Here is a 144179-nt window from a genome sequence, read left to right as displayed (position 1 = left end):
AATAACGTAGGGTTAGGTGGGAGGGGTTTTTACTGTCCCGGGGAAATCATTGTTGCCATGTAAGCTGCTGATCCCGTAAAAGAGCCAATGAGTTGACTTTTAAAGACTGTGATTGTGCAGCCTTTGTGGTTTCATTGCATTTTATTACAGGAAAAAAAAAACTATAAAAGTGTTTGTTACTAATGTCCTTAGTAGCATAGTGATTAAGCAAAATAGAAAATGGGTGTTGAAAGTGTTGAAACTGAAATGTATGCACAAACATTGTTTTCTGAAGATGGTTTTAGATCACTTGAGAAACTGCTTGCCCTTCTGTTGTTGTTACTTTGAAGATGATTGTTATCCAGCAAAATTTTAAAGCCTTTTGTTCAACTAAAATTGGTTTTTGTGAGTCAAATAACCACTCATCATACAGACAGGGATAGCTTAGTAGGTAGCGTGTTCGCCCCATGATCGGTTCAAATCCAATGAACGACTACCCTGAGGTACCCCTGAGCAAGGTACCGTCCCTACACACTGCTCCCCGGGCGCCTTATTAGTGGCTGCCCACTGCTTCACTGAGTGAATGGGTTAAATGCAGAGAGAGTAATTTCCCCATGGGGATCAATAAAGTTATTATTATTATTATTATTATTATTATCATTATTAAACCAGGGTATGCAGAAGAGCGTCTATGATGGTACAGTGTATCAGTCATCGAAGCAGATGGGCTACAGCAGCAGAAGACCACACTGGGTACCTCTCCTGTGAGCTAAGAACAGGAATCTGAGTTTGCACAGGCTTACTAAAATTGCACAATAGAAGACTGGAAAGATGTTCACTGGCCTGATGAGTCTCGATTTCTGCTGCAACATTCAGACGGTAGGATCAGAATTTGGCATAAACAACATGTAAGCATGGATCCATCATGGTAAAAATATTCAGGCTGCTGCTGGCGTTGCGATGGTGTGTGGGGCGTTTACTTTGAGCATTTCGGGCCCCTTACAACCAGCTGAACATTGTTTGGAAAGCACAGTCTACATGAGTACTGCTCATCTTCAGGCAGGATAACATGTTATGTCACAAAGCTGAAATAATCCCAAGCTGGTTTCTGAGTTCACTTTACTCAAATGGCCTCCACAGTCACCAATGACACTTAAGTTTCAAATGGCGACTCAAGTGAGGACAGTGCCGTGGTTCATATACCTTAGTCCCACCCAGCACTTTATGACCCAACATCAGTCCTGGACCTCACAGCTTTTTTGTGCCTGAAAGGGACAAAATCTCTGCAGCTATAATCTGGGAAAAAGTTCAAACCAACTGGAGTAAAGACTGATAGGGCAGCAAATTAATGCCATGGTTTTCAGATGAAATGTTGAAACAGTTGCATGTCGGTGTAATTTAATGGTGTCCACCTACGTTTTAAAAATACACTGTACATGACTAGGTAGTCCTGTAAAAGCAGAACTTTTTGTTGTTGCCAGCCAGAAATAATTACAGTACCCAAGTAAATTTGAGGTATATGTTAATTTTACAGCTCTGGTCTGCTCTGTTGAATGGCTCAGTTAAGTTTTATGTGTGTGTTTGAGGGCACGCTGCACTGAGCTCAGAAGGAGAGCAAGAGAGTCTCCAGGCCTGTCTCCCCTCCAGACCAAACACACATCCATCTCCAGTGACCTCTGCGATCTGGCATCGAGTTAACCTTCACTCTGGCGTCCATAAACAGCCTGGCTCGTCACAGAAGGCCACCCAGCGTCTGTGGTCACTCACAGGAATCAGTATTAGTGGGAGATGATGAACACGTCTAAGCAACAAACCTCGCAGTCACAGAGAGTACATACAGACTTTTCTTTTTAATATGCAACAAAAAGTCTCACAGTAGTGCTGCTCCTGTTCTCTGCTTGAGCTACATGGACAGAAGTGAGTTTTATTAAAGTTTTGTGCTGGATTTGGACTGGGAAACCACCACGACTGTTTCAAGTTGCAAATCAGTTCTGTTACGTTTTTAAGACTTGCATCAATTTCCTATTTGCTAATGTTAGTTAATGCTTAAATTACATCATCAAATTAGAGAAGATGTGACAGCTAACTTAACAGTTGAACTTTTCCTGTTGATTAAGTGTCGTTTCCTTTACTTAAAAAAATAGTAAGAAGCTGAGGCAGCTGTAACCAAGGCGACAACATCCATCCATCAATGCTTTGTCCTTTAGACTGTCAGGGGGGGCTAGACCCAAACTCAGCTTACATACTGGACTGTTTGATGGTTCATGTCAGGACTACCTCAAAGAAATTCATAATCACCCATAAGATATTTTACATGACATTAAAATACTCCAGACGTGAAACATAATAGCCTACCAAAATATCATTAATATTGCATGTTTTAGACAACCTATGACATGTATGTTCAGAAATATAAACTGTGTAATATTCACCTCTTTTGCCATATTAACCAACTTTAGATGAGTTCAGTGGTTTCTCTGAGGTTAAGGCATGTGGGATTGCCATGTGTTTCCCTGCCACAGCTCCAGTTGTCTGAAATTCTCACAAAATGCTAATATTTCCTTCCAAAGTTAGTTGGGACCATAAAACGACTGTTAACTGAGTATGAATGCTTAATGCTTTGTCTGCTCAGTGTGTAACTAGGAAACTGTTTGCCAACATGTGTAATTGGCTTAATACATTTTTTAATTTAAATTTAAATTTCGTGGTGTGTAGCATACCGTGTAGCTTCACTGGCTAATGCTACTATGATGCACCGTTTACAAAAAAAAAAAGAAACATCCATCCATCCGCTTAAGGTGGCGGGGGGCGCTGGAGCCTATCCCAGCTGTCTTGGGGTGAGAGGCAGGGTCCACCCTGGACAGGTCGCCAGTCTGTTGCAGGGCTAACACATAGACAGAGACAACCAATCGCACTCACATTTACTCCTGCATTCACACCTATGGGCAAGTCAGTGTTTCCAATAAACCTGTCCCCACTAACTGCAATATCCTGCAGTATTTGGACTGTGAGAGGAAGCTGGAGTACTCGGGGAGAACCCACGCAAACACAGAGAGAGCAAACTCCACACAGAAAGACCCTGACCTGATGGTGGAATTGAACTTCTTGCTGTGAGTGCTAACCACCGTGCCAACCACCGTGCCAACCAAGAATATCAACCAAATACACAGAAACAGAGGTCCAGTTCAGTCAATCAAGATAGCAGAGGTGAGACAAACACACAGCTATTAGCACACCTAAATCAATTACAGAATGACATTTGGTGACTTCAAGTTATGAGCGAAGTAACTGTTGGCAACACAAAGCAGGCGGGACACAAGATTCCCAGGTGAGCGACTGAAGCAACCACCAATGACAATGCAGGATACCGCTGATTGATATATGACCTGGTAGTAATTATGTTAGAGTGTTACCTAGACAACCATAACTTTGAATGTCCAGCCTTCAGCTTCAAGGTGATGCGCAACAACCGAAGCTTCAGCAAAATTCAAACATGTATCCAAATATTTATTATGATGGGGGAAACTAGCTTTAAAGACTAACACAATCTGTAAGCATGTTCATTTCATCAGTGAACTTGGATATTGGAGTCATCTATGGGAATGTTGGAGGTAGGTTCAATTGGCCGCTGCAGGAGCAATCTATGTATTTTAATCCCAGTCAACAATAGACTTCACCACATTTACTACTGTGAATGCAAATCCTCTATATAAAACACCCTGAACCTCTGGAGTAAAAATGGGCCACAGACTTTGATTTAAATGCAGATGACGTTTTCAGGTGACTGGAGGCCAAGTTCACAGTTTATTGCAGAGCGATGGAGGGAGGGGGGGAGACCAGCATTGTCTGGCAGGTGGTAAGGCTGCTGCAGGTTTGCAGTGTTAGCTTGTCGGGAAGGGAAGCATGCAAGGAGCAGCAATGAAACGAATTTCAAACAGGGGTTTCCTGGCTGCTGTGCAGCTGGCCGTTCCTCAGAGACTCATTAAGACTTCCAGTGGGTCTCGGTGTCTGGTGGCATCACTGGGTGGAATAGACGAACCACCAGAGAAACAAAGCAAACTCTCCACTCCTGCTCCACCCGGCTGCTGCTCCTTTATTGTTTTTCTAGTTTTGTGATCAGCTGCTTTGGCACTAAGAATAAAAATGTGTGTATTTATTAAAAGTGAGGTATATATGAGTGTGCTACTGATGGCAAACACCAGTGAGATGACTACCTGTGTGAGGCTTATGCCTTAAAAAAGTTTGAAAGGTGGATAAGTTTGGAAAAACTTTTAGAAAATTGTAAAGACGTTCAATTAAAAGATTATTATTATTTTAACATTACCTCTTATGTTAGTAATGTAAGTATATTTAACAAGGCTCAATTTCCAGCTAGACTGAGTGATATTTGAGCTCTACTACAAAGACCCGATTATGTGCAATGACAATATTTGAGTGAAGAATTCAGGGTTTTTGCTTTTTTAAATATCTGTTCTTGTTGGCTAAAGAAGGGATCATGTTCTGCAACTGAAAGGAAATTAGGAACTGAAATAACTGATTTTTTTCCCCCACTTTGAACATTTCTGGCAGCAGAACAAGCTGAAAACACAACACTCATATGAGAACATTATAAGCTGGTAAGCTTGCCGGCCAGCAGTGATGCTGTTTGCACACATACAGCAAGTCTGGTACAAATGAGCAAAACCATTTATTTAAAGTAACGTTTCTGACTCGAGCTCAATTCAGTGTTAGGTCAGGTTTTGTTCTCCACCATCATCTCACAAAAATGTGTCTCTCTGCTTATTGGTGCTGAGCATGCAGTGCTTTTCAGAGGTTTCTGCTGATTCAGCTTCTTCTGCCTGATTTGTCATGAAACTAGTCAGACAGTGAATCTGATGTGGCTTCTGAAACTGTGTCACATCACTTTGCCAACAGTCCTGAACTGGAGACAAAAGCCAAATAAATAAGTTAACCTTTTCAAGAAATGAGTTCTTCGCCCTTACTGTTGTTGCATGATGGGGTCAAAATCTTCCCCATGGTGTCAAAAATGGTATCAAGTGTTGATTAGATTCCTGGGTATCGGTGCTGATTTTGAAAATTCTAGTATTGTGATGACCCTAGAATGGACTGAAACTGGTGTCCTGCTGTAGAGAATAAAATAGAGCCATGTTTCACTGTTTTTCTTGTCAAGGTTTGTTTTTTGGCAAATTTCAAAAAAATGGAGAAAGTGTAAAAGTCCAAATTTTAGCTGGGGATCCCCGTCACTTGTCAGGTACTGTGGTACCTGTGGTTGTTGGTTGGTTGAGGAGATGCTGTGTGTATACAGTACGTGTGCTTTTGTGCCCACATATGCACATCTGCCTTGTTTAAGGTGTCTGTGTGAGAGAGCTGTATTGTTCCCATTTAATCACCATCCTACCTTAAATTGGCAGCTCTCTCAGCAAAAGCTTTTCTGGGGCCATCATCAGCATTTCATCACCATTACAGCTAATTCATAGCGGCACCCAGAATGAGGCATTTCTCTCTGAGCAGTCATACATCCCGAGCAAATCAAAAAGAGAACATCTGAGTCATCCGGCAGGCGATGGTCAGGTGAGAGATTTCGTATCCTCTCCTGAAAGTGTCATAGTTGTTCACGTAAGTACACATTCAAAAACTCTTTTATGGACATTTGAAATTAATTAAGTCTAACACGCACAAAGGTTATGCAGTATTTCAAACACATTTTCACAAAAAAGTCATTTTTTTAATAGAGTTTTTACTTGTTGCTTCTTTCTTACGACTTTCACCCAAGCATAGTGTATATATAGCATGTTTAGTCTCATATTATCTAACATCAAACTGTGCAAAACTTTACTGCATCCTTTGAATAAGAGAACATGGCAAAAAGCTAAATTTGTATGTGTATGTGTTACTGACAAAATTTGGAATAACAGCTAAAAGGTATTTTAAACAAGCAAATAATAGTGTTCTGGAGCCCTCTAATCTCATGACTTCAAAATGTGTCATCATAATTCATCATCTAAAAATTATAACAGTATTCATTTCATAAAATATGTTAAAATGAAAAATTGGCACTACTGGGGGTCAGTTAAACTTTTCTTAACCTATAAATGCTCTAATTTCTCTAAATCTCTTAAATGTATTATTCAAATTTCAAATTCTGTAATGACATTTTAACTCCAACACTCTGGCAAACAGTAGAATTTGATTTATTGACCAAAAATGTGATCATTTGCTGAAAACATTTGCATGTGAGATTCACAAGTCTGAAAGTGGAGAAAGTTCAAGACTTGGCCTCCATATATGTGACTCAGTGATCCTCAACAAGAAGAGTGCGTCATTGTCATCCTGCTGAGTTTTGCACATAACTTGGGAGGAATTTGCCAGGACCCAGCCAGGAACAAACTGGAGACACTCTGTGACTTTATGGCGGGAAGCTTTATGATTCAAACTCACTGTCTGAGTCTGGTGGTTTTGTGCTCGATTGCAGTATTTTTTTTAACTTTAGTGGTGAAAGTGTTCTTTTTTGAGATAATGACATATTTCTTTAAAGGGAAATGACTCAGTGAGTAACCACAGAGAACTCAAGCCTGTTAATGCACCTTTCAGTCAGTATGCCTTTATTACATTATTTTCAGCACTGAATTATAATGATGTCAAAGAATTTTCCCTCATTTAACCTGGTTTGGATGCTCCATGAATGCATAACTAAAACAAGTAAGTCAAATGAAATTTAAAGAACTGTTATTTGAAGTCCTTTTTGAAGTTTCAAATGTCTTCACCAAGCAGCAACCTCCAAGTTTAGAGAAACATATCAGTTCCTTGAATGGCCACTTGATATTGACATCTAAAACAAGACTCCTATGTCAAAAGCTCTGTCTCCACATCAGCAATGAGAAGGTCTCATGTTTGGTCCAGAAAGTGTTTTGGCCTTTCTTGATAATTTTTCCAGAAGGTGAACTTTTGCACAAGTCAACCTTTTATTATAAATAAAGGCTTAAATTTAGCTGCATTATAGGGGTCATTTTCAATTTTGCTAGTGTGCTCTTTGGTCTTGTTTAGAGTTTGCTTTAAGCCTGTCCCTTGCTAGCCAAAGTTAAAACTACCTAGCATGATTGATGCATGCTCAATATTCCAGGTAAGGAAATCCCAGGAAACTGATAGCTGCTCAGCTTTGAACTCGTATCCATATGTAGTCCAAACAAACCCCAACTAACAAAATGCAACCTCTGATGCTTCCGCAGACAAGTGGCTAATGCAGGGGTGGGCAATCTCAGTCCACGAGGGCCGGTATCCCTGCAGGTTTTAGATGTGTCCTCGAACCAACACAGCTGATTTAAATGGCTAAATTAGCTCCTCAACATGTCCTGAAGTTCTCCAGAGGCCTGGTAACGAACTAATCATGTGATTCAGGTGTGTTGACCCAAGGTGAGATCTAAAACCTGCAGGGACACCGGCCCTCGTGGACTGAGATTGCCCACCCCTGGGCTAATGTCATGTTACATCTGTTATATGTAGATGTGATGGTTGCCCACAACAACAACATAAGTGAAATCCTTTGGTAATATTCATGTTTACACTTCTACCTCATTTTCACATTAAGTCAATTTACAGTTACTGAAGCTATATAGCAGACTGGTTTAATTTGGTTAGTTTGTTTCAATGCATGCCAACAGCATGGCACAGTTTAAATGATGGTGTACTTATTTGGTTTGTATTTGAGTATATGTTATAGTAATCAGTCAGTTTTTCTGTTCTTTTTGAGTTACCTGCTGCTGCTTCCACCCTCCCAGGTTTGCATAAAAGAGGAGGCTGAGGGTGGAGTTGGTTTAACAGCAGAGGCCAACAACATGGACTTAACCATCTGTTGTGACAACATAGGGGGAGTGGGGTTTCTTCTTGTACAATGTGCAGCTAGTGTCTCTGTGGTTTTCCCCTCTGATGTTCAAAATGGTTTGTTCAGTTACTATATAGGCCTAGCTGTCTCTGTTAATTAATTAATTAACCTTTTGAGTAGAATTCTGTTTAGTTGATCTCTTCTATGGGCCCACTTAGTTCGTAAAATAGTTTATTTCTGTGATTTATTCCCGTTTCATAGTTGATTTGGAAGTACTGACATCTGCTGGTCATTTCATGTACAGCAGCCCTGCTGAGATAATACATATGGATTACATGGCAGTGGATATGTAAACGTAATGATGTATCGATTGTAAAATACCCATATGAGGTCCTGTATAATATAAATGCATACATACACAGGCATACACACCCCTAACTAACCATCCTCGCTGAGATGGATTTGGTTATTGGGCGATAGCATGTCAAAATGCTCCCAAACTGCTGATATTTTTCACCTTTTTGTGGCCCCATAATTTGCTTACAATCTTCATGCATGCCTGTGATGATCCTTAGAATCACCTCAGATCTAGTCCATGCAAAAAAAATTATTTCCTCGTCTTGTCAACAGCTTGAATCACGTAACGAGGCAGTCACGTCATTTCAAAGAAACGGGGCCTCGTTATCTTTGGTCATGTGATATTCTGACAGGCCCCACATGTGGTTCATTTGGACACGTTCTCTGTACTCAACACAGGCCTCAGGACTTCAGTGTCAGACGTAGCATCACTAGTGATTATTGTATTTTTTAATATAATCTTTTGTCTTTTTGTGGGTATAATAAAATCCATATTTTGAAGATTACACCTGTGCCTGTATCTTCTTGGCTGCTTGGTCCCGGGACTACAGTCTTTTTGGTCTTTTTCATTAGTCATTCTTAAACTTTGACTTTCGTCCTCAGTGTGTGTTTTGTCTTTTCTCTCTTTGCCCTTTTATTCATGGAGTTCCACAGGGTTCCATGCTAGGACCAATTCTGTTTACACTATACATGATGGGATTTTAATAGGAAGATTTTTCCTGTTAAAAGGGAATTTTTCTTTGCCAGTGTCACCAAGCGTCGTCTGACTTCTGCGGTTTTCCCTGTATTATTAGGGTATTCACCCTACAACATAGCTGACTGCCTTGAGTTGACTGTTGCTGTGATGCAGCTCTATATAAATAAAACTGAACTGGTCTGAAAAATCTACCACCCATGTGGTGCTTCAAAATGTTGTCAAGTAGGCCAAGAAGCATGTCATGACTCTGGCTCTAGTTTCTTCTGTCCTTCTTTGTCCGTCTGGAGTACATCTAACCACATTCAACAAAGACCAAATCTGGGTCCCCCTTTTCCCAGTGTGATAAAACGCTCCATGTTTTCCTTTATGCTAATAAAGTTTCATCATCTCTGAGTAAACTTGCTTACCACGGGACTAGTCACACTGGTGAGCATCTGAAGACCTCTTTTCATGTTGTCTGGGGAGATGTGATGGAGTTTCACACAGAGCTGGAGCACTCTTTGTAAGCAGCAAAGAAAATTTAACTCCCTCTTATACCACACACGCATACACACACCTCTCCCTCCATCTCTTTCTCTCCTTTCCAGACCAAACCACACCACAGATGTGGTGGGAGCTCCGCTGTGGGAGGAGGGAAAGTAAAACAGGCTAAATAAGACGGCTTGAAAGAGGAAGAGCTGGCAGACGCACCGCCAAGAGGATATTTCCATCTTTCTTAAAAGCGTCTCTGTTAAATGAAAAACAAATGTGTGATTGATGTGTTTGACTTTGGCGATGACGACAGACGCAAGAGAGGGGAGGCTGTCCCCGTCTCTAAATGATCACTTTGAAATTAGAGACCGGGAAGAGGAAAGCGAGAGCAAAAAAACAGTCATACAGAGTGAGATGCAAAAGAATGCGAGGCTGCTTTGATGGTGAAATAGACGATTTTTTTCCCAAAACTTGTGATCAAAAATGCATTAGACACAAATAAAGGTTTAGAAAAGAAACAGAAGATTTAATTAGTGTATTCAGGCTTGACAGAAGAACATTTAAAGAGCTCTAACGAAATAAACACAAACTCACCTTGATGGAATAACTACTATCCATTCTCCCAGGCATTTACGCAACCGCTGATCCAATTAAAGGTCGTGTGGGGGCTGGAGCCTATCCCAGCTGCCACGAAGCGAGAGGCGGGGTACGCTCTGGACAGGTCGCCAAGTTACTAATACTCAACAAATCCTCAGTAAACTTTAAAGTTGGGCATAAAATATGAGAAACGGTGAGCCAGAACAGATCATCGTGGAACGGGTCAAAGGGTGATGGGATACAAACAAACTGAATGTGACGAGTAGTCTGAAAGTTCTCCGTGTTTAACGTAAAGAAAAATAAACACACGCCACCAACTGCAGGTTTGAATTTTAGTGTTTTGGATGTAAAGGAAAAACAGAGTATTATATATGAATGCAACCTACCCATATATGTGCAATATCATTATTGTACTGAATGAAATTGAGGAAAACTAAGGCCAGAGATTTATGAAAAAAGGCTAAAAGCTAATTAAATAAAGCTGATACCCCCGAAGCTTCGGCCAATCTAACTAGATTTTCTGTCTTTATTTTAGCTGCAAACCCTTTTTTTTCTAAGTGCAAGTTTCCATAACATTCACATAAAATTTGCCTGCTTAGCTTGTAGCTTCATGGTTAATCACAGTTTTCCCTGTTGGGAGCAGCAGCAAAAGACGATGACATGCTAACCCACACGTGACCCATGATGACACACGTTGCTTTCTTCACAGCCACTGGATAAAAGCTGGTGCTGGCTCTTGAGTGCCAGGACCAATCAAAATGTGGGGATGAGGAATAAGAATGCTGTGCAGTCCCACATCAAGAGGGGAACCTGCTCATCAGCCAGGAAACAGTATACATCTGGACAAAGATCAAGGAGGACTCTGAATGTTAGAGGTCATTTTCAAGCATATATGACAACCTGTTATTATTGGACCTATACTCGCTACACTAAACCATCTCCTCCTGTCCATTTCTTTCCATGAGTGAACTAAAGCATTTGTCTTTAAATTATTTTACCTTTTCATGCCTTTCAGACAGATTACAGACAGGAAACCCTCGAGAAGAGAGCTTTTTTATGGACGTGGACTAAACCAAGTTATAGTAAATGAGTCCTCCTGAGTTCTCTGCTCCCTCACACACATGCTTCATTTATTCACAAAGACAAATGAAAGAAACAGAACGAAAAACTGCGCTGAATTTAAAAGGCTTTTATGTGTCTTCACTTTTAACTGCACAACAATGTCAACTGGGAATCCTTTCAAATGAAATCTACAAATTACAAATACGTTTAAACGTGTCACCAGAGAAATCCTAATGATGCTGACTTGTACTCTTATGTGTTCTCATGTGCGCGCATTTGTGTGTGTGTGAGTATGTGTGTGTATCTCACCAACTGCTGCAACACATCTTTGTCTACAAGCTACCAAAGGACACACACATACACACACAAATCATGTGTCACGCTCACTTAAAAATTTTACAGTGTTTTGGATGGCTGTAGGCTTGCCAAGCTTTGGCTGGGTAACCTGCCGCCACCTTGGCAGCCAAACAGACGGGACCTTCAAATATTTGCATTTGGGATAGGAGGAAATAAGCAGAGGTGGAAGCCACATCACCTTCCTGTTTCTTGCCTTCCTCTCCACACTTTCCGTCAAGGTGAGAAGAAAGCTGGTAGAAGGAGGACAAAGGTGGAACTCCAACCATCCAACCAAACTACCCTTATTATATTTAAACAGCAAGAGGTGTGGGCGACATCATCACTGAATCACACCTGGGAGTCATTCCCACCTGAAAGCCAGTAACTGCACATTTGGCTGTCGATTTAGCACCCACACAATAACAACAGGATTCAAAAGGAAGGAAAAAGGACGGGGGAAGGGAACATAAGAAGGAGACTGGGAGAGGTGGAGGGGTGGGGTGTCTGTGGGCACACCCAGAGACACTTTCTGGCAGCATTGCAGGACAGGTGGAGCTTCCTCTTTCTTCTCCTTTTCTGTGTAACTGCATTTTCATTTAGACAGCCAAGTCCAGTGTGCTTGAAGGGCATTCACACACACACACACACACACACACACACACACACACACACACACACACACACACACACACACACACACACACACACACGGATGTGGAAAGCTGCCAGGTCGTTGCTGATGTTTATGTGAGGGACAGAGAAGCCTTTACAGTGAGCGATGCAGCCATCCTCTCATCCCCGCCCACCCACCAACACAAGCAGCTCCGCTCTTTGTTTACCACCTCTAACTTGCAGGAGGACAAAAGAAGCCAGTTTTCAGTTATTTTTTAATGCAATTTAAAGACAGATAAAGGAAAGTAAAACTTCTTAAAATATACATTTGCTTTGAATACTTCTACTTTTTGCATCCTTGTATATATTTTTTGTTTACATGTACAAAACCACCACCTACTGACCAATCAATTCATTGGAGACAAGCGTAGCAATTCCTTTGGACCTCAGTATGCAAATAGTAAAAGGTTTATAGTTTTTAGAGACTGTTTATAGTCTCTGTTGTTCCATGAAGACCACCAGGAAGAAATATATTTTTAAAAGCAGCTCCATTCCTTGCTGTTTTCCCTCTTCACTGAAATCAATTTTAAAGCCTTACTGTAGTGATATAACCATCAAATCAAATCAATCAAAATATGCTGGTAGTACTGTCCGTATTTGGGATTGGTCAGATGCTGTCAACAGTTCCTCCGTCATGTAAACACACTTATGTTTAGATGAGGAATCCCTGGCTTGACTTATCGAGCTGATAACCAAGTTTGTGTGAGCCACATACCCGATGTTAGGATAAGTGAAGCCAGATAAGGAAATGATATGTGCAGGCTCCATTGTTCAAACAGAAAAAGGAAAACAAATCAGATGTAAAACAGACCATGATTATTATAGTGATGTAAATGTAAACAGTCATATATTCTTAAAGGTGCTACTTTGTCTCCAAGTACACTTGATACAGTTTTTTTTCATGCAGTGCTATATTGTGTTGAAAATTTCTTATTAGTTCCCTTTTCTGGTGTCAATCTGCTGTTTTCTTCTCGGTGTTTTTGCATGGGTGACCAACTGTTAGTCAGTTGATTGGTAATTTTGCGGCCACAGCAGGTAAAAGCCCTGAGTATAAGCAACAAATGAACTGATTTATACTTCTCCTCAGGCTCTAATGAAGTCAGATGAACACTTTATGTGTGTAGGGAACTTCTCACTGATAATATCACATCCAGGATGGACCAGTGCAGCACTGTAAACTTTTCAGGTGATGTGCAGGAGTCATGGCTCTACCTTTTATATGAAGCACATTTCAGATAAAAATAATAGTAAAAAACACACATCATGCATTTATTTCATTTCATTTTATTCATTTATTTTTTAAAAAGTAATAAATGTGAATGCTGATTTGCAATATGAAGTCATTTCCTCTCACAAGGTCAGGAGCCTTTTCAAAAACAAACACCTCTCCTGATCCACATGCACATACCCCAGTGTGAAACACAGCACTGGTACCAGTGCTACTTGCATATGCAGTTTTAAAATTGCCACCCAGCCTCACATTTATTTAGAGAGTCACTTTCATTTCACTTCATAAAGGTGTGCTCAGGGAGAAGGACGTGAACTCTCAACCATTTGTATTTATTTTCCCCAAACAGATAATACAGTGACAGTCATTAGATGTGAGACAGCTGAAGCAGTAAATGTGTCTTATTCACCACAACGTCTGTCAATTTAAGTCCACTCTCTTCTTTTATTTGTCTCTTTATATTTCTTTTTTTCAGCATAGCCTCTTCAGATTTACCAAACAGGAACATGAGCCCGATCTGGAGGTATAACTGCAGTGACAAGTCAGGGAACCTCTGCGTCCTCTCCCGGTGATGGCCAATAGATCTCATTCAGATGGGGATGGATGAGGCTGCATGCAGAGCTGCTGCAGCACGGCCACATCCCCATTTGTTTTCATTACGCAGCCACAACAACCTCGGCGGATGGAGAGAGAGTGGATGACCACTGTATAGATTTTGTGAAGTGCGTCATTGCTTCTGCCTTCACTTCCTACATTTCTGACCAGCTGATCCATGCAAACCAAAAGTTTGGAAGGTTCAGTCACAAATCACTGGCTTGTGCAGGTTAAAGGCAGACAGCAGCAGGTGAATGAGTGGCGTGTCTCTCTGCACGCCTCACTTGCAGACAGCCGAGAGTCCATTTTAACCACCTCTCTGTGATTTCCCTGCCATCTAACTGTCTGTGGAGCTTCCCAAGTGTTAAAGTTAGAAGCCCATTCTCCTCACACTAATATTTTTTGTTGTTGTGTTTAGACAGGCTTTGTGATTGAATTATATTCTCAGGGGATGGAATTTCTTTTTTATCCTGAAGGAGACAGACACATAAGTGAAAAAATAACATGTGTCACAAATTGTTTTGTTTTGAGTAGGACAACATATTATTCTCTGAAGCGCTTCAGTGACTGAAATACTTGGAATGAAGTTCACGGGACAAGACATTAGCCTGAATTAGATAAAGCCCTGGATTGAAGTCGGGAACATTTATATATTATGAGTTGCAACTAAAGTGCAAATACTAAAGGATTTCAGGGGTGTGTGTGCAGTGCCAGAGAGAATTTTATACCAAAAACGGACTGAGTTTTAAAAAATGTATTGTAATATCTACAGCAAGATAAGTGTGTTCATTACCGTAAACTACAAAGGACTGTGGGAAAAACTGACCAATGGAAGAAAAGATATCTTTTAAAAGCACCGTTTTTTTAAAAATAGAGTTCAGTTTTATTTATATAGTGCCAAATAACAACAACGGTCGCTTCAAGGCAATTTATATTGTAAGGTAAAGACACAACAATAATACACAGAAAATCCCAACAATCAGAAAACCCTCTGTGAGCAAGCACTTTGGTGACAGTGGGAAGGAAAAACTCCCTTTTAACAGGAAGATCCCTCGTGTAGAACCAGGCTCAGGGAGGGGCGGGGCCCCAGTCCATAAATAAGATTTCTTTACTGGGAATATAACTTGTATTTTGAAATAAATAAAAAATATATTTTAAGGACAGAAGTTCATCAGTAATTGTGATTTATTTTGTGGTGTGTTTAGGTGGAGGGGTGGTATGGTATGGTTTACATGCTGAACCTCAGAAACTCATTTTTTACATGTAACTGAGTCACAAAAATACAAAAGATTTTATGTTTTTTTAATAGATTTTTTTTTCTACATAAACCTAATTTTGGTTTTGCTTATTGGTTACTGTGATCAAAGATTCTAATTTTCTAGTCAAACAGAACCCATTAAATATCTATCTATCTATCTATCTATCTATCTATCTATCTATCTATCTATCTATCTATCTATCTATCTATCTATCTATCTATCTATCTATCTATCTATCTATAATTTTATTAATGACTTATACAGTTAAATTGGCTATTTGCTAAAAATGTGCAATTAACTGCAATATCTATTTCACACTTATATATAGTCAGGGAATTTTAACTCACAGTTTAACAAATCAATGATTATTGTGCAGCATTGACTGTGTGACATGAATGTGTAGGTTTCAAACATCAGGTTATTTCTGGTGAGAGAAGAGTAAAAACATCCCGGACTTGATTGGCAGTCACTAATCAGCTAACCTGATTGGAATTGAGCAAACCTGCTAAGTGGAGAATTTCCAGAACGATGTGTGAATTTAAATGCAGCATCGATGGAGCGGCCTCCCATCCAAGCATTTGTGCTCTTAAACTGGGTCTAAATTTGAGTCTACATGTAGTGTCACAATCCTGGGTCATTTGACCCAGTGTTTTGAGTTTTAGTTTATTTTTATGTTTAAGTTCATTTCTATTATGCCAAGGTTGCCATTATAGTTCTTTGTTATTAGATCCCCTTTGTGTCTTCAACCCCTGTGTTAAGTCTCCCTTCATGTGTTTCATGTCTGCGTGTCTTGTGTGGTCAAGTTCTTGTTGTCATGTCTGTGTCTCAAATAGGAACTATTGTTTCATTATTACTGCCAGTGCTCGTAAAAAATAGATGAATGACAAATAATAAACACCAAAATAACCCATTAAAAGCTGCAGTTTTCAAGCATTTACAAAGCAATGAAGTAAAGATTTGTTGCTAAAGCGTTGTGAGCATGTAAAACGCCCAGCAGTACAGTGATATATTACACTAGATTTAGTCTCTTGGTACACTTGACTTCACCTCACACAGGTGGTGCACGTGTGCCCGAGGCTTGGCTTATTTTCCATGACATTATGCAGAACTACTGGAATAGATGTGACTGACTGACTCGGGCTTATCCTTTCAAGCGTGTGGGTACTTAAGAATCTCAAATATTGGTTGATTTCATGGATAACCCCGACACTCTGGCTTCCCTCTCGGCTTTATCTCACTCTGGTGACTTATGCTACTACTACAGGTCAAAGCCCTCGAGGACAAGTTGACGAAATTTCATGAAAGAAGGAGGAGTTAGTCACACTGCTATACTGGGACACGTGGGAAAGTTGATGTGTTCCCCCCTTGGCGCTCCCCAACACCCCCCTTCAGTTAGCTCATATTATTTCGGTGTGAGAGACCGACCCCCCAGATGTCTCATTAGCTATATCATTAGGGAGACAGCTGGAAGGGGGTGCAGACAGCTGACGTGGGGCTGCAGGGGCAGGATTAGCTGTGACTTTTGGATGGGTGGGGGGTTTGTGGGCTGAAATATATTCAGATCTCATGTCCAGTGCTTCAGGGTCTCATGTGATATCCCACAGAGCCAGTATACGATTTGCTCAGAACTCTTTCTTAAAAGAAAGACCACTGTATCTGTAAGGTTTAGCTCTTTGACACCATCGTTTACTGAGATATTAAGTAACTCGGCTACTGCAAGAGTTTGTAACATATCACATCATTAATAGGAATATTTTCGCACTTTAAAACACTTTTGTTGGTGGTAAACCTTAAGGTTAATAAATAAAGACACTGCACATGTGACAAAAACAGCTGTTTCTTGAAAGGCCACTCAAGGCTGGCTCCAAAAGCAAGTCATTTTAGACTCCATGCTGAAATGGCTAACTTTAACATGGTTTACAGTGGCTCAGTGGTCTTACAGTGACAGATTCAAACCTTGGTAGATCCCTTTTGCATGGAATTTACTCTCCTTGCTTCCATGTGCTATTTGCGGGATCTCTGGTTTCTCTCACTGTTGAAAAACACCCAGGTTAACATTGCCTATGTTAGCAAAAGAGATCATTAGCCTCAAGAGTTTTACTTCCTGGATAAAAAAAGGGGGCTAATATTTATATTTTACTGATTTAAATTTTATTAGTGCTAAAGTTATATGTTATTGAGGGCATCAAAGTCCGTTTTTGATATAAAATCATCTAGTTTTTAATTGTATTATCACTGATTACTGTAGGCCTTCCTCTAGATTACGCGCATACACTTCTATGGATGTCTACTATTTATATTTTATTCTGGCACAGTTGGTGTGGAGCACCCACAATTCTACATGTACAATAACAATAAAGGGCTATTCTATTGAATCATATTCTATTCTATGTTAGGTTGCTAACCAAGCTTGCCAGCATTAGCTGATCTTGTACCACGCCACCCTTCTGTTCAAACCCAAAATGCAACAGCTGTAATGCTAAACTTGAGCTTTCAAAACAAAGCAAACTTTGCTTTTGTTTTATTTCATTATTTCATATTTCATTTTCACTCTATAGTTAACACATGGTTAACTAGGGTAACCATATTTTGATTTCCAAAAAAGAGGACACTTGCTTAAAGAAACATATTTAACATATTTAAACGATGCCTTCTCTGTGCGGTTAATGAATTATGAAATAAAATATGTCATATAGGCTTTTACAAGTCAACAAGTGCAAAAAAAAACCCAACTTAAAAACCTCTGGAATTAAATAATGGTACGGAAATAATGCCTCATCTGCATAAGAAAAATTACCAGTACTGGGTCGGTATGAGGGCTGGACTGGGACAAAAAATCGGCCCGGGCATTCTGACTAGAGACCGGCCCACCAGGTATTATAGGAAAAGCCATAAAGCCTTTGAATGAAAACAAATGCTGTTGTGACAGTGATGTACACTGTCTTGTTGGTATATGTATGATTTCTATACATTTTACATCAGATGAAAACTTTGGTTGTAAGATTCAGATAATTATTTATTAAAAGCTAGACATTTTAAATGAGAATAAGAAAGAAACTATTTCTTTGTGCCCCTCTTTCCCTACGAGGGAAATTTCTTTCGCAGTTCGTCTGAAAAGATGCACTTGCGCTTTAGGATCTTTTAAACATCATTTGGGGCGTTGCTGCGCGCTGTCAGTCCCGTCTGTGAGCGCAGAACAAGCGCTCACAAAGCAGCAGTTCGGGGATGACGTCTCACACATGGGTCCTCTGTGGGAATATAGGAAAACCCGGACATTTTTATCAATCTCGAAAATCCCCCCGGACAGAACGTGAAAAGTGGACATGTCCGGGGAAAAGAGGATGGTTGGTCACCCTAGGTTAACATATATGATAGCATGTTTTTTCCCTAAAATATAGCCAAATATTTTGCTCCAGCTATAAGCCAGCATTAGAGTCTTTGTGTTAATGTAGTTTAAGGCATACTGCTTGAACAGACAGAACTAAAAACTATTGCATTATGTAGTTTTCGGGCTTGGCATTTTACATTGCATTAGCAAAATGATGAGCTTCCATGTAAACTGAGCACTAAAATGCTCATTAAACCATCATAAAACCACACTCTTTTATTAGATTATACAAGAATAACATATAAAAGAATCACGTAAAGGTATATGCATGAAGAAAATGTTTAAAAGTATAAACAAAAATATAAAAGCTTCATAAGTTCTCTGAGCCTTTTAAGAGTGTTATGGGTATTCCATCTAGTGATACATACTTTACACTGTCTATGTATAACATAATACATAAGAGAATAACTTTATATATATAATATATTATATGATTCTCACCATATAGTGTGCACATTAAATTTTGATGTCACAGGATTCCTTACTGCTTCCATGGTAATTACGAGGGTAAATAGATAACTGATCAACAGTTAATTGAGTGTGAGCACCTCTATGAAAGCAGAAGTTCTGGCAGTTTGCTGGTCTTAGGCATTTGGATATGTATTAACACAATCTGCCAAAATGTTCCTAGGAGTGCACGTTCACCCACGATTAGATTGTTCAAAGAAGAATTTGCAAAAAACCGAGAGCTACGTCCAACAGAAATGCTGAAAAAGAAAAGAATCGAGATGTAAGCCTAGACCTTAACCTGACTGAAATTCTGTTGTGGGACCACAAGAGAGCTGTGTATAAATAACAAACCTTTACCATTTCACATGCAGACATAAGAATTTTAAAATCGTGTTAAAATACAGTTGCATTAGTAAATAATTACTGGAGACATTAAATTTAGTGTGTATCTTTCCCCCTTGCATTCAGAATCCCAAATGTAATTTTTATAGTATGCTGTGCTGTAATTTCAGGAAGGCCTGGAGGACAGAATAGCTTTCTATTCACTGGAGACAGGATAAACAAAATTGTGAAAACCCAGTTTCAAGAAGTCACACTGAACAAATTAGGCGGTTAAGAGTACAGCGTGATAAATGAGCGAGCAGGGTAAACATTTGCAGTGGGTCGTGTTGAGCAGGCCATCCGCTCACAGAAGCCTCAGTGCTTCAGTCATTAATGCGCTCTGCACTGACTCACAGATCACTCACGGCTAAATTATAGGCTTGCCTTTGCTTATACAGTCGATGGGGAAATTAATGACGTAGTAGGCCACAGCTAAGGCTTTTTTTTCTTAAACTGTTCATTCATTTAGAGGGTTATATGGTTTTCACATTAGAACATGAAACGCTGCTTCACTGCAACACTGGCTGCAAACCACAGTGTATATGTTAGGTAGGGTGGTATGTACGAAATTGTTTTCCTTGAGATCTAGGTTTCTGTGTGGCATGTTTGCAATTGTAAACATGCCAGAGTTTCTCTGCATAAATCACACCTCAAACGTGCACTTGAATCATTAAAACATATTCATAAAATCACACAAAAAAGCTTCAATCTACACTTGCATGTTAAGAAAACAATAATACTGGATGGAAAGGCTAGACATGTAGTAAACAGAAGGGCTTGTATGAGGTGCCCTAAAATGTCTATTTGGAACAATACTTGCTGCAAGAAGGACAAATATGGTCACTGAATTTTTCACCTTTGAAAAACAAAAAAGATTTTACATTTGATGAATTACGTCCTGAGAATCGTGACTATATAGCATATAATGGAGTACAGATATGTCTTAAAGCACCCCTGTGTCTTCATACATGCGAAGAGCATGGGTGTGATAATTGTAAGAACAGCACCGACGGGGGGATGGGAATTAGCGTTTACATTCTTGGGGTATTGCATTTTGCTGCACTTCTGCTCCTTCAACAATGTCGTTCTTATCCGTTCCACAATTCTCAGCGACCACAGCGGCCGAGCGGGCGACAGCTGCCAAGACAGAAAAACAACGGACACCATTTTACTCCGTGTGAACCCATAAGAAATTCCTGGAATGGCCATGATTCTAATGTGCTCCTATAAGGTTACATAATGAGGGTGCTTCATAAACATAATCTTCGTTTCCTTTTTCCTTCCTCTTCCCTTGATTTCACCTTCTCACCTCCTGCCCGTGCACAGGCTCCCATTCTAACATCGCTGGATCTGTTTCCCACCCCCCGCTGTCTTTTCCATATTTCACATTATGAATTTGGACTCCCACAGCTGCACTTACACAGCTGTTATTTAATTGCTGCTGTAATTTTCTTATACATACTGTTGGATATATATTTTTTTAAATTCTAGACCCCCTTTACAGCAGATCATACTGGGTCACGAAACAGCATGAAGTACAGTACAAGACACCCATTTATCAAATGTGATACAAACTGTAGTCTCCTGGCAACTTCTAACTCTTTAAAAGATGTTATGGTTATCGCTTAGTGTCCAATTATGCAGCAGCGTGTTCATGAAGGCAGCTGTAGTAAAAAAAACCTTGTGCATGTGACACATAAAAATGATAAATGCATTTAGACTGCATAGAGTATATACTTGGTGAATGCTTGTGTTCTCTTTGAAGGATTTTGAGCTATTTTATTTAGAAAAATGTCAGTCCCGCATTTATACATGAATCCAGTCCAAGGCGATCCAGCCAAGATGTCCCAGTTTTCCATCTGCACTTAAATGCAGCATGCATTTATAAATTTGTTGTGCTGAGATCGTGAAGAGAGTCTCAAAATTTTAGTGGGAGAAATGTGTCAGGTCATCTGTGCACATTCATTCAACAATCTGCGAACAAGGATTTTACAGATGTTTTTAGACATTCAAGGTTGACAAAACCTAGAAAGGATCAGAAAAACTGTGAAGCTGAAGTTGAAAAATATGGTGGAGAAGTGTTTGTATTTACCTGACGGCCTCTTGTTGTTCACATGGCTTGTCTTTGGATTAGAACACACATTTATGAGTACCTATTACTACGCACAAATCTTAAAGAGTACTATTTAACATGCATTTGGGACAATTTGAGACAAATCTGTCTCCATAGTCTGGATACATTGCATCTCTTTAGATTTTTGTAAAGGCACCCACCCACACTGTAAACGGTGATATATATATATGTTTGAAACACACTAGTGTTGTCTATTTTGTCTGACCTTGTCTTAAAGGCATCTCAAGCATTTTAGCTGTGCAGACCCTGTAGATGTATTACACACTCCAGCCTCTAGAGAGCATTAGTGGGGCTTTAAACCTTCAGTGTAAAGTGTGGTTAACGGAACTGTTTGATCATCTAAAAAAAAGATGAAGTCACTGCATTTCAGTCTTTGATTGGACGTACATGAAACCAAAGATGTCCTCATTCAGTGTAACATTTTGTCTTCTCGTTCAATGTCATATTTTGCTCATATATAACAGAAAACCACTTGTCCAAGAGCACTGACAGCATGAAATAACAATCATGTAACTGAAGAAACCAACTGTGCATTTTTCTTGCAACAGAGTTTATATGTATGGTTCATAAACAAGCAGATCGGCCTCAGTACGCTACGTTTTGTTTATGGTGCACTCGTCCTTCTCTTCGGCTGCCTCCCCTCCCTCCTCCTTTGTTTCTTGAGTACTTGGAGTGGGTGTTGTATGAAAAGGCCTATTTAAAAAAGGACCTGAGGGACCCTTAGTTCTCCCCAACAGCTGCCCAGCTGTGCCCCTTGTCAACTGCCCCCAATCCCCTGCCTCTCCCCCCCAACTACCTCTGACCACCCCAGCCACTCACCAAAGCCTTGACATCACAGCAACAGCGCCAGCAGCTACTGTACAGCTGTAATGAAAAGAGCTTTATTCTTCTCAGGGTGATGCAAGGGTCAATTTTGAATCTGGGCGAGGGTGCCCACTTGGTCTTGTAAAAATACACTTTGAGCCTGCTTTAAAAAAAAATGCCCAAATCTTTTGAATATGATGCAATCTGTAATAAAAGTTAATCCGCAGATCAAAAAACTGCATCTCGTGTCACAAAAATTAACAGTGATTTCATGCCACCCGCTTTTCTCTCCCCGCGTGCACCGTGTCGTTCCCCGTGCCTCACCCTCAAGATCCATCCTCCCCATCCTCTCTCTCCTCAGGCAGCAGCGGCAGATGAAAGCAAGCCCGAGCAAGCATGAAAGGCAGTGTCTTGGCAGTCAAGTTGACCTCCAGGCTTTTCTACTTTCTTGCGTTTTTTAATCCCTCCCCTCCCACCTATTCACCTGTAAAGCCCTCCATCTCTCCTTCTTAATGCCCGTCTGCTGCTCTGACAATCCCCCAAACCTCAGCTCCATGTCCGTGGGTGGGATTGAGAAGTTGGGAGGGTGATTAAGTCCATCACGCCATTCCCCCCCCCCAGTTTTTTTAAACCACAAGGCGAATCTTTTAATTCTCTTGTTAGTCGCTGTTGTTTTTTTCTCTTTCCAAATACAATTATGAAACTCACAGGACTGATATCAAATGTTATGGCTGCTGCTGATGGTCTTACTTTAGCCGTTATCCTTTTGGTGTTAAGGAAAACAGATGAGATCAGAGGAAAGTTGAGGAGTGGTGGTTATAAAAGACTGAATAAGACTTGCTGATCTTGGGCAGTCACCTTTAGACACACCTCAAAAGGCGCTATGCAGTGTAAGCGCTTAATCACTGTATGCAGGTGGGCATGTCATACAATGGAAAACTGAGTTACGAATGTGAGATGGGGCATGCTAGTGCCCAACAATTAGATTTCTTAATATCACCACTCCTACAGCAAAGTGTTTTTAGTAAATACGGCACTGTGGACAAATATCACAAAGGTCTGGTAAACAACTCTGACCTCCATCCTCTCAAATTATTATTCATACACACCTACTATACCAACACAAAACATTTTTGTCTCAAAACTCAAAAGAGACTTTCTGATGAATCATGTCTATAAAGAAACCATGATTTAAACACACATCAAAAAAACCCTGAAAACAGGAAATGGTTTGTACAAGCATATACTGCACTTAAAAAAACGAATAACTCTTATTGAAAACATACATAGATGTACACACAATAAATACACTTGGAGCAGTAAGAAGTTTGATTTAAAAAAATGCAAATAATATTTTCCTGTTTGTATTTGTAAGAAAGTGTAGCTGTCATTTGTTTGAATCCTTTTATCTATGGAGTTCCTCAGGGTTCTATGCTAGGACCAGTTCTATTTACACTTTACACGATGGGATTTTAACAGGAGGTTTCTTTCCTTCCCATTGTCACCAAGTGCTCGCTCATAGCAGATCATCTAATTGTTGGGGTTTTGTCTGTATTATTGTAGGGTCTTCACCTTGCAATATAAAGTGCCTTGAGGCGACTATTGTGATTTGGTGCTATATAAATAAAATTGATTTGAATATTTTTTATAACCATGCCTTTCACTGTATTATATGTACTTCTTGTGACCTTAACAATGCACAAATTTTAAACAGCCTTTTAACCTCCTTCACTTTCTTGTTTGTAGCATCTTGAGTTTTGCTAATTTTAGCAAAAATAACTCTACCTACTGATGCTAACAAAGTTGGCAACCACCTGGTAAATATATACTGAGGTCTTGGAGTGACTGCTAGCCACATGACGTTAACTTGTCTGCCAATTTGGATGTGTGATTTAAACAAAATCCCAGTCACACAGCCCTAGAGACCAGTCTGGTAACCACCAGTCATGGTTGTGTATTCCCTGATGAGATTGAGAGCGGTTGCTGGAGGTTGATGGTAGTTGCTATGAAATTGATTGCTATAAGCCCCACTAATGACCCTGATGAAGGCCACAAGCCGAAACGCGTTGGTCAATTATTAAAGCTGTTCTTCGTTTCTCAAGTGTTGCTGGAGTTCCTGCTTTTTTTATTTCTTTCATCTTCTCCATGCACCTTGGAAGCAGGTGAAGTTGTGCCAGGATTTTTTGCTGTGATTTATAAGCCCCACTAACACAGGCCTAGCAACCACCTTGCAACCGCGGATTGCTAGCAACACATACGTAATCCTTGACTGGTTGGTGAAAACCTCCTTGGACTGCATTGGTTGCTGGCAGTAGTAGCAAGTAATTTTAAAGAATAGTAACTATCCAGTCCACTGCAGACTTCTCATTGACTTCTGCTGTGAAATCTAACACTAAAATTTTGCTGTGGCCCTTGACTTTGGGACTAGTTGAGAGCAGCAGATGTCTTTACAAATATTAAGCATCAGAAGAAAAAGAAAAAGAACAACTGGATGAACTCAACATCCCATCCCCACAAAACACCTGTCAGGCCTGCTGGTTGCTAGGCAACAGCTCCCCTCACCTCTCTCCTCCACTTTGCTTTATTCAGAGAGTCTGTTTCAGTTTTTTTCTCTCTTGCACACACCCTGAAACCCCAAATCTGATGTTCTCCTTAGGAAAGAGGTTCTTATTAACTCAGGGATGGGTATCATGTTACCACTCCGCAACAGAGGAGTGTTATTGCTGCTGTCATGTGGACAGGTTTAGCGCTGAAGCTAACTAGGTTTGGGACCAGAGTATCCCCCCCGCCCCTCTCGGTACTCCCCCTCCTTTCATCGGAATGAACAGCAAGGCGCTAACAGCCATGAGAAATCAGGCATGGAATTATTCAAAAAGCAATTCAGTCTAAACAGTGGGGAAGATATGGAGCTAGCCTTTCACTGAAGTAGGCACCTACTGAAAAACATCCGCAACTGCTATTCATTTCACCCTGTGAGTGACTGAATGCTGGAGGAACAATCTCAAACACTCAGGCAGTGACTTTGCAGCATATAGTTCATGATTTAACAAGCTACCGCTGAATTATATACAGAGCAAATCAGCATGACAGATTAGGGCCGAGCTTGGTTCACGTATCGTTTTACCATATATATTCCACACTCCAGCTCATGGTTTGAATTGAGACTATTTTTAAGCAATAAAAAGGTCAGATCCAAAAACTGTGTAGATTTTAATCACCACATTGTCTGTTTGCTGTGCTGTCTGTGTTGCTCATCTGGACAGTTGGATGATCTTTTTATCTCACCGATCTTAAATGTTTTAGTGTCAATTTCTGTCAATTTTTAATGCCCTTAAAAAAAGGATCAAAAACGGCTGGCATGAGCAGCAGCTACAAAACAGTCAAACAGCCATGCAGTCAATAGACAAAGAAAACCTTTGTAACTGTACTATGTAACACTGCTATGAATAATAATGTATTGTGTTCTGTTTGTTAAACGTTATTATGAATTTTAATTGTGATCTGCTTTTCTCCTTTCTCCATCATGGAGAATCTTCCTGGATCTTCAAACCCCTTAAATGTCCGTGGAGGCGACGGAGGAGCCAGAAAAAAAGAGAATTCTGAAGAAATGCTGAGCGAGGAAAGACAGTGCAGAATGTAGGTATCACAGTGCTGAGTAGATATCATCAGATAATGTCAGAAAATCGTTAAATGTTAAGATGCATAGTCATAGTATTTGGACAAATGGAATGGTAAACGTGGGAATCCTCCTCTGGGAAAATCAGACACTTAATTTCTTGCATTATGATACATATTTATGCACTTTCTTTCTGTGCGATGGCTTATAGTAGAAAAGTGTACACATAGATGTGCTTGGCTCCACATGTGTAATGAGATGACATTTCTGATATCAGGCTACTTTCTGTCTTTTGTTTGGGGATGTGACTCGCTCAAACGTGCATGTGCCACTCTGTTACAATCAGTCATACAGTTGAGGGATGTGCACTTACTACAGTGACATTCATAGAAAGGACACATAGAAATGGAAACTGTGACACTCCTTAAAATAATCCTAAAAAATGCACCCCTTCGTAGCTGTAGAAATGAAATATACTATTACAATGATCAGTGGGGATGGGCTTTTTTAGAACATTCTCTTCGGTAACAGTAAGAATACCACACGCTGAAAAGACCTCAGCACTGTGTCCATCGCATTATCCAATGAGATGTTTGTTAGGTTAAATGGCATTTCTAAATTGGCCCTAGTTGTGGATATGAGTGTGAACTATTGTCTTTTTCTCTGTCTTGACTGGTCACCTCTAGAAGGTGTACCTACCTGGGATAGGCTCCAGGTCTTTTTTTCTTATTCCACCATCATTAACTGTTACATTTAACGTTCTACCTGTTGCCTGTAGACTCTGAGATGTAGGTTCTCTGAGCATTTCTGGACTGTCTACTACTGGGAAGATTGCAGCTTTGTGTTAATACACACCTGAATGCAGGTGACCAGCAGGTGCCTAAGTGTCTGCTTTTATAGAGGTGGTCGCAAAAATACATTTGATTAGCAGCACCTGGCTTCTACTTATGGTCTTAATTCCTATAGAAGCAGTTTTCATCTACTTAGTTTTTCACTGGATTGCACACTTATATTCTGTTTCAGAAGTCTGAGTTATTGCAACACCCCTAATATTATAACACAACACACTTCGGCAGCACAGGTATGGAACAGTAATGCTTATGTCAATGAGTCATTATGTTCTAGAACAGAACTTTGTGTAAGTAAAACAAAACCAATGATTTTTTGAAAAATGGAGACATTTGTGAGTACTGATGAATAGTTACTAATGTTAGCTGTCATAGCTAAGCTCTCTGAAGCTCTCTAATAAGCAACACATCCGCAAAAGAAAAAATGTTGGACATGCTGTGTTAAACAAAAACACCTTCATTACATTTTATTTCCAGGTGATTGCATGTATAATGAATTTAGACAGAGAGACCTATCATTTGTTTCAGAAATACAGCCTATCTATGCACCACTGTGTAACATGTATGGAAGTCACAGTGTTTGAGTGGATGTACAGAATGGGTCATCATGAGAAAGGGTGGCAGTAACATTTGGGGAAAAGAAGAATATACATTTATCTACAATACTGAGTTGAATTCTTAAAGGATAAAAGTTGCCATCATGATGTTCTCATGTTGAACACATAGTTTCTGTCATGAACTCGCTGTGTGGAGGCAGATGAGGACCCAAACGCAAAACTCACAGAGACAGGAACTGAACTCAAAATCACTGCTTTATTGCAGGCTATACAATGAAACAGAACTAAACTGGGAATGCTAACAGAAGACCGAGGGAACACGGGAAGGCACACAGGTTCGGGAAAGAGACGTTGACGACGCAACACTGAACAGAGAAAGACATGCACATAAATACACAGAGGGTTAACGAGGGAAGTGGGAGCACACGGGGAACACAGCTGACACAGATAATCATAACGAGACATGGCAGGGGTAAACAACACTGACGGGAGACTATCAAAGTAAAACAGGAAGTACGCAGAGGTGCAGACAGGAGGAGAGAGAGGACAGGGAGAACACAGGCATAGCGGGCTGGGGAAACATGGAATAAAACACAAGGAGGGGACACGGGGTTCACAGATACAGAGGGGCACACAGAGGGTAACCAAATAAGGAACATTTTAACTGAACGACCCAGGAACTAATGCCTAAATAAAGAGGAAAATACAAAATGCACAAAAACTAAGAATACTGGGCCAACATGGCCCAGGACCATGACACCTTCAAACAGACCGAGTTTGTCTTTATGACACCTACGTCTTTGAGAAGAAAACACCAGCAGATGGAGTAGAAGGCGCTCCAGCGATCCTTTTGTCTGCTGCAGATCCAGCATCTCTTGGAGCCGTCTTTTTTTCTGGCGGCTATATTACACAGCGAGTCTCCAAACTGAAAATAGATGAAAATGCAATTTCAGTTTCTGGAAAAGGAACCTCATCGCTGGTGGTTTAGTGCCCAACTCATGTCCCTGAGAAATGTTTGGTCTAACTTGACTAACAGACTAATGTAAGTCTACAGCCTGCTAACCTTCTTTCAGCTGTCAGTTTTTGTAATCCTACCACATGTTTTGAAACATGGTTTACTGTTTGTATATCCAGGGATAGAATAGCAGTCCAGGATTTTGAAATACACTATTTTCCTCCCAGACATGAATTTCAAAGCAAACCCAAATTGCAAAGAGAAACATTTTGTAGGAGAAACAAATTATGATGCAACACAGGAAAAAAAAGCACCACTCAACATTTTTTCCACTGATGCTAAACTAAACCAGGAAAACATACTTTTTTTTTCTCCTGCATTTTGCACATTATTACCCACAGTTTTTCTGCATCACTTAAACAAACAAGATAAAGATCCGCAGGCCGACATAATGACGACCCGGTCGTCGCTGGTCAGATGAAAGGTTGAGCAGGTGGTGGATGTTTGTTGATACAGGAGCGAGGACGTCTGGAAGAATGTTCCACATGTGATAATTGTTCGCAGTTGAAAGAAAAAAGGGGGAATGAAAAAGATCAGAAAGCAGACATCTAGGAAAAGAAAGAATAAAGAGATTAGAGAAGGGAGGAGTAAAAGAAAACTCTGGGTACTAAGAAGGGGTCAAGAGAGTAATTGACACTTGGCGTACACAGAATTGTGTGCATGTGTGTAGGTACTTCATCCTTACAGTTCTACTCTTTTAATCACAACTTTATTGTCCTTTTTTTCTTTCTTTCTCTGTTCACGTCTCACTACTCCCATCTTAGCTTTCTTCCACTGGTGATGTGATTTCTTGTCATATAGTTCTGGTTAGTAAGTTTCCCACTTTTTGCAGAGATTCATGATCAGAAGGATGAAGCCTAACAAAGGTGGTGATTCTGAAAAACCTCTTCAGGAACTTATGTTTTGCATCAATATGATATGTTCAAACTGTTACATACAGTTGTGAGGTTTACATAGACTTATCAAGGGTATTAATCTCATGGTAATATTGGTACTTTATTCATTTCTTTGAACTGTTCTTTTTCCAGGGTGGAATGATTGTACAAGCACGTCTTTAATGACTTAAAAAAAAAAACAAGAATTTAATTCACCAGCTTGAATTTATTTTAGATTTTCTCTAATCCACGCAGGATCATAAGTAAGGTCAAATATATACATACACAACCACTAATACTTGGAAAAATGTACCATAGCAAGTTAAACCTCCACCAGATGCTTTTAAATGCCATCAACAAGTTTGTAGTATAATTCTGGCTGAATGTTTGACCATTTTTGGTAGTTTTCTGAACACAGAATAGCCTTTGAGGAATAATCCACAAATTCTCAACAGGTTTGAGGTCGAGGCTTTGGGATGGCCATTTATGAAGATTAACCTTAGCCCACATTTCAAAACCAGTTTTGATGTGTGTTTGGGGCCATTATCCTGTTGGAACACCCAACTGTGTCCAACCATCAACTGTCTAGGTGTCCTCGTTCTTCGTTATTCCATGGACTGCAACGTTCCAGTAGTACTGTCATCAAAACAGCCTCAGAGCATGATGCTACCACCGCCATGTTTGATAGTCAGTGCAGTATTCTTAGGTTCTAAAGCCTCAGCTTTAGTCTTCCCAATATACCTGTTGTCATTGTGGCCAAATGGCTCAATCTTTGTCTCGTCTAACCCTAAAGCTTTTCTCCAGAAGGCATTTGGCTTATACTTGTAGGCAGCTGTAAGTTTCAGTCAAGCTTAAAGGGGTTAATTTAAGAGTAGGTTGGCATCTTAGTTGGCATCCTGTCAATCCATAGAGATGCAAAACTTGCTTGAATGTGAACAGTGACAGTGGTGTCAGGCAGTTTCCAATTGGCAGACTTAAGCCTTGGCGGATCCTAGGTGATTCCTGAACATCCTAACCAATTTCCTTTCACCTGAAGATAACAGTTTGGATCTTCTTCCATACCTTGGCTATCTTCTACTTATGTACAGTTGTTTGAAATGATCACCTTGGAATCTGCAGTTGTTTAGAAAAGGCTCGAAGAGAACTTCCCAAACAAACTACCAGTTGTAGTCAGTCATGCTAACTAACAAGAAACTACTAAACCATGCCCTTGTCAACAAAAGACATTGGAGAACGTTCACCACCAAGAGCTAATCCCATCCCTATTACCAAATGATCTGCCAGCACGATAAGCTGAGCTGGTGGCAAATCTGTAGACTCATGTTTCTTTCTTCCACCCTTATTTCCTTTACATTATTTCCTCTTTCCCTTTGTCCTCCTCGCCCGCCCCATTCCTTTTTCCTCTGATCTTCCTTTTGTGTTCTCCATCTTTCCGCTTGTCCTTTTTGACACCCCTCTGTGCTGTCCTTTCCCCCCCCATTACTGTCTGTCCCCTTCTCTTCCTCTTCTTTTCTCATATCTTCCTCTTCTCTACTTATTTCTCTGTGTGCCATCAGGAAATGCCTCGTCAATGGGGACTATTGACTGTGCCCGGCTCTGGCCCAGTTGGGCCTCTCTGGCCCTTCAACAGTTGTCTTGGAGAGGGACAGCAGCCGCCAGAGCTGGCTGTCCTCCCACTGTGCTTCTTTGACCCAGCTCGGCCCAGAGCTGCTGGACTGCCCGCTCCCAATGCAAACAAGTCGGTCCAGAGCCAGAGGAGGTGCTGCTGGTGGAGTATTTATGTGTGAGTGAGATAGAGAGTGTGTATGGGCTGGTTGGCTTGCTGGCTGAGCTCACTGTCACAGCTTGGATGGACATTCGAGAGGAGGCAATAAGAATTCTGTGATTTTACTTATTCTTTAATTTGATATGATGCAGAAAACATGTTTGAACTGATTATTTACCAAATACCCAATTATACCCAATGCAGCACTGTTTAGATGCTTCTGTTAATCACAGCAGACTTATTAAGTAACAGCCTATTAGATATGCATACCCTTTAAATGGCAACATAAGGATCAGTTGGACTGAAGTTTTGTGACTGACTTTGGCAACTCTGGGATCCTCCCTTATGGTTTCCCCATTTTAGCGCAGAAGAACCTGCCTTGACACTTGAAAAAAAAAAAGAAGCCAGAAATATAAGATTGATGTGGGTTTTTTTTCTAGCTTCACTTTTAAATACGACATAAAAAAGTCTGTTTGTATAACTGCTTGCTGTGGTGTAGTTACACCATATAGAAACTATCCTGTGAGCCACAGCTGTGGCCTCCAGTTCTGAAAAGAGCTGGACACTTTGATTTGGCTCTTCTTTGGTGTAATGTAGAAAAACATGCTGCAACTGTTTGAGAGCATGTGATACTATAATTATGCAATGTACATAGCCCTACTACAGTATGTAATTATGCTATAAACCACAGTCTGTGGTTTCTTTCAAAACAGAAAGTCTGCTGTTGAGAAATAAGGGGAAAAGCACAAAAGTTGCTTTGGTCATCTTTAGCATGCAGCTGTGAAATAAAGATAGAATTGGCATGTGAACAAGTTACACTTTTGCCCCCTGGCAAGACTTAAAAGACTTATTTTGAGATTTCACCTGAATTACTCTCAGCAGATAACCTGATGTGTGATGTGCTGCTACATCTGGGAAGTCATTGCTGGAAACTTTTTAGTAAAGAGCGGGTGCTTTAAAAAAAACTTGGACGGTTTTTGGGTGAACCATCTGTCACTGTCTACCACAGGCCAGCTCAACCATTCAGATTAATGAACCATAGGAAGGAGAGACACGAACAGGCTAAACAAATCACTGTCTGGGGAGGTTTGTAATCTGTCAAAATTAAAACACAGCGTTAGCTTTAACTTCTGGTTTTGTGACCAGAAGTTCCTCAAAGATGTACCATCTCTGCTAATAAGGTAGCAAGGCAACTAAAAAGACCTCTCTTTTATGACACCCATTTATTCCATAGTCTAAATATAAAAGATGAATGCAGCATTTGGTTTTTGACTCTGCATTTTGAAGCCTCACTTTTAGCTTCAGGCATGTTGTTTTTTTGGAACCAGAAGTTAATATATGTCAACTTTAGTGAGTTCTTAGTTCTTGATAGCAAACTTAGATAGTAAGCTGCATTCAAAATCTGTACGGGTGCGATGAACAGATAAACATATCTGCTAATTATATATATAACAATAATAATACCAGAATTTTACTCATTAAAACTGAAGCATAAACTTCTTGTGTGGGCTCTACCACAGAGTAAGCCATTCTGTTTGTATGGTCCAGTTCAGTGCCTGGAATTACTGGAAGGGAAGCCTGGAACACAACAATGCACTACAGCGCATTGCTCACTACCTGTCAATCAAACTGCCAAGTTTCCAAATGGAGGAGGAAAAAAATCACTGAGTGCACAATTGTCATGAAGGGGGAAATTACCCAAATGGCTCTAAACTAGTCTTTGGCTCAGACTGTCAGCTTGTTGTTGTTATTGTTATTGCTGTTGCTGTTTTTAGTGTTTTGGCACATATATATTGTCTATAATTATTTCCAGCAGAGTCGCACACTGTATGTTGTTTAGAGAAAATGCAGCATGGTAGTCTTGTGCTTTTATTTTGCTTTGACGTGCAGGTTAAAGAGCTAGAAATATAAGTGTATGTGTATAAAGCCTGTATAGGCCAGACAGACATCTGCTTCTTTATTTGAGTGTTATTTGTAGGAAATAAGGAAGCTAGAAAGCAAATATGAGGATGCTTTGATGCTGACAAAACAAAATGACACATATGAGAGCATAAACACTCTATAATATACTATATATGAGCAGCATCAGAGGCCACTGTGAGTAAATGGAAAGCTGAACAAATACTTTTGTTCTTTAGGATTTTTTGTTGGGTTTTTTTTGTCACATTGACAAGGTAAAAATGATAACACCCTAAAATACTTCATGTACTGTTATCACTATGAAACACTATGCAGTGAACAGACTGCAACTCTTTGAATACATAAAACAGAACAACATCAAGCCAACCATTCTTTTAAGCCACTGTGACACCTGCAGTCTCTGACTGATGTTTCAGTAAATGAAGAAGAGACTTCTCTCTGCTTTGACATACAGTAATGTAGCAATGCAAGAACAATCGAAAGTGTGACACGTTGCCAAATATTATCACAATAAGACACAGTAGCTCTTTGATTGCATGTTTAAAACCAACAGCTTTGAAGTGCATGCAGGACTTGAATGATGAAATGCTGCAAAACGAGGAACTAAAAGCATACAAGACATCACTGAAACCACTTGCCTAATGTTGTACAAATCCCCTTTGGGCTGTTAAACAGCTCTGACCCACGGAGAGATTAGCAAAGACCTCTGAAATTGTCTTGTGGTAACAGACACAACGGCATTAGCGGTAGATCCTTTAAGTTGCGAGGTGTGGTTCTTGGATCTGAGCGAAAGTCAACACCTTAAACTCTTAGTCATAGTCCTCAGACCAGTCATTGCCATGAAGTACAGCAAATTATCCTGTGGAAAGATATCAGTGACGTCAGGGATTACTGCTAGTAGGACAGGGTGTACACGATTCGCAAGCATTATCCGCATAAATGCCATTTGCTAGATATAAAAGAAAAGGTGACTCATCCTCCTTCCATGGCTCCATGATCTTGTTTACCTGCACATGCATTGCTTTCTGCAGAGCACAGGGGTCCACCACCACAGTCGCATATATACCAAATTGCAATGCTCTGTAGAACCTAGCGTCTATCCATCAATCCTTCTTCTTTCACTTATCCAATTTAGGGTTGCAGGGGGCCTATCCCAGCTGGGTTAAGGTGAGAGGTAGTGTACACGCTGAACGGGTCACCAATCTATCAAAGGTCTAGCATCTATCATAGCTAGCACATAGCTCTTTAGTAGTTTGTGCTATAGTGGCTCTTCTGAAACTGACTGTTCCTCTTTTGCCTAGCAAATACCACCTTTTGACAGATCAAACTGTAACAAGATAATTGGTCACATTAAATGAGAGTGGTTTTAACATAAGCTGAGAAGCTCAAATCATTGAGTAATTACTACAGTCTGTCTAAATACAGTTTAGCTGCATCTTCTGAGAATCAGAAATGAAAAGGATGTGTGAGTTGATTTTGTAAATATGGTATGTTTAGTACAGCATATACAGTTTGTGGAAACTGTTCCTTCGTCAACTTTGTGATGCCACCTGTGCACCAAGACAGGTCCATAGCAGTTCTTTTATTCTGAAGTAACTTTGGATGAACCAGACTGTTGCTTCCAGGTCAGAAAATGAAACCAAGGTAGCAAGTGCTTTAAACTTAAAGATGATACTTGTGGTTGGTTAGACTTCTGGATGTTTATCAACATTAGAGAAAAATGTTTCTCTGACTTGATCTTTGTAAATGCTTCTAAACTTCAAAAAATGATTATCTGTGGTATGCTCATTTGCTAGTGACTTGTGATTAACAAGTCGTTAGGCAATGAGCAAGTTTCACAGTCAGACCTGCCCCTCTTTGTCACATGTTTTTTTTTTAATAGCAATGACTAATCTCGAGGATTCAGCAAGAGATTTCAAAAACCAGTGGATGACATCAGGGTAGCTGCGTCCAGCTTTTACCAATGATGGGAATAACGGCATTAAAAGTAACACCGTTACTAACTAAGACACCATTAGTTATCCATGCATCTAAATATATATGGTTGAGCATTACACCAAGAGAAAAAGTGACAGAAAACAAAGAAGAGAAATAACAAAAATCTCATTTCTGAAATCCTGAAGCAATGCAAATTAGCCACGCGGTGCGATGTAAGGAGCTCTCTGATTGGTTGGACAGACACAGGTTGGGTCAGAGGGGATTGTTGGAGTTTTCTCTCCCCTGTCTCTTTTTGATCTCGTTTTACCTTGTTTCTTTATTTACTTGTTTGTTTATCTAACAAAATAATAAGCCAACCAACCTTAATTGATCCTTTGAATATTTTTCATCTAATTTTTCCAAAACATTTTCAAACATTCAGATCTGTCTTTTATTTTCTTGTTGAAACCTCATAAATGGTGAACTAAAAACCCTGGAATATGGTTTGAAACACTGAAAGTTTAGTCTTAAAGGGAACATGTTTGGCTTTCTTGCAGCTTTTATTTTGAAAGTGGAACACTAATCAGTGCTTCTCCACACCTGTGGTGCAGGCGCTGCGCAGACCTGGTTGGGCATGCGCTGCAGAGCATGCACACCTGAGGAGGGGGCTGACTTGAGCAGAAAGCACGCAGAAACAAAGTCGAACAGAAAAGACAGAAAAGCGCCGATGAGGAAAAGCAGACAAAGATTTTAACTGAGCTTGAGATGAAACAAGATCTAGCCAATCTCTGCCTGACAGGTAATTACCCCTGTTTGGTTTAATGTTTGATTTTAAAACAGTTTAGCTATGAAGCTCAGACAAATACAGATCATATATTTTCATACAGTGATGCTCCAGTCAGGTTAATGTTTGTGGGTCATCACTGTAAAAACTGCAAGTTATTGGAGAGTGTCTGAAAATGTGTCTGTAAAGCACCCCTTCAGTCCCAATATTAACCACCGTCTGCACATCTGCACTTCGGTCCCGCTACCTACTCTTGAAAATGATTTGTTTGTTGGCCTTAAGTAAGGAATTCCTGATGCCTGAAGTGATGAAATAATACCTTCCCTCAAATGCCTTAAAGCTAAAGTACTAAGCCCATTTTGAAAATGTAAGGAGTAAAAGTAAAAAGTTGTTAGAAAAATGACTACTCAAGTAAAATACAGACACCTGAAAATTCTTCTTAAGCACATTAATTTGTACTTATAGATTAAAAAAATAAAAATAAAAACAGCCTTAGCCAGACGCGGGCGGGGGGGGGTAGCTAACCAACTAGTCCCTTGTGCTGAAAAGGTTGATACCAAACAAGGAAAGGTAAATAATCTTTAAAGCTGAAATGTAGAGGTAAAATCAAAAGTAATGAAAAATGGCCAATTATACCCCAGAGGGTTAAATTTTTCCTTTTAAGTAACGCAATACTTACTTTTCCTAGTAATTAGATACTTTTTTAATATTATAACTCAGTTACTAACTCAATTACATTTTTGAAGAAGTAACTAGTAACTATAACTAATTACCTTTCAAAGTAACTTGCCCAACACTGGCTTTTATACCCTCTACACTTCAAATCCACCCAACAACTATTGGATGATGTGAAATGCTGATAGCAAAGTGATGCTGAACCTCACAAAACAGCAGAGTAATTCCCAGGTTTTCATATAACATAATAAAAATACGATCACACAAATTGAATTTTCAGATTACCTTTCTAACTGCATACTTTTGAACTTTTGATTGGTATATAAAATACCCCAGAACACCATATCATGGTGAATTGTGTTTGTCAAAGGAAAAGCCCTGCATTGTGCCCGTTATACTTGGGTGTGGCATGCAGAAAATCTTTAAACAACACATATGTGTAGGGTTTTTTTACTTACATTTTCACTGCATAATTTGTGTGCAGAGTGCAATGAAAATATACAAAGCAGCTTTTATGTAATATTACCTACTGTCTTAAACTTATACAAAAATGCCATTGTTTAGTAACATGCTAAAATATTTTCCATTACTGTAACGTACATTGCATTACACACTCCAGCATATTTATACTATGAAAGCACTCTACCATGATACTCTATATTTCACCAGCATTTTAATTGAACTCCCCAAACAGTGCTGGGGGTGCTTTCTAGCACTGTACCTCCATATTGATCTCAGAGAACAATAGAGACCCGAAGGCCTTTGTAGTCCAGCTTTTGACAAAGAGCCGTTTGCAGACAGATAGAAATGTGCGTGGAGTGCAGAGCCGCTGGACTCACCTGTCACTGCGCACTGAGGAGCGTTTAATCTCCACTACAGCTCATCCATCAAACGCTGACACCACAGGAGACAGCGGCTATGTTTACATGCACAGAGCATTCACTTCTAAGTAACCTAGTTACTCGACCGCGATCAATTTTTTTGTCATAGGGACAAGTAAAGAGCTATTTCGATAAAAAAAATCTCTAAATAATTGAAGACAATTTGTATGTATAGATGATAGATGTGCTGCCCTCACTTTCAAGCAAAAATAAGACATCTAAATGTTGAGAAACGTTTTCTGTGGGGATACTTCATTTCCATGCACGGAAGCAGCCTGCTTTTGATCGGTGCATATAAATGACACCACTCTCAATGACCTTGCTAAGCTTATAATTTAATTATGGGTTATAGGTAGATTTGGATGTCAATAAAAAGGCATGGCAAGTGAGCAGTACCTACTATCACCGCTGCCATGGAAATCCTCATTTATTTACCCTGTAGGCTATTAAAGGAAGCCTCGGTCACTGAGGGAGCTGGCAGCCAAATCCTTTCATATATTTTATGGAGCAGCGGGCTCAGAGCAGACAGGAATATTCTATTAACTTTTTTTTTTGACAAGAGGGAAACTCAATCCCACAGTATCAAAGGTTCATGTAAAGTCTGGAAGCTTAACCTGAATAATACTTTAAGTATGACCAATAGCTGGGTGGCTCTGTACATGTATTTTTCACTGCTGTGCAGACCTACATATAGAGTATTGTGCTAAGTGCCAATACTATGTGCTCGATAGATTTCCATTGTGTTTTGCATGGCTTTGGGAGTGTCGAGATGGTCATATTGTATTTAATCCAGACCTGACACTATTTAAAGGATCTGGTAGCATTGCTTTTACAAACTAGTGTGCCTCTTTTTTCCTCTTGGATGGCAGAGGAAGTCCCAGTTACATTATTTGTAGGCCAAAAGCAGCACATTTTCCCCCTCTAGCATCATGAATGGGCTGGATGTATACTGCAACACAACAGTGTAGGTGAAATCATTAAATTGCCTGTACTATGTGTAAAAATCAACTGTGTGTTCTTTTTGACTTCATGCCCTCAAGATGAACTTATATGAGAGCATCAGTATTGTGCCTGAGGGCTGATTAGGTGTCGGCTGAGTTACAGCACCTTTCTGACAAAACTAAGATAAATCCATGTTCTCCAATTAAAGGTTACAAATAGAACAAATAGGAGTGGCTTCTTATGTCTGAAAGAAAATAATGCCAGAATAATTATTCTTAATATGTGACCAACACAGGAACTTTGCAGTGGTCTACACTGTTTTCTCGTGGTAAGTTCAGTCTTCAGGGTGAAGGCTGACTTTGTCTACCAATTTTGTGGTTAATGCTGTTTCTCATCTCTTTTTTACCCATTTACAAAACTGTAGGTATTGATAAATGACATAACCCTTCACCATGTTTACTGTTTTTCCGGTGCCATTTGTCCCCCATTTTACGGAGTTGTTCTTCTTTTGGTTGCTCTCTTCACTGGTCACCAGAGTGGATCATCTACCTCCATCTACATCTCGCATCCTCTTCTGTCACACCAACTCTCTGTATGTTCTCCTTTACATCTGTGGACCTTCTCTACGGCCTTCCTCTTTCCCTCCTATGTGACAGCTGCACATTCAACATGTCTTTAAGCCACTAAACCTGAGCTCTAGTTCTGATATACTAGTTTCTAATCTTTTACATCCTGGTCACTTCCAACAAAGCATAGCAACTCTGTCACCTCCAGCTTAGCTTCCTGTCTGTTTTACAGTGCCACGACTCCAAACGATGAACCATCACCTTCCCTGTCCCTCTTGCTCCTATCCTTCTCTCTTCTTCGCTTCCCTTGTTCACTGTCCTTTGCTGACCATTCACAAAGCAAAACATCACATCTAAAGTGCTTTTTCTCAACAAGAAGCCATACAGCTCCTCACTGATGGTCAACTCCAGTCTTAATCTATTTTCAACAACTCTTTCCTGTAGCTTTATCCTATGGCTCATCCACTTCCATCTGTAGCTACTACAGCTCTCCACATCACTTGTGTTCTTGAAATTTAGTATCAGTATGCTTCTTCCACAGGCATCCTCTCACTCTCCAAGTTGTTTTAAACAATCAGATCAGAAAGTCCACTGCCCTCCCTCGCAGACATCTCCATACCTCCACAGGTATGTCTTCTCACTTGCTCCTTACTAATCCTCTGCTGATTTTCCAGCTGTCCTCTATTTGTCTTCCTCTCTCATTTTCTTCATTCATCTACTCCTCAAAATACGCCCTCCATCTTCTCAACACTCTCTTCACTCTCTGTTAGCTTATTAGCGATCACTTTATAATACAGTTTTCTAATATGTCAAACTAATTTTCCTAACCAGACAGCTGCCTGCTGAGGGAACCTAACAATATACATTTCCTTGAAAAACTTATAACATAGCCATATTTGGATGTCACTGAGGCAGCTTCTCAGTCTGGAGTTAAGGCCGAACTCAAGGCGTTCGCAGTCCAGCTGAGAGATATAATCTCTCCAGCGTGTCCTGGGTCTGATCCAGGGCCACCTGCTGGTGAGACACGGCTGGAACACCTCACCCAGGAGTCGCCCAGGAGACATCCTTACCAGATGCCCGAACCACCTCAACTGGCTCCTTTCGATGTGGAGGAGCAGCAGCTCTACTCGGAGCCCCTTCGGAATGGCGGAACCTCTCACCCTATCTCTAACCCTTCGGAAGAGGCCCATTTCTGCTGCTTGTATCCACAATCTTGTTCTTGCTGTCACTACCCACAGCTCGGGACCAGGTAGGGACGTAGATCAACCGGTAAATTGAGAGCTTCGCTTTTACACTCAGCTTCTTTCTTCACCACAACGGACCGGTACAGGGTCCGCGGCACTGCAGCCAGAGCACCAATCTGTCTGTCGATCTCCCGCTCTCTTCTCCCGTCACTTGTGAACATGACCCCGAGATACTTAAACTCGTCCACTTGGGGCAGGAACTCGTTCCTGACCTGGAGTCAGCACTCTACCCTTTTCCGTCCTTTTCCGATACTAACCCCAAGTTAAAAAATCTGTGAAACAAATGTTAATGCTACTGTTTTTTATCTTTTGTTTCTACTACATAAAAGTGTCATGTAAATCCACGTAAACCAGTGACTTGATCAGTCAGGGCTGATGCTTCATGTAAATTAATAGCTGTGGCATACAAGAGTGGAGTTTCTCTAAGTTACAAACCAAAAGAAGAGATAAAAAGGATGAGTGGAGAACAAGTTGGCCGCACTGTTGAAAAATACATGAGCTACTCTTATATTTTGCAGCATAAATAGGTGCATTTCATCATCCTTACACAATTTTGGCTGATGACTGCATTGTGGTAACTACAGGGGGTGATGTTTTCATCCCTCTCTGCTACAGATCTGTTGATATCAAGATAAAAGTTATCATCTGATTTGGCTGAGTAATCAGTCAGGTTTAATTTACTGTGATGGATACGGCTCGCTATAGAAGCTCATTCCTAGTATGAAAAGAAAAAAGCAGACATGAAACTGAGGCAAAGAATGAAAAAAATCATAAATAGTCAAGAACTGATTTATTAAGACAAAAACTAATAAGTTCAAAACGCCCTTAAACATTCTCTCAACATTAACTGAGCCATTAAAACAAGATAATTAATCTGTAGTCAGCAAGTCAGAACACAACAAAATAACATTTGGACTTGATGAAAATAGACTTTTGTTCTGTTGAAGGTGGTGCTGTGTAATACTGCACATTTTGGTATCGATCTGATACCAAGTAAATAAATACAGGAGACACCAATATCGATGCTTTTGACCTATAAAGGCCGCCTGTGTAGGGGAGAGCAGTGTGTGGTAATTTATGAAATATCATTTATTTACAAGTTCTGAACACATTTTATTGACCTCTGAATCACAGATTTTTGACTTTTCACAATAATTAGTTAACACCAAAAATACTCCACTCTTTTCAGCTTTTCAGGTACTTTAAACTGGGTCTCCAAAAGTTGAATCTGTTCATCTGGAACAGATGAACAGATTCAACTTTTGGAGATTTACTTTCCTGGATGATTGAGAATGCATCAAGACGTTTAAACTGGGTGTTTTTTGGAGACCTGGAATGTAAATGTGCTTGTCTCTAAAGCACTTTGGGGGTGTCTGTAGCTCAGGAGGTAGAGCAGATCATCTCCTGATCAGAAGGTTAATGGTTCAGTCCCTGGCTCCTCCAATCTGCATGTCAAGTATCCTTGGCTCTCCAATGTCGCTCTCCAATGTATCCATCAGAGTAGGAATGTAGTTAGGAAGCACTCAGAAGTTTAGAAGAAAGTGATTGGGTGAATGTGGCATGTTAAATAGAGCGCTTTAAGTACTCCGGGAGAGTAGAAAAGCACTATATAACAATCAGTCCATTTACCACTTTAGGCTTCTATTGTTTAAATGTGCTATAGGCTATAAATAAAATCAATGTGACAGTCAACAAATAAAGCTTCATATATTTTTTATAATGCATATTTTGGGTATATTTTTTCATTTTAACACACTTTAGTGGGCTACATACTAAACTTAGTAGATAGAAAAAAGTAATCCGATGCCGATATCAGCATTAGTAATGATGCTATTGGTTTGTGGATCAAGCTGCCCACCTATATTTGAAGGATGTTAAGCTAAAAAATCATTATATTTTTCTCTGGTAATGCATTCACTTTTTCTATCTCACGCTAGACTAAATTTTCCGAACTGTGATGCCTCCCCCCCGCCCAGGCTTTATCTTTTGGTGTCAGAAATGTATCCCACGTGACAATCAACAACATCAAGGCACTGTGATTTAACCTGATGCGTCAGACTCTGTGGAAACATCCCATATCACTGTGTGAAACAGCTCTTTAACTTCATCCACACCTCCTACCCATCACATTCCACCTGGCCCCACATACACAGACCTCCTGAGCTCTGTCTTGATGGTAGCAGCTAAGTTTCACAGGCTCACTTTAAATTCCACATTGGTAGCACTGTGTTACCTTCGTGTCATCAGTCATGTTCATTCCTGTCTGGCAAAAAAGTGGAGGAAGTGATCTTGAGTGTTTCTCTGTGTGTGTGTGTTGCTGTGAATGATCAAAACATCCTGCAAGGTCAAACGAAAATGTGAAATGTGTGGGTGAGAAAAAGATGTATTGTTGGCGCAGTGTGTTGTTAAGTTTGTCATTGATGCTACTTTCTAGGTCAGACGTCTAGTGAGAGGGGAGATTTGAGCTCTCAGTGGGGCTACCTGCAACTAGCTTAAGGTTATAAAAATAAAAGAGTGAGGGCAGGAGAGTGAGAGAGAGAGAGAGCTGTCTTTGTTGCTTACCTTGAACGTGAGACTGAAGACAGTTTTCGCATGTGGAACCATTTTCCCCAGCCTTAATGACTGCTAATTTCATGGCAAATAAACTAAACAATGATGTCTTTGAGTCTCGCTTCATTTATAGAGCAATGCTACAAGACAAAATCACATTCTTTTCCAGTTAAAGTGCAGCTTAAATGTTCCTTTCTTATCTACCAATCGACCTGTGAGTGCACTCAGCCGGATTTAGTTTTGTGGACTAGTGCATAAATATATATATGTGTGTGTTTTGTAACTTAGGGCAGCACTGTTGTCTCACTGCAGGAATGTACTCAGTTCAAAGTCACCATCTGGCCAGGGCCTTTCTGTGTGGAGTTTACATGTTCTCTCCATGTTTGTCTGGGTTCTTACTGGGTACTTGGGCTTCCACCTACAGTCCAAAGATGTGCTGTTAGTGAGGTTAGGTTAATTGATGATTCTAAATACCCATCTGTGTTAATATGAGTACAAATGGCTGTCTGTCTCCCTGTGTTAGCCCTGCAACAGAATGGTGACCGGTCCAGGGTGTACCCCGCCTCCCACCTTATGGCAGCTGGGATAGGCTTGTGAGATGATGGAGGGATGGCAGGATGTTCAACTTTGAATTTCATGGTTGTTGGCCTGAATATTTCAGAAACTGCTGTTCTACTGTGATTTTCCCATGCAAGGAAGTCAAGGGTTTACAGAGAATTGATTAAAAAAACAGAAAACATCCAGTGAACTGCTTTAAACTGACAGGACGAAAGGACAGGACAGAAGAGGGTGTCTGAAAGTGCATCACACTGAACCTTGAAGCAGATGGGCGGCAGCAGCAGAAGACTGCACTGAGTGCTACTTCTGAGAACAGGCAATCGAGGCTACAGTTCAAATGGGCTCACCAAATTGAGACAATAGAAACATTGGACTGACGAGTCGCTTAGTACAAACTGAGCTGACCATGTCCATCTCTTTATAACCACAACGTACCCATCATCTGATGGCTGCTTCCAGCAGGATAATGCATTGTCTTAAAGCTCTAATCATTGCAAACGGTTTGCTTAAACATGGAAATTGAGTTCTCTTAAATCGGCCTGCTCAGTAACCAGATCACAACACAACAGAGCAACTTTGGTGTTCCCACATTTGGTCTTTAATGCTACCATAAAGAAATGAAAACGCAGTGGGTAACATTTTAATACATGAATTTAATATTAAGTGCATCAAACACATCATGAAATAAATGCTGATTGTACAATATAGTGCCAACAGAATAATAACATCCCCAGTGTTGTTTCCTATAAACCTGCTTTCACTGCACATTTCTCTCTGCCACCAGTTACTGACTCCCCCGGGAAAGTTAACTGTAACCTACCTCTTACTTACTTATAAACATCTAAAGTAACTGTGGAAACTATACCGAGAACATGGAAATCATCTGTTGCAAGTTTTAACATAAGTGTAAATGTATTTTGATGGGTTAAAAGTTTTCCATTTCTGTTACTGTGAAGCAGAGCTGTTATTGCATACCAAAATGCTTTTACGGTTTACTAAACAACAATCGGTGTGTGCGTGTTTTCACTCTCACTAATTTTCCAAGGAGCAATGGTGCAACTGTGACCAATAAAGAAAAGCTGATGGTTAAAGATAGATGGTAAGTTTCTTCCAAACCTTTTCCTTATCTCTCCAAGTTTGGCTTGAAATACATCTTACATCACAGCTGACTTTTCCACACTCATCCTCATATCTGTTGATGTGTGCTGTGCTACAATAATGTGTGCAGGAATGATCAAATAATAGTAAGATATCAGAGTTCACACAGCACACAAAAATTTATTTACACAACCAAGGACACTTTCAGAAAATGTCAAGAAAGAACCACAAACACGTTGTGACCTCCACTCCCTTCAACCACCCTGATAAATGCTATTGAATGTTGTGATACCGTGACCTACACAGGCATTTTCCCCCCATGATTGCACATCATGGGTGAACATGTCAAAACAGCTCTGAGACAACTCTTAACAACCAGGGCCTTCCCGTCAACCTCTAATCCAACAATTAGAGAAAAGGCCAGAGAGATGAGCAGATGCTCCATAAATGGGAAAGGCTGAGGGAGTCCTGGCCATCAAAGGTATTCCTAATCTCTCTAAGGAGGATGACCAAGGAGAGTAAGACAACAGCCGTCCTCCTGTAGTACAGACGGATTTCAAATAGTGTACTGATAATTCATGTGGCTAATTTTAATCAGGACGGGCTGCCAAAATAGTTGAGACTGCCTGTAAGAGGGTCACTGTGAATCTAGTAAAGTGCTTATTTAATCAACAAACCCTCTCACCTTTCTGATATTAAAACTGGAGGATCTACTGTAACCAACAATCCAATAAGCATGTGCACCTGGTCATTAGAAGAAGAGTGATTCATGATTTTGGAAGACTTGGTGGGACTGAATATGGTAGTGCTGTGTTACTGAAATAACAAAACTGAACAGCAGACCTAAGCAATCAAGACGTTCTACAACTTTGCCTGTAAAAACCATCCATCCATTCTCTTCCACTTATCCTTATCAGGGTCGCAGGGGGCTGAAGCCTATCCCAGCAAGATTGCGAGGGGTAGCTTCGCTATTCTGACGTAAGGCTAACACAGAGAGACAGACGACCATTCACACTCACATCCACACCTATGGCCAATTTAGACACATTTCTAAACTATGGGAGGAAGCCGGAGTACCTGGTGAAAAACCTGTGGAGAACATGCAAACGCCACACAGAAACACCCCTGTCAGATGTTTGGAGGCGAACTCAGGACCTTCTTGCTGTGACGTAGCGATGCTAACCGCCATGCTACTGCACTGCAAAAACCTTATCTGATTTAGCTTTGTACTTTGCATACTGTGCACAACATGTACACGCTGGATGGGGCTCTTTCTTTGCTCATTGTATTTTCTCAGGTATGGGAAGCGATGCCCTGAAAGTTAATGTAACTGATCCTCTCAAGCAGCCACATAAACGACTTGCTTGCTAAATCCTGTCTATACCCATAGGTATGTATTTAAGTTAACTTTACGATGAACTCAGGCCAAACTCAGGCCAACAAACACGTCAAAGGAACACGGCCATGGTAGCCTAACTAAAATAAATTGAAATACAGCAAACTACCTCCTTGCCTAGGAGCAAACAGTGTCAAAAGAAATGGAAACCCACCCCTAAAAACATAGTGGCTAGCAAGCAAGGTACATGGTAATGGCTACAAACTCACATATTGGCTTCTGCTGCATCTGGTTCAACTGGAAAGCCTATTCGTCTTGAGTTTGGGACAGAACAAAGGAACTGGTCAATACCTCATCAAACACTAACAAAACTAAAGAACCACATGTTTGTTGAGAGCAAGATAACCGAACAGCTCCCACACACAAAAAAGTTAGCTTTGATGAACACAGTGTGGATATCTGTGACTGCTCCACACCATGACGCCACATCACACAGAAAACTGTTACACAAAAATATACAGAACACTGCTCTTATACAAAAGCATAATCTAACTTACCTAAGTGTTATTTGCCCTTTCTCAGGGCTGGTGTTGGGATTGCAAGGAAAGAATGTATCACCCAACACTTTGTGGGTGTTGTGTTAGCAGCAGTGGATAGCTGCTTCTGGCCTGGTACAGACCAGTTAACCTGAACACTGGATTTTCAAAGTGTTCAAAGTGAGGCTATAGTGCTTACTAGGAATACAGCAGTCTTAGCTCATTCAAATGGGGTCACACGGGAAGAAACTTGCTCAGTGTATATCACTGTAGCTGATGGTTGGTATGTAGTGGACACCACTTGCGTAGATAAACATCTGATGAACATACTGTATCACCCTGCCATATGTCAATCAGTGGCATCCTTTGCTGTTGCTCACTGTGTTAACTGTTCATGGCAGGCCAAAATGATTGACACGTCACTGGGAAATGACCTGGTGCTCTGGACAGGCAGTCCACCACTGGTCACTTTGGTGAAAGTGTTACTGAACAGACTTTTGGAGTTGTTGGGTGCTTATCTATTGCTCTAGTGAGATAGCTACCAGCTAGTTTTTCTTTCCTCACAAAAATAGTGTGTAGCTTTCTAAAAAAAAATAATGTGAATTTTACGTATTGTCTTTTCCAGCTAGCAACATTAGCACTTTGCTCTCTGCACTGAATCATAGTTGTTATTATTCCTCTGGCTCTTCCACAGCATGTCTTTTATCCTGTCTTCCTTCTCTCTCCCCAGCCCGTTGCCGCAGATGGCCCCGCCCCTCCCTGAGCCTGGTTCTGCTGGAGGTTTCTTCCTGTTAAAAGGGAGTTTTTCCTTCCCACTGTCCCCAAAGTGCTTGCTCATAGGGGGTCATATGATTGTTGGGTTTTTCTCTGTATGTATTATTGTAGGGTCTACCTTACAATATAAAGCGCCTTGAGGTGACTGATGTTGTGATTTGGCGCTGTATAAATAAAACTGAATTGACTTCAATAGTTAATCCATTTTAAACAAAGCATTGGTTAGTACATATCCACCAAGAGTTTTGGAGTCATACAACATGTTCATCTGTCCTAATGATGACACACTTTGTCTGTGGTAAGACTGAGAGCCTGTCTTCAACATATAAACATAATGTATGACATAAAATACAAAACAGTTCTCTACAGTTCAAACAATGCGGTCAATGCAATTTCAGAATCGTGATCGGTAATTTTGCACTGGCAGATCAACACACATGCCAACACAAATGTTTGTGCACTCCAAAAACAAAAAACCCTTCCAGCCATCCATTCACCCCTGTTTACAAATGTGGTCGCCAATGAGCTAAGTTCAGGCTGCGTGTCCTTACTTCATTATCACCTGTCCCTCAAGCACTGTGGGCGGAGCTCTGATAGCTTCTCCCCTGAAATAGATTTCCTCTTTGATTGTGTTTTCTATGCTACGTTCAGTCACACAGTAAGACTTAAATTTGAATTTGTTTGAAATATTATACAGATTCTTGATTTTTTTCTGTCCTTGCCTCTTGTCATTTACTGCTCTTTAATCACTTAAACAGCTATTTTAACTTTTTAACCAATTGTTGCTTCTGCGCCGTCACTCAAGAAGCCAGCTTTTAGAAGGGCATCTAGCTAAGCGAAGACAAACCTATGTTGGTCCCTAAACTATCATCAAGTCTATTCCTGCTTTTCAGTGGGACAGCAGTTCTCCAAGGAGTGCTGAAAACTGGATTGTTTTACACACACCTGTTTCAAAATGTCACTCAGCTACACGCTTGTCTCAGAGGGAGCGCAGTTAATCGCTGATTTGGCACACTTACAGTGACAACATACCAAGGTCCAGTTTCAGGAACTGAGTCGTGTACACAGAAAACACACTGTCATTCTTATAGTCTCCCACACGCACGTAGTGCTTCAGACTTGGATGCACACAGATACACGCACACACACAATAAAAAAAACTCAGACTTTTGCAGAAACATGTACATTATGTTAATGTCACAGGCACACAGCGTATGTAACAGACACTGAGACCTCATGATGAGACAAACAGTCCCTCTGCTCCGCAGACATCTTTGATTTTCCTCCCAATGTTGACTCACAGTCAAACTGTGCGAAACACATAAGGCTGCGTTTTCAAAGCCAGCCTGAAACGTGCAATTATTTTCAGTTGCCTGCAAAAAAAAAACGAAAAAAAAAGACCCACAGTTTGTATATACTGGAACGCTTTGTGAAGCTTTGTGGCTTTGACTGAATGGGAAACAATTAAAGAACTTTTTGGCAGCACATGAAGCCAGACAGCGATAAAAATGGCCAAGCTTTTCAGCATGGGCGAGGCCTCTCAGTTTGGCCTGTCAGGAGGTCTGAGAATCTTCCAGAAAACTTTCCTCCTGGTCTCCCTGGGTTTCATTATTTAGGGACAAAAATACAAAAGTTCTGCTGCTGTACTCATTTCACGTTTGTTAAATATTAGTTATCAGAGCTAATTTACGTGAAAGGCATTAATCATGCTGTAGCTAACCACTGTAACGTTGTAACCTCATGACTTATTATGCTATTTTCATTCATGTGTCTTTTAGAGACTCCCAGTGGTCTCCTTCAAATCTTGAGGCAAGTAAACTAATCTGACTGTTGTATTGAATATTTTCTGTGTAGTGATTAATCTGCTTTTGGGCAGGTTTCACAGACAAGGTTCAAGCCTAGTTGCAAAGACTCGTCTTACAATAGCTCTAGATTTAGCCTGTTCTGGATCAAACAGATCCAGTCTCAAGATGGGGCTAGAAGCTACTCTGGGCCTACGCTGAAGCTTTAATTAATCCTTCAAATATTGTAAAACTTCAGCTTTGCAATATTTGTGAGGGCTAATTGACAACCCTGGGTATTTAAATGAGCATTGCACTGCAAAGACCTGCCTCATGACTGCTCTAGTTGTTGAAAGGATGATTCTACTGAAATTTTTGACAACATAAACTTTTCAACATTTTCTAACATCTGGAATCCATCATAGTGAAACTGGTTTTATGTGTTGCCAGAGAAACAACTGTGTGCAGAATTGTCTAATAGTCTGCAGGGTTATTTTTATTTTTATTTTTTCAGAGAAAGATGGTTCCAGCCTCTTCTTCTGAGGAAAATGAAAAGCTAAATCTCAGCTGATGGAGAGCACGAGTGTGTGTTTTTGTTTTGGAAAAATCTGTGTTTTTAATGCGCTGCCACTCAGTGCATTTTTATGAGCGCGTTTGTTGCAACAGTAGAACTCTGGTTTGATAAACTGACCCTCGAGTACAAATTCATGTGTTTGTCGCCCTCCTAACTGGTGCGCCTTCTTTGTCCTCAGAGACTATGGGCTCTTTTAATGTGAAGATTTCTGTTTGGTAGCTGTGTCATAGCTGTACGACCGACTTGTAACACCAGTGATGATGCTCGAAATCAAGTTTGGGGCATCCCCATGCCTGATGACGCTGCTGTTCCTTTGAAGTCAGGAGCCACGGCACAAAGAATCAACCGAGTGACACACTCACAATGTCAGCAGTTTCCATGGCAGTGAACCAACAATCCCGAGGCACACTTCCCTCAAATTCTTGAATAGTTTCAAGGGTTTGTCACCATGGTAGATTGCCCTGATGTCAGGTAACTTTCTGCCTCCTTTGAAATAGGAAACCTGCAAAAAACTGTCATCGGGCTAAATGATTTATTTATCATAGGGCTTTAGTAACATTTCAAAGTTCTCCTCAGTAGATTTTGCTCGCTGCTCTGTGCAGCCATATTTGATCATGCAATTGCAGAGCTTGCCTGGTGAGAGGCAACCTGTCATAGCCATTTCAAACTGACCACAACTGCTCTCAGCCCAATGGGAAACAGTTTATAAGTAACTCTCTAATTTATAAATGGAGAAAGACTGCCACCTCGTTACAGTCTGAGTCAGTCTGTGCCAATGAGTGCAACTTTTCTGTGCAACATCTCTTTGCAACAGTGGACTGAATTCAGCTGGTTGCCAAATGGTTCTATTCTGTTTATATATCCATATAACAGAAAGCTTGCCGAGTGCCTATGCCATTTTGCAGTTAACTTGCCATCGAACAGTAACTACATCACTATTTTCACATTTATGAAGTTCTGGCCAGATTCTGAATGTCCTGCCAGAACATTCACAGAAAAATACATTTCTGTGTATGTAGACGGCAGCAGATTTTGCCATTCGTCATCATATTGCCGCAGACAGATTGCTTGTAATTGACCAATTCGACCGTATTTAATCACAAACTAATAGACACGTAGTAGACTGACTCTTATTGTTGCTTTATCTTCTTGAGTGACCAAAGTTGACTGCGCGTGGTCGGAGACCTGGACCTCACCTTCAAAGCAGCCATTTGAAATACAAGGAAATGGCAAGTTCATTGCACTTTTGATCTTGTTGTTGTCTCCAACCACTGTTTCCCCTAATGTGACAGCATCATTTATCAGACTCACACATTAAACAGTCTCAGGGAACATAATGTAAATGATGCCCAAACTGCAAAGTCCACAGATGCAGTTCTTTAATGCAATTTTATCCTGAAGCAACTGTTTCTCATCATTTTACACTTGATAACATGTGCGCTGTTTTACATGAAAAGATACAGATGTGTAGCTGGCTGATTATAAGACACAACTTCTGCTTTAGAGAAGTGAAAAAAAGTATCCATCCCTTTATATCTGCTTTGCAGTTACCCCTCCTCGACTCCAGCTCCTCCTGTGCTGAGAGGTGGATTAAAGGTCTAACAGGAGCCTAAAGTGGGAGTGTGAGTTTGATGAACTGCAGCTGAGACTGTAGTTAGCAGAGAGCAGGGAGGAGAAACAGAAGGGGAAAGGAGAAGGAGAAGAAGGGGAAATGGGAAGTCAACAGGAGGAGGAGGAGGAGGAGGAGAAAAGTGGGGGTAGAGGGTGTGTGCGTAAGTGTGTGTGTCTGGGGGATGGCGTGGAGTGGAAAGCGTCCAGTAGCACAAACACCTCTGAAACAGAAACATCCATTTAGCAGCAAAAACAAGCCCCCCTCACAAGACCTCCATGAATGGGCCACTTCAGCAGGCCGAGGAAGTTCCAACGAGGGGCAGGATGTTCCCCTCAGGACGCACTTGAGACGGGCTGAGGGCCAAAAGCCTGAATACATAGACCCCTCTCTCTCCCTCTGTCACTGTCCAGCTTTGCCCTCCCACCCTGGCCGTGCCTGTAGTACCCCTCTGAAAAAAATCTTCCCCTCCTACCAGCCATTTACTGAGCTGCAGCCAGTGAGGCGGCGAGGGAGGGCGTGGAACCATGCTCAGCAAACAAAGACAGAGAGGCAAAGACTTTACTTGATTAAAGAGCAGTTAAGATGCTATGAGAGGCTAATTTGTTCACTGTGTGACAGAATCAACAGGAACTAGGGCAAAAAAAAAAATCTCTGCTCACTGCATTTCCTGTTGCACTTTAAAGGTGTTATTCAAATTCTCAGCATCTTTAGTTTCCCTCTCTGCATGCTGTACACATACCATGTCATAATAATATACACATTTTTCGCACTTTGCTTGGGAAAATTAATTTTTAACAGTCAGTACTAGCCTTCTGAAAAAAAAAAACAATTAACTATTGTAATTAAATTGTAATAACACATCTTCACATTCAGTTGATTTACAAACCTGCATGGTGCCGTTTTTTGGACCTTTAAGTTTAGCCCCTACCTTGGAGGAGACAAGGTCATAATATACAAAGAATTTCTTTGTCACAGAGCTAACTGGACGCACTCTATTGCAAATTAAACATCACCACAATAACCAGTGCAATCACTGTCTTTGCTCGGCATCCTTGGTTTGCTGACTTGGCTTGTTAATCAATCAGCATTTGACTTTCACACAGCGCCATTGTTGCTGGACAACGGAAGTGTGTCTCCGTGTTGGTCGAATTCCCATAATCCTCCTCTGTACATATAAGAGCCTCTTTATGCAGAGTGGCATAAACACTTGGTCTCTTATTTCTCTTCAAGCTCCTTTAAATAAGATAATAACAAAGTACTGAGTCCACTTGTCGATGGAGATATTCGTGAATCTAAGGAAACAATACCATCCAGTAACGACAGTTATCTGTAGTTGCTTTTTACTTGACTGAAAGTATTGCTAAAGACAGTATGGCAGCACGCTGGTGCAATGGTTAGCACTGTTGCAGCACATGCAGTTAGTGGGATTAGGTTAATTAGTGAATCCAAATTGCCCGTAAATATGAATGTGAGTGAGAATGGTTGGTCCTCTATGTGTTGGCTCTGCGACAGACTGGTGACCTGTCCATGGTGTACCCTGCTTCTTGACCTGTGGTACCTGTGATAGGCTACAGACCCTCTGTGACCCTGAATTGGATAAATGGAAGAGGATGGATGCATGGATATTTATTTTTAGCCGTGCTTGTGACACGGCCTGAAGGGTTGGCCTTACATACTGAGTATATCTAATGCTGAAGTCTTTGTTGGCCAGTTTTCCTCTGCATGCAAAAACAAGTCTATTTGTGTGGAAATCAGTGACAAAAATGACAAAAAATGTTCGCTTTACATGTTTGTAAAACATTTTTGTTTTCATGATCTCATATTAAAAAATAGCATGATGGTCATTTTGTAAATTATGTTTCCTTTTAGAGTAAAATCAGCTTTCAAAACAGGAAATGCTTGGCTACCCCATGATGGCTACCTCATCATTGATAAGTTGCTATCAAGTTGGCCCCTGAGCATCGTTTAAATGCCACAGTTTAAATGAGAATTGCTTACCGTGTCCTTTACACCACAGTGTTATCCTGACATAAGGCACCATGTCACAAACCTCAAATTACCTTAAACAGGTTTCTCAAGCATGTCAATGACTTCGCTGACTGCAAATGGCCTTCGCAGTGATCCGGTCTCAGTCCACCTTTGGGATAGAACACGAGATTTATATCATGGATGTAACAAGTCTGCAAAATTTGCCAGGAATGTTTCCAGGACTTTGCAGAATCTGTGCCAGCTCTGAAGGCAAAATGAGGCTGAAGCGGGTACTAGTGACATGGATGTAGTAAAGTCTGCAGTGAGTGTGGTTCTTTGCAGCAGCCTTCTTTGTCTTAAATGTTAAAGTCTTGCATTTCATCCCTCAGTTATGTAAGTTTGCGTAGAAGGGAAAAAGTCCCCGCTTCTGTACTGACAACGTTCAGACGAAACAACCTGAGACAGCGGGCAAACAAACATGCTGACATGTGTACTTTTGTGGTATTTTAGCTCCATTTCATTGACATACACTTCCAAACTTCTACCATGAATCATAAAATCTGTCTGGGGGTTTTTAATGTTTGACTCGTTTTTTGCCACGGGAACAGTTTGTTTTGCAAATTCATACTCTTAGCGACAGACACACTGCTGACAGCAAACGCTATTATAACATGTTTATTGAAAACGTTTTTTTTTTTGACAGCATAGTTTGTCAGGCACAGAGACACAGAGAGAGAGAGAAACTGAGAGAGAGAGAGACATAAAGAGAGAGTTGTGGAAAGTTGTTTTGTTTGCTCAGAGGGGTGTGATGCTGGAATGTTACAGAGGAGTCACCATGAGCAAAACAGGTACGTTACAACAAAAGCTACGAATTACACACACGCGAAAAAAAAAAAAATCAAATAATGCCAAATGGTTAGTTCCACCTTTCTGTGTTAGAAACATGAATACAGAGGGAAGAAAAATAAATAGTGCGGGATTGTGAAAAAAATAAAATCTGAGGATAATTTTTGCAAAAAACACAAAAGACCAAACAAACCCTGCAGAATGCAAAATGACGGAAATAAAACAAATGCATGAAAACAAAACAGCTCCCAACAGCTCTACTCGTGCATATTTAAGCAACGCAAAAGCGCATTTCAAACTATAAATTATGCTGGACTAACTCATCGCGAGGTTAGAACTATATGAAGCGTAGAGAAAAATGAAAATAGAGCAGAGCTGCTTGACAACTTACTGAAAAAAACTGAATCCGCGTGAAAAAGGACGTGAATGTTTGGGTGTAGTTGTGCAATATAGGGAAGGAAAGACGTATATTTGAGATGACACCCCTCTCCTCTCAGTCTCAATCCTGATCATCGCGAGTGATCGGAAACGGGAGAATAAATAAATAAATCCGAGCGGTGACCGCAAGCGTTTAAAGGTCAACGCGTGACTGTAAGTACAGTAAGAGTCTCTCCCTGCTGAGGCTGTGTGGGTTGTTCAGTTTAGTAGCAAAGCAACCATATTCACTCAAATATATGTGTTGTTTTTAACGTGTCGTGATTTCGGGGCAGATACTTCTGCACAATAATACGGAAACGTCTCCACTAAAACTTCCGATTCTGATTTTATTTGAATTCTGAAACACCGTCACATTTTATAGAAGATTTATTATCTTTGATAGAAGTATTTGACAGGTTGCTGAAATCACATGACTCAAAATCAAAACCGTGGAAACGAGGTCCTGGTTATTGCCAAAAATAGGACACGTCTTAAAAACAACACATTTATTTTAAGAGTGATGAAACACAGAGAGGCCATCAGTGTCAAGAGTAAAAAGCTCGACATGGACACAGAAATAACATAAAAAATAAAAGATAAACTATGCCAGGAGCAAATCCTGATGGGGAGCATCAGTATCTAGTACAATTACTACTCTACATCATCGTCACCATCATCATCTTCTTCTTCTTCTTCTGGCTCTTTAATGAATAACAACACTGAAAAACTGAAATAGTTATGAATAAAAATACTCTCACCATAGGGAAAGCTTTTACCCAGCATGGAAGAATAAATACAACAAAACATCATCTGTTTCATTAGATCCATCCAACCTTTTACCGAAGTGCCTTTTTTTGTTTGTTTTGTTCACTTGGGAAAGAAAAGAAATAAAAAAAATCAGGCTAATAGTTGCCCGCTTCTAGTGAGAACTTTATTTTGGTAATTATACATTCAAAATGTGATCAAAATGAACCAATGTCCTAAATTATTACCAGGCACTTTACAGATTTGGGCCAAAAACTGTTCTGAAAAAAGAAATAACTACGACTTTGTGTGGCCGCTCACTATGCAAAGGCCTTGTTTCGGTGCTCTACCAGTGAAGCAATCAATTAAAATATGAATTTTCACACTTTAAAGTACTTCAGATACTGGGGTGAGGGATGACCACATGTTTAAAGTCTGCTCACACACTGAAGCGAGGCCTTTGCAGAGCGGCGTGTCTGCACCTTTTCCATTTAGCAGCGAGTAAAATGTGTTTGTGAACCCTTCAATGCCACTTGAACGTCGCTTTCCCTTTTGTGACTTTTCTGAAAACAGATTCTGTAAACATTTCAATGCTTTTGCTTTTTTGGGGGAGGGAGGAGTCAGCTAGACAGATGACTGCATTAAAAAAAAGAAAGAAAAAACAAAACAAAATCAAAAGATGGATCCATCCATCTTGGAAATCCCATGATCCTTCCCTGCACGTGTAAACCTCTGCCCGCCTACATTCACCAGTGCAGTATTTGGTTCAGAGATCTGAAGAATTTGATAAAATAGACTTTTAAGACTAATTTGGCACTTTTCTCAACAAATGGAAATTGAAGAAGGACCCACCACAGACTACAGTCTCATTCAACAAACCAATATTTATATATTTATATATATATATATATACTGTATATATAGTTTCTTTTGTTGCCGTGTGATCTGTAAGTCGCACAGCATGCCTTCATTTCAGTATTAATACTACAGAGCAGCGATAAAATCTCAAGCGTTTGGGCAGAGTGTTTTTTTTCCTCACACTCAAGCACAAAAGGACATAACAGCTTTACAATTCTGCCTTCAAGCTGATCTTTTCATCCGTGAAAGTGTACACAGGCGCTCAGAGTTTTGAGACTGAGCGCAGCTTGTTAGCGCTGACCCTGTGACCTTTAAGAGTTAAGCAATTGAAGCCTTCAGAAGCATGTTTAAAAAAAAATCCCCCTATAACCACGTTAAATCTTTTCAAACAACACCAGCTACAGTGATGCAACTTGAATTCCTCTTTTTGGTCATTTAAGACTACGAAACAAGTGACATTTAACAATTACACATGAAGAAGCCAATTTCTAAGCCTCATTGTAGCTGCTAATCTTAACCCTAACCCTACATATAAAGAAAAGCAAAACTGTCAATACAGGCCAACACCTTCATGTTTGCAGGTCAGATGTTACTCTGACACCAGCCTTTGTGGTCAGACGTAGAAAATGACACTATAATGCCAAAACTTGGAAGAACAACTGATCCAGATGGCTGCCCCTCCCTCAGCCTGGATCTAGCAGACGTCTTCCTGTTAAAAGGGAGTTTTTCCTTCCCACTGTTGCCAAGTGCTTGCTCATAAGCGGTTGTCTGATTGTTGGGGTTTTCTCTGTATTATTGTAGTGTCTTCACCTTACAATATAAAGCACCTCGAGAAGACTGTTGTGATTTGGTGGTTACATAAATAAAATTAAATTGAATTGAAATAATAGAAGCAAACACATTAATCTTTTCATGGCCCGAACAGTAAAACAGTTCAAACAGGAGGATTTTTTTTCCCTTACAAAGGGCCTGAAGGCTTCTTATGATTCACAGCTAGTCATCGTTGTTGATATTCAATATGTGTTTAAGTACTAGAAGGTCTCCCCGGTACGCATCGCCTGCTTTTTCTTGCCCAGCAAGAGTTAATCGTCGCTTTGATACGGCAAACGTTAACTTTTCTAAACCAGAACTCAGAACTCATTGGAAACATCCGGCTCTCCTCAGCAGGAGCCTTCAGCCTTCGTGAATCCCCCTCCGGCAGTCAAATCACACTCTCTCGTTCTCAAAACAAAACAAAAAAATCATCTTCGTGTCATACATTCTAAACTGTAAACAAACCAATAAAAAGATGGATCAGAAACCAGAGGAGTCTGCCAGTTGTGAAAATAACATCGCAGTTCGGTTGTAAAATAAGTTACAAAAACAAAAGGAAAAAAAACCCATTGAAATAGAAATCTTTGCGTACAGTACTAAAAATCCTAAACTAGACCTTTCGAACTTAAGAACCACATGTTAAGTCTATAAATATCTTTACAAATATACACGTTAATTACTCAAATAAACCTTTTCTGATTAAGTGTTTTACACGTTCATGACAGTGTCTCCTAGATTGCAAAGTTTCCAATCCTAAAACAATATCTTAAAAAAATGTCATTTTTTGTCTTTTAAGTACACAGCTGTGGACAGCATTATGATACATATTTGCATTTATATATTTACAATAAATCACTTTGTAGATACATTTTTAAAAAACCCTCATAACCTCGCTGTTCTTATTACTGAATGGCCCTGAAGCTTTGCCTCATCTTTGATGAGGAAAATTTGTTCCATGATTATCACTTTTTCTTTTTCCCAGGAAGCTAAAATGCGGATGATGGCGTACACATTCACGAGGAACTGCTCACGTGATACTCTCTGTTGCTGAACGTCTTCTAGTAATTCTGCGGAAGAACAAATCCCGTCATCGAGCTCATGCTGGCTTTGCTGGTATCTCGTTCATCGATTTTCTTTCAGATCGCTTTATTGCGATAAAAGGGCTCCGTGTAGTCAAAAAACAAACCGAAAACGGAGGACCCCACCCACTGGATCACCAACAAGTCACTCATCAATGCCTTTCATTTCCTCCTCCTAAATCCTTTCTTATTCAGTCTCAGGAGGTTTAATCCCAGTAGGCACGGAATGGTTTCACCCCACAGATTGTCCGTAACAAAAGACTGGCCCGAGTACAAAAATATAATTTCATTTCTGAAAAGAAGAACACAAACATGGTTCAACGGCAAGAAAAAAAAATCCTTCAATGTTTAAAGAGAGTTCTTGGGGATGAGGAGGAAAAGAAAACACGAAACAGAGCTTTGTCCGAGAGTTTAAGACAAATCAAAAAGAGCTGAAGCACTGTGGAAGTATTGCATGCCGAGTTTTCTTTTTTTTCTTTTTTGTCCCTCTCTGTATCTTGAGGTGCTTGAGTCAGTGAGAGGTGATATTTCTGTCACAAACTGTGAGAAGAGGTTAATGTCCGACCTCCTCCGGCACAGGTTTTATGTCCTAATCACCCCGTTACTGGGAAGCTGTTTGGGAAGACAGGGCTCGTCAGGCAGCGGGTCGTGGGCGAACACGGAGTCGTCCCCTGAGGAGCAGGTGCTGTTGGAGTCCTGACAGGTGGGCGAGTACTGCTCGAAGGGCACCGACAGGTCCAGGTACTCCTGTCAGAGGAGAGGTCAGAGGTTAGACTCTGGTGTCACAGTCAAACTTTTTCACGTTTTGGTGGTCAGATGATTGGAAAAAAGTTTAGCGTATTATTCCAGGTCTTCAGAATATGAAATACTTTGGAAATGTTATGCAGCTTTACATTGTTCACTCGCATGCAACGGTAAAAATACACCCAAACATCTAAAGAATCTCTCATTGCGACTCTTTAGCGGTGTTTTTATGGTTGGGTGAAGCAATAAGCTGCGTGTCCTTTTATTTCTGGTGTTGTGTGTGTTCTGCAGCTTTGCAGGGAGACTTACGTCTGTGGAGGTCATTGATAAAATCCGGTCGTGATCTTCTACCAGCTGTCTGAAGGTCGGCCTCTGCGACGGCACAGCGTGCCAACACTCCCTCATGATCATGTACCTGGAATCCCAACAGCGAGGCTTTAGTCACACTGCATCTCGTTCACTACATTCTCTGATCTTAGATGGACTGTTTTTACTGACCTGACATAACGCACAAAAAGTGATTAAAAAAGAGGTCTATTAGGCTCATTTCCAGCCCCTTATTTTTATTCTTAGCTTTGAGTGATTCACAGTTGAAAATGATCTCATATCTATGTTGTACAGGGCCAACAAGCTGTTTGGTTCCCTTATACCAGGGGTGTCCAACTCCAGGCCTCGAGGGCCGGTGTCCTGCAGGTTTTAGATCTCACCCTGGGTCAACACACCTGAATCAAATGATTTGTTCATTACTAACCATGTCGAGGAGGTCATTTAGCCATTTAAATCAGCTGTGATGGATCAAGGGGACATCTAAAACCTGCAGGACCTTGAGGCCTGGAGTTGGACACCCCTGCCTTATACAAACATATTATGAATACAGTATGTTAATGAGAGAACAACTCATTAAGACATTGAAGCCCTCTAAACAAAAAACACTTCAAAAAAGAGGTATAAAGTTATGGCTTTCTGGGAATGTCAGCAAATGTCTCTGTTTATAAAGTTGCTACTTCACATTTATTCAGATTTTAGAATTAATATTCCAAAACTGGAAGTACTTGGTTTTGGTTTGCATCAAAAAACACAGATAACACGATAATAATTTGTATTTTATGTACTATAACAATCCTGTGAAATTAGAAATATGTTATTGAGGTTTATATCAGTGAGGAAGCTGGATAATGGAGAATGGGTGGGACTAAATAAGTGTGTACATCTTGTGTAGTTTGTATAGTATTTCTTGGAAACTTGGATATTTAATATGAGCACCCACCATTGAAACAGTATATATATGACAGATAAACAGAATATTACTGAGGAACACAACAGGGCCTGGTGTAATCTGCTGTTGTTTGGCTCATCTGGACAGCCTCCTGTAAACAAAGGTAACACACCTATACTTATACAGACACCTACAGTTCATGGGTGCAGTTGGCAGGCTTGTCCATTCGATGTCCTTCCTTCAGCAGTTTAAAGAGTTCTTCCACTGGGATCCCTGGGTACGGCGAGCCTCCCAAGGTGAAGATCTCCCACAGCAGTACCCCATAAGACCACCTAAACAGCAGCGCAAACACACGAGGAATATAGATCAGAGATCGTAGCGACGCCACGGTCTAAGGCAGTCATAGTTCACACAGATGCGCTCTGTCCACCAATCGATCTGTTTGAGGGGAAAATTGATCCTCAGTAATGTTAACTGCACTCAATTTGAAAAAATCCATTTGAAATTCTTATTGTTTCGGACAGCTGGTCAATATTTGTAAACAAACAAAAAATCTACTTCTCTTGCCTCAAGCAAGAAATAAGACGAGTAAACGAAAGAAGGAGATGTAATCATCAGTTTGTTGTTGTGATGGCTCAGGAAAAAACAACACAAAAAACAAAGCGTGCACAAAAATCTTGTGGTAAATAGGCAGCTATTAACTATGGACGCAGATAATGACGTCTCCACAACACCAACACAGGCCTGACCTGAAGGGAGAAGCAGAGATAAATGGGGAAACTTATTATACAGCATCTAGCGTTAAAGCGCAGCTGCTATCTAAACCAAGCCATCATCTCTCTTTCTTTCTCTCTCGGTGGCAGCAGCTCCAATGAACCCCTGTATTATTTCTTAATGGCTAAAAAATGAGGGACAGTAATCATATAACGGGCAGTCTATTAACTCAGCATACTATTGTTTGGCTATTCGTCCAGTGAATCAGAAAGAGTCCCCTCCTTCTATTGCAGCTCTCGGTAGCTCTAATCTAATTATCCGCGCTCTGGTCCAGAGGGTGAAAAAATGAAAAAAACGGCCGCTACACTGGCTTAGCCGGCTGGTCCTAAATCCGAATACGGCGCACGCCTGAGACACAGAGGGAGAGAGTCGGATGAAAGCCTGAGAGACGACTGTGGTGAAAAAGAGACATCAATCTTCAAAGAGAGGGAAACATGTCAACACATCAGGTGTTCAGGGTCAGAGCAGGATAGTCGGAATCAGAAGGAAGAGCAGAAAAGAGAGGCTGCTTATATTCATTGATGGTTGCTCAGGATGAATATTCACAGGCTATTAGGTGGCTAACAGGAGAAGAAGGCAATGAAGATGTAAACACTTCATTTGGGCACCTGCAGCAACGGGAGCTGACAGTCTCAGAATGTCAATGGAAGCATCACCGATGGCTGATTTTGTGAGATTTAGAAAGATAATCACTTTGAGGAGGAATGAATATAATCCTGCATTTGGTGTGCTGGTTCAATGATAGCTGTGGCAATATCTATCGACTTCAAATATGTTCATCAATCAGCCCTGTTGGGCGATGAAAAGCCACTGAAAGTACATGTGCGAACAGGCGAAGAGGAACAACGCTGCCTTAGTAGCAAAAAGGCCATACTGCCACTACTAATTTCGTTAGTGGGGAACTCGTTATTTGCTTGGATTTTCTCTTCACCAATCATACCAAACCTGTTACTGACAATCTGGCAGTACTACATGTGCTAGGTGGTTGGAGACGAGAGTTAATGAAAAGTCAGCCACAACTTTATTGGCTTTATTTGTTGCCCAAGCATTGCTTCTTGCTGTTTTCATATTCAGCACCGGCTCGCTTCGTGACTTATACGGAAAAACAACATCATCTGTTTCTGGGGCTAATAATAGACTCTGACGAATGGTATCCATCTGTGATTTCAGTCCTTTAGACACATTTAATAAAGAATATTTGCACATGATACCAATCAACACACCACCGATCCTGCATTCTTACAGCAGACATTAATAAACGTCAGCCACTCATATAAACAGCAGCATTAGTAAAATTAAGAAAATGAAGGCTGTCAGAATATATCAGCGTTGCCATATAATGACTGACTTTGTTAAAGAAGTTTTGAGTAATACTGTGAGCAGAGAAGTGCAAAATTATTAGCCTCCCTATGAAATTGAAAGGATTTTTCCCATGTGTCTTTTTAACAGAGCATTAGAATTTCAATACAGTATTTCTAAACATGCTACTTTAGTATAAATGATTTCTGTTTGCACACAATAACATTATTATTTCAGAAAATACAAATTACCAGGGTCAATGAAGAACTGACCTTTTTATTGAGCCATAGCACAAACCACTACAGGATGTGCTTTAACTCTGTAATGCTCAACGCTTGTAAAATCAAGTTAAAGCTGAGGTTTTTCTTTCTATTTATATACAGTATAGAAACTTCAGCAAGGGTTTTTAGCTGTCACTGTGAAAGCATCATGCCAAAAAAAACAGAAATCAGTTTAGAGGAAGTGGAGATACAAAGTTATCAGAGGGTTTCCAAGTGTCAAGAACTGGAGTGAGAAGTATCACCAAGAAACTCAAAGAGAGCCACACAGAACGAGCCTGGCAGAGGTAGGGAGCAGAAGATTTCAAAGACGCTGAAGAGAAAACTAGTCAGAGAAGTGGCAAATAACCCCAGAACATCTGCCAAGACATGAGTGAATGCTGGGAATTGTAGTCTCAAAAAAGACAAAGGACTGCGAGGTTACAGACCAAGAAAAACTCCACTTCAAGCCAGACTCAACTATGCTAAGGATGACCTGGAGAAAGATACTGCATACTGGAAAAACATGCTTTGGTCAGATGAGACAAAAATAAAGCTATTTGATCATAGAGTCACTGCTTGTGTTTGGAGGAAGAAGGGAGAGGCGACCAACCACAAGAACACCGTCCTCACAGTGAAACACGGTGGTGGGAGTATTATGTTCACGGTAGAAGGAATCATAAAGGAAGGATATGTGAACATTTTGAAAGAAAACACAGCAACACATGTCACTGAGGAGTGTCCCAGTCCTGGTGACGTCTACAGTGAGTGTCACTGACTGACCTGACCTGACGACCAAGGTCTGTGCAGGAAGTGCATCACATTTGGAGGAGCTCGAGAGATTCACAAAAGAAGAATAAGCTGGGACTGCTCAGGAGGACACATACAATTGAGTATCAGCATCATGGGGGCTAATAATTTTAATCCAAAGCAAGCCTTGGTTTTTGGAAAAGCTGTGCTAAAATTTTTCATAGAGGGACTTATAATTGCATCCTCATATAAAGATATTGACATTGCTTAAATCAGGCTTGGCCAACTTCAGGCCTCGAGGGCCGGTGTTCTGCAGGTTTTAGATCTCAGCCTGGGTCTACACACCTGAATCAAATGATTAATTCATTAGCAGACCTCTGGAGAACTTCAAGACATGTTCAGGAGGTAATTTAGCCATTTAAAGCTGTGATGGATCGGCCCTCGAGGCCTGGGTTTGGACACCCCTGGCCTAAATGAAAAGAATGGCATCTACTCTATATGTGACTATATCTTTGCTCTAACCCTACCAGCATTAAATTTACTGTTCTACTGGACATTAATTAGTTTATTTAGTTACAGGTAAGTTTCTTTCCCTTTAAAATCATTTCTGCAAACGTGTCAGTGCCAAAAGCTTTAGTCTTAATCATACCTGCTTTTACAACCCAGCTGCTCTTGGCCCACACCTTCCCTACCTTCCCTGCTTTTAATGGGTTAGTGCGTCACTGTGAAGCTGCAGTGAGATTTCTCCACTGCAGCTTTTATAGGCTGACACCTCCGAAGCTGTCCAAAATAAAATCCTCACCTCTGTGACACTGGCAGCGGCCGCAGTGCTGGCTGAGCCTCTATCTGCACTAAATAACTCTGGTGTTTGAAGTCGAAAAGAGAACTGGTGATGTTAATGACGACTTACATGTTTTCTTGAAAAATGAAAAATGTGCGAAAGGACAAAAATCCTGTAAAAATGGCTCCCAAATGTTGCCACTGTGTTTTCTGCCTTTACAGCTGTAAGTGAGCCAGGAGGGTTTCAACAAGCATGAATCTGACAGCAGAAACAATATGCAATACTGTTTTTTCATTGTTTTTTAATTGATTCGCCATAATATTTCCTAAAAAAAAAAGGGGGAAAATAAGAAATCATTGCGAGTCAAAAGTCAAGGTCCCCCAGGGTGTGTGAGAGTAAACTGGCTTCAGAGTGACTACTGTATAAAAGGAGGAGGAGGAGGTTTGGCGGGAGGATTGACTGTGTAATCCAGACCTGCTGAAATAACAGAGAAGCCTGATTCTCCCCTCGGCCTGTTCCCAGTCTAGTGTAATCACACGGCGAGCCAGTGTTGACAGGGGCCTGTGTTTGGCTTGGATGGCTGTGCTGGGGACACGGCGTCTGGCTGTAGCCGGCAGGGCTTGGGGGTTGAGAAGACGTTTTGGGGTGGGCGGGGTGGTATGTTACAGCTACTGCAAGGCAGGCCGCCTCGCCTCCTCACCTTTCTTCTCTTGATCGTGGCCAACACGGAAGCAATCAGAGGTTGTGAAAAAAAAAGAAGGTGCGACTGTCTCTGCTGCCCAGATTCCTTTTGAACTGCTGTGGGGAAAGTGCCCCGAGGGAACACCTTGTGATAAATCCACTGACCCTCTTTATCTCCTCCTGCTCTGGGGCAGGTTGGATTTTCACTGATAAAACAGCACTAAGATATCGGGACTCCGTTGTGTTCCTATCTCTCTCTGATGTCGTTGAAGAGAGATTAAAAGAACAAATGCAGCGAGGAATGCGCAGCGGCTAATATGCGAGAAGCTCGGGGGTTATCAGCGGAATGCGGCCGATGGTCAACCGCAGATATTTGGAAAGGGAATGTTATGATTCCATGTTCGCACACGGTTGACGCTAACACGCTCAGTCACGATATTTCAACACCCGGATTCCGCCGGTGCACTGGCTTACACGCGACTGGGCAGTTGGTATGTGACGGTTAGTTTGTGCAAACTCACACATCGCTCTGGTGCGTGTAGACCCGGTCGAAGAGAGCCTCTGGAGCCATCCATTTCACGGGGAGACGACCCTGAAACAAATGAGACAGAAACGCTTGGGTCAGCAGAAGCACTCTGTACGGAGCTGACAACCAAACACTCACACAAACACACAAACTTCAGCCTAGTGGCACTGCCACCACAGCTTGAACTTCAGCTAGCTTCAGAAATCTGATGACCATTTCGGGTGCTTCATTCTCAGCAATGCCTTTGCTTGAAAACACATTCATATTAGCATTATGGAATCAGTTGGTCATGATTTTCATTATCCATATATACACTTTTAATTTTGCTCAATCAGCTCAATTCTACTTTTGTACTGCGACCCGACCGTGACACTGAAAGAAAAGACTTTCAGCCATATGTAATACGCTGCTGCTGTATTCAATACCATCCCCTCGTATCGCTTCAAACAAATAATATTTTCCCAAAGGAGAGCACTGAAGGAATGAGCCTCACATTTGTGGTCTTTTTGTAGTAGTCTATATTGTGCACGTCTCTGGCGAGGCCGAAGTCGGCGATCTTCATAACGTTGTCCTCCGTCACAAGGACGTTTCTGGCTGCCAGGTCTCTGTGGATGCACTGAAGGAAGAAGAACAAACGCATCAAACACACGGTGCATTGCACTCACGCATACACGCAAATGTACTGAAACACCGATGTAAGTTGACAAGTTTTACTCTGCACTATGAAACACAAACTGAACTTTAAAAGCCTCAAATTTAGTTTAAACTTACAATTTTAATTCACTAATCTAATTATCTTTCAATATCGCAATTAACACATTGCTGTAATGGACTTGATTTCTTCCTGTTAAAAGGGAGTTTTTCCTTCTCACTGTTGCCAAGCGCTTGCTCTGATTGTTGTGATTTGGTGCTATATAAATAAAACTCAATTGAATTGTCTGCCATCTAAAAATCTTTCCTGTTTTCTCACAATGTTTAGAAGTTAAGGGCCAAAGCATCCTTTTATATGATAACTGAGTTAAAGTGAAGCAACGTGGCTAACCTTCTGTGAAGCAAGATACTCCATGCCTCGGGCAACCTGGTAGGCACAGGACACCAGGTCTTTGAACGTGAGCTGCTCATCGGGGATTTTGCACGTGTCGAAGGAGTAGTCCATGCCCGGTGGCCGCCGTGCACGCAGGTACTCCCTCAGGTTGCCTTTGGAGGCGTATTCCACCAGGACATACAGAGGACCTGCATGGGAAACAGAGAACAAATATGACTTTCATGGCAATGGTTAAGTCCTGCATTAATTCTCTTATTACTGCACTCTGCGCTCACCATCTTGCGTGCAGGCTCCGAGTAGGTTGATGATGTTTTTGTGTTTCCCAATCATCTTCATCATCTCCATTTCTGACACCAGGTCTGATAAATCTTTATCTGTGGCGTCATCTGAGGTAAGAAAATCAATGGAGCATTTGTACTGACAAAAATACGAACTGAAGCAATCAAACTAACATAAATCCAGTGCACAGAACAAACAGAACAACAGCGAGCATGGTAGCACTGTCACTGCCAAGGTCATGTATTCTTCCCTGGAGGGCAGCCACAGTGATTACTTACCTTTCAACATTTTCACAGCAACAGTGAGCGACTTGTTGGGCTTCTCTTTGTCGATGCCAACAGCCTCAGCCATAACCACCTGACCGAAGCAGCCCTCTCCCAGAGGTTTACCCAGAGTTAGCCTGAAACAAGTGGCCAGATTTTAGACTTGGAGTTCAGTGTGTTTACTCAAAAGACTTTAAGTAATTTGACTACATGTAAATTTCACATGTAATTTTGTCACATAAGCACAATGTAAAATGTGAAATATAATTTACTTGACTGAATAATTTTTTTTGGAGCTTGCGCTGCAGTGTGCTTTTTTTTCTCACCGTGTCCGAGGAAACTCCCATTTGGGGTCGGAGGGCAGCTCCAGCTCCGAGACGTTGGCGAGCGTCGGCCCGTCGCTGGACGACAGACGGGCGATCCTGACCAGCGGCGTGTTTGAGTTCATGGAGGAGTTGGAATCCAAGGACACCTGCTTGGGTACAAAAGAACAAACTGTTATAGTCTCTGAAAAAGAGTTTTTAGAGACAGGCATTCAAATAAAGAAGACAGAGGGAAGAGAGAAATCTAACCGTGACCTTTGACCAAATATTTTTTAACTAAATAATGAATAAGTAATTCCTTTTTTAGATCGGTTTGTCTCTTTATTATTTATTCAAACAGTCCTAATGTTTTTCATGTTTTTGAAAATGAACCAGCCCCTGAAACATAAAATATATTCAAAAGAAATCATTTCTCGTGAGATACTGAAAATCTTGACACTTTTTGGGGGGGTGAAAAAAACCAAAAACTGACAAAAAGTCCAAAATCCAGTCAAATTCAAAACAGCTTTGAAGTTTAAAGAACAACATTCAGTGACTTGAGATAAAACCCTTTTTGGGAAATATCACACATCTCAGGACCAGACCAATGTCAGTGACTTTTACAAACAGCAGGCCTGTGGCTGCGCACAGGAGGAAGCGAGAGGTAACAAAGATGAATGAAGCAGGATGCAGAGGTGGGCGAGTGAGTGGCGAGGTGGGGTGGACATCTCTATCCATCAACAAGCTCCATTTCTGGATCGGCGGTCATTCCGCTGAGCCCTTGGGCTCGGCATCCTCCCACCATTTATCTGACTGCTGGGGGGAAAACCGATGGCTCGGGCCTGCTTTTTGATAGATCTGTTTATGTCAGGGTCTGCTGGCTCAGACCCTTCAGGTGGGGTCCTGAAACAAACATGTCCACTTACCAGACTTCTTGACTGGAGGAAAATGAGAAAAAGGGCCCTGACCACAATTTCAGAGGCATGAAAAGTAATATCTGATAGAACATGCCAGGAGCTTTACAGGAGATTTACTCAGAGTTATGAAAAAGAAAGGAGAGAACAGGGAGATTAGCTTTACAAAAACGAAGCAAAGATTATAGAAAAATGCAATAAGAACTTTGCCTGCACTACCTTATAAGACCATTTATATGAGCGCCGCACAAGTAGAAATGATTTAGAGGCTACAATTAGAAAATGTTTCGATAGATGAGGTTTCTACTTGATATAACCTAACAATACTTCTTTATGTACCAAAAAAAACCAACAACCTCAGACTGTATAACAACCTTTACAGCTGAAACCTTATCGTGGTTTTAAAAGTCTGTTTGTTTTCCAAGAACTGCATTATGGCTTTCAAATAATATTTTCTTTTCTAAAAATGCATCGTTTCCATTTTGAGAAGCACAACCCTTTAATTATGGAGTCGGAAAGCTGGATTTTGGACAAAACACACACACATACACACATAGTGGCTATGTCCTGCACACAGTGGGAGCCAGCAGGGTGGGGCCGAAGAGATAATCGCAAACTCGTCTACATGTTAGACATTCAGACAATCTTGGCATTCAGAGAGAAATGGTAAGACGCACATCCCTACCTGGATTATAATTACTGTAAGAGACCAAAAGTAATGAGCTAAAGGCTCACAGGGATTAGTGTGAATGCTCTAAATAATCTGTTTCTGACTGTCTTGTTTTGTTCTTGGCTCTCTGTGATGTCATTTAAAGTGGCTATCCTTAATATGCTCAACCCAGACTCACAGCTCTGGCTCTGAGCACAGAAGCCTATTTGTCCCACCTCTTGTTCGACCTTCTCTTCAGACAAACCGTTGAAGGTAATAAAGCTTGTTTCAGATGGAAGATAAACTACAGTACGTAGGATAAATCAGGATTTCTTGAACTGTGATTCATGCAAAGCTAGAGTCCAAAAATAATAACTTGGACTTGTAAAAGAGCATAATAGTTCCCTTTTACCCCCGTACTGCCAAGTGTATCATATCTGATATCTGAATTTTTGAGGCCTCATCAGTGTGTTTTCATTTCTCCTAATATAATTTTGGTTGTTTAAGGGAAACAAACCGTGAACAATAATTTGCACAAAATGCCATTTGTAGCAAAAATGATACAAAAAAATAAAAATTATCTTGATTTAACCTAAAAACTGAAAGCCCCCTTCATATAATCTGTTAAAATCTAGCATTAGAGCTGCTCACAGTAAAGCACAGTAAAATTTGGTTTATATTAGCTATTTGGCAACATATAAGTATCAGCGTTAATAACGGCATATAAATGATAATTAAAAAAGTAAAGAAGAGACAAAGAAAACACACTTTAGCCATTATATCAGTGCTGACATTGTTTAGTTAGTCCACAAGAGGGCACTCTGCAACTGTTGACAACACAAGTGTTTGAAACATCACACAAACACACGTAAATTGGTGACATAGACTAGCCATCCGATCTGCAGCTGATCTTAGCAAATGATCCACGAATAAATAACTGCACATAACAAATGTTAAGGAAATGTTTTTTTCGTGCGTCTTAACTCTTACCCCCCCAAAGATGACACTCGATGGTGTCCCCCGTACAGATATTGACGAGTTTTAGCATCTCAGTATAAATCAATAAGGATGTGGTTTGATGAACATTAGAAGCAGTTTCTGGGTTTTTTTTTCCAAGGGTAGCTGCATAAGCAGAGACCAGCTATGCTAACGTCTGATGCGCACCCAATAATTTTGTTCTATAAGCAGTCCTGAAATATGACAGAAACCACTAAGGTCAGAAAAGAGCTTGAAGGGTTAAAATATCAACATCAGTCTTAAAAAATCCTGTATCTGTCTCTCTCTGAGTGTTTACTTACGAGTCAAGCTAGTGTCCCCAGGGTTTTAATCTTTATGCTAAGCTAACCCGCTACTAGCTCTAGCTTTGTGTTTACATGAAGAGATGATCAATCCTTTGTCTCAACTCTTTTTGGAAGAGTGTTTAACAATTTTTTTTTACAAAATAAATTATTCCTTCAGCCCTCGAGACTTGCTTTAATTTCAGTAACAGCCTGTTCGATAATAAACTGAGGATGATTAACCTGATCTTTGTAGATACTGTATCTAAGCCTAGTCTTGAAGTTTGTCCTGAAGTCACGAAGAGTTCTTCGGACTAAAAGCTGCAGCAATGCAGCTGCTCCACTCTGTGTTTCTTCGCAAACAGTTGATGAGAGAGAGTGTGTGATACACTCAGAGTGAAATCTAAAACCAACACTGACAGTCACAGGAGGGCATAAATATCCCTGAACCAAATCTGCTCCAAGATAAATGTGAACACATGTCACCAGTGTGCTGCCGTCCATCGTCAACACAGCGCCAATTAAACAACAGGATAGACAGACGTGTAGAAACCTTCTTTATCCAATTTATACTTTGCACTATTATATAAATGACAGTTACCCCAAACTCTTCCTTTCTTAGTTTGACCTGGCTTATATACTAAAAGCTGCATTAAACAGACAAGCAGAGAGAAGAAGGGTTTTGGGAAAGTCTTGTGCAAATCTTGTATCTACTTTCTGTTACCTGTCTCTTGAGGGGGAACTTTGACAGTTTTTGCACGGGAGGCGTGGGCAGAGTCTTCTGCGTGGTCATCCTCATACGACAGAGGATCGCGATGACCACGGCGAGGATGAAGAGCACGCAGCCTGTCACGTAGATAAGGATGTCGGCGTAGTAGTCTTCCTTCTGTGGACTCACTGCTTTAGGAGGGAAAATGTGGAAAGTCAGTCGAAATTCACCAAATTCACACAGCATTTTGTTTTAATTCCCACTCAAAAATAGCTTGCTTTGTTCAGTAGCACACTTCAACCAAATGGATTTTTTAGTGAGCATTTTCTGTAAAGAAATATCCATAAATCAAAAGAGAAACAGATCAGAAACTTGTCGTTCCTCACTGAAAGCTCGCATTCACACCGTGGGTTGAGGCAGCAACCCACGGTGTGATCATCGTGTAGTTTTATCCTGCTGCAGGTAATTGCACCTGTGATACGCTTTTCCTCAGGGAGGCAATTATTGTCTTGAAAAGCAAAAGCTGAAGTGTCGTTAAATTGCCTCATAGCCCAGAGACATCTGAGCAGACGATCTGCTCTGATTAAAAAGCGTCTTTCAGTGAAGGTTGGATTGCATGTTCGGTTGGTTAAATTAAAGGGATGGTGACAGAGCGTCGACGCACTTAAAATATGTGCTTACAAGTAGCAATCTATGATAATTAGGTTTGAAAATTGATGTTAAATATTGTGCTGCAGAGCAAAACAAGTTTTGTGGCGTTTCTAACATTTCAGGTAACACAGGTGGGAGAAAATGGACCCACAGAGTGAAGAGTATACCTGGAAGCACCGTCAGCCAAGCAGAGTGGTAAGAATAGCCGATAGAGTTCCCTGCGAGACAAGTGTACTCGCCCGCATCCTCAAAAGACACATTGGTCAAGAGGAGAACCTCTAGCTCCTTATCTGTAGTGTTAATGCCAGCCGTCTGTGGAGGATGAGAGGGAGGAGAGGGAAGAGAAAGAGACAGAGAGAGAAGATATATCGTAAGGCGAAAGCTTCTTAGAGGAAACACCAAATGCACCCTGGAGGGAAGGACAGTCCTGTTTACTGTTGTCAGCACCATCACCCACACCTGAAAACACCCAAGCAGCACCTACACCACGCTGTGAGACAAGCTCGTTGGTTCAGCCTAACGCCACAGGCACTCTTTGATGTAATGAACTCCTATCAAGAATTTTCTAGACTGCAGCAGTGATTTACTTTCATATGTGGAATCGTAAGACACTGGCATCCATTTCCACATTTAGAACAGGCAGAAATGTCATAACAGAGTTTCCTAACACAAAATATTTCTTACAGATTTCTGTAAGCTTCTTTGATAAGGAGAGAGTTTTCTGTTGCCTCCAAACGCACCCGTGAGTTTAAACTGAACCACGTACAGTTGACCTGATGTCAAAGCTTGTCTTTGGTTCTGGACTTGCTTGTGAAGGTCTTTGTGTGTGTGTGAGAGGAAAGTGATTTGCGCCTTTGGATCAGTATTTTTCTAGGAATGCCTCAAGGATCAATCCTAGATCCTTTATGTTTTTAAAAGAAAACAAATTCAAATGAGCACCAGGTTTTGTAGCGATGTTTTAAAAAGATATTTTTATTTTAAGATTACTGCTGCAAGATGTCATTACCAAAATGGGATTTCACCTGAACTTTTTACAAGTAAACTTACAGATCTGTTAAATGGTGCAAAAATAGCATGAGCGCAATCCCCAAATAGAGCTCAGAGGCCTGGTTAGTTTTATGGATGATTAACCAAAATGCCAGAAAGCACAAAAAAAAGCTTTTTCCCCAGCTTTTTAAATTGTGCTGACATTTAACGTTAATAAATGAGTTTGCGCACTTGAGTTAAATAGTCTTCCTATAGTTTGTGCCTTGAGATAGGAACTCCCAGAAATACAACAGGATTAGCCATGAAAATCTCTGAGTTCCCACCTCTTACAAGTCATCATGTCACTGTGCACGTTTTGTAAATATCAGCAGTACTTTTTTTTTTTTTAACCATCAAAACTCAGTTTGCACTGGCAATGCATTACTAAATCTGGCCCAAAAAGTGCACCACTGCAGTTGTGATTTCTCTTTCTTCAGATATCGTTTGGTGCGATGACCGCTAGGTTAGCTTGATTCAAAGGTAGAACTCGATGTGGCTTAGTAAAGGCTGAGGTGGAGGACTTATTCCCCGTGCCTCAGTAATGAACACTGACATCCAGACGCCTGCTGCATGCTCTCATATAAAAGCACATTAATATAGCAGGAGGATGCTCTCCCAGAGAAATCAATACTGGCCTGTTTGTGTACGTGTACGCTTTGGTCAGTAAAGGTTTTATGTGGGCTTTAATCTGTGTGTGTGTGTGAGAGAGACTTTTGAAGTTTTTGTATTAATTAATGGCGCAATATTGTCTTTCTGTTATCGACCGGGAAGGAAGACAAAGTGGCACTGGGAGCTAAAATGGATGATGGCCATTAGCTAACAAAATGCGAGCATTTGAACTCAAACCTCACTGATGAATGTGTATAGGTGTGAGTATGTAACTGTTTACCCTATCAGCAAGCCAGCGAGCCAGTCAAAACCCACAACCAAGAGGAACATTGCAGAGAGGAACAGGCACAGCAGATCAAATGTGGTGACGACGGTTCTCGCCCGGAGTTCAGAATTTACCTGGTTTGTATATGTTAAGCCAGAAAGCGTTTTCTGACTTGCCTACAAAGTTTGAGGCACGACACCAGTACTTCCCGGCGTCTTTCTCTGTCACGTTGGACAGTTTCAACTTACTGTGGGTCTCAATGTGTTTACTGACAACACTCTGTAAAGGGAAAATTGAAAGGCAGAGTGAGGCCTTCACAGCTCCTGCAAAAACACATAGTAACAACATGCAAACCTACATACTACACATACAAACACATCTAAAAGAAGCACTGCACATTGGTTTTTACATTTACAACATTTTGTTGTGTTATTAGCTTAGTTTCATTGTTTACTGTGAACAAAGGAGACCTCTTATGCTCATTCTTATCTCCACATAGCTCTACGTGCTTCACAGCTCAAAAATGATCCTCCAGTTCATCTAGCTTCTCTCCCCTTGAGGCAAACTTTCTTCTGAGTGGCCGATCATACATCACAGAGAGCTAACAGTGGAAAAAACTGTCTCAAACTGAACATTTAAAGAAGTCTTATCATCCTCATCATTTAGTCCACTATTGTAACAGTATATATGTGATAGAAAAATAATGAAAAGCATGATGAATAAATCTTCTTTATAAGCTGCTGTTGTAAAAAAAACAGAGACAGCCAGGCTATGACTTTGAAGTTTCTTCCAGATTTATGCTAAGCTATGCTAACATGAGAACTTGACGTGAAGGTGATACAGTGAGGCACAGTGTCATTCTGTCAGTTTTGTTGATTAAAAGCAACATGTCAAACCTGTAACATCATAAACACACAACAACAGGAACACACATGAACCATACATTGCAGACTCGCACCAATCCGCGCTGTCTGTTGCTAGTTTAAAGGCATTACAGTATGTCAGTCCTATGAGGGTGTAAACCTGCCCGCGTAAACACTCATGATCTGACTGGGTGCTTCGCTCGCAGAAAAACTGCTGCTAAATTATTAAACGGGCCCGGCGCATAAAGGAGAAAACATATCATGTTTTATAGTTGCTTAATGAACATCCACGGCTTGGCTCCAGACGTCTCCTTCTCCCTCCCCCGCGCGGGGCGAGTCACTCATCGTTAACTCTTTTTCCAGGCATCAAAAGAACGATTCAGGCATTTCTCAAAAAAAAGAAAAGAAAAATTCTTTTTTTGACCCCCTCGTCTCACCCTAAGCTGTATTTAACTTCTACAGTATATGCCACACACGAGAGAGCATATCATGTCTGAGTGAACTGTGGTGGGCCTAGAGAGAGAGACTGAGAGTGACAGAGAGAGAGGGAGGCACACACAAATCTCAGTAAATACTGTTTCAATTATGCGGTAGTCGAAAATAGAGCGTGGAGCCGCAGTCTGGGCTGACAGGCTTGCTTTCCCCCCCTCTTTCTCTCTCTTTTTGTTGGCCTCTCTCTTTCTCCTCCTCTTTCGCTCTGTCTTGCTCTCACTCTCTCAGTCCTTTTGCTTTCTATTTTACCCCACTTTTCCCCCCCCAGTCTGTCACCACCTTCTCAGACGTACATTTCTAAAGATTTGCTGGACACTTTATATGCTGATCTTGTGTTTGAAGTAGTGAAGTTACGAAGACAACATACTGCATCCACAACCATATCTCTTATCCACAAACGACCCACGTATTTCAGCTCAAGCATAAATTAAATGACACTACATTGATGTAAAAGGCTTCGGCACAGTCAGTGTTTTAATAAAAAGTGACATTTCAACATTAAATGAGTGAGCACATAGGACACCCCGCTAAACTACCTGGCTCATATAGCTTTATATTCAACGTGCGGATAGGAGAGCGTCTCACGTAAAAAGCGAAGGTTTTATTTATTTATTTATTTAAATGAGCTGACATTAAAAGTCAATGAAACTTTAATGTCAAGATGAAGTAACCCAGACCTTCAAGCCCACGACTCATAGTGTGAAGATATTTAAAAATTTTAATAATAATTCTAATAATGTGCTAGAAGATTAGAAACTCAGGCCTTGAGCATCTCTTCAACTCGGGAAGGTTATCATCTAAAGGCTTCAGCTCCAAAATAATCTATTTGCAACCTGAGAGCACTCTTGTACCTGGACAGTTACTTTCATATGTGAAAAGCTAACACTGTGACGTTTCTCCATCCGCTTTGTTCAGCTTCTATCTCTCGCTCTTCTTGTTTCACGTTTGCATCTTATTTCCTTCGTCCCCTCCTCCCGCCCGTCTCGCTGCTTTTCTAACACCCCAGCCACTCGTTCTCGCCCTCGCTCTCCATCTTTGCCCACCAATCTGTCACACATTCTCTCCCTCTCCCTGCTGACTTTGCCCTTCCTTGTGTTCCTCCACTAATTTTTTCCATGGCTTTTTTGGTTGCCTCTTCCCTTTTTCCTCTCTCCTCCTCCTCCTCAAACCACGCGACGCAGCACATCTGACGGCAGTGGCGGTTAGCAGAGCCCGCCTCTCTCCCTGCGTTGCCGCCACCACAGCAGTTAACTTAGTCCAAACCAGATGTTTGTTTTATTCACCCTCTCCTCTTTCTCTCTCCAGAGGCAGAAAAAAGAAAAAAAGGGAGGGGGGTGGGGGGTGGGGGGGGTGGTCAAAATGAGACAGCTAAGCCCTCTCGGGTTTTGCGATGGGGATGGGAGTCTTCCTTTCTAGACCCCAGATCTAAAAACACGCCTCAAAGTGGGTTTAAGGTGCTGCCCTCTCTTCGATTGATTGAGGACAATCCTACCTACACGTTTCTAATACTTCATGAAGAAGTATGCGATTAAAATGTCTTTTTAAAAACTAAAAGATGCTTCATCAGGGCAAGGACAAAAACTGAAGATGGGCAATGCTGAATAGCTCAGAAAAATTGTGATTAATACACAGGGACATCTGAAAATGCAAGTCACATATACGTAATTTTCTTGCTTGATTTATAATTAAATAGTTCTTTCCCAAGCAAGTAAACATGTAATGCCACCTTGACTGATCAAACTTATAACCTTTAGGGTTGATTTTTGATTCATTTTATTCATGTATTTTGTTTTTCTGACATTCTTTAGTTGAATTACGGTTTGAGTCAATACGAGATAAAGCGCAATAAAAAAAAAGTCAAGTATCTCTTCTTCTCTATAATGCTGTAACCAAATATAGATTTTAGGAAATCTGACAAAGAAAACCTTTTCGTTGTTGTGATTGTCAGTCTGTCACTTACAGAATCAAACAATGCAAACATGACTGCCTTGGCAATCTCCTTTCCAGTGGTTAAATAAACAAATCTGAGATTTGCAATGAGACTGAAATACCAACAGCTGATATTTGGATAAATCATGACATTTATCTCCACAATAACAAATTTAGCAGTAAATATTTCTCTGCAAATGCAGCTATTGCCTATTTTATACACTTCCTCCTAACATATTTTATTCAAATGTAATGTAACCAGTAAGCAGGACTGAAGTGATTGGCTTGTGGAAATGCTGGTTAAGCATAATTAATTGCTGTTAGCCTATTAAAGAAACATGAATACATTTAGAGTGGTGGAAGAGACACAATGTGCAATCACTGGGTAAAATCCTGCACTAAGTTAGTATAGGTGCTCACCCCCAACCCTTCCCCATGCCCCTCCCTCAGCCTGCTTCTTCTGGAGGTTTCTTCCTGTTAAAATGGAGTTTTTCCTTCCCACTGTCACCAAATGTTTGCTAACGGGGGGATCGTCTGATTGTTTAGGTTTTTTCTTTATATCACAAGGTAAGGCCTTTACCTTATGATATAAAGTGATCTGAGGCATCAACGGCTGTGATTTGGTCCTTAACAAGTAAAACTGATTTGAAATTGAACTGAATTAGAACGTCTGTGCTGACAGCCAGAGCTGTGTGTCTGAGACAATCTTAAAAAGGATATCCTCTTACTATTTCATCATAACATAAATGAGTAGAAAAAAAAAGAAAAAGGAACAAATAAGTAAAAGAAGAAAGAAAATAAAACACTGTAATTATAAGTGAACTGGCTCCATCTTCACCAGTATGGAACCACACTGCTCAGGCCAGCATTAGAATAAACTGAAGCAGTGCAGGTGCCATGGTTAAGTGGAGAAAATTATTTACAGGGCTATTATTAGGTTTATGAGAATCCATTTTTATATGGTGTGGTATGTCGCAAAATGCAGGTGTGTTTTTTCCCATAATGAAGGTATGGTGTTTGAGGAATGAGCTCTTCGGTTATAGGCTGTAGCAAAAAGAGCCAGTGGGCCCCACAGACCCACCTACTGTAAAAGCTCATTAAACAGAACTATTAGGAGAGATTAATTATGAGTAAAATTATCGCAGACTGAGATCAACTCCAGGCAGTGAGACCCAGGCTCATTACAGATGTAAAACAAAGAGCTCTGAGCTACAGACCCACCTTTAGCACGCTGACGTAGGGAACACCGTCGTGGCCAAAGCGGCTGCCGTTCACCTCAATGTGTTTGAGCCACTGGATGTGCGGCTGGGCGTCGCTGTAAACCTTACAATGAAACTCCACATTGCTGCCCACCACCACCGTCTGATTGGCCGGCAGACCAGCCTGAAGGATGGGCCTGTGAGGTGAACGCTCTGAGGAAAAAGAAATTATAGAGTCATTACCAGAACTCATTTGTGGCAATAATATGCTGCAGGAAATTTAGACTTAAGCTACAGCTAAAAATAAGCTCTTTTATAATTGCTGTGTGTTAAGTTATGTGTTGTTAAAACAGCAGAAGTGAAAAGACATTCACCGAGCACGTCGAGCTGGTAGGTGTGGCTGATGGAGCCGTATTTGTTTTGCACCACGCAAGTGTAGTTTCCCCGGTCTGACGGCACGGCGCTCTCCATCACCAGACTCCACTGCTGGTGTCTCAGCTTGGGGTTGGGTGGGGTGGAGGGACGACAGAGATGAGAGAGGAGAGAATATTTAGTATATGTCATAAAAAATGACGAGGGTGCAGAAGTCTTTGGGGGAATTTGCTTTCATATTTTCAAGACAGCAACACACAAATACCCATTTAGTATATTTCTATGTTTGATAAGAGGGTCACCACAGAGAAATTGCTCCAATAAATATCAGCTATTGCTCCTAATTGCACGTAGGAGTTGATATGAGCCTATGGATAGAAAAGCGTCCTCTCTATTGTCAGAGCTATCCCCTCCTTTGATATCCTTTGGTATAAAACATCACAGAGCACACCGCTCGGTAAACAAGAGAGGCCTTTGTGCAGTGCATGTTTACTGAGGTGCAAACCCTTTTGAACAAACATTTCAAACGATAACACAACTTGAAACTCTTTTTATTAATTGCGTCCCGCTTGATGCAGAAGAGATGTGATTAGCAGAACGCAAAATTTTGACGTGGCGTAAACGTCTTAATGGGAAATTATTCCGCGTGCCCGCAGCGGCCAGAGGGGCTGCAGAGAGTGGTGTCATCAGGTATCGCTTTGAAGAAATCACAAGGAACGGCCTTTTCAAGAAATAGAACGCAGCACACGCCATATGTTTGAGAAACCAGTTAAACTAACTGGAATCATGATTTAATGAAATATGACATTTTGAAATAGGAGAGAAGTATTTTCTTGTCTCCGCCTGCAGTGAGGGCAGAAAGATTTTTTTTTCTTCTTTTGCACCTCTGAAAGTGGTTCCACTGTGCCACTCAGGAGCAAGCCATCCCCGGAGACCCGAGTGCTGAATTGTGTGTAGTAATTCAAACCAGGTGTGGCTGGATGGCAACAGCAGACAGATACTAACTTGACAGATTCAGAAGTCTATCGGATGGGAGAGCGAATATGCGAGCGGTCCGGCATCGCGAGGCGCAAAGACAGAACCCGCCACGCATCGATAGGCAGAGTCTCCATGGGCCGAGAGGAATGACCTCCACGGTTTAAGTGGAAACGTGTGGCGCTTAGCGCTGCGAGACAGGAGCAGAGTGAACTCCTCCGCGAGAGGTCAGAATTACTAACGACGGGAGTGAGTGATGTCAACAAGGAGGCTTTTCAGGGTGGAACACTTAACATCACCCGCAAAGGAAAATGTGCCGACCCAGAGAAGGTTTAATGTTTTCGCAAACATTTAACCCCACACATTTTGGTGACCAGCCAGCCATTCACAGAAGGTATATATATGTATATATTTGTATGCTGAGAATCAAATTCTCCTCCCCTACTTCTTCTTCTTCTTCTCCTCCGTCTGTCTTACAGTATACACTTCTTGACTCCCACTCTTGGAGGCGTATACGGAAAATAATGTAACAGTGTAAATATTATGCCTGTGTGTGCTTTTTGCAGTTGCGTGGTAACATAGGCCAGGCCGCCCGCTCGCTCGACGCTGGCAAATGGTTCTTCAGAGGGGCTGGCTCCACCCCGTCTACCCCTCTCAGAGACAGGAGTCAAACCGAAGTCAATGGCTGCTCTCATGAGCAGCTGAGTGACGCCTTGTGCTGTGGTGGCTGGGATCGAGCTGAGCTGAGTGGGGAGTGAAGGGAAACCCCCCCCCCCAGAAAACAGGCGACACATGCAGGGGGAACCGAAAAGGTGGTAAAATATGAGCACAAGTTCAAGCTCAGTAGTGGGCAAGACCACCAAGAGATACAGAAAGAGAGAGCGATCCAAAGCATGACTTTGGTTCTTAACTTTGTAACTCTTTGCAAACTTTCAGTTCAGATGGAGCTTTTGCGCAACTACATTTATACGACAGCTGCTGTTACTTTGCAGATTCTGATTTCACACCTAGCCCGAGACATCTGTGTCTGATACACGCACTCGGTTTTAAAGTGTTAACTGCCACTAATATCGTGGCTACTGAAACCGAACTTCTTGTCTGCGGTAATAATTAACTTTGAGTGCCATTCTACTTTAATTCCTCCTGGCACTTTTGATTATTTTCTAAACACCCATCACTGGCTTTTATTACCATGTTACACTGGCTAACCCCTGTTGAACTCGTAGCATTAGTCCCCAAATGTGATAATCCTATCCATTCCAATCATGCCAGATTCCAACCAGAATTAAATTATTAAGCAGCTTACATTAGAGTCATACAAGGCTTTAAAGGTTTTAGGGCTTTGGCTGTGGATGTACGGAGTGCACAGAGCATGCCATGGGAATGGACAGGCAGTTTTACACTGCAAAAAGTGCACTTTGAAGGAGACATTACCAGCTTTTCAGGAGTCTGAAGAGGACGGAGAAACAAGTTGAAATTTGTAATCTGTGTTATTTTTTTCTCTGAAATATTTTGGGACAAAGTAAACTGCCTTTCAAGACATTTCCTTTTGCTTCACCGGGATTGCCATCGAAAACACTTCAGTTCCCTCATCCTGTGGGCAGATTCTCTCACGTCTTTTCATCCAATTCTGGACTCTGAGCGAGCTTGAGAGACTGGCAAAGATGCTGACATTTTTTGCAGTGTATTAGTTGTCTGAGAAAACACAGGAAGCTCTTTTCCCTTTATAGTCCAAACTCTCCGTCTTCACCTCACAAAATAGCTTCTGTCAGAACCAGCGGGGCCAGTTACCAGAATTTATGAGTGTGTCAGAGTGGACCAGTGGCCCGGATCTGCGCTACCGTCTAATTTGACCCATAGAGAAGGTAGAAACAGAGAGATGCGGCCCTAAGGGGGTTGCTATTAAAGCTGGTAAAGTTTAGCTTTGCAAGACAGCAGAAGGCTGTAAAAATGGAAGTATAGGAGTAAAAAAACCCAACAAATTTGTGGGTATAAAAACAAAAAATTTGATCATCCTATTTTTGATATCTGCAATGTGTTTGGTTAAAATGACCGAGAGGGGAAAAAGAGTGCGGCTGGTCTAAAATTAAAAAAAGAAGTCCAAAAATAATCTTGCAATGTGTAGAAATTCCTGCGTGGCCTACTGAGACTCACAATCCAGGCTGTGTTAAAATCCGGAGTGGAAAAAACAAGGATTTAAAGTGCTTAAAGTCTTAAAAAGCAACAGTGTGGAGCCAGTTTAAGAGCCCCGTCTTGGAAAGCTGTCAAAACAGGGATTGAAAAATCAGTTAAGTGCTGAGCGACCTGGAAGGAATGAAACACAATAATTACATTGTCAACTTTAGCCTCGCTTGTGCTGCCGCAGTTTAGCATGAACACAATAAAATCCCATCCGCCATATGTGGCATCATACAACGGCGATGGCTTTGTCTATCGAAGGCTCGGGCTGGCTCAATGGGTTGACAACACGCCCATCTCTTGCCACGTCCATCTGATGGCTCAATAGACGGCTGAACTTTAACCTTTAGGGCTTGGCCTTCACAATAAGGAGTGCCGCAGTTGTCTGGGAAGGCGAACAATGCTCCGGCACATCGCACTGCTGGAATTTTATTTTCCATTTTATAAATGAGCCACACATCCTATTTACAGTTTCCTTTAGTTTTCAGCTAATGCACCGCTTAGCTCTCTGGGTTGCATTTCAACAGAATTGCAAAGTGCTTGCAAGATTTTAAGCAAATATCTGAAACAGCCTCCAGCTTGCATGGGGAAAAAGGTGTCAGTGTACAAATACACAGGCCTGTAGGGTTAGACTATCAAATACTGACACTGGAGCTGCTAACAAACGGATCATTCTGCTGATCCTCTTCTGTAAATTAAACAATCCCTTTGTTGTAGTCAGCATTTTCCCCCAGAAATACATTACCTCCCAGAATGGAAAGCATGTGAAAGACATTAACACTGAAAGCCAGACTGTCTGATAATACCTTTGTCAGCAGCTGGTAAATGCAGCTTGACCTACAAAAAATACAATAAAATAAAAAATCTAGGAAGTGCTGCTTAAAAAAGTTTAATTATGCAAAATAAAGTATAAAATCCATTGATTGAATAAAAAAAAATGTGTGTTGTGTGGCCAGAAAAAATGCTTCAAAATGAGTGGGATATTTTCCTCATACTACTACAATAGCATATTAATACAATCCTGCCTTCTGCCATTTGTTTTCTTGCCTGTTCTGAAATTCAATTAAGTTCATTTTATAGCGCCCAATCTTAACAACAGTTGCCTCAAGGCACTTCATGTAAGGTAAAGACCCTACAGTAACGTCTTTGAATCTCTTTACCACAGAGATGACATTATCTCTGCCATCATTTTATTTCAGCCTCTTATAAAAGATATCCTTAATCTCAATAAAGCACTTTTATCCCTGATTACACTGTAACCACTGAAAATAGACGTAAGCTGTTTTTGCTTTTGAGATACCTTCAGGATAAATGCTCAATGTCAACATCTTAATTGTCTTTAAAATATGAGAGGTTTTGATGGTCATTGACAAAAGAGTCAATGTGCCACTTTTCCCCCTACATTTCAATAAATTCTTCAAAAGAAAAGTAAAACCGGAGACTAGTTTAGACGTGTGCATATTTGCAAAAGAAAAGAGCCATTGTCAAACCCTCTGTTAAAGCGGAAGTCTTTAAGCAACAAAGGTGAACGTAGTGCATCCTCGGAAAGGCCGTTTTCAAGCACTCTGGCGTGAAGACAGGAGGTATTTTCTGTAGGTGGCTAATGGACCCTAATGGTCTGCGCCGTCAGTGCCTTTCTCTCACACGTCCGCAGATCTGAAGGCACTCAAGAGAAAATGACAAACTGGCTGGTGGGCAGCGCTTACATGGAGTGGACTCCACTGTGCCCGTCAGCATGGATCAGTTAGCAAGTCAGTCCCCAACCAGCACACTCCAAGCCCTGAGATATGTGCGACAGAGTCGTTTCATCCCCCCATCCGAAGCCAATTCGTTCAGCCAAAGTTAACCATGGCTGTCACATCAAAAATGATCTTGTCATTTCAGTATAGATGCTGGAGGAAGCGACTTCACCTTGAGGACCTGTTGGAGGAAGTCTTTAAGAGGCCATTGTAAGGCTGTCAGGACTTCGAGACCCCCCTAACGACCCCCATCCACCCCCAGCCTACTAAGATGAACCAATATAGTTCTATTAACACAACTATTATTCAAACTTTAGCTGTTAGTTTGAAAGACTAATGACTATTACCTGTAAATATCATTATGTGCTACAAGTTTAGACTTTTTTGAGAAAAGAAGTATCCTCAATAGATCAGGATCACGTTGAACATGACCGGCATTAGTTACTGTGTCTAAAATGACAAAAAAAATAAGAAATGGAGGATTAAGGAATAAAGTATAAAAGTAGTTTGTGGACTAACAACTTCAAGCATATGGCAGGAACAAAAAAAAAGACAAATTAAATTATATTAGATACTATTGGGTACATCAATCAACTTAACCGAGGATAATGTGACTAGATTTTCAGTGTTAATATCTTTTAGTGCAAATTAAGCCATTATGGAAATTTCTTGGGCTGCATTTGAAGAAGGGCATTATTTGTGGCGTGCATAGTAGCAGAATAACATGACTAGCAGCAGTTCTTGGCATTGAGATGGACAGAAGCCGTCACCCTTGACCTCACTGAAACGTAGCTGGGTCACAGGCTTGTCTGTCACCCGGCACTGTGATTTTATAGAGGATGACCTCTCTGTTCACCTCCCTTAAGGCCAACAGTGGTCACATGGTGATTAGCTAAATGGATTTCGAAGCATCTCTGGGACAGAAGCGAGTGACGAGGGGAGCGTGTGAAAACGTCTTGATAAAGACACGTAGAGGAATGTGTTAATAATCACAGGACGTGTTCTTATGTGTCCATTGTATGGTAGGTGATTTAAAAATTCAAGCTAGTTTGTTATAAATGTACAGAAATGCTAATGCTAATCATTTATAACAGTGAAATAACTGAGGTCATAGTGTGCAGAAATGGCTAAGCCACTACTAGAACCTATTCAGTCCCTAAGCTTGTACTGCAACTACAACGTCCCATTCCACTGGACACCTTTATCCTTACAGTACAAGTGGCCACAGATACAACTAAACCCACAGCAGTGGTTGTTTTGGGTCCGAGCTCAAGCTACACAGAGCAGAGCATGTACAGGAATTTGTGTTAATGACTCGTTAAAGACAGTGTCACAGCTCACACTCAAATAAAGCCAGCCCAAGGTCAATGGGACTTAGTATGAAGAGGCAGCTATACATATCGACCTCTAACTATACATGTAGCATCCCATAGGAGCATGTATTAAAGCATAAAGGTGTACAAAGTGGTTACTGCTGCAAACACACCAAGCTATACACACTGAATAGGCTGAGTTTGTGTGAGGAAAATACAATGATGAAGCTGACATTAAGACCAGACCTTAATGCTAAAAACACCTCCTCTGTGCTCTTTAACTGGACGAGAACGCAGAGATTTGGTGAACAGTTGGATTAAACATCTAAGTGCTCTGAGCGCTCAGTTTGGGATTAATTTGCTGCTAACAACAAAATTTCTCATCCGTTAATCTTCATGTCTACTACACATGCTAAAAGTTGCTGTCAGGGAACCACTCCAGTCAAAGTTGGAGCGTCCTGAGGACTGGTGACAGGTGTGTGTGAATCTGTGTGTGTGTCAGAGTGGGGACAGAGGGAGGGAGACAACTGCTGTTGGTCTGCTGGGAGCAGATGTTGAAGATCTCTGTAAACTGTTAATAGCTGCAGAGTCTCATTACATTTAACTCTTTAAAGGCCAAACGTCTCTCAGTGCTTCTATAGCAGCCTGACACATGATTACCCTGCTGAAAGTGGAAGACGAAATTTTAGAGTAATAGGAAATAGCTCAAATGGACACTTTCCCTCTCTTCTGTAATAAAAACCTGTCTCAGTTGACTCTTTAACCTCACTCTTTCTCATTTTTAATTCAGCAATTATTCTGCAAGAACACTCTCAGTTAGTGTACTGTGTCCTCTACATACCTACTTGTGTAGTATGTGAATTTTGACAGCCTACTGTAACACTATCTAGAAATAACGTTAACGTTTAGCACAACTGTGGTGCTAGTTACTGTGTTTGTAATATTTATAGCTTGTTGTGGCTTTCACAAAACATAATACTAAATTCTTTAGCAGTGAAGATGACAGTTTAACAAGCTTAAAACCCCCCAAATGCCTTTATTAACTGGGTTTAACTGCAATGCCTCGAAATGAAAAAGTTTGTTAGCTAGCTCTTAGCTAGCTAACAAACAACCTTGTCATCATCTGATAATATATACTTCCTTTTACTGGCTGAAATTTGTTTACATTGTCTATTTGTACAGTGACTGTTATGAGACATTAGTAGATATTTGTAGAGCCCTCAGTGTAGCCGCAGTTAGTAATTTGAGCACTATAATACTCTCAAAGTAGTGAGTTTAAGTATAGAAGTGCAGACAAAGCATTAACTTAGGGTGGCTAATGTTATTAAATGTTGGCAAACCTCATGTACATTTTTTTCTGGAACATTAGTAATGACTTGATTACATTTTAATAAATCATAATTGCTGAAATGACGGCGATTTCAGGTAAGAAAGTAACAAATTAATGCAGCTCTCCCTTACATAATTCACCACATATGTGAATGTTAGCATCTAAAACAGCCCCCCACCCTCACCATCATTTTAGGAAAGCACTGAGAAGAACGAGAAGGACAAAATAATAAGACACAGGCTGAATGACCCTTAAAAGAATTTACATCTCTGGGCATAATTTTAGAATTTATGTGCCATTAGGTTGAAGTTTATTTTGAACCAAAACACACGTTTTTACTGTTTGAATTCCGATGGTCTTACCACACCAAGTTTGTCCTTTAATTCTGCAGCTCAGGGCCATTAAGGGAAAACAAAAGTAAACCAAGCCCCGCTACTTTAAGCAGTGCCATTCCACCCGAGAGCCTAGTGTTTAGAGTGAATCCGATGACAAAACTGAGCACAACAGCTGTCTGCTGCACTGCGTTACTGTCAACACTGAGCTATCACGCGAGCATGCACGTATCTGTGAACCATTCTGATTTCAGCACAGCGGTCTGACCCTAAATTTATATTCAGCTTATCCGGAGGCTACGTTTCTGAGTGCCGGGGGTGTCCTCGACTATGGCGTGTTTTCTGACCTTTATTTACCGTGAGAAGATTCACAGAGCGTGAGTTTCTTTCAGCACTCTGCTTCACAGTCTCCCAGTTATAGACATTCACACCGGGGAACATTGCAACACCCACACAGATCTACTGATGGACACGCAGCAGGGGATTAAAATGCCTTGCTAAAAGGCACTTTGACAGTAGCTCAAACAGGGAAGAACATGAGACTCCTCCAAGCAGATTTTGTTGGTGCTGTGTGAAGATTTGAATCTATAAATCACAGTCCTGCTCCTTTAACCTTTAGGCGTTAACATGTTATTGCTCTCACCTTGATGCCTCCCATCCTCTGCTCTCCCTTGAACTCTTTGCCATTCTTCAGCCAGTGTATGGTTGGCGGTGGGTTTCCAGACGCAGCGCAGCGGAATTTGACGGTGTTGGCCGCAGGAACAGCCAATAATTTCTTGTCCATTCGTTCTGGCCTGGTCCAATATGGCGCTTCTGTTAGAAAAAACACAAAAGACTCACTGAAAACTCTTAAGACTTTTAAATATTCCCATTTCTAGGACATTAAATAGCTAAGGCGGACTCATGCAATAAGAAGATGCCACTTTTTTTTCTCCAAACAGATCTGTCTACAGTTTTCCATTTACTCTTAGATCATAGAACATTTGGGGAAAGACCCTCCAGGAATTTACAGTTACATGATTTTGTAATTGTTAAAAGACGGCACAGATGGGACAAGTTGCTCCTCTGCCCTTTTTTTTAAACGAGTGCTTCATCTTGGATGAGTTATGCCCTATACCAGAACAGATGTGGTGTCACCAGAGGTCTTCCCTCATCTAACAACACAGAGTACCTGCAGTGTTTACAGAGACTAATACACATGTACACTGTTAAGTTTCTGTGATTCATTTTCAGTCATTTTAAGCTCTTTTTTGTGATTTCAAGATGTTTTTCTTGAGTGAATCATGAGGCTTTTGTTTTGATATCCCAAAGGAAGAGTTGCTGATGGATGTTTGAATGAAACCTTTTCATTTGTTACTGATAAAACAATCTTTCTTCAACGTCGGCCCTTCCCCGCTGTCCACAGAGATACAGTTAAGTTGAAGATGCGCCAGCGGTGTAAAACGCAGTTTGACAGATGCTGAAAGAGCTCAAAACGGACGCATGAAGCGTCACGGGGGGACCAGACAAAACCATCTTACCATCTTTCCTCTATAACAAGACGAGGAGTTGGTCTGAATCATGAGATCCTGAGAGTTTGGAAACCTGTCAGGGCGATTTATTGAGTTGTATTGAGAAGACGGTGGACAAAGAGAGCGTAGTGAGTCAGGAAGGGCTATTGTCCATGCTGTGTGGGTGTGGAGAGTGAGAGCAACGAGGCATGGCTCACTCACTCTCCTCTTGGTATAATCTGTGTGTGTGTGTGTGTGTGTGTGTGTGTGTGTGTGTGTGTGTGTGTGTGTGTGTGTGTGTGTGTGCTTCCCAGGACAAAAGCTGGGGAGTTGGCTGACCGGTCATCAGATGACTCTTTTACTTTCTAAATGCAGCAGGAGAGAGTGGAGCTAATTACCATCTCAATAGCCGCGCTTGTGTGTGTGTGTGTGTGTGTGTGTGTGTGTGTGTATTTGAGTGAGTCAGGCAATAGTTAAAAAGTAATTCTCACCCTCGAGCGCTGAACGGGCAAATTCTCGTCTCATCTTGGCGACTCAGGTGAGATGTCAATCACCGTTCGATATAACATCTACCTATAAATGCCTTTGATCTACTGTGTGTCTATTTATCAAATGTCTGGGGTGTTCTGATACTTTTCTGACACATGTTTCTTTGGCTCCTACCATCAAACACTGGCTTCAGCTTCACAGAGTAATTGCAACCAGACTGAGAGAGATGTTCAGCGATTAAAGACACCTACCTATCTTCTTAGAAAGCAAACAAACAGGATGTTACTGAACCCTCTAAACAGTGTGTTTGTGTGTCTGCTAATAAAGCACACAGAACACTGGCTGACTTAGAGACTCCCCAGCTCGCAAAGACAAACACACTCCACGTGCAATCACACACACACACAGACACACAGCTTCCACCTTAAAAGGGAAGTGTCTGTTTGAATTCATGACTTCTCTCCCTCCATCTCTCTTTTTCTGTCTCTGGAGCGACGTTCCACACTCCACACTGGGACAATCCTCCAAAAGCAGTCTGAACACATTGTTTTTTGGCATGGTAATCAGCCACCCTGCACACACACACTGACACACAGACACACACTCAGTCAAACAGAAACGCTCAGTGAGGTTTTAAACAAGTCTCAAACCCAATGTGTGGTCCTTCTCCTCATCCTCCTCCTTCCCCTGCTGCTGCTGCTGTGGGTCCTGAACTCATCTGGGCCTGAAAACATATTCCTGCTGCTGATCCTTCAGCCACAATGACGCTTATAACCCAAAATAGATGCTTATGTGGATTCGCAGGACGGACTAAAGGAGTCTTCGTGGTTTTGTCACCATAACACACGAAGATTGTTTTATTCGCTGACCTTCAGCTGCTAAGCTCTGACTGACGCTCTCCTCTGTGGAATCAGGAGATCAGCCGTCAGTCAGGCAGTCTGGATGAAGCTTTTGAAATCTTCTCGTAATTTGTTGCCCATTGTTGTACTTGTCGCTCATGCGAGCAAGTCTCCTCTCATTCAACGTGTTCCAGATGTAACAATCGCCTCCTGTGAACCATTAAGCGAATTAGTAGCTTGCCGAAACAGATGTTTATTCCACGTGAAATTATGCCGTGATTAAGTGGGGACGGTGATTTGACAGTTTAAAAAAAAATCATTTTTATTCGCGTGACCGAAAAGCTTTCTTTCTGGTGCTTCAAAAATACGATATGCTGGCTCTGCCGATTCTTAAAACAGCTTACTTTTCAGAGAGCTGATGCAGACACTTTCCACCAGAAGGAAAAACGTGAAAGAGCCGCAGCCTTTTCCAGTTTAGAAAAAGCCGTCGATATTTTGATTTCAGCATGCTTTTGATTTACTGCGCAGCCCTGCTCTGTATGCTCAGCAACACGCAGGAATCCCATCCCGTGTCTAATTGGCAGGATGGTATTTCCTCAGCAGCAGAGGGAAGTGGGATTTTCTGGGAGGGAGGAGAGGAGGAGGGGAGGGCTGGCACCCCTCAACCCCTCGCAGAGGGGGGTTAGAAGGGACTCGACAGATAACCCTGCCCTGCACGGATATACAGTCGCTGTAGTGGAAACTGGTTTACAATAACATCTTAGCACAACTCAGCAGCTACAGTGTCATGCCCACCTGTCAGACACAGAGGCTAACTGCGAGGGGAATCTCTCTGGGAGCCTATAAATACACAAGCGTGATCCGCTTTGCTTGCTTCATGTTTGATAACAGATTTCAAAGTGTGGCTGGAGAAATCCCACCAACATAGACGGGGTAGAGATCAGTCAAGGGGAGAAGGTTGTTTCCGCAGGCACACAAAGTGTCACATTGTCAGCAGGTATATTCTTCCCCGTTGCGGCTGCAGAGGTAAAAGCATTCCACAATCAATCTTAAGGTAAGACTCAAACTCAGTGATATGGTGCAAGATATTGTGCAAAAAGCACAAGCTAACATAGGAATACATAGGTCTGGAGCTGAGATTTCCCCTATTATTTTTATTATTATCATTATTATTATTATTATTATTATTATTATTACTATATTGCTTTTTTAATTAGGGCTGGATATGGTGACCCAGAATCCTCCCTTAAGTTACGCTGCAATAGGCCTAGGCTGCTCCTCATGACGTTGTGAGTCTTCTTCACTCACCTGTTTTCCACTCACTTTGTGTTTATACACCGCTCTACATTTCATTATTAGTCATTATTAATGTCTGACTCACCCCCAACCCTTCCCCATGCCCCTTGATGGGCCTGGTTCTGTTGGAGGTTCCTTCCTGCTAAAAGCAAGTTTTTCCTTCCCACTGTCGCCAACTGCCTGCTCATAGGGGTTCCTATGATTGTTGGGGTTTACAATATAAAGTGCCTTGATGCGATTAAATAAAACTGAACTGAATTGGAATTTTCAAGATTTTCTCATGAACTTCTTAGTTGAAGGACGGATATCTTGCAAATGTTGCTGCATGTTATGATTTTCTTTAACAGTGCGCATTGTGATCCAAATGCAGATTAAAATTTTCTAAATACTCATCTGTTATAGAAATAATAAGATCAGTGGATTGCGCAGCCTTGGCAGAGCTACGCACTCCCCGAGTGCTGATTGTGTTAACAAAATAAGATTAAATTCTGCTTTTTTGGCTTTGCTTAGATTATGCGTTGCCTTTGCAAGTGTTCCATACACATTAAAACCGACTGCCATACAGCCCCCTGCAGCCCTGCGCTCACGTCTTTCTGGCTTATGGATCTGTGCTGCAGGTTGGAGAAGCATGACTGCGGCTCCTCTATCAGCTATGTTGAGTACAACAGCAATTAGCTGGAGCACGACACAGTGCAGTGCTGATCGCCACGGCACAAGCCTCTTCAGCGCTCAGACACCGATCTGGGAAAAAAAAGGGGGGGTCTAATTGTGTAATTGTATAATTTGCCCTCACTGACGCCTGCGAGCACACAGGCAGATTTCATTACAGATTACACTGGGGCTCTTTGAAGGCACACTGCCCCGGAGGGCCTGCAGGGACTCAAGGCAAACAGAGCAGGAGGAATGGCGGCTGTGGAGCAGCGTAGCGTGGCCCGGCATCCAGCTCTCTGCTCTCCTGCCAGGGTAAACAAGGAGGCCGCATAGCTCAGGAGCACAGCACAGCACAGATTAGACTCTGTTAACCCCCCCCACCCTTGCTCACATACACGCTGCCCTTTCAGTTCGCACAGGCTCCAAGTGTGTTCACTGCTTTCCACGCTGCAAAAAATACTCACTTAATTCGCATTCATCGTGTGAGGGCGTTCAAAAATTGCTCACTTTTTATTTGCCCATCTGTCAGCGCAGCATCTTCAGGGCACTCCATTTTAAAATGTTTTTTCAAGTTTTTACACATATTTTGAGAGATCAAACGTCAGGTCTGAGAGATTCGAGTGGTAGGATCGCATCGGCAAAGCCAACGAATTGTTGCGTCTTGCACACTCATTGCTGAAGTTGGCATCACTCTGATGACTTTACACAAGTTTGGTGACTGCAAAAATAGTCCACAGACAGCAAAGTCCTTGAAACCACCTTGGATATAATTCCAACAGTTTTCTTTAGGGCCACGCTCAAAAGATCATGTAGGTCATCATACAGGTAGGGCCTCTTCCTCCCCACTTCAAGTGCTCTTGACTCATGGGTCGGACCGCACCCGTCCTTGAATGCAACCTTCAGCTTGTTCTCAAATCCACCTGCAAAACTGCGTGACTACATCCTGCATCCTATTGAGAAAACCTCTCATACGAGCACCTGGCAAATGAATCAAGACTGTCTCTGTGTTGGTTTCTGCTAAATTTGTGTCTCCAGGACCATAAAATTGCAAAGATGACAAACACAGAAATACATGTTGAAAACAATGCACACCAGGCTGTTTCAGCTGTAAAGGTACCGCTAATTAATTTAGATATGTGTTGCACAGAGGAGGCCACCTGTTTCCCTGATACTTTTGTTCACTCTCAATATCTTAAAATGCTGATGAGGCTAACAAAAGAAGTCTACCGACAGCAACAATGCAACTCTGATTGATGAATAATTACTCAGTAAATATTTTAGTTCCCCACCTGGAAACTTTTTCTTAAAGTGGTCAGGTTAATGCGACCTGCTTTCCTTGTTCCCTGCGCCCTCTCTCCTCATTAATACCCTGACATTTTCACCATCTCCACATATCTGTTATCGTCTGCTCAGCTTGTAGATGTGGATCTTCTTTCCGGGACTCTGTCTGGTTGTGTGATTTGTCACATGGCTCCTTCCTGCTACAGCTGGCTAATTAGCATTGGCTTTGCGGACATTAAGCGGCGATAAGGGTTTAAAGTTTCTGGGCTAATCCCTCTCCTTTTGGTCAGGAAATTAGAGCCTCATATGTCATGAGGTAGACTTACTTTCAGAGATTAAGTCTGGCAGTCTGAGGCTATTTACCGGCATTCAGGATGTCTGCTGTAAGCTGTTACCGCCTCTGCCACTTCGGCCTGTTTAGAAAAAACACACTGCAGGCTTTCACTACGATGTGAAGCTGTGCATTCAGAGATTTTACGCTGAAGTTGTTAGCAAGCTTTTCCAAAGTGGCCTGCAGTACAAAGACCGCATCAGGAAGTTTTCTTTAAGAAAACGTATTTATTTTGTTCATTTTTTCTCTCTGGATAAAAGCAATCAATTAAATCAATTCTAATTTAAGTCAAACTGAATCAAGTCTGAAAGATTAAAAGTCAAACATGAAAACAAAGCAATAGTAGGTTTGAGTCTTGCACACATATTGAGCTGGTTGAATAGTTTAAATGTTGATATTGACAGAAGTAAAACATTTGTAAGCTGACCTCAGATCAAAAATGTAGAAATTGGTATAAGATGCAACTAAGTTCCCCAAGCAGAAGCCTATGGATAATCATTAAATGAGCACCATCTTAATTCCAGATCACTTTTAAAACCATTCTTCTTATTATTATTATTTATTTTTTGGACACACCTAGTTGCTGTTGGAGTCTCCACATTTATATTTCCATGGAATAGCTTTGCTTGTTTTTCACATGATTTTAGAAAATTTAAAATTTCTCGTTTCTCTTGAACACCAGTTCATCTCCCCTCCCTGACCCATCTCTCACCATGCAATCGTTGTAGCTGGATGACAAACGATTGGGTGAACTGTTAATGATGACCACAGGGCACTGAGAGTTTTCTGGAGCGGCAGTATCTCCCACAATCGTTGCCTCAGCTTCAGTTTTATTTTAGTTTGAGCTGAGTGTGATGACGTTTGATTTGGTTGGATCTTTGTAGCGACTTTCACAAAGGGGCTTTGATTTCGGCTGGGCGTGCGCCTGTCGCTCTGTCACTGAAGCAGTTGCGCATTTTGCTTTTGGCACCAATTTTGTTGAGTGGTTAAGGGTGGACTGGGAGTTGGTTCAACATATCATGGTCTGTTTGACATAGCATGTTTTGGGCTGGTTTTCACTTTTATACAGTCTGCTGACTCCCCCCTTTTTTTTGTCTCCATATCCTACACTCTATCTTTTACCCTTCACTTATATCCCATTGTCTTCCCTTTATTACTGTAGTTCCATCAACTCTTTCCTCTCACTTTTTAGATTCATCTCTAACTGTCTGCTCCTCACCTTCTGCTGTCTCGCTCCGTATGGTACAACAAAGGCAGCACAGTGTGGCGTCTGGCTGGTCGAGAGCTTGCCGAGAGGGGTGGAGACGCTTTCTGTATCTCTGGAGTCATGCTAGCTGACAGAATAGAGCGTGTAAAGTGTGTGCAGCCAGCAAAAGCCATCCCTCCTCGTTCTTTGTTCACCTACACCTGAACTCCGCAGGTCTCTGAATGCCAAAACAGCTCACATCACAAAAGAGCAGTGAGAGGCTGTTACCTGCTGGAGAAACAGCGGCCTTTGATCTGTGCGACAGTGGCATTTAGTTTTGTGCTCGTGGGAGAAGGTTTAATGCGAGCGGTTATAAGAGCCATATAATGTCAATTACAGATATACAACTCTGATTATGCTCGTACAAGTCTAATCGCCTGCATAAATCCATTGGTAGTCACACAGTGGCCCATAAAAGCGACTTTGTGGGGACGTGCTGTTGCTCCTGCAGATGAACTCTTTTATCACTATGACAAATGAAATGAGTTTAAATTGTAAACTGCACATTAACTTCTGAGGATAAAGGTGCAAGTGTGGTGTAAATAATATGAAGAGCTCATTTATGTATGACATAAGGAATTTATAACTTTATAAATATCTGACACAGGACCTTAAAGATGCATTCGGCCTTTCAGTTCCTCCAAGCCTCATCAGAAATGGTGTTGATTTCTGATGCCATTTTTGGTTGCTGGGGGATTCCCATGATGCACTGAGTATTTCTTCAGTCACCTTACTCACTCACTATGTGTTAATAGACATCTCTGCATTGAAACACACTTCTTAGTAATCTCTGTCTCTCTTCCACAGCATGTCTTCTATCCTGTCTTCCTTCTCTCACTCCAACTGGTCGCAGCAGATGGCCCCGCCCCTCCCTGAGCCTGGTTCTGCCAGAGGTTTCTTCCTGTTAAAAGGGAGTTTTTCCTTCCCACTGTTGCCAAAGTGCTTGCACATAGGGGGTCATATGATTGTTGGGTTTATCTCTGTATGTATTATTGTAGGGTCTACCTTACAATATAAAGCGCCTTGAGGTGACTGTTGTTGTGATTTGGCGCTGTATAAATAAAATTGAATAAAACTGAATTTTTATAGAAGGAAACACAGGAAAAAACTGAGGTATGGCAAATTACACAAGAACTTTACTGGCAATCGGTGGCAACAGGTCTCATGGTGTGATGAATCCAAATTTAAAACTTTTCAGTTCAAATCCACGTCATATATATGGAGCAGGTCAGGAGAGAGGGATAACAATGAATGTGTAGAGCTAAAGCACGGCTGGAGGCTCTGTCATGTTTGGGGCTGCATTTCAACCAGTGCTGTTGGGGATCTTATCAAAATTGATGGAGTTATAAAAGCAGAAAAGTACCATCAGGTTTTGACCCACCATGCAGTGCAATCTAAAAAGTGTCTGAATTGCAACAGCTTCATTTTCAGCATGACAATGAACCCAAACACACTGCCAATCTAATAAAAACATACCTGAATATAAAAACACACAGTAGACCCCTATCAGTCATGGATCTCAGCATTACTGAAGCAGTGTGGGATCATCTTTACAGAGAACAGAACAAAAGACAGCCAACGTCCAAAGAACCTTGAATGTCCTTGAAGAAGCCTGGAGAACTATTTAGGAAGACTGCTTAAAGAAAGCTTGACTAAGAGAGTTCAATCGGCATTGCAGAGTAAAGGTGTTCATAATAAATATTGACTTAAGCTATCATTCTACAAACTCTATTGTTGACCTATGTTCTGTATTTCCACATATGTTTGAACATGTTTCAAGAAATCGCTGTACCTATTTACCATTTTCCTTGCAAACTATAAAGAGATGCGGACTGGTTCAACACTCTTGCACAATACTGCATTTCGTGATGAGAGACCTATCATACTTTCTGACTGTGAAATGTGGTTTAAGAAAAGAATTCACCATTTTCATTACCTGCACCTTCTGGGTCTTCATCGTAATCTTCATCATCACCAGACGACAGAGAATCTGACGAAAGAAAATACAAAAAAAGAGTTTAATTAATAATTAATTTATGGCTGTAACGAAATTATTTCATTTAAAATAATATAAATGAATAATAATTCATTTAAAAAAATACAGCAGTTGTATGAGAAAACACATAATACAGTGTATTTTCTTATACAACTCCCTGAACTATTTTGCCTATTGGATAAGAAGGAAATTACATGTGGAAAGTTTGTAGACCAGAATGTATTTTATGCAACAAGAGGGAGATAAAGGGAAAGGGGGTGTTCACAACCAAGCATGAATAGACAAATACACACACACACACACACACACACACAGACGCATGAATGCATATTAAAGCTGTTCATTCAGAAACTCATGAATGAGCCCACAGTTCTCTGTAGCGTGGCAGCTCTCTCAGATATTACAATCCAAACATTTGCACAGACGGTACAAATAAGAGGGTCATTAGTGTCGCTGAGACGCACTTGCACAAGAGTGTGCGCACATGTGCTGATACACGCACAAAAAACTATTCTTTCTAGCTATCTCTGCAACACACACTGACCCTAACTCTTGCTAACGGTTAGCGCGCCGGTTCACGCCAAATTACTTTCCATCTTGCTCTCCATCTTGTTTAGGTTTGCTGTATCACACGTTTTCACTCCGCTGCTGTAATTATTTTCGATGTGACCTCAACGTTTTCTGGTTCAGCTCCACGGGTCTGGTTAATGAGAGCCAGCTGTTACCTCGACAACTCTCCTGGAACTAGCAGGTTTTGTTTCTATTATTGGACACCTCAGCCCACAACTCCACTCTGCTATTGTTTTGCACCTTAGAAGCAAGGCAGCAGTTACAATTGACTGACAGATCAGACGGGTGCCAACACTGTATCAGTAAACCAAGTATTTAACACACTATAGTGGTTGTCAAAATGAATGACATAATAGAAAACTTTGGAATAATAGAGAGAAATTATAGAGAAAAGCAGGCACATGTATTTTAGTGCACTGATAAAGCTCTAAAGGCTTCGAGCTTTAGCATACAGTTAAGATACAGTGTAGCCATAGACTGGACATAAAGGATGGACGTAACCACCTTAAACATTTTGACAGCTGCCATCTTGTTATCTGAGGAATCAGACATCACATGAAAAGGTTGACTGACAAAGTAGCCACATCGTAAATCCCAGTTTATTGTCTATTTTACTGTATTTGGATCATATTTTGTTAACGCTATATAAGGCAGCACTTGAAACAAGTGATGGAGTCCATAAACTCGTAGGAGAAATGTTCACTTAGATCGTAAATCACATGAGTCTTTTTATTTTTAACCAGAGGATTTGCTCCATGCAGGCTTTGAGAAAGAAGTCAGGTTTAGGCCACTTCTATCCATCCTTCATAGTCTATGGGTGCAAATGGTCATTTGTAGTTGTTGTTATTTGCTATTAAACTTTTAGCAGTTTCTGTTTGCTAAAACTGCTCTGCACCCAGATGTGTAAATCATATTTCACTGCTTTATGTGTTTCTTATCCTCCTAAGACCTGAACTGTTCCGTGGCATGCATTTTTAATTTCTCTTTGATATTTGGGCATATTAGGACCTGATGAATGTAAAAACAAGGAATCACCAGATTTTTTTTTTACCTGATTTTTGTTTCTAAGAAAAATGAGAGCCACATATGAGGATATTCGTTTTAAATTTCAATAAAACAGAGGCAGTACAATGTCCTCGTAAGTGGATATCAGGCCCTTGTAGAGCAAAATTTAGTCCTAGGAGGTTAAATATTCTCTGTTTAATCATAAGTCATAAGTCTTTTGTCATGCCCATCACCCCCAACGGTCGCAGCAGGTGCTGCCTGTGTCTGAGCCTGGTTCTGCTGGAGGTTTCTTCCTGTTAAAAGGGTTTTTCCTTCCCACTTTCGCCAAATGCTTACTCATAGGTGGTTACCAGATTCTTGGGGTTTTCTGTGTATTATTGTAGGGTCTTTACCTTACAGTATAAATCACCTTGAGGCAACTTTTATCGTGATTTAGTGCTTTATAAATAAAACTGAATTTTTGTCAATAAGTAATTCACATACTCCTTTTTAAACACCTCAGTTTGCAGTTTGTTTCTCACTTGTAGCATGTGTGCTGTGTGTGTACAGTGAGATTTGGCCCCTTTCTGCTGCCTGGAAGCTGTCCAAGTGCTAAATCTGATACCGCCCTTAAATATCTGACACCTTGCTCAAATATTTGAGGGAAAACACAATAGTCCATGTGTGTTTTAGATAAAACGGAGGCTCTATGTTTAAAGTAGAGGGAGGAGAATCGGCGGTATAAGGGGGGAAAAAAACAGGATATTGCAACGCATACTGGAAGAAGTCTGGCTTCTTGAGTAATTTAAACATGCACGGAGAGCTGAAACAATATGAAATGTCAGACATTAGTCTGAAATGAACTGGCAGCCTGTGCAACACCTGACACATGTTAAGTGGAGGTGGAAGCAGCTTCAGTTATCTCTCTTTATTTATCAACTTCTTTAAAGACCAAAAAAAGTCAGATTTTAAAGGAGAACGCTCCGTATTCTTCCTTTTAAGTCACTGATGTAGGCACTGTGTTTGCACAGTGTCCTGGTGTGCAGTGTGGAGCTGATACGAAGATCCGGGAGGAGAACCTGCCCACCTCTGATCAGTTATCAAAAATGCCTATTTTCTTCCTGGTTTTCTGCCAAACAAATGCATCCATGTGTGTGTGTGTGTGTGTGTGTGTGTGTGTGTGTGTGTGTGAGAGAGAGAGGAGGTGGGGTGAGTGAGCTGAGAGCGAACTCTCTCATTTCTTGCCACCCCATCTGCTTTCAATGATGAAATGTCTGAGCTAATTGCTTTCTAATTAGTTGTCAATAACAGGCTCAGTTGGTGTCCATGAGTTTTACGGGTAAATGCGGCTCCACTTTTAAGCACACGCACATGCACACGCACACACAGAACCTCCCCCACCCCCTACACAAGCATTCCTATTAGAGCTCCACTTGCATCGCACACTTGTTTAAAATGTTTCCCATCCCCTCACCGGATAATGAATTTCACCTTTGACTATGCATCAGGAGGTGGGAATCTGTGTGAAGCTTGGCTGGGTGTTAGCCGGTGAAAGCCTGTACCGGTATGCTGGATATGTGCTTGTGTGTGTGTTGGTGTGTGTGTGTGTGTGCAGCTTGGCAGGCAGATGACATGGAGCTGAAACTGAGCAGGAGTAGCAAATAATAGAAATTTCTTCCTGAGCTAAGTTTTCAGTGTTTCTCTATAAACAGCTGTCATGTAGAGACAGCGCTACTGTAACTGTTTGAGTATGTTTATTGATAGAAAATACTTTGAGACTCGGTTTGTCTGTCAGAGAGCCAGAACAACCGAGACAGGTCGGATTTCAGAGAGCTCCGCGGGGTGCAGCCAAAGCGCCTGTTTCTGCTGGAGCTCTGCTAGTAACTCAACTATCTTAAAAATATTGTGGGTCTCGTATCCTATTTAAAGCTCAACAGTTACCGTATCTGCCTTCCACGTTTGCATTTAAATATATGGCTAGATGCCCCTACTTAAAGTTTTCAGATACTCATCAAATATTAACCAATCATTACCCTCTTCTTGCAGCCAAACTTTTGTCCTTTCGACACACTTTCCCCACGCTCTCACCTGTCACCCTGATGGTGTAGTTGCTGAGCAGCGCGTTGCTCCGGGCGAGCCGGCACGAGTAGACCCCGGAGTCGTCATACGACACATTGATAATGCGGAGCATCCTCTGGCCCAACCGTATCCGGTTGCAAGGCACAAGTTCAGCGCCGTCTTTGAACCACACAATAGGCTCCGAGTGGTCTTCCTGCTCTTCCGGATCACATGACATTTCCAGAGTGTCCCCGATGCCCAGAACATAGTCCTCCAGGAAGGCCGTCTCGCTGGACACAGGGTCTGCAAACAAAGAAAGAAGGAAATGGTTTATGTAAGAAGAAGTTTTTAATATGTCGCTAAATGCAATCAACTTCATGCATGGGGTCACTATTTAGCCTCACATCTAAGTCAAAAAACACTTAATCTGATAGTAAAGAAGGATTGGACACCCCTGCCCATATCAACCTTAAAAAAAGCAAAAAAGTAGCAGAATTGGGTAATCTGGCCCTGGAAGTCAGAAAAGCGCAACTTTTTTTTAACTTGTCCAGTATGCAGATCTATGTGGAAATGACCTCCCCACCCTCACCCCTCCCTCCCTCGTCTCCACGCCTCCTCCTCAGCCGGCCCTGGTCGAACACCAGCTCATTTACTCCACGAGCTCCGTGTGCCAGCTTGGTCAGAGCCAAGGAAAAATCAACATGTTTACTAGCCTGGCTAAGGATGCCAGCCTCCACTGGAGGACGGTGGAGAGATGGAGGGACACGTCTGGATAAACAAACTCTGGCTCCCCTCGTGTCTCCTGCAGTCCCCTCATTAGAGGTGTCTTCTTATTCTGAACTTAATCACACATCATCACCCATTGCAGAGACACAAGAAAGATGGCGCCCACTGGTTTATTTACTAGCTTATTTAAGCAAACACACTTAAAAAAAAACACACATTCAGGACACTTACGAGGACGTCACAGACGCTTTCACACACGCGGGAATGTAGCCACTGTAAAAGTCTTCGAATGAGCTGCTCAGGCAACACAGTACACAACGGACACTTGTTTGCTCGCACAAGTGCACACCCACCCACCCATGGGAATAGTGAATGAGGTGTGTTAAGAGCGTGATTTACGATGGCAAATACACCCACTGTTGACCCGCTAAAAGGGCAACGATGTTACTCAAGCAGCGATCGTGAATGCAGCCCTCTGGAGAAACACTCCATGATTTTAAATAAAGGCCAATTAATTTACTAAAATGTTGTTCAATATCACCCTGATATTAAACTTAAACAAGCAACACACAAAGCAACTTCAGCCATTAGATAAATGTGGTGGAGTCAACAAGCCCAATTCATTTCTCCCATGTAGCACGGCTCATAAATCAAATGAACAGGACAGATGATTTGTGCGTCTTTTTCTCTGTCTTATTGCATCCATCGACCCATTAAAAAATCCTGGAGATATTAAGTCAATGTGCTGAACGCCGCTGTGCAGTTCTCTGCGTAGCCTCTGGCTTTGACAGCCGTATTTACAATGCTTTTTGTTCAAACAAAAAAAAGGTCCATTCAGGAGAAGAAAAACACTGAGGCAACAGTGCCGAACGCATAAATCCAAGCCCAGCATGAATGAATGAATGAATGAATGACTGGCTATGGAACAAACGCAGAATACAGGCCACAGAATATCTCCAGGTCTTAAAACATGGGAAATTTGGGTTTATGACATAGATATAATAATCTCCAGAGACTCATATCTCACTTGTGCTTTATGGAAGGCGAGCGCTCAAGCACCTCGTATAGCAGCTCTGAATGAGCAGCAGCAGCAGCTAGAAGTGTTTCTTTGTATGAGGCACTGACTTGGTTTAGAACCATTTTTATTCCTTGCACACAATAATGTGCAACCATTCAAAGAGTCTCACTTTTATGTGCTAAAGTTTTGATATATATACAAAAGGATTGGCCAATATTAGCATACAGGCTTAAAAAATGCCACAAAGTTGCCCTTCTTTCCAGAAATCTGGTAATATTCATAATGTGTACAAATCTACTTTAAGCAGGCTATGGCCTTAGTGGAGAAAAATCTGGATTAAGCAGTAAAGTTTATTTAATTAGGATTTGTTAATAGCAAAGCGAGGCGAGGCGTTCATGTGATCCAGCTTGCAAAACAATACTTTTTTCCTTTTTCACTTTGATCCTGGGGAAAATGGATAGGACGAACATTTGCACACCACTTGGATGTTTACACCACCAGAGGCTAAACAAATGCAATTTACAGAAAGAGCAAAACAAAGAAAAAATACACTTCTTGGATGTTAAGGGGGGGAAAAACCCCTCAATTTTTCAGATGTTGCACAAAAGAGCAAAGAACCATTTTCTTGGTCACCATCAATGACCAAATATCTGTTTCTTTCTCAGATCCTGCACTTTGAAATGCAGATTTGGAAAGTGCTTTGAATAAAAAGTGGATTTTTGGTTTGAAAAAGCCTCACGCCATGCCGGCTGCACAACCTCTCAGGACAGATGTACCAGCCGGTGAGCTCTGGTGGAGATCCGGGTCTCCACGCTGCACCTTTCAAGTGAAACTTCTCCTACGTGACGTGATGTGTTTGATCACACTGACAAGAGACGGCTCTTTGAGCGGCAATAAAATGTGCTCGTGGTGGTGAGTCACAGAGAAATGCTCCTTAATTAGCAGCTGATCACCTACAGAAAAAAAATCCAGCTGCTGTGTGCCTAGCTGTGGAGGAATGGGGTTTTAATAGGCAGCGTCCGGGTGGGTGCTTATGGAAGTGAATAAATGTGAAGCAGGGTGTTGCTCGGGCACTTTTTCCTGCATACGAGTTAAGATCAAAAATGAATCAAAGGTAGTTTGATTCATTTTATTCAGCAGAATGAAATGAAACTCGGCCACAGCGTCTCACGTGGTTCCCTGCATCTGAAAGAGTGAGGCCTAATAATCCAAAGTGAGTCCTTGAAAGACCACAGGAAGCTTTCCCAGAAACCTTAGCAGGAGCCGAGGAACTACAGCGCTACTCAGACTAAAGAATAATTAGCTACTTTGAAAAAAATCATAATGCAGACTTTCAAAATAAACGTAGATATTAAACATGAGTTCTGATGAAAACGCAGGGAAAATCATCAAACCAGAGGCGATTCATCCAAAACACAAACTCTGTCCTTCTGATAGCATCCAGTCTAGATCAGGGGTCGGGGACAAACTCATTTCACATACAGCCCACTGTGATCCTAAGTGAAACTCCCCTTTCTGTCAGTGTAAAGAAGTTTAACAACACTGAGATATCTTAAATACAAGAAAAAGAAGTTCATTTTCAACAGTACAGCTCAGTTTTTTTAAATGATAAAGAAACGCTGCTGTAGTAAGAAACCTGTGAGCACGACTCTTAAACTGTAAGAAACAAATGCGTTGAGTTACAGAAGTGTATCCAAGAGATACACAGTGTATACTTTGGTTTCGCATGAATGGTCATATGGGAGGTCTTTATCAGTAAAGATAAAGCTGTAAAAGTTACGAAAATACAGTTAAATGTCGAAAATGAGTGCCTTCTTTCACATTTACCAAAGCTCTCCAGTTGGACGTCTTTGCCGGGACGATTCTGGGTCCTGGGCCTTTTGTTTGACACCCCTGATCTAGATCTTCCTGTCGTGTGTGTGTGTGTGTGTGTGTGTGTGTGTGTGTGTGTGTGTGTGTGTGTGTGTGTTTGAGGGGGGGGGGGAATCTCCCAACGGAACCTGCGGCCAGCTGGAAGCAATGTGTGATGTGTGTTTTTTGAGTGTGTGTGCTAGAGTGGATGTGGGTTCTGATATGTGTGCGTGTAGTTGTGCAGTACAGGCTGGACAGTCACTCCATAAATCAAGAGACCCCTGCCCTCCTGGCCCTTCTAACCCTCTCGGCTCAATATCATAACAAATAGCCCTTCAGAATAATATAAAGTCTGTCTTTGAGATAGGACCGCGCGCTGTCCGCTAACGTGCCGCTCACAGACTCCATCTTTTTCTGCGCCTCTGAAGAGGTTTATTTATCCTCTACAAACTTCTGGAGGGGCCAGCAGGCAGGCTGCAGGCCCCTGGGATGAAAAGGCCTCTTTATGTGGGGGAACCTTTCCACGCCTGGCTTTCTCCCACTCGAGCGCACACACTGAAGGACCGAGCGACGGATCCCGAGGAACAGGAAGAAGTGTAGACCAGAGCGAGAAGCTGCCGCCGTGGCCGCTGTCGTATCAGGACTTTTTAGGGGAAATTCTCAAGTTGTCAGCAGATCTCAAAGGTTTTCGCTCACAGAAAGAACACAAGGTTTTCTAAACTAAAAGGGTAAACTAATAGATATGCTGCCCATTGCACTATGTTTCGATAGCGATGTGAACAACTGCAGGCTAGATGCAAATAAATGGCCAACATTACAAATATAAAAAACTGTGCAGTCTTGAATAAGGCACGCTCCTCTCTGCCTTCTCAGTGCGTGCATGTGCATCCCTGGGCTTTCCTGTTTTCACTATATTTGTTTACATGTCTAGATCAGATTTTCTTCCCTAAATCTAAGCTTTTGACACCAACGTCTGAGCGATGGGGGAAAAGAGGAAGATCAAGCGGGACCGAGTCGAGCAAGAATCCTTAAGATGCGGTTTTATATTACGTTCTGTATTTGGGTGGGATGTTTCCTGATACGTATCCTTCTTTACACATTCAGAGTGAAGAGAGCATTTTCTGAAGTTCACATCCGTCAGTAAACAAGTAAGCTGATGCATCACCGATGCTGCATTTTGATGAATTCATTTTCTGCTCTGAAGGAGGCGAACACGTCGAGTTTCATCTTTCAGCGCTGAGAGACTAATCCTTAAAAAGTTTGGTTGGTTAAGTACCCTTCCTAACTTCCTGCTGATGATGGTCCGGGTTGATTTATGATGCTGTTTCAGTCGGGCTGTTTTACATAAGGCAGAATCCGAACCGGTTCAAAGAGGCTGGCAAGAGGGATCGTAAATGGTGAACGATAACAGGACTCACTTTCTTCGGGGAAGGAGGGCTTAACAGGTACTTTTATTGAGTCTGGTACAAAAGCAGGAGCACATACTTTTTCAGACCATATCTGCTTCTAAACTGCTCTTGAAAGTGATGGATTCCAGATGGGCCGGGGAGACGTTCATCTTTATCAAGCGCCCTCTTTTTCCTCCTCCTCCTCCTCACTACAGCTAATAACACAACAAGGCCATGTTTCCAACATGTGCGGAGCATGCCGATGCTAAACCAGCAGCAAACAATTTAGCAGCAAATGGTCTTTTAAAGAAGGTAATTAGTTGTTCTTCTACTGCAGAAAAAGGTTGGACTTCTTCTTTTTAAGCAAATGCATCACTAACTCCACACAGGGCAACAAACAGGTTTTAGGATTTTATACAGAGGCTGAGTAACTTTTGCTGAATCTTAAGTTGTTTTCACACATATGCACGTGCAATGTTGTTGGGAAAATGTTTTTCTACTCTACTCTAAGACTCAAGATGCCTCGTTCACACACAATCATACAAGCAGTTTTTTTCTATGCCTAAGCGCTTTCTATCCAACATTCACACACATTCATGCGCTGATGAACACATCAGAGAGCAACTTGGGGTTCAGTTTCTTGCCCAGGGATACTTTGGCATGCAGGCTGGAGCAGCCAGGGAATGAACCACCAACCTTCCAATTAGTGGATGACTTGCTCTTCCTCCTGAGATGTAGTCAGCCCAGATCAGAATCAGGACATGTTTTCAATTTGTTCAGCAGGAGATTTTCTGCTTCACATTTTTCATTTATACTTTATTTGTCAGGGAATACATACAAAAAAAGAGAAAAGATGCATTGTATCAAATTGAGCTACTAGCTAATTTCAATCTGCAGATCCTGGACAGGTCAAACAACAAACAGAAATGTATAAAAACATGTCTTCAGTAAGCAAATTACACTAATATGATCACTTTTAATCACTTTTATTTAGGCTAAGGTCCTGTCTGGGTGGGGCGTGCAGGAGGAAAGATGCATGACGCATGCTCGCTGTGACTCCGCCGCATGCTTTACGTGCACTGTTCTCACTTTTTAAATAATCAGCCATGTTAAAGAAATCATAAACACTAAGATAAAACAATAAAGTTATTTAGAGTTATAAAAACACTAAATTATCCTCTAACGATATTTCCTGAAGAGCTGGAGGAACGCAGACGGACAGCTTGGTTCGGACCATGATGTCCTCCACAGCAGCCCGTCTGCTCACCGTGTCCCGCCAACAGATTCTTTTACTTCTGCTTCCTATGCTGTAAAGCCAGACCGGCTGCCAACCGTTTGGCAAACTCAACACCCCCACCAGACGAGCCAGCATCACATGACCTTCAAACAGGATCTGTGGAACCCCCACACCCCTACCCACCCCACAAACCACCACCAACAGCAACAACAACCATCACCTCCCCTCGCCATAAAGAGCGCATTTGTCTTCCTCCATTTCACAGCTATGCCAATTGTAAATCCTGCTCATCTTGGAAAAGCTCCCCCCACACTTTGCTTTTTCTCTTTTTTTGAAATGTGCTGCAAAAACCGCTAATCTCTCTTTAATATGGTTTGGCCGGATGTAAATACCTTCGGACAATGCCCCTAATCTGGGCCAGCCTGACAACCTCACACCGTTGTGGAGAAGCCTGCCAGGAGGAGACGGGAGAGAAAAGAGGGATGGCTCAGTGGAGATCAAGGAGGAAGGGGGAAGAGAAGAGAGAGAGGGGAGAGGTTTCCCCCAGCTTGTTGCCTCTATTCTTCTGTGAGCCTGAGCTGCGCCTTCTCAAAGGAGCCTCGAAAATCAAGTTAAAGATAGACGTTGCCTCTAAACATCCCGCCCCGGCCTGTGCCAGCCTTCACCCTCCCTTCCTCCTCCACCTCATCCCTCCTCGGTGGCTGGCCCTCTACTCAGTTGCGCTAACGAGCATCGGAAGCTACTGTACATACAGGGTATCCTGGCAGCGCCCAATCGTCTTTGCTCCTTTCACACCCTCATCATCACCCCCCACCTCGCCTCCATCCCTTCAGCCTCAGAATAGGACCGGGGTTTGGTCCACGGTAATTGTAATTCCAAAGACGAACTGGCCTAGTTTCAATTCAACAGACAAGTGTAAGAAGCTCGCCCCACAACGGCCAGGATGTCTGCGGAGTGTGTGTGTGTGTGTGTGTGTGTGTGTGCGGGCCTACTAAACAACATAATCACCCTTCCCCGAACAACGCGGAGGAACCAATCTGATTACAGCACAGCTTTGAGAGCTTTGAATGCATACGTCACAGCTTCTTACTCGAGTGCTCCTAATAGAGCGAGTAGAAGAAATTTGCTATACAGCATGCTGATTTAGTGCCATTTTCTGTAAAGTCAAATCACCCATGATTTCCCAAAGACTTTGAGGAGGAGGGGGGGCAGACCGGTACTCGGAAAACACTTAGTGAATGTGGGAAATGATCGGAAAAAAGGTAAAACTTGAAAAATCTGAACATGAAAAACAAACGTTTTTGCAAGAGTGAGAACTTTTTTCTTTTCCTGCTTAAACTCATCAATGCTCTTCTTCTTCTACAAAAACACTCATCACTTGATTAGCAACAAGACAAATGAATGCACGCATGAACAGCAAAACATCTGGACAACAAACACGTTTACTGCACATCTGACCTGAAACAGAGTTTCAAAGAGTTCAAAGTGATGTCTGAAGGCGTCTCAGCTGATGGAAACCATCTCCGAACACACCGACGGAGCTCGGGAAGCTGCCTGATTCAAACATTAAACTTTGACCTCAGCTGACCCCGACCAGGACCCTACTCTGACCTCTCAGTGCGGCAAGTGTACTTCTGATACTCTCCAGCGGCGACGACCCTCCCCCGCAAAAACTCTGGCTCGACAATGATAGCAATGTGTGTGCGTGTGTGTTAAAAAGGAAAGTGTGCCTTAACACTGATCACAGTCCTCAACTCGAGCACTCAGACACACATTTACAAAACAAGCCTAAATCCTGGATCGCTCCATGTCTAGTCTGTTCCCCTTGGCAACGGTGCAAACTTTGATGGCGGCGTTGTGCATTCATCTGGTGAAGAAACCTACAGTAATCGTGTTTACTCTCTCTCTCGCTTAACCGACTTAACAAAGAGCTGAAAATTAAAACCTCAACTGGGGTTTTGGTAATTAGCCTATCAAGCATTAACCGTGTTTAGGTGAATTCAAATAAGCACAGTTAGAACCAGAAACATGTTGCAGGAGATAAATGTGTCCTAAGTAAACTTTAGATTGATGTCTTTTGTGTTATTTTGGGGAATTTAACTGAAACTCAACTGATATCAAGCAGTGGATACATCAGCATTATTTGGTCTACTTTTGTTAACTCGTGTCCCAGGGTGGGTTGGGGGGGTGGCGGTGTATGTTTGCATGAGTCCTGGGGTTGGGATCAGCAGGACGTGAAAGCGTTTACTGCTCTGTTTATGATGCCGTTTATTAGTGCGGCGGGACCGTGCGGGTCTCTCCCTCAGCCTGGTTCCAACCTGCCTCCTCTGAAACCTGCTGCTGGGCTCAGCCACGTGGTTCAGATCACCTGGGGCACGCTCAAAAACATCCCAAGCTTTCTGGGCAACCGACCACTTCACTTCGTCTCTCGTCTTGCTCTCCCTATAGTCGTTTTTTTGTTCTCACTCTAACCTGACAAGGAAAAATGAGGAACATGTCACAGAGGACGTATCAAGATTACAGCTCCCTGCGGGTCGTTGTCTGAGCGTGGTGAAAGCCTTGAATGAAGTACTGTTAGGGTATGTTAGCTTATGAGAGCAGGGCAGGGGCAGGAAAAGCCCTTTAATCCCATCATCCCTTCCTCCTGCTTCCCTCCAGGACCTGCCTCCACTCACAGCACAGGCTGACCGTAGAGAGGAGCCTCTGTTTGGGGCGAAGAACAACTGCAGCACAGTTGTCCGAAGACATCTATACTGTTACATTGTTACCACTGTACAAAAAGGCTTTTAGAGCCAGGGATGATTTTAAAAAGCCTGGATTTCATTTTAAACTCAGTAATGAAACATTTGCTTCGAAGTACAAGACACGGGCAGCTAATATTGCTAACTACTCAGCAGTTGCCCAGACAGCTTGTTTTATTTGTGGTAACCAAATCAATTATCAGGATGGCTGAAACCTGTATGTGATCACCTACGCTCCTGCTTTTATCCATTGGTGTTTCCTAAGACTACATCACCCCTACACATGAAAAAGTTGAGTTGCATTCTTACTCGACCAGCACCAACTTGTCACTGAGCAAAGAATTCACACTTGACTCCAAATTTTTACAGTTAAACGGCTCAACGGATGATAGCCAAGAGCTGCTGGTGGCGGGTTGAAGGCGGCTTTTATCTGGGAAAATAAAAATGAGAGAAATGCCTCAACAGTCTATAAAATTACAAATTAACTGTTCTTCCAGCCTTTTTTTTAATGTGTTTCAAAGCATCATCATATGAGTGAAGCGTGTTGCTGTACGGTTTTTGAAGCGCTGCTGTAGGCTGCTGGTATTTAGCCGTGCTCTGTGTTGCCTCTGTATCAGCTGGAGCTGTGCTCTCCTTTGTGGAAGTCTGACTTTACAGATTCTGTCAGTTAGAGGCCACCGAATCAGCAGGGTGTCAGAAAAGTAAAGATCGGGTTCAATTCTATCAGCGTTGTTGAAGTTACTCCTTGTCAGCCGAGGAAGTCGATAAAGGTCACCGATGACATCATAGCCCCTAACGAAGTCTGATGCAGGGTGACGCCCAAAAACGCAGCGAGCGGACACATTTGGAAAAACAAACAATCAACGATATAAAAAATGAAGTGAGGCTGTTTCCTGGTTTGAGTGTGACGGCAGCCAGCAGATAAACCACTGCATGCTGCACAGGTGACGGGGAGAAAGACGGCGCACGAGGCGAAAAGGCGGCCAATTAACACATCCACCGCGCTCAAAACCAACATTTCATGGGAGTTCTGAAAAAGGAAAAAAAATCTGATGGTTTTTTTTAAAAAAAAACCCATAAAAACAAATCTGGAGTCAGCTCTTCTGTCACTGCTCTGCTGCTAGCCAGCACACCGAGCGCTCTCGCTCTCTTCTTTCCAGGGAGGAAAAAGGCTTCCCTTACGCTCTGCAGAGGGCACAAGGCTTTATTATTTTAGCTCTCCTGGCAAAATAACATAAAGGGGGGGAGAGGGGCGAGGGTGAGAGAGGGAGACGTGGGAGGGAGTTTGGTTTCAATATTAGATGTGTCAGCTGCCCTGGATGCGAGGGAGCATTAAACAGAAGCGCATGCGAGGGCGTGAGTGGAGACCCCAGGTCTTTTATTTTTTGGGGGGTTTTTTGGGATCAAGGCAGGAAAGATAGATGGTTCAACCAAGAAAGAACGAAAGAAAGAAACTACTGCTCATGTATAACCTTTTTCAGTCTTACTGCATCACAGTCACCTGTTAAAGTAAAAGAGACGAAATAAAAGAGCAGAGGGAAAGACACAGAAGATGAGGAAAGACACAAAGACCGGGACAGGGAAAAGAAGGATGAAGGGGAAGGAAGACAGAGGGCAGAAGAAGATGAAAGAGACGCACACACACAATCACACACACACGGACACACAATCACAAGCAAGGAGGTAATCTCATACTATGCAGTAACTGCTTCCCTCCCTCGCTCCCCGACACACACACACTGTCTGTTGGCTCTCTGGTTCCATTCACAGAAATGTAAATGGGGTGCAGCAGAGCCAGACAGCTCTGCTTCTGGTTAGTGGTCAGTGAGAAAGAAAGAAAGAGAGAGATGGACCTGTTAGGAGGAGGGTGATCAGAGCACGTGGGAGGCCTGGAGTAAACTTGCTCACCAGCTGACTTTATTAGTCTAATTGTCTTGAAAATTCACGTTATTAATGACTCAATATGGTTTTGACTCCCGCTAACGAGATCCTTTATTATAAGTTAGACAGCGTGTCCTTTGATACAGCAGAGACCTGTAAGACAAATAAAGTACCTCCGCTTAATGGAGGAGCACTGAGTGGAGGTTCTGTATAGAGGACATAAAGACATGAGTGCTGTATATATCACTGTAAGGATGAGTATGAGTGAGAACGGTGGAGTAAATGCAATTAAAAATGGTAATTGGTGCAAATAGAAGAACAAGAAAGTGGAAAGACAGAGGTAAGCTACTATTTGTGTGGCCCAGAAGACAAGTGGGGTACACGGGGAGAGTGTGGGGGCTTAATGATGGGTGGGACATGAAGCCAGGACTGCGTCTCTCTTGGTACTTGTGTGTCTGTGTGCTGGATTTCTTACAGCCCAGCGCACAACCTGCCATCTGTTTGACTCTGCCAGCAACAAAATAACCTCTTCCAATGGGGTTGGCTCAAACCGCGCGCGCACACACACACACACTTACAGTCAGGTTGCTCACATACAAACACGCTTAGACATGCACAGTGTATATTGGGTACATTTTGCAATCATCATCCATCATGACGATTCAGGTGAGATTATGCAATTGAACCAACGGTGGCAATAAATCCACATGTCAGCAGGACAGAAGGCAAAACAGAAAGAGTGAGACAACTAACTTAAAAAAATAAATCCTATCAACCCATCACTTCACAGTGCAAAAATATTTTGTCAGCTACAACTGTGGCTCCAGTTGACTAATCGCCAACTCTCTTTTCCCCGTGCGCCCTCGAGAGCAGTCTTCCTGATATGATACAATGAGCCTTTTTGTTCGGCTCCATGTCTGCCTTATCTGTTAAGTATCTCAACAATTTCCTTAAGGGGAAGCTTTGTAATTAAAAGCCCGACCGTATGTCAACGCCACTGTCAGCCAGCGGGCTAAGAACCGCCCTGAACCTCAGCCAGGGATAGAGCAAAGGGCATGCACAGGTGTGTACGAGGCAGACGAGTGTGCGTACGTGCTGCAAACATCACCTGGTGGAGAAAAAAAAACAGGAACAAAAAAAGCAGGCAGCGCATGCAGGAATCAAAGAGCTTAGAAACTGATGGAGATTTGAAAACTTGCCAGAGAGGAGAAAAATGAGCAGATGCACAGGAGGCTTTAAGGCTTAAAATGTTGTATAATATATGTATGCGTTCAAGAACGGCACTGAAGAATGCAGAAAAGGTGGCGGGGAGTTAGACGTGACCAGAACACACAGACGGGCCTGTCTTTTTCATCCATTATTCATTGAACGGTGTGCAGAGAGGATTTCAAAGGGCATTAATGAGGTGTAATAATACATGCATAGCTGTGGCCTGCAGACACGGCTCGTACGAAGGCCGCGGGCTGACAATGACCTACTGATCTACAGCTGTCTGCTAATTTTTTGCCTTTCTTTTTTGCCTACCTAGTGAAGGTGCACCAAGGTGTGCATCCAACTCGTACCTGACAAAGACGGGTTTTCTTTCACACAGCAGAGGTCCCAACATACAAGGCGGTTTTTGTTTCACAGTATAGCACAGTTCAATCTGAGCATTTTCACTTCAGTCTGTGATCTGATATGAAAACCTTTAATAACATTTTGCTAAGCAACAGGCTTTTTCCACTAATGCTCAGCTGTGTGTTATCCTTGGAAAAACACTGCGTCTAGACAGTGCCGCCTAATGCATAATGTGCTTAGAAGGACCAGACAACACAACATGTTTTAATGTTGATTTAAACGATCAACTACCATTTATTACTCTTTGTTAAAAAACTGTGTGAATACAGTAACATGTGTAGGTTTACAGATGTAAAAACTGAACACTGGTGCCAGTGTTTGTATAACTGCAGAGAGTCTAGGAGAAATACCCCGCTATGATCCCTTGTGAGTTTGTTTGTAATGATTAATTCCCATCCACAAACGTGTCTGAAATGCCTACTGGATTAAATGCCTGACAGACTGAGGACAGAAGTGCCATTGTTTAACAAATCATCATTCAAAGCTTGTTTGGCCTGAACATTTACTCCACTTGCCAGAAAGATTTCTTGATAATGTTGCCGGGGAAATGAGCCTTCACGCAGACACTGTGAAAACCAAAATGTTGCCGCGGAGAAACACAACACAACGGAGGAACTTTTTACGCTGAAGTTGTGATGAACAGACAGCCACGCTGAGCCCACACATGTACAGGTTAATTACAGGCTAGCGATGTGGAGACTGCTCCACCATAAACAATTAGAAATAAAAATAATAATAATATGCAAAATAAGACCAAGAAGGTACACGAGTACTGCTTTAGGGCTTAAAAAAAAAGAAAGAAAGTACATCGGATGACTAATCGTCAACACTATCAGTGTCATTGTGGTGTGATTTAAAATAGATGCTTGTTAAAGATCAGATGACTTGTTTTTAGTCACTCTCTATAAAGAAATAGCAATAAAAATAAGAGTTAAAAACTTTGCACAGCTGGCAACATGTGCAGACCTATGAACATATGAGCGTTTGAGCTAAGTAGGTAAACACAAAGGCAACTAACAGTCCTCTTACATGGGCTGTAAGTGATCTTACAGCCCATGTAAGAGGTGACAAGGAAAAGACTTTATGGTGCTAGAATGGTAGAGCCAACTGGATTCTCCAGGGACATCTGAGCAAGAAAGAGGGGAAACTCGGACTGACCAGAAGTCTCAGGGACACTCAGGGATACTGGAAGGGAAAGAGCTGCTGTGGGTGGGTATTAATAATGATAATAATAATAAAAATAAACATCTGACCAGAGTGGTGCTTGCTTGAGGTAAACACAGAGCATGAAGAAGGGCTTAGGGGTGGATATAGAAGAAACTAACGTGCACTACAGCAGCACAGTAAAGCGCTCCTGCTGTGACAGTAGCAACATCCTGATTAAACACATCAATACATCCATTACAAAGATTACATAGAACTCTTCCTCCAGACATGAGGTGAGAAACAGCTGACCCCACCATAAATACTGACTGGAAACCATCTCTGTCCACACACACATACACACACACACACACACACACACACACACACACACACACACACGCACACGCACACACGCACACGTATAGATCTGTTACCTTCAGGAAGATGCTGTCACCATCAAAGACTAACAGCACACATCAAAGGTTTTTGAAAGTGTGTAGAAGTGAGCGTGTGTGGAAAAAAAGTAGGAAACAAGGAGAGGCAGAGAACGAGAGTGTGTGTGTGTGTGTGTGTGTGTGTGTGTGTGTGTGTGTGTGTGTGTGTGTGTGTGTGCACTCATGCTTGTTTGTGTGATGATGTGTGTGTGAACTGTAGAGCATGAGCGTAAATCGGTGAATGCTGAGGTTTTAACGAGTCGCCTAATCACCCAAACACCTCCTGCTGATATTTACAGTCCTTGCGGTGGGGTGGGGTGACCACACACACACACACACACACACACACACACACACACACACACACACACACACACACACACACGGTGTGTGTGTGTGAAGGACACGGTGACCACACACCCACGGTGCGTCTTCCTCTCGCTCATGCGGACACACACTTTCTTCTTCTGCCTTCTTTTATTTAGAACGTCGCATTAACTGCAGACTCTGCTTACGCATGAACACAAATGTGCGCACACAGCGACTCAATGGCAAAACTGAATGTGCATGTCTGCTGATTCACATGTGCCATATACTTCCATCAGAGCTCCGCGGGGATATCAGCAGGGGGGGTGTGTGGTCAGTAAATACTCAGGGGAGGTTACGAATGACACACACACACACACACACACACACACACACACATAGTCTCTGTTCTTTGTCATCAGTCTCTCACATCAGTCAACTTGGCCTCTCAAACTTTTTTTTTCACAGCAAATGACACCAGCTCTTGGAGAAATAAACAACGCTGCGCACTGAGACAACTTAATGGAAACGAGGAACTGCACTTCACACACACACAGAGATCACAAGGCCTGCTTACCTCACACACACATAAATAAACACCCAGCAAACAGTTTGACTTTAAACATGATTTTTAAAGACCCACTATATTACCATTAGATGACTTTTTAAAGGGTAATTACGACCTTTTTTTCTACTATGATCTATTACTGTTACTTGTTAAGAAGGCATTGTGGCAAATGTTTATGCTTAAAAATAAAGCAGTTTTCTTCCATAACTTCTATCCAGGAGTCAGTGATCACAACCAGAGTTCAACCAAAACAACTACACGCTTTGAACATACTGAAAAAAATCTGAATTGATATTTAGAGGCCAGCTGTAAACCTTCAAGGGCATATTTGTCCTTAACACCTGCTGATCCTGACACACACTAATCCACACACTTCCCCCCAAAGTCACACAGTGCCACACACGGAAAACACAAAACCTAAGTGACAACTTTGCAGCCTGGTGTTGCGGTTGCTGAGGGGAAATTGTGCCATCTGCCAGTAAACAACAGTCATTTTACCCCTACTGCTCGTCCATCTGTGGATGTGGGGAACTCTCCTGGAGGCCAGAGGGCCACGGGGGAGACAAGACGCAGGCCAGAGACGCCTACGAGGAGCAGTCCCAACTGGACAGCAATGAATTGTTGACACTTGAGAATTTTATCATCAGTGTGTAATATTACTTAATTCTAAAAGGCATTCTTATTTTTTTCTTTTAAAAAAATCAATTTGAACCTGAAATTTGGGGATTTTTAATAGTGGTACATAAAAATTCCACCGTCAAATGTAATGGAATGAAATATCACAGAGTAGTCCTCTTAGCCAAAAGAAGGGTGTGTCTGATATTCCCTTGTTGGTCTTTCTGCATCATCATAGTAATATTAGACCGGGATCATTATTGAAACTGACCAATCACGTTGTTGTGATGGAAAAAATAGGAAAACTTTTATTTTTTTTATATTAAAGTCTATTCTTGAACCAATGATAAGCATTTTAAGTGTATTCTTTATTAATTTATGCAACATAATAAGCATATTGTCATGTTAGCTTAATAACTTTTGGTTTGCTAATGTGTTTTTAGCATTAGCCAAATTCTTGGCTAATGCTAACTCAATGCTCAGATAATGTCATTGCTCACTTTTAAGATGATGTGTGAACAAAACCAACACAGGGATATGAGATCACGCCAAAAGGACCAGCAGGAGATGCAGTATATGTACCTAAAGTGTTGATTTCTCTGATGCTATATAGCATAACGTTGACATTACTGTATTTACTACTATTTCTGCTATGACTGAAAGAAAAACAGCTAACAACACTTTCATGACAACCCCCCCCCCCCCCAAAACATTAATTTGTGCCAGATATTCAAGTGAAACAAATCTCAGAAATAATATCCAGATCACAACAGGACTTCTAAGTGTCACGAAGGCTATAACGACAGTACCCACTTAGCATCAGACGTTGGTGTATTTGTTGTTTCTACATTGGTCAGTCAAAGGTTTTCTTTCTTTAGCCCAAAAATATCAACTGAAAATTTTTATATTCGATCTGATTTGGCCCAAGATGTGTTTGTTTTGGACCTGCAAATAGGGCCTGTAAATGTCCCACCCAGAAGAAATAATACAAACTTTAGCAGACATAACAACTTTAAGATTTGGTTGAAAAGCCAAATGTGACCAAAAAAAAGTCTTTTCAGATCTCTGAAAGGACATTTTAAGAAAAAGATGCAGCTTTACATGCAAACCCACTGTGCAATTTGGATCAAAAGTGACATTTAGATCAACCTCAGGTGCCTACACCCTCATCAGAAACACACGATCATAAAAGGACCTAAAGGAGTATCGCCACAACTCACTTAATCTGTTGAGCTAATCAGCCACTCTAAAACTACAGAGCACACCATGTCTATTATCTTAGGGGGGTGTGATCATAAGGCGCTATGACAATCCAGAGGACTGAATGAATAAGGTTGCCATGCAACGCACCATCGAAAAGGAATTAAATTTACATGTAGATGTAAATAAATGGGCAAATACATCTAACCTTCATTTAACTGTCCTACACAAAAAAAACACTGTGCCCAAAAATGTGTGAACTTAACAGCGAAAGCTCAGAGCTGTTTAGACGCAAAACCCATTTCTTTCCAGCAAGTTTTGACTGGGTGGGTAATTATGAAGGTGAACAAAGAGTCTCGCAATTTCAGCTTGATTCTAAGGTAAAAAGCTTTCCACTGCACCAGGAAGCGTCCTTGGCAGACGCACTGCTGCACGTGTTATCACCACAGCTATCCACTTGACGTCAGATGAATCATCACACCCCAACATGACAAACATTAGGAACTTGAAACAATATCCTCCTCAGAGCCGTGGGCTCCGCGTGCATTTGGCTGCAGGTACACGAAGATCACAGCCTGAACTGCCGCCACCCAGAGGGGGGTAAAAAAAAAAAAACACAGACACACTCAGCTTTTTGGATGATCCTACGCATGAGAGACTGTGATGGCTCCCAGCAGGGAAGGCAATCAGGCAGACAGAATCACACATTGTCTTTCCTTACATTATGCGTTTTACACGAGAGAGGGCGGGGACAAGTCTCTTTTAAAGTCGCTGGATGCAGAGGATAATGTGGCTATTTAGCAGTTATCTCTCAAAGCTGTGTTCATTATCACTGATCAGCAGATTAAGACCCACAAACGCAAGTCTCCACTTTGGTGACTTAAGTCCAAGTCTTGAATCTCAAAGTCTGCATCTCTGCTCTGACCTCAGTTATTTGGGCGACAGCCAAAACAAACTGTACACACAAAAGCAGCAGTTAGAAAAGCTGTAATACCGCGATCTTTTACACACATGCACACAGTGTCTCAGCTTGCGTAAGACAGCTGGGCCCTCTCCAGAAGGCGCCCCGGCTCCTCGTCTTTCTTAATGCGCTGTACCGTGTAAAGAGTGTCAAAGACTCATTTTAAATAACCCTCACATAAAAAGGAAAAAAAAAGGGAGGGGAGAGAAAGAAGTGTTGGCTAACGCCTACGAATAAAGATTACTCTGTGTTGTTTTTTTTTTTCTTTAATAGCAATATGGAGAGATTAAAGCAAACGCAGTCAAAGTTTATTTTGGATTGATCTTTGGGTATTTCTCTGCCTGGAGAACAAAGAGGGAAAATCTCGCTAAGCTCAGCGAACCGAGAAGAGGCCAATTAAATCCTCCTCGGACAAAAAAAGTCATAAAAATTTTTTGTTGAAAAAGAGAAAGGACTCCATTCGCATAAACAGTAAATGGGACTTTAAAATGCCATTATTTGAGGTGAGGAACACAGAAAAATTAATGTCTTTCAAATCACATGGAAAAGAAAGCAATGAACAAGAGTGCACAAGAAGCTGTTTAATGACCCTTTCTATCCTTTCAATGTAAAGCCAACATTTGGATTATTCAAATCACAATTTAAAAAAAAGAAGCTGGAACCACTCAGAGTTTGGTATTTTTAGCTAATAATATTAATCACAAAGCATTAAAGGGGATCTTTGCTCAAATTGTTCTCTAAAATGATGTTGCAATAAGTTTGAGGCACAAAATTCAAAAGCAGACGTAGGACAATTAATAATGTGGCATCAGCAGTGTGGGGTTGGATGTCTGTGTCCTACCTGTGGGCTGAGCAGTGGGCAGCCTGGCTGGAACGGCGCAGAGAGGAAGGAGGAGAGAAAGCCAGAGTGAGCACCACAGAGCAGTCATTCCTCTGGACGAAGAGGTCAGACGCAGAGCAGCGAGGCCCGACTCCAACTTAGACAACATCCTCCGTTCGCATACTGTCCAGCAGAAGGGCGGCCGCAGATGCCGCAAGAATCTGTCCGACAGCTCCCCACCACGGACCTGAAACAAGCAGCAGAATCAGTCAAAGAGAAGCCAGGCTGTCCATCGAGGCTATAAACACAGAAATCAACACAGCCAGAAACTTAAAAAACCCAACAACAAATGGCTGTACATTGAACGCAGTGCAACAAAGCGCCTTGGGGTCTGTGCATATGCTAACATGTTTTGACCTGACATTCCACACAGAGTTTAAAGATTAGACTGGAAATCCCTCTTCAAAGTTTTTTCTTAGAAACTTTCTCTGAGCAGCTGGTTCTTAGGATGCGAAAACAGAAATTCCAACATACGAACAGCTCAAAATGAAAACTTCAGTAACCTACCGTGAGTTCAGATCACAAGTTCAACAATCAATCAATTAACTTGCTCATTCTTACAGAGCTAAACAGCCTGATGCTCTTTTCCCGGGGACTCTTTTCTACTCGACAAAGTCACCCTCCATTATCAGAGTGCTCGGGAAGCATGGAGGCTACAGAAAGGGATAGCAGAGTGTTTCAGCCCCTAAGTTTTCCCGAGCAAGGAAAAGTTGGAATGCCCAGTGAGATGTGAGTGAGATGCCCAGAAAAGTAAAAGAAAAATCTCCCCACATGAGCACACGTAAACACACATGGTACCACTATTAACCTAAACGTCAGAGGGTCTGTGAATCTCCTGAATACCTTTGGTTGTGGGACGTCCACCTTAACACACACGCTCCTACAGAGACGTTTATTGAATACACATGCTAACATTACAGAACGAGCTTCACTTGCACACACTGAGGTGTATTGTACACAGACACACAGTCCAAAGAAAGGTTGTGTTGTCTTAAGTCTTAACAGTACTGTTTTTCTTTCCCTTGCAGGACCTGTGACCTACACCTCGCTTAGCACAACTGCGAGGACGCATTTGCACGTTATCGAGCTTCAGTAAAGAAAAACACAGACTGTGGACACTTCACAAGACACACGTGGATAAATAAAGCAGCACACACACACACGGTGTCCTAATTTAAACAGTGCCACCGCACCTTTTACCCGTCAACAAACTTCAGCCTTTAATGTTCTCCTTATGAACTCCCAGGAGTCATTCTACTCCCGTCTCAGCCCATCCTCACCTTCTTACAACACGAGACACCTACATGCTGCTGAGGTTTGTTTATACAGCACGATAACGCCTTCGCTCTCAGGCCCTGGAGGTGGCTGATTACAGGCCTCTCTAAATCTAAACTTTTGTTTTCTCTGGCAGGCACAGAAACAGACACACACACAGATTAATATATACATATATATTAAAAAAAAGCAGCTTTTTACGAGGCAGTACACTTGGAGAGCTGACAGGGCTTCAGAGTTAGTTCTTATCAACCCGTAGATCTGTTTAGACAAGTAGCATGACAGCCTCTCAAACCATGTGAGAAGAAGATCGAAGACAATAATCTGGTGTCAGGTGGGGGTTTAGACTAGGCCAGAGTCCACGGCGAGTGTTTGAATCTGAAGAGCAGCAAAGTGCTGCAGTGCAATTGATGCATTTAGGGTGAAATAAATGACAGCCACGTGCAAGAGCAGTAATTAATATGTGCCCTTTGTTACACACAACAACCTGATATCCTCACTGAAAATGAAACCCTCATATACAGCACAACCAGCTAAAAACACTTTGATATCACTTAACAACCTCAAATAGCTGAGTAGAAGAAGAAGAGGAGGTAATATGGATCCCAAAGACCCAGGGAGGAGTTCAAAGCCACAAATTTTCATGCTAATATTTTCTTAAAGCGTGGCAGGGAAACACAACTACGGCAATGAATAATGCATGAGCATTAATCATGCAGGACTATCTTCACATTGTAATAGCTCAGGGGCGGAAAAGCGCTTCAACCCGGGTTCAAATCCCTGTCATCCCTCTATCCTCAGTGAGGAGCGACGCGAGGAAGTCACATGCTAGTCACACCTCCATGGAGTGTCAGCAATCTTTAATAATTAAGTCGGATAATCAGCTTTGTGTTCTTGGGGGGGAAAAAAGGACATTAGAGGGTTTTTTTGGAGAGTGGAGCCAAGTGGAGGTTAGATGGGTAATAAAGAGACACACAAGTGGGTCATCTTCCTTTTCAGCACGCCTTTCTCTACTCCAACTTTTTTCCTTTGCAATGCAATGCATGTCTCACACCCACCATCTCCCTTCTGCCTGTCCCTTCGCGACTTCTTGCCTGCCTTCATAGCTGAGCCACCCTCTCTTCAGAGCACTCGCTCGAACGAGCCTTCAGGTGAGAAGAGATATTGATCAGCTGAGAGGCAGAGGAGAGCTCGGCACTTCAGAGCTGTCAGAGGTTCAGGGGTGACTCCGGGCTCAGCTCACCTCGGGCTGACACTCAGACGGGCGGCGTCTCGTCTGAGACTCAGCCTGCACATGGAAAAAGATCTGAACGCCAGGGTTTTGTCCTCTGTGTTAAAGCAGAAGACACAGATGGACAGCAAAGTCCCTTTTGACATTAAATTAAAATGTTATAAATCGTACTAAGGTTGGTATAAACTCAGCTTTTACTGCCTCAGACATGTGAGAATCCTAATTACAGGGGAACAGAAAGACTAGAAGTCCTTACATATATAGGCACAAATTTTATATCAGAGGTATAGTGTAAAGCTCAGATAAGGTCACATAAGTTTATTTTCTTTGAATAGCTGGAATATGAAAGCAAATGAGTGTTTGTGCATGAAAGTAATGATAATTTTTCTCTGTCAAATTAGACAAGCTGAAGCAGATTAATGAACCCTTCTCTTTATGAACGAGAAGGAAAACGTAAAGGCACTAAACCAGGAGCAGAGCGATGGTCTCGGGCCAATTTCACTAATGAAAAGAGGCAATCAGAGTCTCATTTGGAACCGAAAGTGTCTGAGGCTCGCCTGATTGAAAAAGCTGCACACTGGCACGCATTATTTCTCGGGTCAATAGATACAATTAATTTGGAGCATTAGCACAACTATTATCGGTCGCACGCTTGTTTATGACAGCATTTTTTTTTTTTTTTTTTTTAATAAGCTAAAGCAACAGAGCCCAAATCTCATTTTCAGCGTCTCTCTCGCAGGACGCTATAATCTGCTAATTTTCTTCGGGTTGGGAGTTGACATGGTGGGAGTCAAAGCCGAGCTGAGTGGCCAAAAAGGAGGAGAAGAAGAAGAAAATCACCATCTGAATCCCATTGATGCGCATGTGTTTGAAGAGGGGATGAGTGATCTGCTGCTGAGGGGAGAGAACCGCACAGTTCATTCACTGAGAGGGAGAGGAGGGGGGACAATCCGCCGCTTTCTAACTTCAGAGATGATCAGAGGATTTGGGGGAGTGCGGCTCTGTGAAAGAGATGTGCAATTCATATTTCAGCGCCAAACCTGAGAAGACGTCAGTACTGCGGTGAGGAGAAACGGCGTGCCCATCCTAACGAGCACGGAGATGGCTGGATTATTTATTTATTTATTTTAAAAAAACAACAACAACATAAAACCAGGACAGGTTCGATTCATTCTGAATGAAGAGCGAGCTCACCTCAAACGAAATCTGGCAGGTATCACCACAAACCCCCCCTTTGTGCGTGATTTAATTTGGCCTCTTTCTTTCTAAAACACTCAGTTTCACAGTTTCCTTCATTCGTGGATTTTTCTGTAAATATTGAAAAACTGGAAAGGATGAAGGGAATGACTTTGGATGTGGAGAGAACGCTTTAGCGCAAATTACTTTTTTCCCCTCACTGAAAAATCAACCAAACTCAATCAACTGCTGGAAAAAGCATACACGTTTCCCAACCCAAATATGTTTTACAGTATTTTTTCCACTTGTTTTTTTCTTACAGCGTGCGTAATTTCAGCAACACACACAAACCTTTACAAGCCATAACAGAAACCGCTTTGCGCTCCTGCTCCAAACCCGTGGCAATAGATTTGCGCACTGACTGTTGCTTTTCTCCAAGTCTGCTGACACCGGCCAGGACGCGCCAATTGCGCACGAACAGGGACCTCCACGCCACCTGTGCTGTGGCACAGCCGCGGGGCTGCTCCACAACTCACACAGTGTACACAGTCCTCAAAGCTCCAACCTGTCCGCATCTACAAGGAAGTGAAGCTGTGAGACTTGTGTGTCTGAGTCTGCGTAACCTGCTTGTAAATAATAATAATAATAATAATAATAATAATAATGTTTATAATATTTACCCACAGTATCCCGTTTTGACAGAAAAGATCAGCCTTCAGATTTTAGATGGCACCAAGCTTTCCTTGGTTGAAACAACCTCTAATCTCCGGTAAACTTCACAAAAAACCCACAAAACTACTTTTAAATCCTCAAGTTCCAGCGCTTGGAGAGCAGTTTGGCGACAGCGGAAAAAAAAGAGTCACAAATCCCCCCCTCACGACTTGAAGGCGAGTGTCTTCGACTCGGGCACAGCCACCGAGAAAAGCCAACTTCTCTCCACTAAATCCCGTCCTCCGCCGCGCGCTGCTGTCCGCGTTGTCCAAAGTGTCCAGTCCTCCAAAGTCCGTTCATCCTGTCCTGCGAGTGGGCAGAGTGGACGAGGCAGACGGGGACGCGGGATGCGCGGTTCCTTTGCGTCTCCTCCGGCGCAGATGCCAGTTTCGGTGCGTTTCGTCGCTTCTGATCAACCAACGTAGAGTGGTGGCTCTTCTCCTCTCGCTGTCTGTGAAGTAGGAGTTGCAAGGTGCTGCCGTCAAGCGTGCACGGCTGGGAAACACGAGGAGTTCCAGGTCCACTTTCAAAATAAAATCCTTGGCTCGGATCCGATGACGCATGCTTTGCTCGGAGGCACTCATTCAATTATGAAAATGCAGGAAAGGTAAGAAAAAAAAAGCACTCGCCAGCCTATGAGCAATCTTCAAAGGAGCTCTGAGATGCAGCAATGGTTATATCGTATCGTTTCATGCGCTTCAGTACTTGTGTGTACTTAAATAAGAGTCTTTATTATTTATTGTTTTTTAAACGTATTTTTTCTTAATTGCTCAAATCCTGTCATCTCACCGTCTCTTTGGGTTGTTAAGTTGTGAATCAGTGTGTTTGATGAAAATCTGAATGCATTCTTCAATAAATAAATATGTAAATTACAATTTAAAATGTGTTAAAATGATATACCAACAGAGCCAGCTGAGGAGATAAATAAGTGAAACACAGCTAGCTGCCGTTAGCAGCAAACCGGCACTCAATTAAATCAGCCTGGCGGACTCAATTGAGTCATCAAAAAGAGTCCTAGTCAATAAGGAGACTACACATTAGGCCTTTATTTTGAAGGCGGAACCATCGTGTGTACCATTGTGTGACGCTCATCTCTCCTCTTGAGTCCACGATGCCTCCCTCTGCCAGCCTGCGCGCCGCTGGGACAAACAGCAGCAGCGGGGGAAGGGCGATCAGATTTCGGCGCGCCGCCCCTCCGGGGTCCGCTAGAGGCAGCCGGTGATGGATGGTCCAAGCGCCTCCCATCTCTTTCTTTCAAACTTGAGAATCCTGAGCTGCTTTATGAGCCCCGAATTTTTTGTCTGACCCTCAGCGTGGGTACAGAGGCACCAGTAGATGGCTCTGAGATGTAATGAAGACAAGCGTGCTGTATGGAAATGAATACAGTGTCCGCACATGGTGACTGACCGCAGACTTTCAGTTATCTATAAGAGTGAGGGGGATCTCAACCAGTTCCTTTCACTGAAAAAAGTTATACCAGAAAAACGTTTTTGGATCAGAAGTTTGTTGAATTTATATTTTGTCCATCTGAAGTCCTGAATATAGCAAATATGAGAAAACCCCCACTGTAAAACATTTTTAACTTATTTACCATTTATTTTTTAAAAAGGTGGGAAACGAAATAAAACACACTCTCGTAAAACACCCACCTTTGTGAGCTTCTGGTGTAGCCAGTGTTCAAAAAGCTTCTAAGTAATACTGATGGCTGCCATCACTCCTTTTGCTCGTCTCCCTGACTGTTCTCTATGATTCTCAATATCAAAGAATGTTGCAGCCAGTGGTTTTCGGGGTGCATGGTGCATACAGCGTAGCTCTGCGTAAGCACCATTAAAGCTGAGGGATACATGCCAAAAGCAATGCATTTTCAGTAAGCTTTGCTGATCTGAGCCAGGCAGTGTCCCAATTATCCTGAAGTCTGGTGGTGGCATAAGCTTAAACATTTTTGAGAATTTAAAAGAAGTTTCACAAAGTATGTGAAACCAGAGACACTGTTATCAAGTAGTGTAATTAAACTCTTTGTCTTGCATCTGCTGATTCAAAATGTACCACCTCTATTTTCCACTGTTAAAATTATTAAATATGTATTTTCCCCTTAAGTAGGTTTATTGCTGTCTAATAATTACAGCTTACTGTTCTGGACTCTGTGGAAACTGTAAGTCATGCAATAATCTGTCAGAACTGTCATTCAAGATTGAGACCAGCCAATGCAAATGTTTGACCAGTCAGACCCCAAAGTGTGCTGAGTGAAGAGCAAATTACCATTAACCACCCATTTAATCTGCCATATACCGCAGCCTTTGGCTAATTACCGCAGTCAGGACAGAGGCGATAGCACCCGACTCTGCGTCAAACAACACACCAATTACCGACATCTCTTAAACTGTGTTTTGAGAAGGCAACTTTATGACACCATAAAGCGCAGCAGACCTCTGCTAAGTGGCTGCGAGGAAGGTTGAGAGTGTGCCACTATTTGTTCAGCAGAGGTGGGCTCCTCTGCAGTGATTTGTGACAATATGTGTCAGACGTGCACGAACTGACATGCATGTGAGAATGAATAAAGGTTTTTAGACATGGATCTAAATTACATGTATGATAAAGATGTTTGGGCGCTTTAATATTTGCTCATTGGTGTAAATAGATACAAGAATTTAGCTTTATTTTGTATTTTTCTACATACATCATGCATACAGGTGATACTGTACCCGTGCCCGACCTCATGGGAAAGTCAAATGGTGAAAGAACAAAGAGGTCCTCATTAATGTTGGTGAAGACGAAGAGTGCAGACTAATGATGAAGGCCAGTCCCGGTGACCCTTCGTACTACAGTGTTCTGTGAGAAACGCCGGTGGGAGGGAGGCAAGCTCGGGAACAAAAGCCAGTCGGTCGGGAGGAGAGGTCATACAGATGGTGAGAATGCTCAGTCAGACAGCTCAAGTACTGATGGGCAAACTGACCAAATGACCTCTTCGTGCACACACACACACACACACACACACACACACACACGCACACACACACAAACAAAACTCCTCCCAGCTCCCCCACGACACTCTAACTTCTAATGAACTCACACAAACATATGTATTCACACACATAATACACCCCCTCCACCCAAACACACACACATACAGACACTTACAGCCCCCCCACCCCTCGAGGGAATAGATCAGCAGGAGATGAAAGGTGAGGCCTTTTCATTTAAAATGGAGTTAAAAATTAAACAACAACAACAACGCTGAGTCCTTAGAGTTTAACTTGATTATCCAAAGACTGGCATGCCCAGAAGAAACTGACAGTCTTAATAAATTCTGTGTTTTTCTCTTTTTTTCTTTTTCACCCATTACATTTTTCAGCTTATCACGGCACATATTTTCACTGATAACCCCGAGTAGCCGGCAGCGCTGATTGTTTTCTCTTTGGGCCTCGTCGCAGCACACTGCCTGTGTGGGCAACAACCAACTGACTCGCACTGGCTTTGTCTGTAAGAGGTGCACAAAAGCAGCAGGGCTAATCATTAACACCGGAGTTTCGGGCCAGACAAAGATGCAGCACAATGGGAGGGAGTCGATTGCCGAGGTCACTTCGCACTCCGCTCGGTGGTGCTTTCTTGGTCCTGCACATACGCTGGTGACCAACTGCTGTCGTCACACGCTAACATACTGTATATCAGTGGCTCTCAACAAGGGGGTTGTGACCACTCCAGCGAGACACTATATGACTCACAGGGGCTGTGAAATGAATGATGGGATTGGAAACGAGAAAAAACGGTTTTATTCTGAGAGAAAAGGTTCCCAGACACAAAGCATGTGAAACCAGAGACAAGCGCGCCCAAGTAGGCGCAATCCAAAAAGGTCAATTATCTGGAAGCGAGGTTATACAGTAAAACAAACTGGCTTCTAATTTTATTTACATTTTATACACAGCCCCGACTGTTGGATATCTGTTTGACTTGTTGGAACTTGTAGCTTTCACTTCGGTTTTATCACTAGCTGCAAACCGTGCCAAGTTTTTTGAGGCCATTTATGTGTATTGAAAACAGTGGTGCTATGCTGCTAACATGACAGCTTGTCATCAGGCTCTGCTTCCTCAGATCTCAGTGCAAACAGGACAGCTTGCAGCAAAATCACATGTTGGTGCATTTACATCATTTACATTAGTTCAAGAAGTATGGGTGACTATTAATCCAGGCTAATAAAACAAACAGGTTTGCCACGTTCACGATAAGCACAGCCTATTTGCTATTTACCATAATCAGTGCAACCAATGGGGCTTTGCCATGGTTTAGTTTCACCTGCAACAATATAATACTAATACTATCTAAAAAATAGATCTAATTATTTTAGATCACAAAATAATTTTGGGCATTGGTAGTATGGCGTTTTTTCCCAGCATCTTTTAGAGCAAGCTTATTGGCAATCGAGTGGTTGTGCGACCAAACCCAAGAACACAGGGAAACAGTCGATGCGAGTGCATGCGTGCAGCGACTCCCTTGTAACCACAAATTGCGATGGGCGCCCACACCTCAAAGCGAAATGAGGCTGACAGGTTTGAGGCGCAGTGTGAGGTGAGCTGAACACTCTCCTGAGGCTCAGTGGGGTTCCAGCACACAGTTTTGTATTGTCTCTCCTCTGCCGGGCGTAATGGCCTCAGTAATGGGAGCTTTTTAGAGAAAAGGGTATAGAGCACAGCCAGTCCACCTGTTTGGCACAGTCACTGCCATTACACCTCTCTAGAAGACCACTGAGCTGCAAGTCATTTTCGCTCTATGGGCTGTTTTCGTCACTGTGAGAGTGGAGAGCTTGTTGGTGAAGTTGCAAAACAGACAGCTTGAGTCTGAGCCCCTGGACGTTTGTGCAGAGTAATGCATCTAAAGACCGAAAAGAGTAAATCACAACATGACTGTGATGCATGTTTTAGAAAATCCCCCCCCAAAATAGACAAATGTGACCCAAGTAAATACAAAAGGCTGTTTTAAAAAAATGTTTTATTTATTAAGGGAAAAACTATTATTCCAACGTAGCTGACCCCGTGTGAAAAAGTAATTAGCCTGAAAGCTAGTAGGTGGTTGTGCCAGTAAAGATCCCAGACCATCACACTACCACCACCATGTTTGACTGGTGGTATGATGTTCTTTTTATGAAGTGCTGTGGTTTTACGACAGATGTAACAGGACTCAAACCTGCTACTTTTGTCTTGTCAGTCCACAAAACATTTTCTTAAATGTCTTGAGGACCATCAAGATGTTTTTTAGCAACAGTGAGACGAGGCTTTGTGTGTTTTGGTCCACAGTGATTTCAGCCCTGGTCTCTTTCTTATTGTCTCATGATGAATGCTGACCTTGACTGAGTGAAGTCACACCTGCATTTCTGGGAACGTTCATCACCTTTCCAGGTTTTCTCCATTTGTAGATAAGGGCTCTCATCATGCCAAAGCCTTAGAAATGATTTTGAATTTCTTGATTCAACAGGTCTGACAGTAATTAGGCCCGGGTGTGTCTAGTGAAATTGAACTCAGCTTTAAAAAAATATGGTTACTCACAGTTAATTTACGATTTAAAGGGAGGTGTAATTACTTTTTCACAGGCAGGGTTGGATAATTTTTCCCCTTAATAAATGAAATCGTCATTTAAAAACTCCATTCTGTATTTACTCAGGTTATCTTTGTCTAATATTAAAATTTATTTGATGATTTGAAACGTTCAAGTGTGAAAAATATGCAAAAACTAGGAAACTAGGAAATTTGTGATGGCAACGCAGTCTATGATCCTTCAGAACTATACTGGAAGTTGCAAATTTCAATTAAAAATGAAATCTCCTTTGTGATTATACTCATTGCCCCTTTGAGACGTACTGAGTTTGGACATACTGAGCTTCTGTTCCCCTGGGTGCCTATTGCACATTTGCAAACAGAGCTCAGAGCAAATAGGCAATGTTTAAGTTATTGACAGCAGGAGGGCTTAAGATTTGGATGGGCATAAAGTTCTTGTTTAGTCACTTGTGCAAAATGAGCAACTGAGGAAGAAATTAAGTTGCTTTGTTAATGGCAAGTGAATGGCTTTAATGTGGTTGCTGGGTATTGCTGCATTTTGTGATCTTCCTCTGTGCAAAACCTAAAAAAACAATTAAAAAAACAATTTTACAGAGAAAAAGTAAAACAGTAAAGCATGTTGCACAGAATAATTGAGATAATCATAAATGGAACAGTCAAAATTAATATTTCTCCAGACATCTGCTTGATTTTGACCTTTCACTGTCCTGATTAAAAAGCAAAGAATTCACATTTTTCCACTTTGATTACTAAAAATTTCCCCTACCTAAACGTCTCAGACCTTTGGCCATTAAAATCTTTTTATAAATATATTTTTTATTTCATACAACCTTTGCAGGAGTTTAACCTTTTCTGAAAGGTTACTGAAACTAAGAATTTATGCTTTTGTTTTAACCAACATTAGACCAATTTTAAACTTACACATTTATAGAAGTCAAATGTTTTTGGACAGTAGCAATCCAGACTGCACACCCACAGCACAGAAACAGGAAGAATCTGATATCAGATCCTGTTCTTCTGAATGAGTTCTGCATTTAATGTAACTGATTGTGATATTGTTATAAATCATTTTGAATAACTGTGTTGGTATAAAATATACGGCTGTTGTCTAGTTTCATTCCTTTTTGTAATTTTAGTAGAAATCATTTCCTCAGGGGTCCATTCTCACCCCCATTTTATACTCTATTTATATAGTTTCCTTGGGAGAAATAATCTATAGGATCAATGTTCATTGTTATGCAGATGATACTCAACTAAGTGTTCCCCTGAGTGTTAGTAATGGAGAGATATTTTGTTATTTTATGACTTGTGACCTTAGATTTAGATGTAATAATTAACTTTAAACCTTGTTTTGACATACAAATATCAAAGAAGTTAAATCGTTTAAATAAATCTATACTAATCTATCTATTATTTATTTATAATAAATTTATAATAAATCTATATTTAACCAAACTCAAAAAAATCATATTGATCTTAGAATAATGTATTATTGTATTGTTTATATTTTTTTAATCTTAAGTGAACCTTGAAAAAACATCATCTGTGCTTTTGTCTTGTCATGTCTGGATTATTGTAATTCCTCTGGGGCTCAGCCAAAACTTTGCCCTTAGTTCCAACTTGTTCAAAACTTCTCTGCCAGACTTTTGACAAGCTAAATGAGACGTATCACTTTCATCTTTGCTGCACACTGACTACCTGTTGGCTACAGAATTAGTTTAAAGTTTTTTTTTCTTGGTTTTAATTACATCAAAGACTTACTCGTGCCTTATAAGCTGAGCTACTGTTGTGTTATTTAGGTAGAAAACAGCAGTATAAAAGGGCATTTTTTCTGCAGATGTGGAACCTTTTAATATAAGAACCTCACTTTTACAGCAAGCCATTTTTATGCTAGCTCTGTTGGTCGTCTTTCCTTTGGGGAGCTACGAAGGAAGGAAGGAAATGTGGATGAGTTGCAATAGCTGTAATTAATAAGTTGCAGACATGTTACTGTAAAGGAACATTTCTGTGGCCCAGATATTGAACGGTTAGCTGTGGAATACGTTCGTATTACTTGCTGAGAGAATTTTCTTCCATCACTGCTGGTTGAAATTAGCATGAAGCACCACAGTGTTTGGATTCCTCTATCAGCTGACTTCATGTCAGATTTATGCATGTTAAGAGCCAGATTTACTAATGGCATAGAAAAAGTACTGTCATTACTTCATGGGAGTTCCCGTCTTACTTAGGAGAATATTTAAACCATGTTTCTGTCATGCTGCTTATTGCTAATTGCAACAATATTTAAAACCAGAGAGAAAGTCTTATTTCTTGTGCTTGATATTAAAAACAGTGCATCTTTTGTAAATAACCTGTAAAGCTAACCACACCTATGAGCGCTACTTGGAGATTTCACTCACATAGTATTTTGCCCCATTTAATAAATTTGCTCCTAAATAGATCCTGACTACCCTCTGCACAAATATCAGATGGTGCAGAAACTGCACCACATTTCTCTAACATCTGATTCATCTCTGTTGCCTCGTCTTACAATACCCACATTAATTTTGTATTTTACTTATTAAGCTGCTTATTGTACAATATTTAGAAAAGAATATCTTTAAAGCACTTTTTTTTTTAAATACAGCTTTTACAGTAGAGTGGAAACTCCTGCTGTCAGCACTACTCTCACTTCCCTCCCTCATGTATGCATATGCAGAAAAACTAATGAACATTCAGTTTGTATCTGGCCGACTGTTTTCCTATAGTTTTAGATGGAATACAGAATACATCATTTATGAGGAACGCATCTGTTGGTTGAACTTTTAGCATCGAGGTTCTCAGTATCGATGTTTGGTACTTTTTGTAATCTGCATATTTTAATGGCCAAATTCATGATTTGTAATCTGAGTTTGATTATTTCCCTCTGCGTGACAGTGGAGCTTCCTGGGGCTGAGGGTGCGAGGTTGCAAATGTTCTTATGCGGATAAAAACAGCCCTCTGAGTGAATTAAAAGAAGTTCCTTGATGACTGCTATTCAATGCTAGTTTGGCACAGAAGCACTGAGATACTAAATCTCTCTGTTATCCCAGTGTACAGTGGCCTGGTTGTTCCATGCCGGGTCCTTGGCACGCTCCGCGTGTCTACATTTCCAAATTCGGCTTTACCTCCCTTCTGCTCTGATTACGAGCTGAGGTGTAAAACAGAGAGTCAACAGATCAAACAAAGCAAGCCCTCAGCTGTGTTTGCATTTCTACTCACCCCCCAAAAACCTCTTAGAGTCAAAAAGCAGGTTGCTTAATTTCTACCTCTCATCCAAGAGAACTCAGAGAAAATCTGCTGTTTACAAGGAGCAAACAAAAAGAAATGCTACGCCACACATATTCATTTATATTTAAAGCAAACTCTCAGGCAAGCTCAAACAACAGAGAATGCTGCATGTGAGGCCAGAGTGTGACACGGAGCATGAGTTTCTCACCGTGCTTGGATGGCAAGATGTATATTTTGTAGATTTGTAGGAATGAGAAAAGAAAGCAAAATCAGACAAATGAAAATCATTTCCAGGAAGGCATCTTTTTCAACATATTGACATGTCTTCTCTCAAGTTCCAGCACAGACTTAAACATTTCAAACTGATGAAAGGAAGTAACGTTATCCGCTCGTTAGACGCGTACGTCAAGTAATATCTCGGTTAAGTAGGCAGTTGGAAGTTCTTGGCAAGAAGCAGAGAGTAGAAGAAAACAGAGTATGGAAAAATCACCCCTGCCTGCTGTGTATCAGCTGTAGAGTGTTTTAAAGTTTGCCAGCTGCATTGCTGCCAACAGACAGTGTGACAAAAAGCTTTACTGATCTTCAGCGAATCAAGGTGGAGATGGTAGACGCGCTGATGTGTGTTTGGATTACAGAGAAACATTTTGTTGTATGTCTCCACACTCACACAACAGCCGAAATACAGCAAGTACAGCTGTGAGTTTAACAAACCCAATCACCTTAAATCAGTCAGTAAAATGAAACTGACTGATGGCAGATTTTAGTAACTTTTTGTTGAATTCTTAAGGATTTTATGGGCTCACATCAGTATTATGTTGTCCTTTCTTTTATCCTTTAAACCTTTCTCGTATATCCTTCCATTATTCTTTTTCTGTGTATCTTTCTTGCTCTTCTTGTTCCTCCATTCTTTTTTATTCCTAACAAGTGTGTTCTTCTTTCCTTTACCTCTTTTTTCACTGCTGCACAGTCTGTCCCCTCATTCTTTCACGTGTGTTCCCCTCTTTGACCTACCTATACTTATCTGAATGCATGCTATCCTGTATCTTTCTCTTTCTTGTACTGCAGTCATTTCCCACTGTGAGTTATTTACTTACACTAAAGTGACAACTTGGAGGGTTTTTTTGTCTCTGAAGCTGATGAAAATTCAAAACGACTCCACCTTCGGCTCCAGAGGACAGTCCAAGACACACATCAGACAGCAGACTATACATTTCACTACTCAAACATGCACTGCACAGTGGTGAGCAGGCACATAGCCAAAACAGTGTGTACATTTTGCTCTTGAGGTTATATAAACTTGGCTGTCTCTCCATAAAGTTTCAAATTATCAGAGCATTTGAGTTCTACCTTGGCAGCGCTCTGATCACCCCACATCATTGCTACATTGTAAATGGCACAGAGGCATCTGGTCGCGTGTTCACCTGAGGCTGCTGCTGATACAGTGACACAGAAGTGGAAAGGAGGTGGAGGTTGTGCAGCGAGGATAATAAGCAAGAGGATCATGGGATCATAGAGAGAGATGAGCTTGAATGGCGCAAGTATGATAGGAAACTACATCAGCACCATTGTTGTTTGGCAATTTGTTTGGTTTTGTGTCACTCACCCAAACAAAGACTGAGTAACTTTCTCTGCTGTGCAGTAATAGGAGGAGAAATCATTTCAAGTCTGTCATTGTGGAGACTGATGATGAAATAGGCCAAAATCAAGTACAGGAATTGCTTAAGGTCCTCTTCTAAAAATTATTAAGCAGCATAACATTTCAAGACTACAAATGGTTAAAAAATAGGGCCACATACAGCAAAACTTCAGTTTTAAGTGGGTTTTTAAAAAAAATAATTACTGGTTCTATTCCAAGAATATATCTTGCAATTTAAAAGTTTTTGTGTGGATAAAAAAGACCTTTTCATAATAATAACCTTATTAGATGCTACACTTCCATTCTTCGGCTTACCAGCAGGTATTCAAGAGCCAAAATGCCATAAAGACATACTGGTTACATTTACAATGTAACAATTTGATACGCTGGAATTGGCCATGACTGCTTTATTTTTCTTTTACTAGAATGTGGAATGCTTTTAAATGCTCTAAAGTTGGGCATTTTAACATGGTAGTCTAAAAGTGGCCAATTGAGGAACTGCAATTTTTTGCAGCTTCAGGGGTTGCTGCATTTGTTTCATCCAAACAAATCGAGTAGTATTTTAAATTATTCATGAAACGTGGTGTAAAATTGGCATTTTCAGTTTCAATTAAAAAGACAATCTCTAACACAGTTTTGACAAAACAACTTATTTTAACAGCTGCAAAAGAAAAAGTGTCATTCTGTCCAGTTGGAACCTCTTTTCACTGATCTCACCTGTACTAAAAAATCATTTATCATGCAGATTATCAGGGTTTCCTTCTCTGTGATTGACAAAGAGGACAGCAGCAAAAATAAAAATGCATGCTGCAAAGACAGATGAAAGGCTATTTTCCGCCTGCGCCTCATCCAAAGGCTATTTTTAGCCCACTATTTTTTTCATAGGCGCTCCCTCAGTTTTTTTTTACTAACATCAAAAAGCCTCTGCTCCAACCAAGAGCCTTGAAAGAAAGATGCATTTGAGAAAGGAGATGGGTTTTCACAGAGCAGCAGAATATGCATCCAGTGTGCATCCATGCTGTTACACCGACACAGGAGTGGCAGTGTAGGCAGGGATGACCACAGAGCTGGGGGAGGGGTAGAAATTTTTGTGGGTATTGCGATCTTAATGAAGGTTAAGAGTGAAAACAATACTGGCTGCACCCACAATGGCCTTCCCTCATAATTTTGTTGTGATACTGTTCTCATCACACGAGCACATCCGTGAACACGCTGCCTTCATCTGATGGGAGCGACATAGGTTCTCTCTCTTTCTGCTGGCTGCATGTGGCTTGTTTTAATGACTGAGTGGGAGGGCGGAGAGGCGGAACTGTGCCCCGGGTTTCTCGTTTTTACGCACTGAACTGGGCTCGTCCACTGGATTGCAGTACAGCAAGCGCAGCAGCGTGGGAGGAGAGGTGAAGGTGGAGGAGAGACTCACACTGCCTGTCAGACCTGTTTGTAAAGCCCCGGTGAAAGCAAGCATACAGAGTGCCTTGATGACTGACTTTAGACAGATTTGATTTACAATCCGCCAGTCAAGCTAGATTTTATCTCATCTGCTGTGCAGTGAAACAAACCCTTGTTACCTCATCACCCTCCAAACAGGTGTGCACACATGCTTCGCTCCGCACTTATTCTTTAATCGCTGTTTAAACACAGAGTGAGCACATCAACTGTGACTTCACGTGGACTCGATCAACTGTTTCGATGCTACCGATTTGCTTGTGCGTCACACTTGAACTTTATGATTTCAGGCTGCACAGAATTTATGCAAAAGCAAATGTGGGAAAATGCAAAAGGAAAACTGACAAAGGGACTATACCAGTAATAAACTTCCCAAGGAAAAATAACATCTGGGAATTTCAGATTTCTTTGAACCATGACCACAATCGGAGTCTTTTCTTCTCTTTTACTGAGCTATAAAAGGAAACCAGTGTGACTTTGAAAACTGGCACTATTGTCTAGAGATATCTATGTGGCAACAATTTTTGCAATAATATTTTATATAAACTTGTGCCACTGCATAATACTGATAAACTCAACAATATGTCCAGATGAGACTCCATGCAAAGCTTTATCTGTCTCTGATGTGTGTAACAAAGAGCATTTGATGATTCATAAAGCCTTGCGCCTGCATATAGACGACTGCTGGTCGTTGGTTTTAACTGCATTCCTGTGAAACAGCAGTGCACGGGCCTGTGAAGGAGTGCTGGCAGACAGGAGGTATGTCACAGCGTTTATCAATCATCAGTGCTTTTCACCTGGCCCCGATCTGTCACTTAAAGGCAAAGAAACACCGAACACGTCACAGTTTGTTGTAGGTGAAGGTGCAGCTTTATACTGAAACCTTGTCTCTATGACCAGCGTTGCTGTCGTTACTTAAGAGAAGTAATTTGTTACACACATGCAGTACGTTACTACTTACACTACTTGTTACATTACTTCTTGTTACCCCATAAAATGATGTTAAACGCATGGTTTCATAATTACCATGTAACAATACAAACCTATAGGCTACAGTCCCACAAATGCCTTTCCTAATGAGGACACACATATGATCTTTCTTTTAGTGTGTATGTAATAAACATAAAGCTGACAACACAAAGCAAACAACCATCCCACAGAGTTTGGATTTCTGTGCTCTCCTCCTTTCAGTTTGCTGGTGATTCGCGCTCACTCTTGAAGGCCTTGTTTCCTTCACCCCAGAAATATTTCAGTATTAAACCTTTCTTGTCATTCAGTCATGTGGAAATTCTAGTTCACACCTTAGTATTATCCCACCTTGATTATTGCAATTCACTTTTCCCGTGCGTCGTCCATAGCTCGTCTCCAATTATTGCAGAGCGCAGCAGAAATCCTGCTAACAAAAACAAGCCTCCAGTCATATAGTCTTGTGTCCCTTCAATGGCTTCCAGTGAAATTCAGAATGGAGTTTAAAATTCTGTTACTAACATGTAACGCTCTACATGGACAGGGCTGATATAGCACAGCTTCTGAAACCTTATCACTGCAGCCGACCTTTCCGATCCCCTAACCTTCTAACTGTCTCTCACTCTGATTTTAAAACAAGAGGTGATCGTGCTTTTGAGGTTGTTGCACCCAATGTGTGGAACAGCCTTCCTTAGTCAATCAGGTCGGCTGACTCTGTTATTTGATTTTAATGACTGCTGAAAACTAATTTTTAATGTGTCTGTATATTTTCACATGTATACATATCTTCAGTGTGTGGCTTTTACTCAAACTATGAAGCAGTTCAGGATTGCCCCCTGCAATCCTGCAGTTTCCTGAGTTTTGGGGATGTGTGTGACGATTTAGGTAGCTCCAACAGCAACAACAGTGACGACAATGTTAAGTTTGGAGTTGCAAGTTCAAACAAAGTCCTACCTAGAAGCAAGAGGGAGCATAAAGGCAATGGCCAGGATCATTAGGTTTAAGTAAATGAGGAGAGAGAGTCACGTCACAGACATCCTATGGAAATCACTTAAAACGTTTGATGCCTTACAATCAGGCTTCCAAAGCATTATTCTTCACCACGTGTGTGACATTTCACAACATCACAACTTTGTTAACGCTTCAATCAAGAGTGACGACATGATTTCTGGTTCAGCCTATCAGAACTCCTGAACAAATTCCAGGGTAGTTCATGTCGTAAATGCAACAAGCCAAGAAAAACAACTTACCTACGTACACTTACCTCTGTCTTCACTTTTGTAACACATAGATATGCCCAGCAACACACAGAGGAAACTGCTGTGAAATTCTGCTGTGTGCATATGTCAGCGCCACAACATAAGCTTGAATATTTCTGGGATCGGCCCTTATAAAAGCTGGTTCAAATCGGTCTAAAGGAACAAACAAACCCACAAACACACAGAAAAGTGATGACGTGGCTGAGATGGCATTCACTGATCAGTTAGAGTCTGCCCATCTTCCTCCTTATTGCTGCATGTCAGTTTTTTAAAGATTAAAAACTGTTATCTACACAGAGCTGCACCTGTGTACTCTGTCACTCAGCACACAAACACTGAAAACCCTCGCGCAGATTACAATCTCTGCTCCCACATGGAGGGAATTTGCCAAGAGCGGCTCAGAACTTCGTCGCTCGTTGAAAAGAGCAAAATATACAGATTGCACGTCAGTTGGTTCCCTCAGGCCACTGGATCGAGTGCACAGGCCTGTCAGCAAGTTCTTAAAGAACAAAAAACCCCCCAAACCTCACACAACAAAATGTTGTGGAACTAAAACGGGAAAAAAACAAAGTATAAAAACCGGCAAAAACTAGGATACCTGTGCCCCTTGAAGACACTTTGTGGCAGCTGATGAATTTCCCTAAATCTGATTAGTCTCCCGCTGGTTTGCCTTTCTTTGAATAACTCTGATTCAGTGGTTTCTTTAAGCCTGTGAATGGAGTCGGATGGGCAGGAGGCTGGAGGAGGAAAACCCCCTCACTGCTCCAAAGCTATTAGCTCCCTCTCTTTCCACCTGTCACACATTGGTGACTTTATTTGGACTCGGCTGAGGCCCCCTTGCAGATATCAGAGAGATCATCTCCATCTTAAGCTAAACGACTCCAACAAGCGTTGCGCTCTTCCATTCCTCTCCCCCCGTGACCCCCACGACCCCTCGGCACCATGGGCCGCCAGAGGAGCAGAGGTCTGGGCTAGGGCGAGGAGGACTGGCCATGGGAATAAGAGGGAGATGAGCCGAAATGAGCTCCGTCATGCAGAAAACTGCAGGAGGAGGAGGCGACAAATACACACTGCCACCCCCCACAGATATGCACACACAGCTGGGACAAAGAGTGACACGCACACACTCTCACACTGGCTTTCTCTTTCACACTTTTTCCCTCGAGTTTTCTCTTCATCACTTAAATTTGTCTTCTCTTTAACCCCCACGTTGTCTTTCTCTCGCTCTGTCCCTATCTCTCTCTCACTTACACACACACACACACACACACACAAAATAGCAGCTGCGACAAAGCCCACTGCAGGATTAGCCAGCCTTTGTTGGCAAAACACAAATTACAAGTCTTTTAGCGCTGACTCCTCCCTCCCTGCATGTGAGTAAGTGAGTGTGTGCATGTGTGTGAGATAGTGTGAGCGTGTGCATGGCAAATTATGCGGCTGTGTGTGTCCGTGTGCGTGCACGTGAACGTGTGCACGCTTGCGCTCGTTTCTCAGTATGATATGATCCATGCGAGCGTGCACGGGGCTGCATGTGGGGGGTTTGTGTTGCTTGCATCTCACGCTGTGCGCAGGCATGTGAAACCAAGAGTGTTTGTGTGTTTATGAGGGGGTGTGGGTGCGGGTTGTTGTGTTGAGGAGTGTTTTAAAGAGGGGGTTTTGTTATCACTCACAGGCCAGCAGAGAAAACAGGCGTAACGGAGAAGAACCCTCAACAAGATGCCGTCTGAAACACTGAGGAGGAGCAGGCTGTCAATTAGAGACGTCTCTTTTAAAACTGCAGTGCAGCTCAGTTTCTGCTATTCTCTCACTTTTAGAGCATTTAAACCTCCACCACCATTTTCCCCCGATAGTTCTTTAAAAATCTGTAGTTACATCTGGAGTCGCACATTATGACGCTCTAGAGAAGGTGGCTATGCTGCAGGCGGGTTTTACTCACTGTTTGTCGTTTGTCTTCATTCAGATGATGACAAATTCCCATTCAGCTCTGCTAAGGTACAAAGGGGGGCCCTGCTGTGCTCACCTCTTTGCAGTTTTCAGTTGTTAACTTACCAAACAACACACAGCTGCTATTAAACTAAGAGAAAGGACAAAATGTAGACAGTACAGTCTTATAATGTCTGCCTAACAAAGAACTGTCACGGCAACCCATATTTAAATTAGCAGAATTGTTGCCAAGAATAATAATCTGATAAATGCCAATCAAAAAAATGAAATTATTGTTTTTCTACTGTATCAACACTTGTTTACATTTTGCAGAGAGAAAAAATCTGGTTCTGAATAGCTGTTGAAATATCTGAATCCTAATTCTCATGCACATTCTGAGTGTCCTTCAGAGTTATTGACTATTGATTGTTATTGATCACTAGAGGAACCCGGTAATGGTATGGGTTGTGGGGTCAGGAGAAACACACAGGTAATCAGTAATTGGAAGCACTGGAAGCAGCCTTGGTTGGAAAGATGAGTAAGAATCTATGAACAAGAACAAATAATACGATCAGAATTTAACATGTGCTTTACACAGCTGATCTATCACACCCATCTCAGTTGAACAGACCGCCAGTGACTATGAGAGAAAGTATTTTCATTTCTAAGGTTTTGCACGTGATAAAAATGACCTGATCACCAGCAGGTCTTAAATTTAGATAAATATACAGCATCAAATCTATGATCTATTATCTGTTTAACAAAACTGAGCCAAAATGCAAAAGGAGTGTCAAAAACCAAGTATACCCCATGATTCAGTAGGCACTAACAGTGTAAGTAGGAGCCAGGGGCTGCTTATCAAACCGTCTTCATTAACTGATCATCAGCACGTGAGAGCACCTCTATAAAAGCAGATGCTTTGGCTTTTTCATAGATCTGGAGTTTTCAGGTGTGTGAATTCAGTGCCAAAAAGGAAAGAGGAAAAAGTGTTCTTGGATCTGCAAATACTGGGTCATATTGGTCTCCCACAGTCCAAAGACAAGGTTAGTGAAATTAGGTTAATTGGTGATTCTAACCTGTAAGTGTGAATGTGAGTGTGAATGGTTATCTGTGTCTCTGTGTTGGCCTTGCATCAGACTGGTGGCCTGTGCAGGCTGTGCTGGGTTCTTGCTCTGTGGTTGCAGGATTAGCCCTCTGACTGTATTTGAGTTATTCGTGCAGAAATGTAACTTGTGAAGTGAAAAGTCTCCTGATGTTTGTCTGTTCCCTTATCAAAAATTCCAAGGAGGGAAAAGGAGGGAGAAAAAACAGTATTGATTGTTGTGTATACCAGTTTAGAGCATTTAAACAGGGTAATTTATATTTATATTACCAATGTAAACCTAAACCTAAAATGTTTTGAGATCTATGCTGTTTACACAGGCTGTTTGTCCTCTTTCATTTTGTTGGTGTATTTCTGCATTTAAAGTGTATAAAAACAACAAAGCTATGCAGTTGTTAAAATGATTTTAACAACTGCATAGTCCCCACAAAACCAGCAACACATAACTTGGTTTTCAAATTTAAAATTGTGATTTTCCCCCAAAATGTGAGCAGAGATTTTGACATTAAAAAACAAAACAAAACAAAACACTGCAAGCTATTAGATAAACAGCTGTGGGATGTTACCGGCCTTAATCAGTTAAGTAGCGAGGTCAGCCATGTCAATATTTTCCCATATCTTCTGAGCATTGTCTCCATTATTTACCTTTGGGAATAGCATTCCACTAACATCTTAAGATGGCTCCAGATCACTTAAGCCGCTGACCATATGTCATAACTTTTCATGGGATTAAGCATATTCTCCACGTTATGGGCTAACTTGTGGGAAAGTGCAGGACTATAATGGAATATTCCAAATTGTTAAAAAAAAGAACAAAAACAACTACACACACACACACACACACACACACACACACACACACACACACACACACACACACATATATATATATATATATAAATAAAAGAGAGTGTTCATTTTCCAAAGAGATGAACAATCTCTTTTTGATGGTAGTTTTATTTTAATTCAGAAAGACCAAATACAAAAAACACACTATATAAAAGTGATAAATTGATTTTCATGTCACTGAGTGAAATAAGTATTTGATCCTCACTGTGCATGCGTGAAGCGCAAGAAGATTCGTCCTGCCTCATTTCTGTCTGCTGTTTATTTACTTTGACGCATCGCGGCAAAATGTTGAGGAAAAGCACCAAGTTTTTTTAATGGACTAACAATGAGGTGGAATCGTTGCTGCGAGTAACACAAAAGTACAAAGTTGCAAAAGCGAGTGAGAATTAAATAATTTGAATTAAAGCTATCTGGAGCCTGTACAAACTGATATTAATCTTTAATAGAGCTGTCAAAATTGAGAGCAAAGAAAACAACTGCTGTATAATGCCCTCCGCTATCTTTGTTTAATTGGTCACTTGACTGCATCACATGACTAAAATATGTCATCATTTTCGAAAAGGCTCTGTTTTCGCTGTCCACACAGCGACGCAAAAACGGCGTTTTCAAATGTATCCACTTCGGGGAGCGTTTTCAAAAAGCTCTGTTTTCCTTGGGCGAAAACGCCGTCTCAGTGTGGACGGAAGGCCAAAACGGTACAGTACATAGCCCAGTCTGTTGGCCCCTCAATGTAGTGAAGTTGTCCTGTCCTGTTCGTTTCTGTCCTGTTCATCCAAAACCGTCTCTGAACCATTTAGATGTTCATTTAGATGTTCACATCTAAATGGTGAACATTTAGATGTTCACCATTTAGATGTTCAACTTAAGACTGGGTTGTAAATGTGCCTTCTTGAGCAGGGGGGACCTCCATTACAACAGTGTGTGTTACCAGTAATGTTCCTGTTGACCGTGGTGCCAAAAGCCTTCAGTTCCCTGACAAGCTCTTTGGTGTTGCCCATGGTGGTGGAGACGTTGGAATAGACAACAGGTAGACAGGTTTGCTTTATGTACATAACAGGTTGAGATCCGGAGTATCAGTAATTGATTGATTGTAATCTGCATGCCACGTGGACGTACAGCCTGTCTGTGAGAGCCAGAATTCCCACTGGGCTGGGTTCACACAATGACAATCCTACTCTGTAATGTCACGTGGTCTGCTACTTCATGGCTGAGCTGCTTTGGTTCCTAAACACTTTCACTTTCCAATGATACCACTTGCCGTTGATTATCTAATATCTGGGAAGGAAGAAACTTCATGAACTGACTTCTTGCAAAAGCCGTATCCTATTACAACACCACGCTTGGATTCAGTGAGCTCCTTAGAACAACAGAATCTTTGACAAACGTCTGTAAAACAGGCTGCATGGCTAAATGCTTGGTTTCATACACATTTGGCAATGGAAATAAACACCTGAATTCAGAGATTAAGAGGTGTGATCCAATACTTTTGTCCAAATAGTGTAAATATGAATAAAAATACCTTTATACCTGTAGTGCCCTTACTGTATTTTATGTGCAATAATGCACATTTCTCCACGTAATGCCATCTATTCATTTCCAAGCGATACTGTGTATTCTTCTGACTTTGTTTTGTCTCTGTGCTGTTGCTAGGAGCTAATCCCCGTGCCCTTTCTTTGCTTTGTTAACTTGTCAATCACACAAAGTGAGCTGTACAGTAAAGTTCTGTCCTTCAGTTTCTATTTAAATCAGGTTTGAGAGTCTGTTTTGTTTCTTAGCCAGTTACACCACTTTCTTTGTAACCCTAAGTTTTTCTTAAGTAAATATGCAGAGTTTACAGAATCAAATGTAATTCGCCATGAGCTGGATTGAGCCTCGCATGGAAGGTATCAGAAAGACAATAACTTGAATGACATAAAGACTATATTGTGTTGCTTAAACTAAGAATAACTTAATGGCTCAACTTAAGCTTCCTGCTGCGTTTTATATGCAGACCTACTTAGTCTGATGACACAACAAATACAAAACTTTAAACAGTTTAAAGATGTTGTTAAGAGGTTGTGAAGGAAAAACATGCCGCAGTAACATTGTTTATTTTTGTTGAGTTCAAAGTGAACACATGCATATATCAACTGATGTTTTTCCTTCATCTTTCACAGATAGCCTTTACATGCTGTATGCACACTGTACTGGGTCTTTATTAATCCCCATTAACAGCATGTCAGTAAGACGTATTTACTATTCAGTGTGAGTGACCAGAAGACCCAAACATGATTTGTTAACAATAGATGTTTAACACAAATGTACACATGTATGGCTTCTTTAGTAAGCCTATTTTCACACCAGGTTTCATGTAACACAGAAGGCAGGTGTAAGTGTAACCGTAACACTTAACACTGGCTTTATTAGAACTGTATTAAGTTCTTTGTTAACCCTGTGAAGCTTGTGCTATGGTCACAATGCCTGACATGTGGACTTTTTTTAGCCTGCATTACAACAAGCATGTGAAATTGAGACAAGTAAATTAGAACAGCAGGGACCACATGTGAAGCTGAATAATGATTGTGCAGTGCAATGATTATGGCAGCAGGGAGCAATAAAAAGACAGATTTCTCTATAAAACACTTTTAGATCTGCATTTATGTAACATATAACCTTTTATGTGCAACCTTCAAAGCTTGATGGAAATCAATGTTATACATTATGCATGTTGCAGATGAAGATGAAATGCAGCCTGGGTTGACGTGTGATATGTGTGGTCAATTTTTGGTGGGCTTCACACCTGGACTCCCTGGAAAACATGTGAAATTGCTGTCTCAGATTTACTGTATACACAATTACTGTGCGATCAGTTTTGTCTTGAATGTGTGTACACTAACAAGTGCCTCACCAAGATTTCAAAAATCTTCTGGTCAGTGTAGTTAATCAGCTGGATCTTCAAATTATCTCAGACTAAAGCAACATAATTTCATCAGTCATTTTTTTTAATGTTACTGGAAACAAAAAACAATGTTTAATGTACTCAATGTACTCAAAATATACACTGAAGGATTGTACCTATATTTTATTATATGAGACGGGGTTCCCTTCACCAAAGAAGTGAAAAGGTCAAGGAAAGACGAAACACAACTAACATCTGACTAAAACTTTATCCTCTTCCTCCTCACCTCAAGCCCGAGCTTCTGAATTTAGAGTCAGGTCCCTTACACACAAAAACATGCATAAAAAGATTTATTTGTTATACATATTGTCACAGTTACTTATTGTTACAACTGGTTATAAGCTAACATTATGGCAACTATTGTTAGGCTTAAGTGTCCTGAAAACCCCACTTTTCCTCTGATAAGCAGTTTCATTACTTTCTCATTTTAAATGTGAGTTTATTCACTAAGCATCACAGTCAAACAAAGTTACATTTACTTCAAAGAAAATGGATGTTGTTAGCTGCTGTTAGCCGGCTAACAGCAGCCGGCTAACAGCAACTAACAGTAGCTAACGGCAAAAACAGCAGTGCTTACTGACAGAATCCTCAACAACTGACCTCAGTATCACTGTCATTGGTCAGAAGGTATTTTCACTGGCTCATCGACTTGCATCAGTCTTCAAAATATCACTAAATTTCACAAAATAGACATAGACACCTGGCATATTGGCACTGTATTTACAGCAAAGGCTATAGTTGTTTGTTCTACGGTGGTCACTGTAGCGAGGATTATGGACTTGAATTGGGAGGCATAAGAAAACAGAATTTAGCTGACTCCAATTTGGAATCTACCAACATCTATAGTGAGAATTTATGCACTGTAACTTTTAGGTGACCCTTTTTGTGAAACTGATATTTCACAGTGAAGTTAACAGCAAGATAGTGAACATCACTACCTTCCCTTTTTCCTCAACTATGTTGCTATGTCAGTGCCACCCAGACTTACCAAACAAATATTTGCCACACAGGACTTGCATTTGTATCTGTAATGTTAAAAACAAATTATATGCAAAAATGTGATCCCCAAAACTCACTAAAAACCTAGTCAGGAGAAATGGTTCTTAAACTACTTCTAGCATGCTTACACGTACTATTTTGTATGCATTCACATTGATAAGTATGGCTACATGTTTACATTATGCAAAACCTCATCCTAAGAATTCTGCGGTGTCAAAGTGTCACTCCAGACAGCTGACGTTTGTGGGAGAATCTAAGTCTTCTTGAAGCCGAATAGCCTGTCAATGTAAATATGTACATTTGCTTCAAAACTCAGAGGCAACCGAATCCTCGATATGTATAGCATAGAGGAGGTGGGTAACAGCTCAATGCTTAGATCGGATATGGCACAGTCTTTACATTCTTTGTGTACCTGTCTTTCCTCCCCTGGGGATAAGCTACTGCCTTCAACACACCCACTCAGCCTGTGTTCCAGTGACAAGAAGTTGGAAACAAAGAAAGTAATCACGTCAGAAACAGTTTCTTAATTTGTGGATCAAATTCAATTCTTCAGCAAACGGCAGGTGATTAAAAACTTTCTGTAATTGTAAAGAATGATTAGACTGTTCAAATGTTTAAAACGAACTCGCAGCAGAATGACTAATCAGTAGTGCTTAACCAGTCCACAAAACAAAACATTTATTAAAGTGTTAATTTTATTTCAACAAAGATTCTTCATTTGTTGATTGTACAAAGAGGCTCATTTTTAAAAATCATGATTATAAGATTTAAAATCAATTTCACAGGCTCTCTGCAGTCCCGGGGGTAATTGTGTGATTAACAATGGCGAGTAACCTTAATTGGAAATCCATACGAAAGCATGCAAGGACTTTGCATAGTAGTTGCATAGTAGGTGAGGTTCATTAGGATGCCAGTTGGTGGTTACCTTGGAAACAGAAGAGGATGGTCCTTTAAGAG

At 41.5% G+C, this 144179-nt stretch overlaps 1 protein-coding gene and 1 long non-coding RNA gene across 10 annotated transcripts; both read right to left on the bottom strand.

Annotated features, from left to right (window-relative positions):
- Positions 1 to 4704: 4704 nt before the first annotated feature.
- LOC120434793 lies at positions 4705 to 7746 on the bottom strand. The gene is made up of 3 exons (XR_005609358.1): positions 7731 to 7746; positions 5378 to 5572; positions 4705 to 4900 (listed from the first exon to the last, which is right to left on the bottom strand). It is a non-coding gene; the product is annotated as an uncharacterized LOC120434793 (long non-coding RNA).
- A 47040-nt stretch (positions 7747 to 54786) lies between these two features.
- fgfr3 (fibroblast growth factor receptor 3) lies at positions 54787 to 121743 on the bottom strand. Of its 9 annotated transcripts, none has more exons than XM_039603246.1 (18): positions 121279 to 121743; positions 116878 to 117103; positions 98378 to 98650; positions 94664 to 94729; positions 85760 to 85929; positions 77252 to 77375; positions 76900 to 77090; positions 72529 to 72673; positions 69853 to 70034; positions 66319 to 66464; positions 66008 to 66129; positions 65726 to 65836; positions 65448 to 65638; positions 64899 to 65021; positions 64401 to 64471; positions 59532 to 59669; positions 58431 to 58536; positions 54787 to 58124 (listed from the first exon to the last, which is right to left on the bottom strand). In XM_039603246.1, exons 2-18 carry the CDS (start codon positions 117023 to 117025, stop codon positions 57960 to 57962), a joined length of 2472 nt encoding a protein of 823 aa, XP_039459180.1. In that variant the 5' UTR covers positions 117026 to 117103; positions 121279 to 121743; the 3' UTR covers positions 54787 to 57959. The 9 variants fall into 9 exon arrangements, with proteins under 9 accessions (XP_039459180.1, XP_039459184.1, XP_039459178.1 ...); XM_039603250.1 differs by having other exon boundaries at positions 66319 to 66467; positions 69859 to 70034; XM_039603244.1 differs by lacking the exon at positions 72529 to 72673 and adding an exon at positions 70662 to 70806.
- Between the last annotated feature and the right edge of the window lie 22436 nt (positions 121744 to 144179).

Source organism: Oreochromis aureus, linkage group 19 (assembly GCF_013358895.1).
Source record: "Oreochromis aureus strain Israel breed Guangdong linkage group 19, ZZ_aureus, whole genome shotgun sequence".
Lineage (NCBI taxonomy): Eukaryota > Metazoa > Chordata > Actinopteri > Cichliformes > Cichlidae > Oreochromis > Oreochromis aureus.
The sequence above is the reverse complement of the archived record's forward strand: the minus strand, read 5'-3'. Positions and strand labels throughout refer to the sequence as shown.

Coding starts and splice junctions, on each gene's coding strand:
- fgfr3 (XM_039603246.1), bottom strand. CDS start 117,025: ATGTTGTCTAAGTTGGAGTCGGGCCTCGCTGCTCTGCGTCTGACCTCT. Junction 98,651..116,877: donor GCCCACTGCTCAGCCCACAG/GTAGGACACAGA, acceptor CTTTGTTTGCAG/ACCCTGTGTCCAGCGAGACG. Junction 65,022..65,447: donor AGTATCTTGCTTCACAGAAG/GTTAGCCACGTT, acceptor TTCTTCCTTCAG/TGCATCCACAGAGACCTGGC.